The 144,179-nt window shown below is 46.9% G+C and overlaps 1 protein-coding gene across 1 annotated transcript; it reads right to left on the bottom strand.

Annotated features, from left to right (window-relative positions):
- Nucleotides 1–39,299: 39,299 nt before the first annotated feature.
- On the bottom strand, nucleotides 39,300–100,522 carry NUF2 (NUF2 component of NDC80 kinetochore complex). The gene is made up of 14 exons (XM_073571616.1): nucleotides 100,337–100,522; nucleotides 90,846–91,006; nucleotides 88,903–88,977; nucleotides 83,881–83,957; nucleotides 81,098–81,159; nucleotides 80,917–81,014; nucleotides 80,743–80,816; nucleotides 72,947–73,043; nucleotides 69,359–69,421; nucleotides 63,165–63,302; nucleotides 62,890–63,030; nucleotides 62,603–62,778; nucleotides 61,843–61,978; nucleotides 39,300–39,532 (listed from the first exon to the last, which is right to left on the bottom strand). The coding sequence occupies exons 2-14, from the start codon at nucleotides 90,966–90,968 to the stop codon at nucleotides 39,404–39,406; spliced, it is 1,389 nt and encodes a 462-aa protein (XP_073427717.1). The 5' UTR covers nucleotides 90,969–91,006; nucleotides 100,337–100,522; the 3' UTR covers nucleotides 39,300–39,403.
- Between the last annotated feature and the right edge of the window lie 43,657 nt (nucleotides 100,523–144,179).

Consider the following 144,179-nt stretch of genomic DNA (forward strand, 5'->3'; position numbering starts at 1 on the left):
ACTCAGTATCAGCAGATTCTTGACAATAATGTGCAAGAATCAGTGACGAAGTTGAAGTTACACAGGGGATGGATATTTCAGCAAGACAATGATCCAAAACACCGCTCCAAATCTACTCAGGCATTCATGCAGAGGAACAATTGCAATGTTCTGGAATGGCCATCCCAGTCCCCAGACCTGAATATCATTGACCATCTCTGGGATGATTTGAAGCGGGCTGTCCATGCTCGGCGACCATCAAACTTAACTGAACTGGAATTGTTTTGTAAACAGGAATGGCCACAAATACCTTCATCCAGGATCCAGGAACTCATTAATAGCTACAGGAAGCGACTAGAGGCTGTTATTTTTGCAAAAGGAGGATCTACAAAATATTAATGTCACTTTTATGTTCAGATACCCATACTTTTGCACCGGTCAAATTTTGTTAAAATGCAGATTGCACATTTTCTGTTAGTACAATGAACCTCATTTGAATCCAGAAATATAACTGAGTCCATCAGTTATTAGATATATGAAACTGAAATAGCTGTTGCAAAAACCAAAATTGGTATAAAGAAAAAAGGTTAACATTAATAGGGGTGCCCAAACTTTAACATATGACTGTAGGTTTTTAATGTTTAAACTATGCTATATATACCTGTTATCCGGTGATACTGTACCCTTTCTCAACTTTGTACAATCACGTCAAATCCATACTGGGCCTGAGACCCTCTGAGTCTGCCTCCTGATATATAGACATAGGTTTTTCATGTGTAAACTATGCTACATATATACCTGTTACTCGATGATACTGTACCCTTTCTCAACTTTCTACAATCTTGCAAAATCCATACTGGGCCTGAGAACTTCTGAGTCTGCCTCCTGATTAGAGATGAGCGGTGTTCGAGTCGACCTGTTCTCCAAGTTAAAATTCCAGCTGTTTTGGGCGGTGTTCGAGCCGTTCGTCGAACTCGAACACTTTGCTTAAAATTCGGTTGTTCGAGGTTCCATTCGAGAACGGTTCGTTCACCAAAAGCGTAACTTCATTTTCACATTAATAATGGTTTTCAATGGTAATAGACTGTTTCATGGCATAGTGTGTGGTAGCAAGCGGTGTAGTACACCTGTCAAGGAGCTACACCGTGTGTGTTTCTAATTATTTTTTACCGCATCTTGTCCAGAAAATCCTTTTTGGCCTTGTAGCACTGTCTGCTACTCAGCAGAGGAGCCCACCAGTGAACCAAGCTATGCCGCCTTTTTATGAAAGAACCAGTTTTTGAAAGCATTTAGCACAGTTAATACTTTGGGCCTAGTAACTGTGTCGGCTACTCATCAGAGGAGCCCACCCGTGAACCACGCTGTGCCGCCTGTTTATGTAAGAACCATTTTTTAACTCCATTTAGCCCAGTGAATACTTTGGGACTAGTACCGGTGTCTACTGCTCAGCAGAGGAGCCCACCTGTGAACCTAGCTATGCCACCTGTTTAGGTAAGCACTGTCTGCTACTCAGCAGAGTTGCCCACCCGTAAACCAAGCTATGCTGCCTGTTTATGTAAGAACTGCGTGCTACTCAGCATAGGAGCCCAGCTGTTAAGCAAGCTACAGCACCTGTGGTTTGGACACTTAATTGTTTCATTTTTTCTGGAATGCCGGTTAGGCCTAATTCCGGAATTCCGGTTGACCTGCACTTACTGGGAAATCCTCGTTCGCGGGGAAGAATTGGAATCCCAGATCCCCATCACTAACGGGGTTCAGCGGGTTATCTGCACCTGTAAGCGACACACGCTGGACCTTTCAGTGTAGCGCGCATGCAGCCCCGGACATGTAAGGCATAACAGACCTGTTATTGATCGATCTCGCGTGCCAGAGCCTCGCATGTCCCTCTAGTAAGCTTGACGTGTACCGCGGGGGCATGCCGGAGTCTCGTTCGTTAATGGAATTAAGCTGACAAATCGCTAGCACAACTAAAAACGGACATCCACCACCACCCACAGAATCGACAAAGCTTGCAATCTGTCAATCTTTTCTGTAGCTGGCATGGTTGAGGTTTCCCGGGTTGAGTCGAATGAAGCCGCAGGCTCCACTCCTGGTGGTGCCCTTCTGGACATTCCTTTAAGGTTCAGCTTTGCGACCATACTGCCCCCGGAAACCAAACACTTTGCCTTCATGGACGCTGTTCGGAGGTTTGTGGGAATAACGCCGCCCGATCAGCAGTTGGCCTAATTTATGGTGGGAAGTCCGATGGTATATGTTCGTCTTCGATTTCAGATTTTTACTGTTTTTTGGTATTTTACATTTTTATTCCAGCCTTTTTGTCTTCATAAGGGCATGACATGCCTATATCTGTGTCTCCTCCTCCTCCTTTTACTCCTCCACCTCTTTTCTATATGTAGTTGCCGTTTTCCATATGTTATTTTTGTATTCTGAGCATTTTGTCTGCTTTGGGACACCTTTTAAGGTGTTTTGTAATTGTTTTCTATGTGTTTGTATATGTTTGTGTTTGCCTGCCATTGTTTTCAATGGTGTTCGACGTTGTTCGTCGAACGTTCGACAAACATTGGACGAACTTGCCTCGTGTTCGACGAACCAAAACGAACTGGAACACTAGCGGGGTGGCTCAACACTACTCCTGAATATATAGACGTACATTTTTAATGTTTAAACTATGCTATATGTACCTGGTATCTGGTGATACTGTACCCTTTCTGCCAGGAAGTCCTCCTCCACCCACCACTCTAAGCGTATCATTGACACCTGGAACATTGTCCCACATGTGTGATTATTTCTTGCGGATCTTCTTGTTATATTGTGGTGTGATCCATCCTGAGCGTGTGACAGTCTGTGGGTTACTCCTGCAATTTAAATGTACATTTAAAAATTACCCCAACACTAGTGTATACAGCTCTACGCTTGTGATACATTACCCATTTACTGCATTCTATATTCTGGTCTAATCCAAACTGACCAAGTGAGAGTTACTTTCTGACTGTGGCAATAAATACTGAGATTGACAACAATGACCCCTCCACTGTGTACAGCTGTACTCTTCAGATCCATTACCATTTTACGGCTTTTTATATTGTGTTGTAATCCATACTGAGCCTGAAAGCGTCTGTGTCTGCCTCCTGAAATATCTACAAATATTTAGAATGTTTAAACTATACTATATATACCTGCTATATGATGATACTGTACACTTTTTCTACTTTTTATATTCTTGTCTAATCCATACTGAGCCTGTGAGTGTCTCTGTGTGACTGATGGTATATATAGGGAGATTGACAATCATCCTTTGACTGTATAGAGCTGTACGCTTTTGATTCAGTACCATATATCTGATGTTATTTTGGGTTCATTTTCTGCAACATTTTGAAGTTTGGTGGAAGAGGCCGTGGATGTGAGCGTGGGGGGGCCAGCTGGTGCTGATGGTGGTGGTGCATCTGCTGGTAGTGGAAAAAGCACAATAGCAGCTAAGGCAGGAGGTATTGAGCCTGTGTCATTGTCTGGCTCCGGAAGGCTACCTTTTCTGGGAGTAGGTTAACCGCTTTTAAAGCCGGAGCATCAGAAACTGGTTTTGGCTTACATTGCTGAAACAGACTCCAGCAAATATGCCCTCCTCTTCTGAAGTTTCAAAAAATGCAAGCACTGAGTCGTCAAGTGCTGGCTCCTGGTCAGGAAGAACCCCTTTCCTTGTGTCCTTCACCCCCACCAAAAGTGAATGATGCAGCAGGCCACACTTCACATTAGTCCATGTAACTCTTTCTATCATACCATGCCTGGGTTATCAAGTCAAATTGTGAATTCCCCAGTCCAAGATGAATCTGACATGGAGTGTGGGTTGCCAGCCAGGGCAGTGGGGTTAATCGGTACTGGGCCGGTGTCTCAGAGGGATATGTCACGTTGGTGGTGATGATGACCCGTTCCGTGGCCCTGGGCATCCATGTGTGGCACCCCTGAGGGTTCATTCGCCACAGAGGTACTGCACCTCCTCCTGAGGTGTGGTACCCCACCATCCAGGTAAGATGGGGACACCTGGCCACACTCCAACACCTGCATCCCACACAACATAGTAGTGTAGCAAAACACCCTTTGGTGGCTCCCTGCTTGGAACACGAAGAGTGCTGGGAGGTGGGTGGAGCTTAGTCTGCACCAAAAGATTGGGAAGAGTTTAGGATTTGGTCAGTCTGACAGGGTCAGAAGGAGAGAAAAGATCCCCGGAGTGGGATGGACGAGGGAAGTGCTGCAGCGGACCTCAGTGACCTGGGTCTGCTGGCACAGGGAAGAGACATTGATGGAAAGCCTGACTCTATAAGAAAGATAGATTTGAACGGAACGTAAGGAGAAGAGGAGGACTGAGGATTAGGGTTAGAGCAGAACCCTTCTCAAGTTCACAGCGCAAGGCCGGGGTCCGGTCCCCGAGGTTGTATGGATACTAATGGTCCTGCAGCAGACACCGGAGGAATAGAAGTTGTCACCACTTTATTCCAACACAAGACTTGGGGGCACAACAGCAACGTGAGTGAGCCGGGACTTAGTAGCAAGGAGTCCCCGAAGCAGTCTACAGCTGTCTGCCGTACAAGTAGAGTTCATAGGAACATCTGACAGGAGGAACTCCAGTGTAACTCAGTACTACTTCACTATAGGCGCAAAAAGTGAGACGTTCAGAAAAGGCACATGTTGGCGGAGTGTTGGAAGGGAGTACTTTATCTTGCCTTCAGGTTGGCTGAGCTCCTGACCCAGAGGACACTGCACGGATGCAGGCACCTGTACCATCACAGACTGTGAGTAAAGCTTTGGAACTACATGCCCTGGTGTCCTCCACTTATTCCTGTACCCACACACTCCGCACTGCTACATCTCTGTGCCTGGCACTGCACCATCTACGTCTCCTTTCTACGTCCTCACCTACACTGCCCTGGGACTACTGCCCTACCTGTGGAGGGCCACAACATCATTGCTGCACTACAACATCTGTCCCAGAGGATCTGTTGCAGCGTCGGCTTAACACCTCTCTTGCCGAACACCACAGGTGGCGTCACGAATCATTCCTACACCAAATTTCAACCATAGCCCACACGTGCAATGAACATTTCCGCTATCTACCATGGGAGCCCAGGGCCATGGACCGGGTCACAGCTGCCATGACAAATCCCCCTCTTGGAGATCCGCGGGCCCGGTACCGAGTAACCCCCACCAGCCCTGGGAGGGCGACCCACATGCAAAGGGGTGAATAAAGTTTATAGGTGAATGATACGTGACGCCACCTGTGGTTTCTGATCAGATTGACCCGCGCTGCAGTGTCGCTTCTCTGTGACAGATGTTGTGGTGCAGCTAAGATGTAGAAGCCCTGCACAGGTAGGGCCATAGTCGCAGGGCAGATGAAAGAGTTGGTAGATGGTGTGCAGTGCAGGATGTAGCAGAGCCGTTCGCCAGGCGCAGGAGAAAGATGACAGACACAGTCGTGCAGTTCCTTTACCTGTACTTGGTAAGTGCCATCCAGGACCCAGAGTACAGATGGAGAAGGAGTTGGTCAGCCTGGAAGCAAATTTGGAATTATGTCTCTGCAGATAGGTAGTGTGGCCTCCGTTCTAGCGTTTATCTGAGGTACTCGCACTACTGAGTTCACTGAAGTTCCCCCTGTTGACTCTCTTTTGGAACTTTCTCATATGGCAGGCAGCCATAGCCTTTTCCTTCTGGCTCACACACATCGCTGCTGGGGCCTCCGAGCCTTAGTTGGGAACAGAGCATTTACAGCTGCTACTTCCTCCAGTTTCTGGTGCAGGACCGTCAGTGTCCCTACAAACTCGGAGACCGGAATCTCGACCATGAGCTCCAGCTAGGAGTGAGCCTTAACTCTGCTCATCCTCCAGCTCCCCTTCACATGTCCACACACTTCCCCTTCCCTTCACAGACTGCCCTAACTTACCTCCTCCCGACCACAGAGAGCAGCTCCTCAGCAGTCAGGTTCAGAGCTCTCCCTGCTGGCCTGGAGTGGGAACTGTGTTGTGTGTTGGTTTAACTGCGAGAGAGATCCTTCGTTGCTCCCAAGCATGACATCACACTCCCTAGGAGGAAGGTAATGCCACTGTGGCCACCGTACTCCTGGGGGCGCCACAAGTGCACTGATGCCCAGCCACTGCTAGATGATTCTGCTGGTACATTGACCCAGACCACTACATTCCCCTCTCACTCTACACAGCCAGAATCTGACCCTGATGGAACTCAGGTTCCCCTTCCCGCATACTATACCACCTTACACGGTGACAAAGAGGAAGGTGCAGATGAAAGTGCAGGTGCCTTGAGCAGGTGGGGGGGCATACTCATGGGAGACGGCACTGGCACAGGGCCCCTCATAGTATGCAAAAGTGTCTTTGCCGGTGGGAGGGCCCAGGGCCCACCCACCATCACACACCGCCGTACTATGAGGGGCCCTGTGCCATTGCCAACGAGTGGGCCCTCCCTGCTATCTCAGGATCACAGCACTTGCAAAGTTGAAATACTTACCTCTCCCTGCTCCACCGCCATAACGTCTTCCGCGTGTCCTGACAGTGGCATTCTGGTCAGAGAGCGCGATGACATCACGTCTGTATGCCCTCTGCCTAAACAGTCCAAGTGCAGTGAGATGGAAGATGGGGACGACGAGGAGTCCAGACTAGTACAGGGATTCCCTAGCGAGGAGACTTATTTCATTGTTTTCAATGTTGGGACAGCCCTTTTTGGGGAGCACTATACTCTGGAGAAAGATATATGAGGCCCACCATACACTGGAGCATTCCAAAGGTGGACATCAGACACTGGAGCAGCATTTACAGGGCGCATTATGCACTGGAGCATTAGAAATGGGGCCCATTATAAATGGAGCATTATTTGGGCCCATAACACAGTGGAGCTTCATCCATGGGGACCAACATATACTGTAGCATTATGTGGAGCTCATCATTTACTGTTTCAGACATTATATGGGACCAATGATTCTGTATGGAGAAATATATGGGCCTCATTACTCTGTATAGCGCACTATGCGGTGGCCATAATACTGTATGGAGTAATTACTGTCCGTTTTTGGAGCTATTGGAGAATTTAAAACGGATATCAGTCATGAGATGTAAGAAGTGAAGTATTTTTTATTGTACTATACCGTTATTTCTCTGCCGTATCAGAAGATCATGAATTGTGGTATGTGTTAAAAGAGACCAGTGACACTCTTTGGCCCTCAGCCCACGAAAACCTGGAGCCAGCCCTACCCCCCCACAACTTTAGCCAAATAACCCCCAGTTTTCAATGCCTAACTATTATTACAAAGTAAATTAAGGTTGACAAGCTTAAGTAATAAGAATTGATGTTTTTGGCATTAAAATGGGCACTGTAGGTGTTTCCTGTCCTCCACTCCCTGCCGACCTTGGTTCCCCATTGACTTGCATTGGGTTTCGTGTTTCAGTCGGCCTTCGACTTTTCATGATAATCGGCCGATTTCGTTCGACCCGACTTTTGAGAAACCCTGACTTGAAACCCTGAAACCCGACTTGACCCGAAAAAAGGCAAAGTCGCTCATCTCTATTTATAAGCCAAAACCAAGCGTGGGTGATAAATACAGAAGTGATGACGTGTCTCTATTATACTTTTCCTCTGATTGTTCCATTCCTGGTTTTGACTTGCAAATACTGAGGTAAAAAACTCACCAAACACTGAACGTGTGAACGTGGCATAATACAGAGCTGTCCAGCTCTGACTTCCATCTTTCAGTATCCTCCACAATGGTGCTCCTCTCTGGCCAGACTAGGATTCTATCTGTAAACCTCCAGAACCGATGTGACACATTGTCAGTAGCCTATTCCTTAGTAGCTGCCTATGGGAAAACACCTCCATCATCCCTATTTAATGTCACAGCAGGTACTCACTGACTGTGAAGAATCAATGTCAATGTCGCTGTGACTTCCTTTCTTGTCTCTGTACTCAGGCCTTAAAGATGACAGTAGTTTTCTTTAGCACTGTTCTGAATGCTGTTCTTGACTCTGTCGCTGCACGCTCCCCACTTGTGCCCAACTATTCCATAATACTTATCTCCTTCAAAATCTCTCTATCATCTGACTAAGGCCAGGGTTACACTTGAGAGGAACTCGCACGAGTCTCACATTTCAATACTCGGCACTGCTGCCGGCACTTGGGACCGGAGTGTGTGGCTGCATGTATTTCTATGCAGCTGAGTACTCCGGTCCCGAGTGCCGGCGGCAGTGTCGGGTATTGAGTTGCGAGACTTGTGCGAGTTTCTCGCAAGTGTAACCCCGGCCTAAAAGGAACTATCTTCTTATACAAAAAAATGCCCCAGTAACTTCTCCGCACTTGGGCTAAAACTGTTAATATTCTCCAGTACCTAGGCCAACAAGCTGCTTGCAGATTAATGACTGTAAAATCACATAACTATGTCACATAAAACAGAAAATCCACGCAAAAACATTAAAGAAGTCTTAAAAGCGGGTGTTTGGATGACTTCTAGACATTTACACACCCCTCTCTTTAATGATTGCTGTCCTCAGCAACCCAGGATCTGAAAGACATAAAAGCAGCATGGCACTATGAAACATTACAACTAGTGATTAACGAGTATACTCGTTGCTCGGGTTTTCCAGAGCATGCTCGGGTGACCTCCGAGTATTTTGGCGTGCTCGGAGATTTAGCTTCTGTCGCCGTAGCTGCATGATTTGCGGCTGCTGGGCACGCTGAATACATGTGAGGAATGCCTGTTTGTTAGGAAATCTCCACATGTATTCAGGCTGTCTAGACAGCCGCAAATCATGCAGCTGAGGCGACGAAAACTAAATCTCCGAGCACGCAAAAATACTCGGAGGACACCTGAGCATGCTCGGGAAAACCCGAGCAACGAGTATACTAGCTAATCACTAATTGCAACAAATTTGTGAACTGGTGACATCTGAAACTTCATTAAAGGGAACCTGTCAGCAGGATTGTGCTCAGTAACCTACAGAAAGTGTCAGGTCAGCGCCGTTATACTGATTACAATGATATCTTGGTTGATGAAACCCGTCTTGTAGTTGTTGTTTAATCTTTATTTACAGTTTTGAGTTAATGATATATGCTCGAACTCTAGGGCGGCCTGTTGGGGGGGTCTTCATGTGGTGTTCTGATGAGGTATTCATCATTATGGCATCTGACAGGTCATTGATCCCTCATTGACGTGCCCCCTAGTTTACATAATGAGTATTATATATATATTGATTAAAAAAAAATCCCCTTCAGCAGGCAGCCGCCGGCATGATTGCATGTGTAATGTGCAGTTATTTTTTTCATGCTGTAAATTCATTGAAAAAAATAGATGCTACTGCGCAGGGGCTGGTGGAGCGTCGATAGCTGCTACTGTGCAGGCGCGGCTGGCGCCATTTTTTTAATGAATTTATTTATAGCATGAAATAAAATAATTAACTGCACATTTCACATGTGATCATGCAGTAGCCCAGGCACTGTCGTGATCGCCAAGTGGATTTTTTTTTTCATACATATATTAATAACGGAAAATAAAGGGCCGGTCACTGACGGATCAGTGTCCTGTCAGAAGCCATAAAGTTGAAAAGCTAAGCAGAGCACCACATTAAGACCCCCCCACAGGCTGCCCCAAGCACGAGCATATCATTAACTGAAAACAGGTATAATTTTAGTCAGTATAACGGCACCAACCTGATAGTGTCTGTAGGTTACTCAGCCTAATCCTGCTGAGAGGTTCCTTTTAAGCTGGCACAGCATCCAGTTCTTCTCAGTTAAGGAATCCAGAACAGGATTGTACAAAGTCAATAAACAAAATGGTCACCCAGTCAAACAGGAAAACTTTAGACTGAGTTCTCTCACACCACTCCCTTTACAAAGGCTTCTTCCTGGAGGCAAATGGACATCACCATCCTGTTGGCTCAGGTGGGTTCCTCCATCTCCAAGACTGATCTGTATATTTTTCTTTGTCTGGATCCTCTGTACCCTGTGATATGGCCCTGAGATTAATTGTGGCACCGATAATATTGGACATGAGAATAGTCTGACTGGTAGTGCCAAGTGAGGAGTAGGATTGGATACTTTCCGCCAACTAGCCCGCTTGAGTAGTGATGTCTCTGATCTTCTGATTCTCCTGTGGACCCGCATCCCAATCCTCTTGCTTCCTAGGCGGACTTTTATTACTTCTCTTCTCCTTAAGCTCCTCACTTCTCCTTTACCAATATTACAAATCTGGAGTCGTGGCTGGCGAGGTCACACCCACCGCAAACCATTCCTTTTTGCCCCAGGTCTTAATAAAATGCACAATTTCTCCTGAGTACAGATTGTGTCATATAGGGGGCAAATATCTTTTCTTCACCATGTTGTGACTAACATATACCTGGTCCCCGATGTGTAATTCCTCCTGGAACCCGAAAACTTTTTATAGATATCGAAGCTGGTCACTTGACTCTCCGAGCACTGCTCCTCAAAAACCATTCTCTTGGGCCCCGTCAGGCATTCTTGGGCAATCATCTCTACTGTCTCTTTCCTCCTCCACATTATTTCCCCAGATGGCCCAAGTATGGAACTTTACTGACCTTTCAGGCAGCAGTCTAGGCTACCATGTCAGACTCCAGATCTACGACTTCAACTTGCAGGGCTGTGGCAGCATAGCTAGGCTTCCCGTCACTGCCCACGGCCTCAGAAAGTGGTGCAGCCACAGTGGTGGCTGGTAGTGATGTGTCGTTCACGAACGATCTGACACAAAGAGCCGACTCCCTGCTGTGAACGATGGGAGCCAGCACCCCAGTGAGAGCCACTAAAATCCCCGAATGGCTTTCACTGGGCGTAAAATCACGGTGTTCGGCAGACGTAATGCTGCCCACCTGAACAAAACTCTGCCCACTATGCAATTTAATTGGTTCTTAGAAAGTGGGCAGGGTTTACGCGGTAGGTGGGTGGGGTTTCAGACGCATGAACACGGATGCAATAGGGATCCATTTAGGATCGAAAAAGAGCCGGCTCTTTTTGGTGAGCGGAGCCATGAGAGCTGGATCATCAAAAAGAGCTGGACTGCCCATCACTAGTGGCTGGCCGCAGAGTGTAGTAGGGCTGAAGTAACAACAGAGCTTGTGGCCATTTCATGTGGGTCTCCCTTCTCCGGCACCTGACTATAGCACCACACTTGCATCTCATGCAGGACCAAGACTACTTACAGCTGGGTCACCTCTGACCACTGAAACAGTACCTGATCAAGTAGTTCATTTTATCTTTCCGAACATTCCTTCTGCCCTCACTCTGGGCATCACAATCTTTAGGAGGTTCTCTGCATCAACCTCGACCGCTTCTTCATGATGCCATTTCCTCCGCACAAGACAGATAATGTTCACTCATCACTTCCACGCAGTGTAATGGCACCGACTCAAACTTCAAAGCCATCTCTTTCCTTTGACCCCTCCCTTCCAGTGGCCATACTTTTGATGCGTCTACAGTGTCACTTGTCACTCTGCATAACTCATCCGTTGGCTACTCCTCCTGACCTCTCCAGACATATTCCAGTGGTTAACATTAGAGAAGTCTTCAGAGAGGGTGTTTTGACAACTTCTCCACCATCACACAGGCATAAAAAAACTATCAGAAGCACATCACCTATGTAAACAGGAGACGTGCTGGCGATAGCATGATGTAGTATGATTGAGCTAACGAATGTTCTTTTACTAGAATTCCTCTTCTCAGCATTTTTCGGCTTGTGAAACAGTGAGACCACATGCGGCCACTGCCCTGCTAAAAGTCCACAAAGCTTTGGATTTGGTCGCACTATAAGGGTATGTGCACACAGTGCAGATTCTGGTGCAGTTCTGCAGCAGATTTGGCTCTGCAGAACTGCAGCAGAACTGCAAGTGACGTACAGTACCATTTAAGGCTATGTAAAACAAAAAACGCTGTGTACATGCTGCAGATTTTTCTGCCAGATTTGGTGCAGATTTAAAACTGCAGCATGTCACTTCTTTTGTGCAGTTCTGCAGCACTTTTTCATCTGCTCCATTATAGAAATCTGCAGGTGAAAACTGCAGGGGAAATCCGCACAAAAACTGCACTAAGGGTGGTTTCACATTAGCGTTTCAGGGCGCAGCAACGGCCTGCGCAGGCCGCCGCTAAGCCCCGCCCCCTGCCATGCCTCCTCTGGTAGTTCCGCCTACCGGCGCATGACGCTGCATGCGTCCCCTATCTTTATCACTGGGGACGCAGGCCGTGCGCAGTATGCGTTTGGCGGCGCATGCGTCCTTTTGACGGTGCGCCGAGCGCAACCAAATTGCAACAGGTTGCGTTTGGCGCTGGTTGGCGCACCGTCAAAAGGACGCATGCGCCGCCAAACGCATACTGCGCACGGCCTGCATCCCCAGTGATAAAGATAGGGGACGCATGCAGCGTCATGCGCCGGTAGGCGGAGCTACCGGAGGAGGCACGGCAGGGGCGGGGCTTAGCGCAGGCCGTCGCTGCGCCCTGAAACGCTAATGTGAAACCACCCTAAATCTGCCCTAAATCTGCACTAAAACTGCAGGTAAAACGCATGTCATTTTGCCTGCAGATTTTGCAAAATCTGCGCGGAAAATTCCACAGCAGAATCCGCACCGTGTGCACACAGCCTACACAAGCGCTGATTGACTGGTTTATAGCTGATTGTTGTTTGTTAATAGGACGATAAAGATTTCTTTGTCATTCAGGTTTAATGCTTTGTGCTACAGAAGTCCAATATCCTCTTTTGGCATAATACTGACAAAATAATACAATAAATAAAGTTATACTGCATGTAGCAGATTTCCATGAAATTTCCATAGAGAGTAAGAAAAAAAATAGCCCTTTCTGAGAACCGAATTGTCTTTTTATTCTCACAGTCTCTGTATAGAAATGAAAATTCATTGTAAAACAGTAAACACGTCAATATTGTGATTATTTTATTAATTACACTAACATTATAGTAGGAGCAAAGTATAGAGATCATTCTGTATATACGGTTTTACTAGTGTGATTATGCATGCGGGAGCAGAGTGAATTCTCAGGAGCTGGGTATTCACAATGTCCTTGGATGACAGCAGGAGTTCGTTAGAATCGGTCAGTTCAAAATGACCGAGCAATTCATTTTCTACTTAGCAATCTCAAATGTTGCAGCTTTTCTGAGAAAAGCATTTTATCCTCCAGATATATCTCCATGGCTAGTTGGAGAGTTAACACAAGCGACAAAAAAAAAAAAAACTGCAGGTAAAAGCAGTTTAGCAATTTTAGATAAAGTCTACCAAATTGGCACAGAAAATTGTAGTTACTTACTGATAACGGTATTTCTCTGATCCCATGACGGCACCACGGAGAGCGGGATCCGCCCTCAGGGACAGGAAACCTACAGATGAAAAAGGCGGTACCTCTCTCCCACATCAGTTGGTTTACAGAGCATTAAGGCCCTTTTACATTTAGCGATGCACCAGCGATCCGACCAGCGATCCGACCCGGTCAGGATCGCTGGTGCATCGCTAAATGATCGCTAGTGAGCTTTCATACAGAAAGATCTCACAGCGATGCAGCAGCGCAATACTCACCTTTCACACACAGCGATCCTGACGTCCTCCCGCCCGCCTCCACGCGTCGCTCGTCGTCACAGCAGGAAGTGTCAAGCAGGAAGCGCCCGACGAGAAATGGAGCCGAACATTCTCGCGCGATCAGCGATGGACAGCGGGGGAGCCGGTCGTTGGTAAGTATCACACATAGCGATATCGCTAGCAATATCGCTATAACGTCACAAAACCAGTGACGTTTTAGCGATATTGCTAGCGATATCGCTTAGTGTAAAACCCCCTTTACACAGAACTCTCAGCTTGCAACTCAAACTGTTATACAAAAAAATCCAACATTAATCAAATTAAGCTTAACAAAGGCACCGCGTGGCTAAGTACTAACGCTAACTAACTCACTCTTATGTGCACACCTGTGTGAAAGGGAGGGGATGTACGGGTGCCGTCATGGGATCAGAGAAATACCGTTATCGGTAAGTAACTACGATTTTCTCTTTTCCCCATGACGGCACCACGGAGAGAATTACAAAGATTGTACATCTAGGGAGGGACCACCGCCTCCAGAACCCTTTTCCCAAAGGTGAGATCTGAAGAGGAGGTCAAGTCTAGACGGTAATGTTTGAAAAATGTAGAGGGGGAAGACCAAGTGGCAGCTCTACATATCTGATCTATTCAAGCGCCAACTTTCTCTGCCCAGGATGATGCCACTGCCCTGGTTGAGTGGGCCCTTACGTCCTCCGGTATGGCCGCCCCGCAAGAGGAGTAGGATAGGGTGATGGCTTCTCTTATCCACCTCGCCAGTGTGGCCTTCAGCGCTTTTTGACCCTTCCGAGGACCCTGAAAGCAAACAAAAAGAGCCCTATCCTTCCTAAATTCCCTCGTGGTTGTTAAATATTGGACCAAGCATCTTTTCACATCTAAAGTGTGCAACACCTCTTCTGTTTTGTTTTTGGGATTGGGGCAGAAAGAGGGTAGGGAAATTTCCTGGGTCCTATGAAACCGTGACACCTTGGGGAGATATACTGGGTCGGTTTTAAGAATTACCCTATCATCCAGAATTTGCGTGAAGGGTGCGTGGGTAGACAGAGCTTGCATGTCACTAATACGGCGGGCAGAAGTTAAGGCTACGAGGAGGGAATTCTTAAGTGACAATATTTTTAAGGGAGCCTCCGCTGGGGGTTCGAAGGGAGATTTGGTTAGTGCGTTTAGCACCAGGTTTAGATCCCAGGGGGGGGGGGGTGTGTAGAGGGATCGGCCTGGACCTACTTGAGGCTCCAATGAATCTCATAATCCATCTATTTTTGGCTAGGTCATGGCTATGCAGAGCTCCCAAGGCCGCCACCTGTACTTTTAAGGTGCTGGTAGCTAACCCCTTTTCCAACCCCCTCTGAAGGAATTCCAGAATCTTGGCTACAGGGATTTCGCCCGTTGGGTAAGAGCCTGACACTGACATGAACTTCTTCCACACTTTGCCATATGCTTTGGTGGTTACTGGCTTTCTACTTTGTAGCAGTGTGGATACCAAGTTTGACGAGAAGCCCTTGTTACTTAGGAGCTCCCTCTCAAAAGCCAAGCTGTCATGTGTAGATTTTTTATGTGGGGGTGATACACTGGTCCCTGGGATAGCAGGTCTGGAGTTTCCGGTAGAACCCAGGGATCCGTTAAGGACATTCTCCTCAGCCAGGAGAACCAAATTCTCCGTGGCCAGAAGGGCGCTATTACCACTACCGTTGCCTTGTCTTCCCGTATTTTCCTCAGTACTAAGGGGATGAGAGATATTGGTGGGAAGGCGTAGGCCAGCTGATAACCCCAGGGTATTGTGAAAGCGTCTAGCGCTACTGGGCCCCCCGGGGATCGATTGAGCAGAAGGTTTTCAGCTTCCGGTTCTAACTGTTCGTAAATAAGTCTATTTGTGGCCGGCCCCAGAGTTTCACGATCTGGTTGAAGATTAGCTGGCTTAGTTCCCACTCCCCCTGTTTTAGACGTGTTCTGCTTAAAAAGTCTGCCATTCGATTTTCTGCACCTTTTATGTGAAGGGCTGTCAGGGACTCTAGATTGTGCTCTGCCAGGTGGAAGATGGATTTTGTTACCTCCATCAGTGGTCGAGATCTGGTGCCCCCCTGGTGGTTTAGGTATGCCACCACTACCTGGTTGTCCGAGAAGACCCTTGTGTGATGGGAACGAAGGGAGTCCAGAAAATGATTGAGAGCTAGTTTTACTACCAGCAGCTCCCTCATATTTGAGGAAGCGGACTTTCTTCCCTGGTCCCAGGCCCCCTGTGCCACTTGGTTGTCTAGATGTGCACCCCACCCCCAGGGGCTTGCGTCTGTAGTTAGGACCTTTGTCGCAGGCAATGTCCAAGGAACCCCCTTGACTAGGTTGGCTGGAATTGTCCACCACGTTAAGGAATGTTTTGTTTCTGGTGAGATGTTTAACTGCATGTCTAAATTCTCGTGTAGGGAAGTGTTTGCGTTTAATATTTCCCATTGTAAGTCTCGAGTATGGCTCTGAGCCCACTGAACTGCTGGCATGCAGGCTGTCATGGATCCTAACAGTGACATCGCTTTTCTCAGGGTAGTGTATGGGGAGGCTACCATTTGTGACGCCATTTGTGTCATTTTTTGAACCTTTGCCTGTGGCAGATAACATTTCTGTTCGATTGAATCCAGTGTTATCCCCAAATACTCCTGTACCTGACTTGGTACGAGTTTGGACTTGGGTAAGTTCAGCATCCACCCTAGACTCAGTAGGGACCTCATGACTATGTCCAATTGTTGTTTGCAGTGGTGAGAGGTGACCCCTATTATTAAGAGATCCTCCAGGTATGGAACTATCAGAATGTTTTGCTCTCTTATATGGGTCATTACCTCTGACACTACCTTTGTAAATACCCTTGGAGCAATGGCTAGCCAGAAGGGGAGGGCTCTGAACTGATAATGTTTTAACTCCCCCTGAATCGTCACCGCTACTCTGAGGTATTTCCTGTGGTCTCTGTGGATAGGCACATGATAATATGCGTCCCTCAAGTCTAATACGGCCATGAAGCAGGCTGCGGGAAGCATTTTTATACAAGATTTTATCGTCTCCATTTTGAAGTGCTGAATTTCTAGAAATTTGTTCAGCTTTTTCAGATTTATGATCACCCTGTACGAACCGTCTGGTTTCTTGCAAAGGAAAAGAGGGGAGTAGAAGCCTTTGCCCCTGTCTTGGTAGGGGACTTCTTGTAACACGTTTTTCTCCCTTAGGTTCGCTATCTCTTGTTGTAGAGCAAGCTGCTCTTGTGATGTCCTTTGAGGGGTTATTACGAAAGAGCTGTTTGGGAGGCAAATTAATTTTAGCCTCAGACCTTCCTTTATTATGTTCAGTATCCAAGAACTTGCGGATATTTTCTCCCAGGCCTGGAGAAAGTATGATAATCTTCCCCCGACCCGGGGAGTACCTTCATAGTGGCTTCTTGTTGTCGGGGGGTTTGTTAAACATAAAACCTTTACTCTTGTTCCTTCTGTCCTCCCAACCTTCTTTGTTCCCTTTTGGGGGCTTCCGCCGCATAAACCTCCTATTCCGAAAGGGTCGTTTGCATGACTGGCTGGGGAACCCGGGAAAGGATTTTTTCTTGTCCCCGGCCTTGTCTAAGATGGCGTCCAGTATCGGCCCAAACAAGAATTCCCCCTCGCACGGGATTGCGCACAATTTGGCTTTCGTCTGCAAATCTCCCAGCCAGCATTTCAGCCATAAGGCGCGTCTTTCGGCATTTGAAAAGGCCGCTGTCCTGGCTGCCAGTCTGGGTGAGTCTACAGACGCATCCGCCAGAAACGCTGCTGCTCCCTTTATTACGGAAACTGACCTCTGTATCGTTTTCCTCGGGACCTTCTCCTTTATTTGGGAATCTAAATGGTCCAGCCACACCATCAGGGTCCGTGCCGTACATGTGGCTGCTATGGCTGGTTTTAGCCCCCCCCCCCCCCCCTGCTGCTTCCCAAGTGCTTTTTAAGAAACTTTCAGCCTTCTTATCCATTGGGTCCTTCCATGTCTTCGAAGGGCAGGGCAAACTTTTTAGAGGTTTTTGCTACCGCCACATCTAATTTAGGAGCTTTGTTCCAAAAGGAGCAGGCCGGGTCGTCAAAGGGGTATTTTCTCTTTGGTGTTAGGAGGACTTTTTTGTCTGGCTTTTTCCACTCTCGCTTGATGAGGGAGTGGATTTTTTCATTAATCGGAAAAGCCCTCCATTTCTTTTGCTCTAGCCCTCCGAACATTATATCTTGGGCTGTTTTCTTGGGCCGTTCATTCGTCGACCAGCCCCATAGTTGTTCTCACGGCCTTTACCAGGGTGTCCGTCTCCTCAATGGGAAAGCAGCTGCGTCCCCCTTCTGAGGATGACGAAGAGGATTGGGAGGATGATGAATCACTTGAGTCGGGTAGTTCGCTTCCCGACTCACTGATGCTCGACTCTGGGGATCTATGCCTGGACCGGCGTTTCTTTTTTGAGGCCCTGGCGCCCTTAAGGGAGTCTTCGATCTGAGTTTTTATTAATGCTTTGAGGTCTAAGGCAAACCCCGGGGATTCCTCTTGTATTGTCTGCTCTATGCAAGCCGCACAGAGCTTTTTCTCCCATTTAGGGGGTAGTTCCTCCATGCATATAGCACATACCTCGTGTTTAGATTTGGTAGTGCATTTACGCCCCTGAAAAAGAAAAATGAATAGTCACAAATTAGCAGACGGCATTCACGGAGATCACTCACCCCCTGTGGAACGAACGATACCGTCTCGGGCGTAGGGATTATCTCCACTGCTGAATCCACTTCTGGCTGTGCTGCCATAGTGGAGCTTTGGCTGCGCCGCGATCTCGTGTGACCGCTGCTGCTGCGCTGCTGGGAAGAGTCGCGCTGGCGCTGTTGGCGCTGTTCCTGCGTTTGCTGTGGTCCCTGCTTCAGGGAGCGCCTCCGTGTCTCCTTCTTCTGCGGTTTCCCACTCATGGTGACCGCTTCCGTCTTTTCCAGCATGCTTTCTAAAGCTTCTTTTTTAAAAGTTTACGTCGCACCCCCTTCTTAGGGATCCCTGCGCCCCGCCGGAAGCTTGCGCATGCGCACCGCGCGATCACCCAGCGGTGCACCGTGCTCCCTTTCCCTTAAGGAAGCTGACATGGTGCGCGCGCCCCTATCCTCTGGTGTACCGCGTGTTTGGCGCCGGTTTCCTGCGGCCTTCCGGTGCTGCACACCTGGCTCCGGTGGCTGCCGCCCCCCGCTGTGTGCTGCAGAGGCCTGCCCGCTTCCTGACTCTCGGTGGCCCCCCTCCGTCCCGGGTATGGCAGGCTCTGCTGTATGGCCCTTGGTGACCGCCGCCACCTGCCCGGCCCCTTATCAGATCGGCTGGGCTCTCCTGTAGTGACCGCTGTCACTATACTGCAGGAGGCCCCTTTTTTTTTTTTTCCTGGGATCGGCAGACTTCCTGGATTCTTCACTGCCTCTCCCCACTCACCCTCAAGGCCCGCCGACCCCGATGGTGCTTCGGCGGGGGGGGGGGGGGGGAGCCTGTTCAAGGCCTCGACCCAGCCGAGGCAGGGAGCCCCGCTGCCTTATTGCCGGTCTGGATCGGTCCCCGGAATCCTGCGACGACATCCAGGTACATGCTGTAGGTTCCCCGTCAGGGACAGGAAACCAACTGATGTGGGAGAGAGGTACCGCCTTTTTCATCTGTAGGTTTCCTGTCCCTGAGGGCGGATCCCTCTCTCCGTGGTGCCGTCATGGGGGGAAGAGAAAAAAAAAGATAACTTTTTTTTCTTTTGTTACATCATGAACTTTATTTGGATACTAGCTGAAGAGCCCGGCCTTGCCTGGGCATAGTAACCAACTGTGGTTTGTTATAACAAATTATAATGATTATATTGCACATAAAAACATTTCACATCATATATTCAACACTACAGATTTGCAACACAAATTAACTAAATGATTACCCAAGTATCCTCTCCTGTGTGATACTTTCTGCTGAGCTGTGTATCTAATCCTATCCTGTGTGATACGGACTGCTGAGCCATGTGTCTAATCCTATCCTGTGTGATACTGACTGCTGAGCTGTGTATCTAATCCTCTCCTGTGTGATACTGACTGCTGAGCCGTGTACCTAATCCTATCCTGTGTGATATCGTCTGCTGAGCCGAGTATCTAACCCTATCCTGTGTGACACTGACTGCTGAGCCGTGTACCTAATCCTATCCTGTGTGATATCGTCTGCTGAGCCGTGTATCTAACCCTATCCTGTGTGATACTGACTGCTGAGCCGTGTACCTAATCCTATCCTGTGTGATACTGACTGCTGAGCCATGTACCTAACCCTATCATGTGTGTTACCGACTGATGAGCTGTGTGTCTAATCCTATTCTGTGTGATACTATCTGCTGAGCCGTGTATCTAATAGACAATAACACCATAGAAATGATAAGAATAATAGGCCTCAGTTACTATAACTGTCTACAAAGAAAACTGTTGCTGATAGTAACCAATCACAGCTCATTTTTCAACTTTTAAGCAGCTCTGGGACAGCGTGGCGAGTTTTGAGTGGCGATTTTTGTGTTTCGACTTTTATGTGGCGAGGTTGGTGTATGTGTGGTGAAATGTGTGCTGAGGGTGGTATATGTGTTGAAGCATGTGGTAGTGTGTGGCGCATTTTGTGTGTGTGTTCATATCCCCGTGTGTGGGGAGTATCCCATGTCAGGGCCCCACCTAAGCAACTGTACGGTATATACTCTTTGGCGCCATCGCTCTCATTCTTTAAGTCCCCCTTGTTCACATCTGGCAGCTGTCAATTTGCCTCTAACACTTTTCCTTTCACTTTTTCCCCCATTATGTAGATAGGGGCAAAATTGTTTGGTGAATTGGAACACGCAGGGTTAAAATTTCACCTCACAACATAGCCTTTGACGCTCTCGGGGGTCCAGACGTGTGACTGTGCCAAGTTTTGTGGCTGTAGCTACGACGGTGCGGATGCCTATCCCGGACACACACCCACATTGAGCTTATATATACACATACACACTAGCTGAAGAGCCCGGCCTTGCCTGGGCATAGTAGCCATCTGTGGTTATAACAAAGTATAATGATTATATTGCACATAAAAACATTTCACATCATATATTCAACACTACAGATTTGCAACACAAATTAACTAAACGATTACCCAAGTATCATCTCCTGTGTGATACTTTCTGCTGAGCTCTGTATCTAATCCTATCGTGCTACTGACTGCTCAGCCGTGTATCTAATCCTCTCCTGTGTGATACTGACTACTGAGCCGTGTTACTGACTGCTCAGCCGTGTATCTAATCCTATCCTGTGTGATACTGACTGCTGAGCAGTGTATCTAATCCTCTCCTGTGTGATACCGTCTGCTGAGCCGTGTATCTAACCCTATCCTGTGTGATACCGACTACTGAGCCGTGTTACTGACTGCTCAGCCGTGTATCTAATCCTATCCTGTGTGATACTGACTGCTGAGCCGTGTATCTAATCCTATCCTGTGTAATACTGAATGCTCAGCCATGTATCTAATCCTATCCTGTGTGATACTGACTGCTGAGCCGTGTATCTAATCCTATCCTGTGTGATACTGACTGCTGAGCTGTGTATCTAATCCTATCCTGTGTGATACGGACTGCTGAGCCATGTGTCTAATCCTCTCCTGTGTGATACTGACTGCTGAGCCGTGTATTTATTCCTATCCTGTGTGATACTGACTGCTGAGCCATGTAACTAATCCTATCCTGTGTGATACTGTCTGCTGAGCTGTGTATCTAATCCTATCCTGTGATACTTACTGCTGAGCTGTGTTTCTAATCTTATCCTGTGAGATACTGGGCTCCCCCTGCAGTCTGTGTCAGAGGGTGGTCTGTGTTGGCACAGTAATAAATTGTGTTATTTCCAGCTTTACAGAAGGACGATAACACCATAGAAATTATAAGAATAGGCCTCATATACCACAACTGTCTACAAAGAAAACTGTTGCTGATAGCAACCAATCACAGCTCATTTTTCATCTTTTAAACAGCTCTGGGACAGCGTGGCGAGTTTTGAGTGGCGACTTTTGTGTTTCGGCTTTTATGTGGCTAGGTTGGTGTATGAGTGGTGAAATGTGTGCTGAGGGTGGTATATGTGTTGAAGCACGTAGTAGTGGGGCGCATTTTGTGTGTGTGTTCATATCCCCGTGTGTGGTGAGTATCCCATGTCAGGGCCCCACCTTAGCAACTGTACGGTATATACTCTTTGAGAGCGATGGCGCCATTCTTTAAGTCCCCCTTGTTCACATTTGGCAGCTGTCAATTTGCCTCCAACACTTTCCTTTCACTTTTTCCCCATTATGTAGATAGGGGCAAAATTTTTGGTGAATTGGAACACACAGGGTTAAAATTTCACATCAAAACATAGCCTATGACGCTCTCGGAGTCCAGACGTGTGACTGTGCACATTTTTGTGGCTGTAGCTGCGACGGTGCGGATGCCAATCCCGGACAAAACACACAAACATATATACACACCCACATTGAGCTTTATATATTAGACAGATTCCTCCAATGCAAATCAAGAGATCAACCAAGAGCATGCGGCTGGCTGTGTAATACGGTGTGTGCCAGATAGTGTCCATCAATTAACCATAAATGAGTGAAATCTAAAGACTTACAATAATGGAAGAAAAAGACGATCTATGCAAACAAAACAAACAGTATATCCCGATTAAAAAAAATTAAAATTTTTTATTGATGATCCATAAAAAAAAAATGTAAATAACACAAAAGACATAAAAACAATTGAAACAAGTACAGACTCAAGTGTCACAATGAACAGGCCTAACTCAAAAATAGAGGACAAGGCAATGTCATAATTTTTGTAAGAATCCAAAATACCCGGTAAATACAAAACTACGTGACCTCTCTAAACAAAGAAAGGCTTAGTTATGCAGGATGTGTAAGGTGCTAGTTGCCAGAAATCAAAGGAATAGATACAGGCCCATCATTCATCATTGCCTTTGCCCCTAGTTTTGGTCTGGTTTGCGCCTCTCTCCCCCTTTTTTTTTTCTAAAGTACGCCAAATTTTTGGTGCAACATTTACAACTTTTGCCACCCAGTTGCAAAAAGTCTTTATGCCAAATTCATGAACCGTGTGCGCCAATTTGAGGAATTTGGCGCTAAAAACGTCAACAAATACCTCAAGACATCAAGGAAAACTGGAAAAAAAATGCAAATGATGAATCGGAGCCATAGTGTTGGTTCAAAAAGTAATCAAAGAAATTATAAATGACTAAAAGAATAATACAGCATCAAATATACATATCAAGAGTCAATAAATGTAAAGCGGAACCAAGAAGTGAATATAGTAAATACCAAGATGAGGGCGTAGGAGAATAGGTAACCTGTGAAGTTCGAGATGGTCTAGAGACGGATAACAATGCAGATTGTGACAGTCAAACGTGTAGTGGAAAATGAAGCAAGCCCATGTAAGTCCAATGGTGGGCGTCCAGGCGTTGTATGCAGCACATCAATGTTAAGCACTCTATTTAAAGGGATTACTCACTACTTGGACAAACCCTTCTCAATGCTTACATTTCCCCCTAGATAAAATAACAACTACACTGACCTCCAGTGTCCATGCTGATCCAGAGATGTAGACACTGGCTCTACCGGGGATCGCATATTGTTAGGCGACCAATCACTGCTGGCTTCACTCTCCCCTTCTGTGAATAAAATTAACATCCGGAGGCAGAGAGAGAACAGCCAGCCACAGCTTTTACTTGCTCTGGATGTCTAATTTGCCAGAAGGAGGGGAGAGTGAAGCCAGCGCTAAATGGCCACAGATATTGGATGACATTGTGTCACGGGAGCCCTGCGAGAGCCAGTGCTAACCCTGCTGGAAAGGTTGTCGCGAAGTAGTGGACATTCCCTCTAAAGTACTGATATCAATGCAGAAGGAATGACAAAGGCACTGGTCCCGGAGGATACATAAAACCGATGGGTGGTTGGTCTTACATCAGGGGTTAGAGTCTCATAAGACATTGATTCTGGTAGGCTAGCTGAGTAATGGGATTGTAACCATTTATCCCATATTTTGTAGAATTTGTCCAGGTGATTTCTGTGCTGTAAAAGCCACATTTTATGCGGGAGTGGTCCATTTCTGACAAATTTGGAGCTCCACTGTCTAACCAGCTCCAGGTGATAACATTTTTTTTCCCATAACGAGTTTGCCATTACATCAAGAAATTTAGCTATTTGTTCGACAAATCCAAGAAAGCTAGAGGAGATGGAAGAATGTACCAGAACATGAGTGTCACTTGGGGCATTCATCAAGGTAATCGAGGTGAAATGTAGCAAATTTTCAAATGGTATATAATAGATCCCAGGCAGACCGTAAAGTTTTGTAAGACGCTCATTATGGTTTAAGGAAACTGCTCCATCCCACTTCTCACCCATTAAGTGTCTCATGTCCCCCTTCCTCCTCTCCCGCAGAAGGATAAGGGAGGTCTTTCTAGATTTGTGAGTAATTAACTTGAAGGCAGGAGGATACAAGAAAAAGAAGGCAAGCTTAGTGGTATGTTACCCATCTGAGTGTTTCAAATTTAGAAGATCTGGGCATATAGGTCAAATTCTGCCTGAATAACCGGGCACTCTTTGACCCAAGTGTCCACATTGACATGTGACATATACCACAACACATTTTTGTTTTCTGCTCCAGTTTAAAGTTTGTCAGAAGGGTACAGTAATTCTGGAATAGTCCCACTGTGGCAATGAATAGTGTGGGCATGGACCTCATTTATACCAAATATGGACGCCACCCTAAAAGAGCCTACCTAAGAATTCGAAGACTCTAGGGTCTAGACTAGAAGGTGCAATGGCTGCAAATATACTTTGTTAAAGAAAGAAAACTACTTCTCACGAGACTGTGCAGAAAATGGACATCCTGCTCTACAGCTTGAAGGAAAATAAATATCAGTGATGTTCTACGGCAATGGCATTTTCATCAATTTAGGCTAGATATACGGTAATTGTGGCCACTGTCGGGTGATAGGTACGTGCCCAAAACTGATGGATATATGGTCATCCGTACATCCACCATAGAGACCCAATGTAAAACAAAACGTATACTGCGTGGTATGAGTCTCACTGCAGTGTCCCTCTCTGTAAGAAGTGCAGACCCATAACTGCCAGCCAGTGGTCACTCACAATATAGGGATTTTTGTGTACTCACCTTAAAATCCTTTTCTCCAAGCCAATCATTGGGAGACACAGAGAGTGGGTGTTATGCTGCTGGCGACTAGGAGGACACTAAGTAAACCAGAAAAAAAAGTTAACTCCTCCCCTGCAGTATACACCCTCTCGCTGGCTGAGATTTCTCCAGGTCGGTGAAAAAAGTAGTAGGAGCATAAACAGTCAATAATAACCATAACTAAGTCAAAGGCTAATAATGCTACAGTGAGCTAATAGGCTAAACAGGGTGGGTGCTGTGTCCCCAATGATTGGCTCGGAGAAAAGGATTTTATGGTGAGTACACAAAAATCCCCATTTCTGCTACGCCTCATTGGGGGACACAGACAGTGGGACATCCTAAAGCAGTCCCTGGGTGGGGAGCATATATCTGCTAATATCCCATGTACCACTGAGTCAACAATGAGGTACAGCCGATTGCAGGCTGCATCCGCAGAGGCCTGAGAATGAATTAGGCAATGTTTGTAAAGGTATGCAGGCTGGATCAAGTCGCAGCCTAGCGGACAGGCCTGAGAATGAAATTGGTAATGTTTTGTAAAAAGTATGCAGACTGGACCAAGTCGCAGCCTTGCAGACCTGTTCTGCCAAGGCCTGGTGCTGAATGGCCGAAGAGGCGCCCTTTTGTGAGTTCATTCTCTGGTTCACAAGTTGTGAGTTCTCCTTCCAGACTCCCTCTGGTGGTAACAGGAGGTAGTGAGGCTGATTTGATCGGTGGAGATCTGCCCCCTGAGAATGAGGATGACGATTGGACCTCAGGAGTCTCAGATTGGATTTAAGACAGCCGACGCCCTATTCAGTTGCTGATTCCTTCTGGCTTGTCAGCTCTTGGTTTTCAGCTCTGTTCCAGTCATCTAAAACTAAAGTTTTTCTGCTAATGTTCACACTTGATTTTGTTGGTCTATTCAGTTTTTTGTGTGGTCAGCCAGCCCCGGCTGGGGGCTGTGCTGAATTTCCACTCTTGTTTATCAGTATTTTGCCAATTTGCTTTTTGTCCCTTACTAGTTTGGTCTCTTTTTGCTCAGAATATTTCAGAGTGCTGATATAGTGGGAGAAGTCTAGTGACTTCAGGGTTAATTTTGCTATCAGAAGTGTTGGACATTATTTTTGTCTTTCCTTTCTAGTTTGGGCCCCATCGTTTGCTCAGCCTATTTTCCTGCCTGTGTTTGTGTCTTCATCTTGTTTCACCGTCAATACATGTGTGGGGGCTATCTATTCCTTTGGGGTCTGCTCTGGGGCAGTTAGTTTTCCCCTTTTCATGCGTCAGGCTTATTTAGTCCTCCGGCTGTGACGAAGCGTCTAGGAACATCGTAGGTACGCTCGACGGCTGCTGCTAGTTGTGTGGTAGGATCAGGGATCTGCAATCTGCATAGTTACCAACCTCTCTGGTTTTCTGTGGCTTAGCTTGTTTTGCTTTTTTCTCATCGGTGACCCATTCATAACAGCGCCCATTGACCAGGTAGAGTGCGCCTTAATCCCCACTGGGACAAGCACATTCCTGATACAGTAGGACTACTGAATCGCCAGGGGAATCCACCTGGCTAGCGTTGCTTTGACACGGCTAGACCCTTCCTATGCCCCTCTGGATGCATGAACAGGGCATCTGACTTGTGGAAGAGAGCCGTCCGCAAGATGTACAGTCTCAGCTCCCTAACCACATCCAGGGTGTGGAAGGCCTTCTCAATGCGATGGATTGGCACTGGACAAAAGGAAAGGCAAAACAATTTCCTCGTTGAGATGGAAAGAGGAGACGACCTTGGGCAGGAAGGACGGGGACGTCCTGAGAACTACCTTTTCCTGATGAAAAATTCAAGAACGGCAGGACAGAGCTGCCAATTCCAAAAACTCGTCTGATTAACGTAATTGCCACAAGAAAGACCACCTTCCAAGAGAGGACGGACAGTGACACGTCCTGCGGTGGTTCGAAAGGAGCCTCCTGTAAGGCCCCGAGAACCAGGTTAAGGTCCCATGATTCATGGCCTTCTATAAGGAGGCGCCACATGGGAAACTCTGTGAATGAACGTCTTGACCTGAAGTTTGGTGGCAATTTTGCGTTGGAAAAGCACTGACAAGGCCGAAATTTGGCCCTTGAGCGAGCTAAGCGCGAGGCCCGATTTTAAACCAGATTGAAGGAATTCCAATATGGCCGGAATGGAAAAACACCAGAGGTAATCGACCATGATCCCTGCATCGCGAAAAGGTTTTCCAGGTGCGGTAATAGGCTTCCTAGCACTAATCATAGTGGAAATCACGTCGTGAGAGAACCCAGCCTGTGCTAAAATCGAGGATTCAACGGCCACGCCGTCAAAGACAGGGCCCCGGAGTTCTAGTGGTAAATCGGGCCCTGCGAGTGTAAATCCATGCAATCTGGAAGTCGCCAGGGGACGTCGGCAACTAGTTGTATTAGTTCTGCATACCATGCTCAGCGCGGCCAATCTGGCGCGACAAGGATCACTGGTACTCCCTCCGCTGTGATCTTCTTGATGACCCTCGGAAGCAAGGGAAGAGGAGGGAAGATGTACGGGAGCCGGAACCGGTGCCATGGCAGAACTAGGGCGTCGGCTCCGATGGCGCATGGATCACGCGATCGGGCAATGAACCGAGGAACCTTGTTTAGTATTGAGGCCATGAGATCCACATCCGGAGTCCCCCAATGATGACAAATCTATTGAAAGACTTCCGGATGAAGAGACCACTTCCCCGAGGCAATGCCTTGGCGACTGAGAAAATCTGCCGCCCAATTTTCTACGCTCGGCCAAATGGAGGATGTGCCCGGCCATCCTGCTCCGGGTACCTCCCTAGCGGTTGATATACGCTACAGCCGTGGCGTTGTTGGATTGGATCCTGATGTGACATGCGAGGAAACGGTGGAAACTCCGTAGAGCTAATCTGATCGCATCTCCAAAATGTTGATGGGGAGACTGACTCTCTGGTTGACCAATGACCCTGTGCCATGTGGCGACGAAAGACCGCTCCCCAGCCGAGGAGACTTGCGTTGGTGGTTAGTACCAACCATCTTACTGGGAGAAAAGACCTCCCTTGATTCAGAGAGGACCTCAGTGTCCACCACCTGAGGGATTGCCTGACCCGCAGGGACAGAGGGATCCAACGGTCCAGGGAGAACGGGTTCTTGTCCTAAGCTAACAGCAACGTGTGTTGTAAGGGACAGAGGTAGAACTGTGCAAATGGAACTGCTTCCATCGCTGACACCAACTTTCCTAGAACTCTCATGCCGAAATGAATGGAGTGAGAAAACAGTCGCGCTGCCTGTTGTAAGGCTTGGGTCTCTCCTGGAGGGAGAATGACCAACCCACCGGAAGTGTGCAAGATCATCCCTAAAAGGGAAATCTGCTGAGCCGGTTTTTGGAAAGACTTTTCAAAGTTTATCTTCCACCCCAGGCGAGAAAGTGTATTTATTGTTATCCATGGATTCCTCGTAGGCTGGAAGGGACCCTTGATGAGCAGGTCGTCCGGATACGGTAACACCACCACTCCCCGAGAGTGGAGAATGGCCATGACAGCCGCCATGACCTTGGTAAAGACCCTGGGGGCGGTGGCAAGTCCGAAGGGCAAGGCAATGAACTGGAAGTGTTCCTCATGAATTGCAAAATGCAGGAACTGCTGGTGGGACGGGCAGATCGGAATGTGAAGGTAAGCGTCCTTGATGTCGATGCTAGGAGCTGCCCTTTTTCCATGGAAGCGTCAACTGATCGGAGAGATTCCATTCGGAATCGCCTTACCTTGACAAACTGATTTAACAGTTTGAGATCCAGAATGGGTCGCATCGTCCCGTCCTTTTTTGGAACCACAAAAAAAAAAGGTTTGAATCTAATCCCCTGAACCTTTCGTGATGAGGGATCGGAATGATGACTCCGACCCTTAGCAGAGCCTGAACAGCCCGAAGGGAGGCTCTTGTCTTTTTCTTGGGGGGAGAGGAAAATTCTATCTTGTATCCGGAGGACACCAGCTCCCTGACCCAATTGTCATCATTGGGTACATCTATGAGATTTGGCTCCCCTAGATCCAGAAGCCGTAGGCCTGGGTTTCCAAGAACGGTTAGGTCTGTATGAGACCTGGGAGCCTCTGTCTCCGCGCGGGGACTGACCTGATCCGGAAGAGTAGGTAGAGGAGGACCAACCGGAATTGTTGCGAGAAGTTCGAAAACTCGTCGGCTGTTGGTTGTGAAATGGCCGAACAGCCGCTCTTGTTAAGGAATTTACTTTTTCCCCCAGTAGTATCAGAAATGAGCTGGTCCAGTTTCTTTCCAAAACAACGACCCGTTTTAAAGGGGAGAGAAGTCCACGATCTTTTAGGTGTGGCATCCGCCCGCCAGCCGCAGAGCCATAGGGCTCTTCTAATGGAGATCGCATTAGCGGCAGTTTGAGCCGCGCATTTGGCGGCATCAAAAGCAGCGTCTATTACAAAGTCAGCTGCATGAATTATCTGCCTGGCGACAGTGGTTGCCTTCGGAGGAAGATTGGTGCCTTGGAAGGAAGTAATCAAGACTTCTACCCAAGCGGCCATTGCCTTAGTGACCCAAATTGCCACAAAAGTTGGAAAAAAACGCTGCTCCTGAAGCTTCAAAAAACTGAATGGGGAAGGTAGTCAATTTGACAATCGGAGGGGTTTCTGACTGAGGAACCCTCAGAAACATAGGAGCGTTTTAGAAGCAAGTTGCGATACAGGAGGGTCCTCCGGAGGGGACTGTAACCAATCCTACATTAGGTCTGGATGAAAAGGGTATTTAGCCTGAGTAGACTTTTGCCCTGTGAACTGCTCATGTGGCCGATCCCTATGTTTCTGGACAGCTGGTAAATAACGTGCACACACGCTAGGTTTTCTTAAATGAGCTAGGGCGTGCTGGAGCGGGAATATTTTCCTCTTCCAACTTCAGAATCCTGTTGACTGATTCTATAAGAGAATCAAGCAACTCTTAATCAGTTGGGGGATTCTGAGGGGCTGACGTGTCAGATTCGAATTCAGAGCAGTGCTCGCTGTGAACCTCAGGAGAGGGTGAGCGAGAGACAGGAGTCGCCGATGCTGAGGCGCTGACCGTCCCTTAGACGAGTATGGCCCCTTCTGGTGGATGGTTCCTGGCCGACACCAGAGCCCTCCTCGAGAGGTAAGGATGCTTTCTGCCTGGGTCAGAGACTCCACCGACCGTCACAGGGATGCAACCCACTCAGGGTTACTAAACGTAGGAGGCCCGTCAGCAGCGGTGGCGAGGGACATTGGAGCGCAGGTCAGGGCGCAGTCCGGGTTGCAGTCCGTGCATGGTTCCCAGCCGTGCACTGGGTAAGGCAGACTTGCAAGTGGTACACACGGTAAAAAATGCAGTGTGCTTTAAAACAGCCCGTTTAGCCTCCTTAGATTGAGGCATAGCGCTCCTGAAAGAGTTAATGGCAGAGTGTTTGCAGCTGCCGGGAATGTGCCGTGAAGGGGTTAAGCTTCAATCTGAGGGCAGATGCAGCTTACCCGGTCCTGTGCTGGTTCCCCCGGGAGGAAAAACGGTGGCCCTGTGGTGTCACCCGGTATACGGCTGTCCAGAGTAGGCATAGCGCTCATGAAAGGGTTAACGGCAGCTGAAGACATGGACCCCGAGAATAGAATTGCGCGTCTCGTAAGTAATGAGAGGCGCCAAGAGGAGGGGGCGGCGACGTTAGCGGGGGTGGCGCTAATCAAATTGCGGCCTAGTAGGCCAGAAAAGCCGAGGACTAAATTTTTGGCCTACCCGCGGTAGGAGCCGGGGGCGGGGAGAGGGAGGCGCCAAATTGCGGCCTAGCAGGCCGGAAATCCGGAAACTAAATTTTTGGCCAACCGAGCACCGACGCTGACGTTAAGTCAGCGCTTCTCTCGGGAGGCAGGACCCGACCCCATACCTCCACTCCTGTGCTCAGGCAGGTCGTCCTGTCCAGGGTCTTCCGGTCTCATCCTCCTGGCGATGTAGCAGAGCTGGAGGTCGTCTTAAAGGGGTATGCTCAATCGATCCACCCTGTGGTAGGGAGATGGAGAGCTCTGGGGCTGATTCAGGGCATCCGAAAAAGCGCTGCTCAAGTCCTTCTCCATGCAGTCATGTGCTACGTCCTGTTGCGCTTGCCCTCGTAACCGTGGAGTACCGACTGTAAGGGAACCATCGTCAGAGGAATCAGCCCCATTCGTCGCAGGAAAGTGTACGGGGAGGTATATTCCGCGTGCTTGCCTGCTGTCGGTTCGGGGGAGAACTGGCCGTAGAAAGGAACCGTCTCCCCCTTCACTCAATTAAAAGATTTTTGTGTACTCACCGTAAAATCTCTTTCTCTTAGCCTTTAATTGGGGGACACAGAACCGTGGGTGTTATGCTGCTGTCCACTAGGAGGCGACACTATGCATAATCTGAAAAAGATTAACTTTGGCTCCTCCTCTGCAGTATACACCCCTGGACGGCATCAGCCTTCTCCAGTTTTGTGCAAAGCAATAGGAGGAACGTAACACAAATAACATAACCATGCCTGTAAGAAGGCCACTATGTACGAGCTCAAAGAACAATATGAGAACTCAACTAGCAACGACCCGTAAGGGCAACAGGGTGGGAGCTGTGTCCCCCAATTAAAGGCTAAGAGAAAGAGATTTTACGGTGAGTACACAAAAATCTCCTTTACTCTGACGCCTAATTGGGGGACACAGAACCGTGGGACGTCCCAAAGCAGTCCCTGGGTGGGAAGCAGTGGACGAATATTGTGCTGACAGTCCCCTAGATTTGGGGTACTGCTGCCTGCAGGACCCGTCTACCCAGGCTCGCATCCGCTGAGGACTGAGTATGCACTCTGTAGTGTTTTGTAAATGTGTGCAGGCTAGTCAAAGTGGCTGCCTTACACACTTGATGTGCCGAGTCTTGATGCCGAATGGCCCAAGAGGCTCCTACCACCCGCGTAGAGTGTGCCGTGATACCGGCCGGAAGAGAATTGTCAAGTCGGTAAGCCTCTTGTATGGTGGACTTGATCCACCTAGCAAGGGTGGCTTTGGAAGCCGGTAGACCCTTGCAAACGCCTTCTGGAAGAAGGAAAAGTGAATCAGACTTCCGGAAGGGAGCAGTCCTAGACATGTAAATACGCAATGCCCTGACCAGGTCAAGCATATGCAGAGCCTTCTCCACTCTATGAACAGGAACCGGGCAAAGAGATGGTAGAGAGATTTCCTCGAGGTGGAAGCTGGACACAACCTTCGGCAGGAAGGATGGGACTGTACGGAGAACCACCTTGTCCTGATGGAAAACCAGAAAGGGTTGTCTGCAGGAAAGTGCTGAAAGTTCGGACACCCTGCGTAGCGAGGTGATTGCCACCAGAAAGACCACCTTCTGTGACAGAAGGTGGAGTGAGAGCTCCTTAAGGGGTTCGAAAGGAGGTGTCTGCAATGCTGTCAAGACCAGGTTGAGGTCCCACATCTCCAATGGATGTTTGTAGGGGGGAACCAAACGGGAAACCCCTTGGAGAAAAGTCCTCACTTGCGGCTTATTAGCAATACGCCTCTGAAAGAGCACTGAAAGCGCTGACACTTGGCTCTTAAGCGAGCCCAGGGATAGCCTGGCGTCCAGGCCCAACTGAAGGAAACTGAGGATCTTTGGAAGAGAGTAGGGAAGTGGGACCTGTCCTCGAGATTCGCACCATGTGAAGAAAGCCTTCCAGGTACGATAGTAAATCTTGGCTGAAGCTGGCTTTCGAGCCCTGATCATGGTTTTAACGACGTCCGTCGAAAAACCTGCTTGGGTCAAAACCCAGGTCTCAATGGCCACGCCGTCAAATTGAGAGCCCCTGAGTTGTGGTGGAAGAACGGGCCTTGTGACAGAAGGTCGGGACATGTGGGGAGACGCCAGGGAGCGTCTGCTGTGAGTTGCACAACGTCGGCGTACCATGTACGCCTGGGCCAGTCTGGAGCGATCAGGATGGTGGGAACTCCCTCTTGCTTGATCTTCCTCAGGACTCTGGAGATCAGGGGGAGGGGTGGAAAAATGTACAGAAGCTGGAATTGGGTCCAGTCCTGAACCAGGGCATCTGCTCCTAGCAACCGCGGGTTACGCTTCCTGCCCATGAAATTGGGAACCTTGGCATTGAGATGGGATGCCATCACATCCACGTCCGGGGTCCCCCAGCGATGGCAGATCTGACGTAAAACTTCGGGATGGAGAGACCACTCCCCCGAGTCCATTCCTTGTCTGCTGAGATAGTCGGCTTCCCAGTTGTCCACACCCGGAATGTGGACCGCATCCTCCGCCCAGTGTAGGATACGTGTTACTTCGTTCATCGCCTGGATGCTGCGGGTCCCGCCTTGATGGTTCACGTATGCCACCGCTGTGGTATTGTCCGACTGTACTCTGATATGAGAGTCTGCCAGAAAGTGATGAAAGGCTTTCAATGCTAGGAAGATGGCCCGAATTTCCAGGATGTTGATGGGCATGGTCACTTCCATTGGTGACCACTTGCCTTGCGCTGTGATGTAGATGCACCGCGCCCCAACCCGTAAGGCTTGCGTCGGTGGTCAAAGCCTTCCATTGACCGGAGAGAAAGGATTTTCCCCGTGTAAGCGAGGTTGGCTTGAGCCACCAGTGCAGGGACCTCCTGGTTTTCGATACTAACTGGAACTCCCGGTCGAGGGAGAAAGGATACCTGTCCCAGGACGGCCAGTTGAAGGGGTCTGAGGTGAAGCTGGGCAAATGGTACCGCCTCCATTGCCGCTGCCATCCTGCAAAGTACTCTCATGGCATACCGGAGATAGGGGGGACTTGCGGAGGAGAGCGCGAACTCCCAAACGGAGGGCTAGTGCCTTGTCCCTGGGGAGGATCACCAGACCTCTGGAGGTGTCGAATAGCATCCCCAGGAAGGCCAGAGACTGACTTGGGGTAGTCGAGGACTTTTGTAAATTGACTAACCATCCCAGGCGACTCAGAGTGTCGATGGTGATTGAGACGTTGACCTCGCAGTCCTTGAAGGTGGGGGCCTTGACGAGAAGGTCGTCCAGATACGGAACGACTACTATGCCTCTGGAGTGTAGAACATCCATGGTGGCTGCCATGACCTTTGTAAATGTTCTGGGAGCCGTGGCGAGACCGAACGGGAGGGCCACAAACTGGTAATGGTCTTGGTTGATTGCGAATCTGAGATATCTGTGGTGGGCGGGAGCAATTGGTATATGCAGGTATGCGTCCTGTATGTCTATGGAGGCGAGAAATTCTCCTTTTTCCATGGACGCAACGATTGACCTGAGGGATTCCATGCGAAAGTGACGAACTCGAACGTACTTGTTGAGTTGCTTGAGGTCTAGTATGGGTCGGACGCTGCCTCCCTTCTTGGGCACCACGAACAGATTGGAGTAGAACCCTCTGAAGCGCTCGTCTGCTGGAACCGGTACTATGACTCCTGCTTGCAGGAGGGAAGAAACCGCTTGATGGAAGGCTCGAGCTTTGAGTGGAGGCTTTGGAAGAACGGAGAGAAAGAACCTGTGCGGTGGGCTGGTAGTAAACTCGATCTTGTATCCTGAAGACACTATTTCCTTTACCCACTTGTCTTCTGTAATAGGAAGCCAGACCTGCTGAAAGAGTAGCAGTCGTGCGCCCACAAGTGGGGTGTCTTCCGGAGGGCATGAGTCAAGATGAGGGGAAAGTCTGACCTTTTCCTCCTTTGGATTTTGCCTGGCTTGCTTTTGACTGCCAGTTCCTGTCTGGCCTCTGTGCCGCCCGTGTGTTGTCTCTGCGGGGGGAGCGGTTACGATTTTGTGCTGGGCGCAAGACGGACCAGCCTGAAGAATTCCGAAAGGATCGGAAACGAGATTGATTACGTCTTTTAAACGTGCGTTTTGGTTTTAGTTGATGGAGAGAAGTACTTTTACCCCCAGTAGCATTAGATATCATTGTATCCAGCTTTTCACCGAAAAGACGTCCACTGAAGTACGGGAGATTTGTCAGGGACTTTTTTGAGGCCGCATCCGCCTTCCATTCTCTCAGCCAGAGAATACGCCGGATTGTGATGGCGTCTGATGCTATTCCCGCTACCCCTCTTGCAGAATCCAACGCTGCATGGACCATGTAATCTGCCACTACTGCAATTTGCACCGCCTGGTCCGCCAGCTGAGGATTTGAAGCTTGGAGGCCCTGTTGCAATCGATTAGCCCAGGCCATAATGGCCTTGGCTGCCAAAACTGGAGCTAATGCTGGAGCCAGAGAGGCACCTGCCGCTTCAAAGATTGAACGCGCCATGCGTTCTACCTGTCTGTCTGCTGCGTCTTTGAGGGTTGAGCTGTGAAAAATGAGGATGAATGAACTCATGGAGATCAACATCCAACACTGCGGAGACACCATCACGTGTTTCTCAACGCAGTGATTGTAGAGCACTGCCCCCATCCCTTATGGGAAATATGCAAAACATGCAAAACCGAAGCCACGGAGACACCATCACATGTTTCTCAACGCAAGCAATGACCAGCCAGGTCTTTCCCCGGGAAGGAACAACCACGGGAAGGGCAGCCTCCAATGAAGAAAACCACCTATGCCAAAACATGGCATCCATCCACAGACAGCTGTTTCGGGGTATTGCCCCTCATCAGTGTGGAGTAGGAAACTGGCCAGTTTCCTACTCCACACTGATGAGGGGCAATACCCTGAAACAGCTGTCTGTGGATGGATACCATGTTTTGGCATAGGTGGTTTCCTTCATTGGAGACTGCCCTTCCCGTGGTTGTTCCTTCCCGGGGAAAGACCTGGCTGGTCATTGCTTGCGTTGAGAAACATGTGATGGTGTCTCCGCGGCTTCTGTTTTGCATATTTCCCATAAGGGATGGGGGCAGTGCTCTAGAATCACTGCGTTGAGAAACACGTGATGGTGTCTCCGCAGTGTTGGATGTTGATCTCCATGAGTTCATTCATCCTCATTTTTCAGTCTTTTACTAGGCATTGCTCCTACCAGCCAGTTTCCTACTCCACACTGATGAGGGGCAATACCCTGAAACAGCTGTCTGTGGATGGATACCATGTTTTGGCATAGGTGGTTTCCTTTATTGGAGACTGCCCTTCCCGTGGTTGTTCCTTCCCGGGGAAAGACCTGGCTGGTCATTGCTTGCGTTGAGAAACATGTGATGGTGTCTCCGCGGCTTCTGTTTTGCATGTTTTGCATATTTCCCATAAGGGATGGGGGCAGTGCTCTACAATCACTGCGTTGAGAAACACGTGATGGTGTCTCCGCAGTGTTGGATGTTGATCTCCATGAGTTCATTCATCCTCATTTTTCACAGTCTTTTACTAGGCATTGCTCCTACCAGCCAGTTTCCTACTCCACACTGATGAGGGGCAATACCCTGAAACAGCTGTCGATGGATACCATGTTTTGGCATAGGTGGTTTCCTTCATTGGAGACTGCCCTTCCCGGGGAAAGACCTGGCTGGTCATTGCTTGCGTTGAGAAACATGTGATGGTGTCTCCGCGGCTTGTTTTGCATGTTTTGAGGGTTGAGCTGTCCGGCAGTGAGAGAAGTGTTTGTGCTGCCAGCCTAGAGACTGGGGGGTCCACTTCAGGAGGATCTGTCCAATCCTTAGTGTCCTTCTGTGGGAAGGGGTACTTTGCTTCCAAGTATTTGCAATTGGCGAATTTTTTCTCAGGCTGCGAAAAATGCTTAGAAAGTATTTTTTGAAATTCCGGGTGATTAGGGAAGACCTTAGATGGTTTCTGAACACTCTCGAATGAAATCTTGTGTTCTGGTGCTTCCGGGGTTGGATCAGAAATGTCCAGTACCCGAAGGATGGAAGAGATTATATCCTCAACTAGCGCTGTATTTCTAGGGGGACAAGGAACCAGAGTGTTCTCTGTTTCATTATCTGAGTTAGAGTCACATATGCCCTCTGAGTCTTGCGCATCGCTAAGGAACTCCCTAGCGGGCGAACCAAGGCGGAGGTGTTCAGTGGTCTGGGATCGTTGTGGAGATCCGCATTGTGTTTATCAGGGGACGGTCTCGGTGACCAGGAGCCACTGTCTCTCTCCCTGGAGGGGGGCGACCTAGTGTGATGTGAGGACGCAGATGAATGCGACCTGTGGGTCCGCTTACGACTCAAACTGTCGGAAGCGGTCTGTCCCTGAGATCTTTGCTGGGTAACGTTCATAGCTGAGGCATGACCCTGCAGAGCCTGTAGTGTGGAGGTCAGGTTATCTATAGACTGTGTCATAGACTGCGACATCTGAGTTGCCCATTCCGGCGCAGTAGCGGTCGCAGAAGCGTTGGTAGGGACTTCTTGGGGTTCTGACCCAGTGTTTTGGGTACAGTCCTGGCAGTGCGGGTACGTGCTGCCGCTGGGGAGAGTGGCTTTGCAGGCTGTACAGACTGCATAAAAGCAGTCTTGTCTGGTCCTTTTCCTTGAGCCCGACAGTGTCTAGAGGCTAATTAGCAGAGGTCCTACAGGGGTATCTACGCAGAGGAAAAGGAATAGGGGAGCGTTATAGGTTATATGAACTCACAGCTGAGTACAGAGAACCCAGCTGTGATCTTACCCAACCGGTGCGCCCCCTAGGTCCAGCGCCGATAAATCCAACTCCTGTGCCCCCCAGAGACCGCTGTGCTGCCTTCAGCTTCAGGTGCAGCAAGATGGCCACCGGGTTCTGAGGTGGAGGAGGAAGAGGGCGGAATGCCGAAAAGGGCGCGCTGAGCTATGTAAAAGCGCGCCCTTCCGGACTCGATCCGCCCCTTCTATGACACTGCGGAGTGTCATTTTCGTCATCCGGGGGGCGGGCCGGGAATAAGGCGGCGACTTCGGCTAGGCCGAAGCTGCGGCCTAAATTTGAGACCTCATGCCCAAAAGGGCTCTAGGACGGCGCGGTTGTCCGGGGTGGGGGGGGGGGGTCGGATTCAGCGCAACCTGGGCTCTGTGGGGGGTCCCTTTGAGGCACTATGCAGCTTGTGCTGCCGGAGATACAGGGGCGCAGGGAGCCCTGTCTCTGGCCAGGGCCATGCCTGCCTGCACCTTCCCCGGTCCCAACAGAAACCCGCAGTTGGGCTGGGGTCCCTGGACTTGTAAGTGGCTGAATGGTGCCTGATACAGGCCCTACCTGCGGTGTCTCAACCTAATGCCCCCATAGGGGGATTAGGGAGGGTGCTGCTGTCACCGTCAGGGGGCTTCATCCTATCCTCGACCTCAACCCAGAGCCCAAGGGAACTGGGGAAGGAGGGGGGGTTCTCGACTTCGCACCAGTACCCGAAGGACTGGGGAAGGCGCGACATGGGGAAGAGCCATCTCGACCTCAACCAGGTACCCCTTAATAGGGGACCGAGGAGGGAGCCATGCCGGGAGTCTCGCTGGAGACCCACTTTTCTTCATTGTAATCCGTTGAAAAAAATTAAGGAAGAAAAAAACGGGTTAAAAAAAAATCTTAGGTGTGCCTCCTTGCGACACTAAGCAAAAACTGGAGAAGGCTGACGCCGTCCAGGGGTGTATACTGCAGAGGAGGAGCCAAAGTTAATCTTTTTCAGATTATGCATAGTGTCGCCTCCTAGTGGACAGCAGCATAACACCCACGGTTCTGTGTCCCCCAATTAGGCGACAGAGTAATTAAAAAATAAAAATTTACAGAAAATTCAAAAATAAAATAAAAACAGTGGGGTCAGAAACCAGACCCAAGTGCCTCCTACAGACACTAGGCAAAGAACTGGAGAAATCTCAGCCAGAGACAGGGTGTAGTGTATACTGCAGGGGAGGAGCTAACTTTTTTTCTGGTTTACTTAGTGTCCTCCTAGTGGCCAGCAGCATAACACCCACTGTCTCTGTGTCCCCCAATGAGGCGAAGGAGAAATTAACCTCAACCACTATTTACCTCTGGAATGGCTGGTGTCCCCTTCATTTTTTCCAGCTGGCAATATAGAAGTTCCTCTCGGAACTCAGGAGTAATTGAGTTATTTTACAACACTAGGAGGAAGCAAAGATTCCTTGGCGAAACGTGCCAAGACATATAGTAATCTGGGCTAGAGATGGGACAATGGATTCACAGGGCTGCAGTTCATTAACCGTGTTTCTTTTCTTCTTTGTCCCCCCACATACTCTTCAGCCTCTTTCACTTCAGGCTTTGGCTTCCGTCTCAACAAAGTCTCATTGTGCGCTGCGGCGTCACTCAGGCAACTTGCGTAAAAATTTCATGACGTGAAGTGTCAGAAGTCCTGGCCTGTAGTCAAAAAGGACAAAGAGTGCATGCGACGATGGAAATAGGAAAGAAGAGGGGCAGAGAACTGGACAGTGAGCCAAAAGCTGTGGGACAGGGCTTTTTACTTTTTTTCAATTTGCATGGCAATCTAAGATTCAGCAAAAAAGGCGACTGCAGCTAGCTGATGTTTCCACCCAGGGAAATTTCTATTTTGCCATCTATGATTTATTAGAATAGTAAAAGCTCTTTATCAATGGCGTTTTAATCTAATACATTCTACTTTACTTCCCTCACGTTACTTTCCATGTTCCGCATCTCAAACTTAATGGTTGTCAACATCTTCCCATGTTCAACGTTAAAGATACACGATAAATCACAGCCCGGCAGCTTGGTACAGTAACAGGAGTAATATGGTTATTTAATGATTAATAAATCACATAAGTTATTAAAATGGTCGTATATTAAAAAACAAATACATAACACAGACTGGAAACTTCTATCGTCGGCTTAGCCTCCGATTCAGCTCTGCTACTTTTTCTTTTCTTCGCGCAGCACTGCGATCTGACACCTTCAGCAAACTGTCGTGGTATTTCTCCAGCGCGTTTCTAAAGCTGGTCGTGACTTCCTGCAACGAGAAAATTGGTGGAGATGCTATCAAAAAGGAGGAAAAATTATATTAAAAAGAATTAGAACAATTTTTCCTTTTGCGCTCTAATCGTTTTCCACTTCTTCCAAGAGCCATCATTTTTTCTCCCAGCTGACGGACGCATTAGGGCTTTTTTTGGAGGAAGAAGAGGTTGTTTCTTTTCCAAAGATTTTATTCTTTCAAACAATGGGGAGAGGGGAAGACAGGGGAGGGGGATGGGAATGGGAAGAGAAGGAAAGATAAGGGGAAGTAGGGAAATTACAAGTTGACATCATGTACAGAAAATGCAAAACATGCATTAATGATGTCATTTTACAAAGGTATCTTGCCAACGCCTAAATATGTAAAATACAAGATTGTACAATAGAATAATAGCAATAAAGAACATAAAAACACACAAATGAGTATAATGAGTGTCATTACAGATGTAACCCTATGTCAAATAGTAGATACAAGATCAGTTATGTCAGAGGCAAAACTAAAACAGCTTTTCTTATATCGAGATTACTAAGTGATAAAGGATTCATTCAAGTAATAGGAGTAGGGAAAGTTTGGTCCCATTTAGACCATTTCCTGTAGAAGTTACTGAATTGGTCATTAGCCAATGCGAAATGCAACTCATGGGATCTATGTTGTGCGATCAACTGTAAGATATCATCAACTTTGGGAAGGAAACGGTTCTTCCAATGGAATGCAATGGAATTTTTTACCACAAGACAAACATGTATGACTATATCTTTTAAGGCAGGGTCCAATTCCTCTAGATTAAGGGAAAGTAGGGCTGAGTGAGGTGTGAGGGTTGTGGTTTTGCCTGTAAGTTTGCTAATGATGCGGGAGGAGATCTGCGACCACAAGATACTAACCGTTGGGCAACTCCAGAAAACATGTAGGATGTCTCCCTTCTGACCGCAGTCCCTCCAGCATAGAGGCGAGTTCGTAGTCCCAATATGGGCAAGTCTATTGGGGGTATAGTACCAACGTGATACAACCTTAAAATGGGTCTCCTGCAATGACATGGAGAGTACGGAGTGATATGATAAAGAGAGAGAGTCCTCCCAGTCTTCTACAGTGAAGGAAGAGTTTAAGTCTTTCTCCCAACTCAGCATTGAAGGGCTTTTTGTCAATGCCGTATCTTGGTTGTAGTTATCATAAACAAAGCCATGACTCCAGAAAATACGATGACCACAATTATTTAGTATTTTTATGGATGACTCAGTGAAGTTTAGTTTCTTGTCGAGAAATATTTTTATATTATCCTTAAGAGTAAGGTATTCGAGAAACAGGGACGAGGAGATATTATATGTAGTTTTTAGTGTTTGAAAGGATAAAAATTCCGTCCCGTTAAAAATGTGTTCTAAGTTTGATATTTTTAAATCTGCCCAGATGGGGGATAATGAATGGTTAGTCAGAGTAAATGAGTGTTAGGGGGAGTTTCTTAAGGATGGTCGTTTTATGGGATCCTCTCTTTGGTTTAGAGATCTTAAACCAGGCGAGTGCAACAGCTTGAAAGATTGGATGAGCAACAGAGTTTGGAAGGTTGTTAGCTATGGCATTATAGATTATGGATCTAGGGTGCTTATTGTTATTAAGTGTAGACTCTAAGTCAAGCCAAGCCGGGGGATCTGAATCTATTAACCAATGGGCACTTTGTTTAAGTAACAAAGAATAATAGTGGGCTGTGATGTTAGGGATGCTTATACCTCCATTCAATCTTTTCTTAAATAAGGTTTGAGTGGCCGTTCTGGGCTTCTTATAGCCCCAAATGAAAGAATTAATCTGTGGCTGTAAGTTAGAAAGATGGATAGAAGGGATAGGGAGAGGTATACACCTTAAAAAGGAGATTTTTGTGTACTCACCGTAAAATCTCTTTCTCTTAGCCTTTAATTGGGGGACACAGAACCTTGGGTGTTATGCTGCTGTCCACTAGGAGGCGACACTATGCATAATCTGAAAAAGATTAACTTTGGCTCCTCCTCTGCAGTATACACCCCTGGACGGCGTCAGCCTTCTCCAGTTTTGTGCCAAAGCATAAGGAGGAACGTAACCAAATAACATAACCATGCCTGTAAGAAGGTTACTATGTACGAGCTCAAAGAACAATATGAGAACTCAACAGGAAACAACGGCCCGTAAGGGCAACAGGGTGGGAGCTGTGTCCCCCAATTAAAGGCTAAGAGAAAGAGATTTTACGGTGAGTACACAAAAATCTCCTTTACTCTGTCGCCTAATTGGGGGACACAGAACCTTGGGACGTCCCAAAGCAGTCCCTGGGTGGGAAGCAGTGGAAGAATATTGTGCTGACAGTCCCCTAGACTTGGGGTACTGCCGCCTGCAGAACCAGTCTACCCAGGCTCGCAGCCGCTGAGGACTGGGTATGAACACTGTAGTGTTTCGTAAACGTGTAGGCTAGTCCAAGTGGCCGCCTTGCACACTTGTTGTGCCGAAGCCTGATGCCGAATGGCCCAGGAGGCCCCTACTGCCCGTGTAGAGTGTGCCGTGATACCGGCCGGAAGAGGGGAACTGTTAAGTCGGTAGGCCTCATGTATGGTGGACCTGATCCACCTGGCAAGGGTAGCCTTGGAAGCCGGCAGCCCCTTGCGACTACCTTCCGGAAGAATGAAGAGGGAATCAGATTTCCGGAAAGGTGCAGTCCTGGACACGTAAATTCGCAATGCTCTTACGAGGTCAAGCGTATGCAGAGCCTTCTCCACTCTATGAACCGGAACCGGGCAAAGGGAAGGCAGTGAAATCTCTTCATTAAGGTGGAGTTGGACACAACCTTCGGAAGGAAGGATGGTACCGTGCGGAGAACCACCTTGTCCTGGTGAAAGGCTAGGAAAGGCCGTCTGCAGGAAAGTGCTGACAATTCCGACACTCTGCGTAACGAGGTGATTGCCACTAGAAAAACCACTTTCTGAGACAGAATGGAGAGTGGAACTCCTCTAAGAGGTTTGAAGGGTGAAGCTTGCAATGCTGTCAGGACCAGATTGAGGTCCCACGTATCCAGCGGACGTTTGTAGGGAGGAACCAATCGGGAAACTCCCTGGATGAAAGTCCTTACTTGCGGTTTAATAGCAATGAGGTTTTGAAAAAGGACTGAAAGCGCCGACATCTGACTCTTAAGCAAACTTAAGGATAGCTTGGCATCTAGGCCCGATTGAAGAAAACCTAGTACCTTCGGGAGGGAATAAGGGAGTGGGACTTGTCCATGAGATTCGCACCAAGAAAAGAAAGCTCTCCAGGTACGATAATAGAGCTTGGCGGAGGCAGGCTTCCTTGCCCTGATCATAGTTGTAATGACTGCCGGTGAAAAACCTGCCTGGGTTAGAATCCAGGTTTCAAGGGCCATGCCGTCAAATTGAGAGCCCCTGAATTCTGGTGGAAGAACGGACCTTGAGACAGAAGGTCGTGGCGGTCGGGTAGACGCCAGGGGGCGTCTGCCGTAAGTTGGACGATGTCGGCGTACCAAGTACGTCTGGGCCAGTCTGGCGCGATGAGGATGGTCGGAACTCCCTCTTGCTCGATCTTCCTCACGACCCTGGCGATTAGGGGGAGGGGTGGAAAAATGTACAGGAGTCGGAACTGGGACCAGTCCTGGACCAGGGCATCCGCTCCGAGCGACCGCGGGTCGTGTGTCCTGGCCATGAAATTGGGAACCTTGGTATTGAGATGGGATGCCATTAGGTCCACATCCGGGGTTCCCCAGCGTTGACAGATCTGGTAAAAAATCTCGGGATGGAGAGACCACTCCCCCGAGTCCATTCCTTGCCTGCTGAGGAAGTCGGCTTCCCAGTTTTCTACACCCGGAATGTGTACCGCAGAAAGAACCGACCTTGTGTCTTCCGCCCAGCGGAGGATATGAGCCACTTCTCTCATCGCCTGGGCGCTGCGGGTCCCGCCTTGGTGGTTCACGTATGCCACAGCCGTGGCATTGTCCGACTGTATCCGTATGTGCGAGGCTGCAAGCAAGTGATGAAAGGCTCTCAGTGCCAAGAGAATGGCCCTGATTTCCAGAACATTGATGGGCAATGTCACTTCCCTCGGTGACCACTTGCCCTGTGCCCTGTGATGTAGGTGCACCGCCCCCCAGCCTGTCAGGCTTGCATCGGTAGTCAGGATCTTCCATTGTCCTGAGAGGAATGGCTTCCCTCGTGTAAGCGAGGTTGGTTTGAGCCACCAATGCAGGGATCTCCTGGTTGATGACGTCAACCTTAACTCCCTGTCGAGGGAGAAGGGGTTCCTGTCCCAAGATATGAGTATGGCTAGTTGAAGGTCCCTGAGGTGAAACTGGGCAAATGGCACTGCCTCTATTGCTGCTGCCATCCGGCCGAGGACTCTCATGGCAAACCGGAGAGATCGAGGAGGACTGCGAAGGAGTGTGCGAACTCCCAGACGGATGGCCAATGTCTTGTCCTTGGGAAGGAGTACCAGGCCCCTGGCGTTTTTGTATGGGGTGCCCCTGAAGCGCTATGGAGCCGCTGCTGTTGCAGAGACAGGGACACAGAAAAACTCTGTCTCTGCTGTGCCGTCCAGTCCGCACCCTCCCCCGGCCCCAACAGGATCCCTCAGCCGGCCTGGGGTCCCTGGAAGCTGCGGAATGCTGCCTGATCTCCGACCCTACCTGAGGCATCTCAACCTAATACCCCCTGCGGGGGATTAGGGAGGGTGCGTCTGTCACCGTCAGGGGGTCTTCATCCTCGCCTCAACCTCAACCCAGACCCCTTAAAGGGGTTGGGGAAGGAGGGGGGTCTCGACCTCGAACCAGGACCCGAGGGACTGGGGAGGGAGTGACATGGGGAAAGACCACCTCAACCTCAACCGGGTACCCCTAATAGGGGACCGAGGAGGGAGCCATGCCGGGAGTCTCGCTGGAGACCCACTTTTCTTCATCTGTATTTCCGTGAAAAAAAGGAAAAAAACGGAAGAAAAAAAGGTGTGCCTCCTTTTGACACTAAGCAAAAACTAGAGAAGGCTGACGCCGTCCAGGGGTGTATACTGCAGAGGAGGAGCCAAAGTTAATCTTTTTCAGATTATGCATAGCGTCGCCTCCTAGTGGACAGCAGCATAACACCCAAGGTTCTGTGTCCCCCAATTAGGCGACAGAGTAATGTATAATATTTTTGGCAAAGTAAAAAGCTTTATTGTAAGGATCCTTCCCCACCATGATAGAGATCTATCCCTGAAAATCATGCAATACTTATTTATTATTTCAGATAGTTTTTTAAGGTTGGATTTAACTAACCCAGTGAGGTTACTGTTCACCGTGATTCCCAAATAAGCAAATTCCTTGTCACACCAGTTAAGAGAGGTTGCAGTTTTAATACATCTGGTTTGGTCCTTACTGATGTTTAACGGGAGAATGTTAGACTTGCGTTCATTGATTTTAAAATTGGACAATGATGAGAATTTGTTAATTTCTGAGAGAGCCTCAGGGATGGAGATCTCGGGTTTGGTTAAAGTTAGGATAACATCATCATCAGCAAAAAAACTGATCTTATGATGACGATTTAAGGTGTTTAATCCTACTATTTTGGGTTTTTTTCTGATCTGTTCGGCCAGAGGTTCCATAGCTAAATTAAATAGAATGGGGGAGAGGGGGCAGCCTTGTCTAGTGCCATTTGATATGGTAAGTGGCTCTGAGACATGGTTGTTACAAATTACACTGGCTCTTGGGTCTGAATATAGGGCCATGATGGAGGATGTCAGATTATCATCGAACCCAAATTTTTTGAGTGTCTGCTTGAGAAAACACCAACTAAGTCTGTCGAATGCTTTCTCGGCATCGAGTGACAACAGAGCCATGGGTGTTTTCGAAGAGTTAGCCCATTTTATGGTATTGATGATTCGCCTTGTTGCATCGGCTGGTTGTCTCCCTTTTGTAAAGCCCATCTGATCATTGCTTATCAGTTTAGGAATTATCAGACTTAGCCTATTCGCTATGATCTTAGAATACAACTTAATGTCTGTGTTAATTAGTGAAATAGGGCGGAAGTTCTCTATGGCTTCAGGATCCCCTTTCATTTTGGGGATGACCGAGATCGAAGCCATCAGCATTTCGAATGGAAAAGCTCCCTTTCCTGAGGCATAATTGAACATCTCGGTAAGGTGAGGGGAGAGAGAATTGTTGAAGACTTTGTAATAGGCGTTGGTTAGTCCATCGGGACCTGGGGATTTGTGAAGATTAAGTTTCTTGATGGTGTCTTCAATTTCAATAGAAGTAAACGGGGCTGACAAGAACACTATATCATCGGAAGATAAAGAAGGCATATTTATTGTTGATAGATAGTTATCAATTTTTTCTAGGTTTTGGGAAAGCGGCTTAGGGTCAGGGTTTAAATTATACACCTTGGCGTAGAAGTTCGCAAATTCATTTGCTATTTCCTGGGGATGCGAAAGTTTAGAGCTACCATTAATCGAGTTAATTCTATTAATTTTATTATGAATTCTTTTGTTTTTGATTCGGTTGGCCATGTACCTCGTGGGTTTATTGAGAGACGTGTAATAGTTATACTTAGAAGATTTTACTATTGCTTCATAGGGGGAATTCAGTTGAGTCCTGAGTTCTTGTCTTAGTTTAGCAAGTTCTAATTTTAGGGTGGGAGATAGTGAGGCAAGGTTCACAATGGTACTTTCAAGTTTACGGATTGATAGTAGAGTAGCGTTAATTTTTTCTCTATTCTCTTTCTTTAATTTAGACGTAATGCTAATAATGACGCCTCTCACAACCACCTTGTGAGCACACCAATTAGTGAATGGGTTTGTCACTTCAGTTCTATTCTCTCTAAAGAAGTTATCTAAAGCTTCCTGGATGACAGTCTTGTGGATTGGATTATGTAAAATGTTTGCACTACACTTCCAGAGTTTGGCATTCTTCAAGGGAGGACCCAATAAAAGTTTGCCAAAAACCGGAGCGTGGTCAGAAATGGTTCTGTTTCCAATGGAGATTTCCTTAAATCTAGTGAGAGAAAATACATTTGTAACAATCAAATCAATCCTGGATGCGGATCGATGCACCTCAGAGAAATGTGAATATTCCCTCGATGTGGAATTTAAACACCTGAAAGCATCCAGTAACTCATTTTTATCTAACCATGCATTGAGGTTATCATGATTAGGTCTTGAGCTTGAAGAAGAAACCATAATATTGTTGGGAGTGATGTTGAAGTCACCTAAAAGGAATAAATCACCTCTTTTCACAATAGACACCTTTTTCATGACTTTGTTGAGGAATGACACTTGATCTCGGTTAGGAGCATAGATATTGACCAGTGCACATACCTGATCATTCAGTCTGCACACCAAGATATGGAATCTACCCCCCTCGTCCTTGTGTTCCTCCAAGGCTTCGAAGGGGATAGAACTCCCAATCATTGTCAATACTCCAGCTTTCTTTTTCGAGTTACAGGACTCGAAAATATGCAGATATTTATGATGATTAAAGTAAGGGTGATTCTCTTGTAGGAATTTTGATTCCTGGATACAGGCAATGTCTACACGAGAATCTAGGAGTTCCTTCCAGAGGATATGCCTCTTTCTTGGACTATTCAAGCTCCTGACATTGTACGATGCCACTTTGAAGCTCATGGTTACAATGCGGTGTGACTGACTAAGGTTAGTCTGCAGCGGAGTTACGCTGGATGCTCAAGGAGAAGGTTGAACTAGCAACACCAAAACTTATAGAACTTTGCTAACTACCAAACCTTTAGTTAACTTGTCGTCAACTTTGAATTTAGCTGCAACGAAAGGGTTAACGCAATAAATTGTTCAAGTAGTTCAATTACGAAACTACTTCCTTACAACGGGGTCCAGAATGTGGACGGGAAAAAAAAAAAAAAAAAAAAAAAGAGAAAACCTCCAATACGAGGTTAATCAGGCCAAAGCTGCCTGTTAAAACAAGGTAATCTTCCATGGTGAAGGCCCAAGTCATTTGCCGTGGTTAGGTTGAGCTTCTTTAATAGACCTGAGGAAGTCTGCTCCTTCTTCCGGTGAGAACAGAGGTATTGTCCTCCCTCTGTAGAAAACCAGCAGCTTCACGGGGAATCCCCATTTGTAAAGGATGCCTTTCTCCTTCAGTGCTGATGTTATGCTTTTGAATGATCGGCGTAGATCCAGAGTCTCCTTGGAAAGGTCAGGAAACACTTTAAGATCCTTGTGTGGATCCAGGAAAGTTTTGTTGGATTTCAGATAGTTCAGAATCTTCTCTTTAGTTTGATAAAAGTGCACCCTGTGAATGGTATCTCTAGGGACCTCTATAGGGAGCTTAGGAGGACGGGGTAGCCTATGGGCTCTGTCGATGATAAGGTCAGATGGTGTTAGATCAGGGATGGCCTGCTTAAAGATATCCTGAATATGGCCCGAAAGTTCATCTTGGGAAATGCTCTCCGGGATTCCTCTAATCTTTGGATTATTTCTGCGGCCTCTATCTTCGAGATCCGCCATCTTGGTCCTAAGCTTATGTATTTCCGAAGATAGGTATTCCAGGTCCACTGAGTATTCTGACGATCTCTGCTCGAGCTTATGTATCCTCTCCTCCTGGTTTACTAATTTTTTCTCCGTCTCGCGGAATTCTTGAAACTGCAGGTCAAGTCTTTGACTTTGAATGTCGAGTTTTTTGTCAAGTAGCGCACTTAACTTATTGAATAGGACCTCCATGTTATCCGAGGTTTGTGATTTCGGAGGAGGAATGTCGAGATCCAAATTAGACCCAAGTGTTTCCATCTTGGACCTGCTTTTGGCTGGAGTTGTGTTTGGGGAGTAGTCACTAGATTCCTCCTCAGACTCAGATATCCCTGCCGTATTTGAGTATTTTTCACCATAGGTTCTCGGCATTCTCCGCTTGGCGTTTATGGAAAAGTCCATGCTTTCTTGTAATTGGACTTCTGGTACAAATGTAACTTTTCTACCACGATCCGCTTGGTGATAGAGGTCTCTCGGAGGAGATCTAGATCTAATGGGGCTCCGAGCATTTACTTGGTCTCTTGAATGATGTCAGTTGTTAAATGATTTGTCAGATTTCAGAGAGTTTTGAGCTTTATTTAAGGGCGAGGTTAAATTTTTCCCCCTGGTTTTAATGCCGCTCATGATGCTGTAAGAGGATCCACTTAGATGCTGAACCGCAAAAACTTCACCAGCGATCTCAGAGGGATAATAAAGTTGGTTGAGATCTCTGTTGTGACTCCAAACGAGGATGCGCAGAGGGGTCGCAGTGGGCGATATTATTTATCTCAGGATGGGTTCTGCCGGGATCACAGCTGCGATCCCAATGGAAGACGCTCAGGAGAGGTCGCAGGTGTGGTGGAATTGGAGACTGAGATGCGTTCTGAGACTTTGCAGCGTCACCGTTTAAAACGCAGCTGCGATCTCGCGTCTCTGCTGATAAAGAGCGCCGACTCTAGGCAGAGTTATGGCTCTCCAGAAAGTCTATATAAGCTAAGGGGAGGAGGTCGGGGCGATCTGTCGTGTAATACTCACAGCCCCTACGATCTCCCGTGGTGAGCTTCTTTTTGCAGGCTGCAGCGTCTGGACCGGGGTCTCAAGGGAGAAGCAGCTGCGTCCCTGATTATGGAACCAGAGGGGAAGGCTGGGTAAGCCTTACAATAAAATACTGATTCCCACTTGCAGGTTGAGGGTCCTGACTAGCGTCGCTAGTGTGGGTGAGCTGGGAGCAGGTCCTAAAGGGTTGTGGAGTGTTGATTGAGGCTCTGGAAGCAGGGAGGCTGCAGCCCTGGAAGTCCGGGTGGCTGCACAGTGGTAATTTAGTCCGAGGCTTTGCGGCCCAGTGGTGTGGAAGGCCTCAGATGGTTTCTATGCTCCAGGAGGTCCAAAAACATCGGTTTTGGTGTCAAAATGTTCCTTATAGGGTCAGGGGTCCTTCCTAAAAGGTATCCAGGCAGAGTGGCATGAAACAGTCGAGTTGAGAGTCGGGTTGGGAGGTTTTTCTCAGGAGCTCCCTATTCCTAAGTCTCACATGCTAGTGAGCTAGGCCACGCCCCTGAAGAAGAGGTTGTTTCAAACACCAGTAATATTACTATATAATGTTCTGGTTTTGTTTTTTTACGGTGTTCATTGTGGAGGAAAAATTATATGTAACATGATTCCCCTCATCAGCACGATTACAGGGTTAAAAGTGCTTCGTTTTAGGGGTTGATTCATGAACATCTTGCCAATATTTATCTTTCTGCATGAGGCCAATTTTTCAGCTCTGACATCGCTTTAAAGTGGTAATCAGTTAGGAATGCTTCCACAAATCTCAGTGCTTCTGAGAATATTTTTTTTTGTGACACATTAGTGGTAAATTTTAGTGATGCGCGAACGTGCTCGAATAAGGTGTTACCAGAGAGTGCTCGGCTGCTATCCGAGTGCTCGAAAAATCTGTTCAAGTCCCCACAGCTGCATGTCTCGTGGCTGTTAGACAGTCGCAACACGTGAAGGGATTGGCTGTTTGCTAGGGAATCTCTGCATGTGTAGCAGCTGTCGAAAAGCCGCAAGGACATAGTTTTTGAGCACGCCGAAGATACTCGGCACACGAGCATGGTCAGATATCGCTTTATCCAAGCACGTTCACTCATCACTAGTAAATTTAGAGTGAAAAAAAATTGCATTTTTGAAAATATTGGAAATTTGACACATTTAAAAAGTTTAAAGTTTGGTATGACTTTGTTTTAAGGGCATAAAAATTCAATCAAAAAGGGTAATAACGAACATCTATTACGTGTTTACATTACATCAGTATTTTTTAAAGGGAACATGACAGGTCCCCCCAAAATCACTAGCATTTGTATAACTTCCCTTGCCAATCCTGCCATTACGCTCACAGGGGTGTGATAACATGCCGAGAGGGGAACTAGTCTGGGGAAACAAACATCCCATTGACTTGTCAAAAGTTTAGTTTGCATATTAAAACTGGACTTCAGAAATACTTTTTCTAAAGACCTGCTAATGTGTCAAACACTATAAAGGGCTGGTTGGGCAGAGTATCTATAAAAAAAAAAAAAATTATATATAATCGTATTTTCCGCTTTGTAAGACGCACTTTTTTTTCCCCAAAATTTGGGGGGAAAACAGGGGTGCGTCTTACAAAGCGGACATGCCTTACCTAGGCTGTGATCGGGGGCGTCCGGCGGTTGCTGGCCGCTGCTGCGGGTGTGTCCGGTGCCGCGTTGTGTGCCCGTCGATGCCCGGGGCTCTGCCAACATTGTGCGACAGGCCAGAGCCCCGGCATTTCCTCGGTTCCCTGTGTGCCGGTAAAAAGATGGCCGCCGGCGCGTGCGCAGATGAGATCTCGGGACCCAGTTCTCGAGAGATGAGATTTGAAATCTCATCTCTCGAGAGCTGGGTCCCGAGATCCCATCTGCGCACGCGCCGGCGGCCATTTTCCCTGGGTTCCCTGTGTGCGCGCGGTGGTGCCTGCAAAAAAATGGCCGCCGCGCGTGCGCAGATGGGATCTCGGGACCCAGCTCTCGAGAGATGAGATTTCAGATCTCATCTCTCGAGAACTGGGTCCCGAGATCCCATCTGCGCACGCGCCGGCGGCCATTTTTTTTTTTACCGGCACTTCAGCGCACGTATACAGGGAACTGAGGAAATGCTGGGGCTCTGGTCTGTCGAACAATGTCGGCAGAGCCCCGGGCATCGATGGGCACACAACGCCGCACCGGAGGCACCCGCAGCACCGGCCTCCAACCGCCGGACAAGTGGAGAAACCTGACACCAGCACAAGACTCTGCAGCAGCAACGGCACACATCGGAGCCCCCCCTCATCCCTGAATGCGGCCTGCAGCATCACTCCACGCCTGCCTCCTCCAGCAGCGAACCTGGGACCCCGCTACACCGCAGCCACCAACCCTGGTAAGCAATAAGATGCAAGGATTATAAGAGGCACCACCATTTTATTAAAAAATATTTTTTTCTTATTTTTCTCCTCAAAAATTGTGGTGCGTCTTATAATCCGGAGCGTCTTATAAAGCGAAAAATACGGTATATATATATATATATATATATATATATATATATATATATATATATATATATATATATCACACACATACATATACACACACACACAAATGCTACAGATTTGAGTATCATAGGGGCCCTGACAGGTTCCCTTTAAATGTTTTATTTTTTTACTTTTAAATTTACGAAAGATATATTATATGCACAAAACAGACTCCACAATTTGTTGTGCAATTACTCCCGAGTACGTTATTCCCACAGATGTGGTTGGAAATTACTGTTTGAGTGCACAACAGGGCACGGAAGAAAGGGAGCGCTATTTGAGTTTTGGAGCGCAATTTTGGATGCATTTAGAGAGCAGCTGGCATGTCAAGACCGCAGAAACTCCCACAAGTGACTCCAATTTAAACCTGAACCTCTCAAGGAATTCACTTAGTGGTGTAATGTAGAAATGAGCGAAACGGGTCGGTCAAATTCAAAAGTCGTCGACTTTCGCTCATTTGGGTTTCGCTGATCGAAAACCGACCATAGCGTGAGGTCGGCCATGCAGTCGCCGACTCGAGCGTCAAAGTCGCGTTACCCATAATGCTTCTAGCGCCTTTTCTCAGCCAATCATCAAGGACGCACACTGTGGGCTACGTGATGACATAGGCAATGGCCACCACCATCTTTGAGAAGGGCATTGCAGTGATTGGCTGGCTTTGTGTGGCGTCACAGTGGCTATAAAAGCCCTGAACGCCGATCGCCATCTTACTTCTGCCGATCTTAGCATAGGGAGAGGTTGCTGCTGGTCGTTCTCAATACGGGAGAGTGTTTAGGCAGGGAAAAAAAAATCTGTGCTTCTGCTGATAGCGATTTTCACTATACAACACAAGAGTTAGTGTGCAGTGAGAGGGGAGGATATTTTTGTGTACAGCAGCTCTGTTGGTTATTAGGCTGCCTTATAAGGCTACTTGATAGCTGCATGCTGTGTGCACACTGCTGTTCAGACTGCTTTTTTCAAACCAAAAATACGTTTATTCCTTTTGTCTGCACAGTTACTAAGCGTTCATTTTTTCACACTTTTGTGTGCAGCTGCGCCGGTGTTTATAAGGCTGCCTTATAAGGGTACCTGATAGCTTCACTGCTGTGGGAACACTGATGTGCAGACTGCTTTTTTAAAAGCAAAAATACTTTTATTCCTTTTTTCTACAGTTAGCGAGCGTTCATTTTTGCACACACCGTATAGAGGTGTACGCTCCTCACACACTACCGTGTACCGGCTGGTATCACGGACAAATATATGCTGTGCTTCACTCCGTAAAAAGATAGACAGAGATTTTCATTTTTCCATACATACACCGTATAGAGCTGTCCGCTTATCAAACAGTATTGTATATCTGCTGTTTGTATTGCGGTCAAATCTATACAGAGACAGCGTGAGACTCCGTAAATACATATACGGAAATTAAAATTTTTCCATACACCGTCTAGAGCTGTCCGCTTGTCAAACAGTATCCTACATCTGCTGTTTGATTATGGTCAAATCTATACAGAGACAGCGTCTGTGTGTGACTACTGAATAGACGGACATTTAAAATTTTCCATAAATACACCGTATAGAGGTGTATGCTCCTCACACACTACCGTGTACCGGCTGGTATCACGTACAAATATATGGTATCTGTGTGTCCCTCCGTAAAAAGATAGACGGAGATTTTCATTTTTCCATACATACACCGTATAGAGCTGGCCGCTTCTGATACAGTACCGTATATCTACTGGTTGGATTACGGTCAAATACATACTGGGAGAGCGTCTCTGACTAAGGAAATATATACGGAGATTTAAATTTTTACCTACACCTTATACAGCTGTACGCTCCTCATACAGTACCATATATCTGCTGGTATTTTTGTTACATTTTCACAAACATGAGGAAGTATGCTGGAAGAGGCCGTGAACGTGGGCGGGGGGGCCAGCCGGTACTGATGGTGGTGCATCTGCTGGTTATGCCAAAAGCATGATAGCAGCTAAGGCAGGTGTTGAGCCTGCGCCATCGTCTGGCACAAGAAGGCCTGTAAGGTTCCCTTTTCTTGGAGTAGGAAAATCGCTTTTAAAGCTGGAGCATCAGGAACAGGTTTTGGCGCACATTGCCGAAACAGCCACCAGCTCTACTGCCTCCTCTTCTGAACGTTCCAAACCTGCAAGCAAGGAGTTGTCAGTGCAGGGTTCTGGTCAGCAAAAACACCTTTCCTTGTGTCCTTCACCCCCACCAAAAGTGAAGGATGTGGCAGCCCACACTTCAGATTACTCTATGGAGCTCTTTTCACATACCATGCCTGGGTTATCCAGTCAAACCCTGAATTCCCCAGTCCAATATGAATCTGACATGGAGTGCACTGATGCACAGCCACTGCTAGAAAATTCTGCTGGTATATTGACCCACAGCACTACATTGCCCTCGCAGTCTACGGAGCCAGAATCTGACCCTGATGAAACTCAGGTGCCCCTTCCCGCATACTATACCACCTTACACGGTGACAGAGGAAGGTGCAGATGAAATTGAAGAGGAGGTGATGGATGACTCAGTTCTTGACCCGGATTGGCATCCATTGGGGGGGGAAGAGGGTGCCGCTGGCAATAGTTCAGATAAGGAGAGGAATCCAAAGCAGGCTTTGACAGCGCAGCAGCGGTTATCTGGCAGGCCCGTAGCTGTCCAAAAACATGGACCAAAAACCAAAAAAGAGTTGCAGGACAGCTTGGCCAGACGGTCAAATTAGCACAGCGTGCAAGCCCAGAAAATGTATACCATCGTAGGAAGAGTGCAGTGTGGCACTTCTTTGTCCAAAATCCTACTGATGAGGCAAAGGTTACCTGTAAGAAGTGCGGAAGGATCTTTAGCCGAGGGAAAAATCTCAGAAAATTTGAATACCAGTTGCATACTTAGACATTTAACCACCATGCACTTGCAAGCGTGGACAGACTACAAAACCTCAGGTAGCACATGTGCACCTGCTCTGACTGAAGGTAGCCAGCAACGCTCCATCGCTTCCCCCACTGTAAGACCACCGCCACCGGTAAGCACACCACCAGCAATAAATGTTGAGGTGTCGACGCAAAGCCAAATCACTCAGGGAATCACAATGGTTTTGCAATGAAACAGAATCTAGGCCATCACCACCAATACCATCACCAACCCCCTCTCACTCCGTCCGGTCCACCGCTAGTTCCCCCATATGCAGCTCTCAAGTCCAGCTCACCCAAGCAGCCACTCTGAGTAGGACAAGAAAGTACTCCATCCTCTCATCCGCGTACACGGTGTTCGAACGCCTACATTGCCAAACTGATCTCAGAGATGATGTCCTATCGTTTGGTTGAAAGCCAAGCTTTTCGCAAGCTCATGGCCTACGCTGTCCCACGCTATGACCTACTCAGTCGGCACTTATTTTCTCAAAAAGCCATCCCTGCCCTCCACCTTCATGTGAAAGACCGCATTGTCCATGCACTCAAACAATCAGTGAGTGGAAAGGTGCACCTCACAACAGATGCATGGTCCAGTAGCAATGACCAGGGCCGTTACGTGTCCATCACTGCGCACTGGGTTAATGTGGTGAATGCATGCTCCACAGGGAACAGCGGCGGTGGAACAGTGCTGCCTAGCCCACGGTATAGGAAACAGTTGGCTGTAGGCGTTCGACCCTCCTCCTCCATAAGCGAAAGCTCGTCCACAGAGCGCAGTCGCACGAGCACTCCATCTGCAGCTGCCAGTGTTGCACACAAGGTGTCCCACTATAGAACAGCTAGTGGTAAGCGGCAGCAGGCTGTGTTAAAGATGATGTCTTTGGGCGACAACAGACACACCGCCGAGGTACTGGCCGACTACTTTCAGCGACAAACTGAGTCATGGCTGGGCAGTCTACATCTTGAGCCAGGCAAGGTAGTCAGAGATAACAGCCGGAATTTTGTGGCAGCCATAGCCCTTGCAAAACTCTCACACATACCTTACCTGGCTCACACTTTGAACCTGGTGGTGCAGTGCTTCCTAAATTATCCAGAGTTAACAGCCCTGCTCCATAAGGTGCGAAGACTGTGCTCGCACATCCGTCGCTCGCCCGCAGACTCCAGTCATATGCAGAAGCTGTAGCGATTGCTCCACCTCCCCAAGCACCGCCTAACCATAGAGGTTGCAACAAGGTGGAACTCCACCCTGCACATGGTTGAGAGGCTGTGCGAACAGAGGCAGGCTGTTATGCATTTGTGGGAGGATACACGGGCAAGCAGTTTGAGGGAAGACATGGAATTTTCGGGTGTGCAGTGGTCAAAGCTGAAAGACCTCTGTAAAGTCCTTCAGTGTTTTGAGGAATGCACACGGCTGGTAAGCGCAGACAACACCGTTATAAGCATGAGCATCCCACTTATGCGTCTGCTCATGCAAAGTTTGACGCACATTAAGGATCAGGCGCCTGCAGCGGAGGAGGAACAGGAGGAGGAGGGAAGCCTTGATGACAGTCAGCCATTGTCTGCTCAGGGAACTGGTCTGGACGAGGTGGAGGAAGAAGAGGAAGAGGAGGATGATTATTTTGGGGAGGAGGATGCTTCTCAGGGGCAAGAGAAAATGTTGGCCTGCCAAGGTCAGGTACAGGGTTTGTGCGTGACTGGAGGGATGTGGATTTGCCAGAAAGTGCTCATCCACCCAGCAGTGGCAGTGCATTATTGACACCTGGAACATTGGCCCACATGTGTGATTATGCCTTGCGGATCCTAAAAAAAGGACCCCCGCATTGCCAAAATGATGAAGGATGACGACTACTGGTTGGCCAGCATCCTCGATCCACGCTACAAAGCCAAATTACACAACATCATGCCACAGGAGAACCTAGAGATAATATTGGCTAACAAACAAGCAACTCTGGTAAACCGTTTGTTTGAGGCTTTCCAAGCACACAACAGCGGTGCTGGTTCTCCCACGAGCCGTAGTGGGCACAATGGAAGAGGAGTTTGTGGTGCACACAGCCAAAGTGGCGTTGGAAACAGGGGTTTCATGTCCATTTTGTGGACTGATTTCTCAAGTACCGCTCACATGACTGATAATACTGCATCGATTGCAAGTGACAGGAGACAGCAGTTGTCAACTATGGTTACAAACTACTTCTCCCATATCGATGTTCTCCCTCACAAGTTATTCCTCTTTCACTATTGGGCCTGTAAACTGGATACCTGGCCTGAATTGGCACAATATGCCTTACAGGAGCTCGCTTGCCCTGCTGCTAGTGTCTTATTTGAAAGAGTCTTCCTGACAGAAAAAAGGACCCGTCTGTCGACCCAAAATGTTGATGATCTAACCTTCATTAAAATGAACCATGCATGGGTTTCAAAGGATTTTGTCTCACCTTCCCCTGATGACACATAGGTTGCCAGAAAATTGGCTCGCTTTTGTCCTCCTCTTCCTCGGACTTGCCCAATTCCGCAATTTACAGCTGCTGAATGTCCAGCCTACACATCAACATATGCCATTTTTTAAACCTCCCTAACTGAGCTGCCCACCCCCCTCAAGGGCTGGGGTCACCACCTCGCGCACCCGGGCAAGTGCCGTTGCTCTGAACAGGTGGATGGGCCCACTCTTGGCCGACGGCACTGGCACAGGGCCCCTCATAGTACAATACAGTGTCTCTGACGGTGGGGGGGGGGGGGCACTCGCCGTCAGACACACCAGCATACTATGAGGGGCCCTGTGCCAGTACCGCCGCCCACGAGTGTGCCCCCCCCTGCTTGCTCAAGGCCCCAGCACTTGCAATACTTAGCTCTCCCTGCTCCACCGCAGTGTAGTCTGGGCAGTTAAATCCTTCACATGGACGGCCACTACAAATTTGGTGTACTGATCGATGATGGTTAAGATGTAGCCATGTCCTGTCCTGCTGGCCTCTACCTTCAGATGATCAATGGCTACCATTTGTAATGGACGTCAACTCACAATCAGATGCAGTGGTGCTTTATGAAAACCTTTCACAGTTTTCATAGTCACAGACGTGTGACATTCCTGCCACCATTTTTCAATGTCTCCTCTCATGTCAATCCAATAGAACTGCCTACGGCCTCTGGCTTCTGTCTTTTGCACTCCAAAGTGACCAGACAGATCATGATAGGCAGTGAGGACCATGTCTACATCTCTCCCTGTGATCACAATTTGATGGAGACGAGTAACGGTGATGGGATCCACGCTACTGCGATACAGTAATCCTTTCTTCACAAAGAACCGTTTTCGCTATCTCCACAAAGTTACTGAGGGTCAGCATCGCCTCTGCAAAATCTACCGGGAGGTTTTCCCGTGATTAGTAATTCCCAAATTTCTGTAAACACTCGACTTTCCGTCTGTACTTGTATCCATGTAGTTTCCAGTAGCGGAGAGTCTGGACTGGCTGAGACTGAAACATATACGAAGATTTAAAAGTACCCCAACACTGTATACTGGTGTACGCTTCAATACATTTCCCTTTTTCTAGTTTTTAAATTCTGGTGTAATACATACTGAGCCTGTGAGTGTATGTGTCTGACTCCAGAAGTATAGAGGGAAATTTACAATTACCCCTAGACTGGATACACCTGTTATCTGCTGATACAGTACCTTTGTTCTAAATTTTTTATTACGGTATCATCCATACTGAGTGAGCGTGTGTGGTTTACTCCTTCTATATCTACGGAGATAACAATTTTTACCCTATACTATATACAGCTTGTATCTTGTTATACAGTACCTTTGTTTGACATTTAGTATTACGGTCAAATCCATACTGAGTTAGTGTCTGAGAGTGACTCCGGGACTATCTATACGGAGATTTAAATTGTACCCTTTAATATATATACTTGCTATCTTGTTATCCAGTACCTTTTTTTCAACATTTTGTATTATGGTCAAACCCAGACTGAGTGAGCGTCTGAGGGTGACTCCGGAAATATATACCAAGATTTTAAATTTGCCTAACACTGTATACAGCTGTATGCTTCTGATACATTACTTTTTTTGCCATTTTGATTCTGGTGTAATCCATAATGAGCCTGTGAACGTCTGTCTGTTACTCCGGAAATATATTTGGAGATTTGAGATTACACCAACACTGTATACAGCTGTACGCTTGTGTTACATTACCCATTTACAGCTTTTCATATTCTTGTGTAATCCATACTGGGCCTGAGAGCGTTTGTGTCTGCCTCCCGAAATATATACAGATTCAGAATGTTTACACTATACTATACAGTTATGGCCAAAAGTATTGACACCCCTGCAATTCTGTCAGATAATACTCAGTTTCTTCCTGAAAATGATTGCAAACACAAATTCTTTGGTATTATTATCTTCATTTAATTTGTCTTAAATGAAAAAACACAAAAGAGAATGAAGCAAAAAGCACAACATTGATCATTTCACACAAAACTCCAAAAATGGGCCAGACAAAAGTATTGGCACCCTCAGCCTAATACTTGGTTGCACAATTTTATAACAGCGGGAGGTGATTTTATTGTATTCTTACACTAAAATGTTTTTTTTTTTTTACTTTTCAGGCACAGTGCAAGGGGAAGGAGCGCCATCTTGAAGCACAGATTTTGCTGGAATGGTTTGCAGGTGCCATGACACATTACCAGAGCCCCCTACAGATCAAAAACAGACCCCATATTACAAACTACACGCCTCAATTAATTAATCTATGGGCAGTAAAGAGCATATTAACACAACAACTTATTCACAAAGTTTTAGACCATTGGGCAGTGGGAAAAATAAAAATCAAATTTTTTTCCCCCACTATAATGTAGTTTTAGCCCCAGATTTTCTTTTAATTTTCACATGTGGCAATATATGAAAATTAATAGTTTGCTTTGTATTTTCTTCTGTACTCGGCAACATCCGATATGTGGCCGTACATTTCTGTTTGGCCACATGATGAGACTCGGGAGGGATGGAGCACTATTTCATATCTAAACCACAGATTATTCTAGAATAGTTTGCAAATTTCATTTGCAGAACCCCCAAGTGCTAGCACAGTAGAATCCCCCCAAAAGTGACCAGTTTGGAAACTACACCCCTGTGGGAATTCATCTACAGGTGTAGTGACAATTTTGGTTCCAAGTGTTTTCCAAAATAAGGGCAGTGGATGCTGCAGATTGAAAATTGAAAATCTGCCACTGTCGCGGCACATACATTACAGCGCCCCATACATTACAGCGCCCAGTTTGTGCTTCTGTAGACATGCACCTTGTTAAACGTCTTCTTCACGCTACAGTATTGGAAACAGACGCCAGCTGTGGTCTAGGCACACTGTACAGCTCAGAAAGGAGTGGAACATCTAGAAGCGCAGATTGTGCTGGATTTTTTTTTTTTTGGCCTGAAATATGTCACTATTTCGGAGCCTTTGTGCTACAAGTAATGTGCTAACCCCCCTATATTTCCACTGACAGACCTGAGTGGGGGTTTGCTTTTCATGGGTTGAGTTGAAGCTGTTCTTTTTAGTGTTTTTGATTACTTTTAAAGGGAATGTCACCAAGTTTTAGCTGTGTAATCTGAGAGTAGCATGACGTAGAAAATCCCGATTCTAGCAGTGTCACTTACTAGGCTGCTTGGCGCATTTTTTATCGAATCCGTGTTTTCTCGGCAAGAGATGTAGCAAAGGTCAGAAAGCGGAGCTGTGTATAACCCCGTCCACACCTGAGTGGCGAACTGCCAATCAGTGGTAGAGGCACGGTTATACAGATTAGCTGGACTGACATGTGCAAAACATCTAGTCCTGCAATGATAATCTCATGCTGATAAGTCACTGATTGTATTGACACTACAGCAAGCGACCCATCATTGGAATCAGGGTCTCTGCCCCCAACATTATGCTGCTCTCTGATTATATAGAATAAAATTTGCTGATTGATTCCCATTAAGGCTTGGCTCACATTTATCCTGAGCACTTTTATCATAGTTTACTTCTAAATCTCCAAAATAAGCGACTCCGGTGAAACCACTGTAACGACGCACATGGAGACACTTTGGGCTCCATCTGGCCACTTTTCTGGTGGTGTCCCATATTTGTAGTCAAGCACAAAATCACTGACGACCACTCTCCTGTGCATCTCTAAAAAGAGGAGACACTGCTGGGACATAGGCTTGACAGAGCCAAAGTGTCTCCATCCACATCATTATAGTGAATGGTTCTGATGCGGGTTTCATCTGAATCCTATTTTTCAGAGAGGTAGAAACCCCGATGTAAATGCTCAGCGTAGAGCGCAACATAAATGAGAACCGAACCTTTTCGCAGTTTTTAGGAGGCAGAATGAACAAATAAACAGCCATGTGAGCGCTGAATCTAATGTCATGTGAGGACTAGGAAACCAAGTGTCGACATTTATCAATTGATGCTGGGAACTGAGGTTTTTTATATTTTATAGGGGTTAAAGGGAATCTGTCACCTAATTTTCCACGTATAAGATGCGGCCACCGCCATGAGGGGCTTATCTACAGCATTCTGAAATGCTGTAGATAAGCCCCCGATGTAAACTGAAAGAGAAGAAAAACGAGTTATATTATACTCACCCAGGAAAGGTCAAGGTCCAATGGTTGTCGCGGTCCGGTGCCTCCCAGTGCACAGGCGCCGGGAAAGGTCAGAGAGGTCAGGTGCCTGCGCACTGCAGTTTTCTGCTGTGTCCTCGACAGGGCAGAACAGTGCGCTTGCGTCGGAGCCGCAACAGGAAGCAAAGAGGACGTCATCGCTAGAAGATGGGAGGCGCCGGACCGCAACACCCATCGAACCCGGACCGCCCGAGTGAGTGTAATATAATTCGTTTTTCTTCTCTTTCAGGTTACATCAGGGGCTTATCTACAGCATTACAGAATGCTGTAGATAAGACCCTGATGGCGGTGGCCGCAGCTCATATGCGAAAAAATAGGTGACAGATTCCCTTTAACGTGAACTAGAAACTCAAGGGGGTCCATCAATGTACTGCTAGGTGAATGTATTGAAATGACCACAGCTCATGAGAACATCTTACAAGGATCATCAATGGACACAGAAGCCGCTGAGCTCACCCAAGTAGGAGGATTCATGTTCTGAGTGTTTGGGGCGTTTCAGACTAGAGCAGAACAGAAGTTTTTTTGGAGTGGTAAAGTTAAAAGTCAGCAGTGGATCAAGAAGTCTCTGTGTAGCCCCCAACCTTAGGTACGCAGCAATTTCTTCTGAGAACTCGACAACCTGGAATAAACCAGGTTCCACTACACAATGACATGAGCGGCTTCTCTCCTTACCGGCTGTCTTTTTCCTGAATAGATTCTGTAGCAGTCTATCACGTGCCGTTATAAAAGTGATCCCCAACCCTCTCACCTGACACTTTCTCTCGTCCCCTTCTGCTGCCTCCAGGAGCTGCTCTTTCTTATTGCTTATCTGTTGGATTTCTTGAAAAACGTTTGATGCACGTCCATGCACGGCCTGTCTCTTTTCTTGAATGTGGCTGCAGATCCTGTGTAATTAAGGGAGATTGGTCAAACATTCAATTCCTCCCCAATATATCACTAGGATGGCACTCCTCCTCCAGCATAGGCTTTCTGCAGAATCAGAGGTTATATCAAGCTCTCCAAAAGAGGAGCCTCAGTAGCTAAGAACATGGTGATGCCCAGACGTCACTATTGGTCTAAATATCACCTCTATTTACCTAAAAATGTGTGTAATGGGCATTAAAAAAATATATATGGTACGAAACCACAGATATATAGACCTAAAAGCTTGTCCTGCAAATGATCAATTCTTTCAAAACTATCTGCCTACAGATCAATTAATTGCCGCTGCTCCACTAATACTGAAATGTGTTTTGTTTGTCTTCTGTTACAAACTTGCTGTTCCCCCAGTAACAATAGAAGAAAAAAGAAAAAGTTCCAAAATCAGCAGAGAAGCATCAAATTAGAGGGGGTGCACAGTTTAAAATGAGCAGCCAGCGCAAGCCATGATAACGTGCTGCCGGCGCCAGCCACGCTACCGAGCAGCCGGCGCCAGCCACGGGGTTGTCCACATTTTCTCCGCCAACAGACGAGCGCTCACATGGAATTTGGTACAGAAAGACAAAATAGTGAACGGAAATAAAACTCACTCCAAGATCTCGTTTTTCCGCTGCAGAAAATCCTCTACTTTCTTCTGATTCTTTATATCCATTTTTGCCAGTTTCTCTTTCTTTATCTGGATACTCCTTTTAAACTGGGTTTCTTCAGCAGCACTGGAATTCAGCTCCAAGTTCTTATTAACAATTTGTTCCTCTTTTTGTCGCGTCTAAGAGAAAAAACAACAAGTAATATACCTGAAAGTGAGAGACACCAAATCTGAGTGTATGCACAATAAGGCATCGCAGGGTGCTGAAGCCAACCCTTATGGCACGAGTACCTCTTCCAGGATCTTCCTGTACATCTCCAGGTGGGTCTCGATACTGTGCAGCTTCTTATTGTAGGCCTGCACGTCTGACTGCCACAGGCAGGCCACGGTCACCCGCTCCCGATAATGATCACATTTCTCACTGGTCTCTTGCTGTGAATACAATGTCATATATAGAACCTTTCAGGAGCTTATAAGGGACAGATGACGAAGGAGAAATAACTGGGGGTGACGATTTATTGATTACTCAGTGGCCGACAGACAACGGGGGCATTATTTGATCTTACCCTTGCTTGCTTCAGTCTTTGGACATTTTCTTTCATCCGCTCAGTTTTATTTTTGCGCTGTTCTGGAGATTCCACAACCTGGGATTTCATGCGCTCTTGTTCTTCCTTCATGGTGGCAATGGCTAGCTTGTGCTGATTCTGTGGCAAAGAGATATGTTCATCAGAGAGAAAAACGTCCACCTGGACTTCAGAGATGATCTACAGCTAGGATGGTGGCCTAGGGATTTAATATTGATATCAATTAGTGATGAGCGAGCATGCTCGTGGGCTAATAAGAGTATCTTCAGCTTGCTCGTAGACCATGTTCGAGTTTCCGCGGCCACACGTCTCGTGGCTGTTCGACTGCCGCAACACATGCAGGAAGTGCCGAACAATCAGTAAATCCGTGCATGTGTTGCGCCTGTTGAACAGCCACGAGATATGCAGTGGCGACTCGCATATAGTATTCAAGCACGCCGAAGATACTCTACTAGCACATGAACATGGCGGATAACAACTTATCCGAGTACGCTCACTCATCACTAATAGCAATACTTGGGAAGCAACCATCTCGGTTGACTGTCCCATACATAGGAGTACTCACTCTGCAGAGCGCTCGTGTTCTCTACGAGAGAGACGCTGGTGGCGACTTATTTCCGGGAGACAATACGATAGGTAATCTGAAACTGGATGCGCCGGATCAATATTTTCCTCAACAATAAATTGTTCGGTTCCCCCATACACATTAGACTGTGAGCAGAATCTGTCAATATCGATGGGTGCTGCCATTATTCTAATGTGTACAGCGGGATTTAACTCCTCACATCCAGCTGAACGATGGTCACCAGGTACACCTCTGCAGATTTAGTGTTGGCTGTGCCTGGTGAACAGCAAAGAGGGGCCAGTGTTTGCTGCAGCCCACAGGTCGGGGTTGGATCTCCACCTATTAGAGTCTGATGACCTTTCCTATATCATTACTATGGAAGTCCTGGAAAATTCCATAGGTTTTGTGCACACGTTAAGTATTTCCTGCGCTTTTTCTGTGCAGGTTCATCACAAAAACTGAAAGCGTTCCTAGAACCAGCTAAGTGAATGGGAGTCGTGAAATCTCCTGCATACGTTGCTCATTTTTTCCTTGCAGATTTGAAGCACTTTTATATCTGCCGCATGTCAATTCTTTCTATGGAAATGGGAAAAATGCATGAAAAACTAAAGCAAAAAAAAACGCAAAGAAGCATCAATAATAGGGATTTTTGTGTGTACTCACCGTAAAATCCTTTTCTCCGAGCCAATCATTGGGGGACACAGACCATGGGTGTTATGCTGCTTGACAATAGGACACTAAGTGAACACAGAAAAAAGTTAGCTCTTCCCCTGCAGTATACATCCTCTCGCTGGCTGGGAATTCCCCAGTTCGGTGAAAAAGCAGTAGGAGTATTAAACAAGGAACAATAACCATGTCAAAACCTAAGAACGAGACAACAAGCCAAAAGGCTAACAGGGTGGGTGCGTGTCCCCCAATGATTGGCTCGGGGAAAAGGATTTTACGGTGAGTACACACAAAAATCCCTATTTGTCCTACGCCTCACTGGGGGACACAAACCATGGGACGTCCTAAAGCAGTGCCTGGGTGGGGAGCATACAATTGCTGATACCCCATATACCACTGGCTTAACGCTGTGGCACTGCCCGATTGCAGAATGCGCCTCTCAAGAGCTGCATCCGCAGAGGCCTGAGAGTGAATTTGGTAATGTTTTGTAAAGGTATGCAGACTGGACCAAGTCTCAGCCTTGCAGACCTGTTCTGCCGACCCAAGAGGCACCCACTGATTGGGTAGAATGCACCTTAATCCCTACTGGGATAGGCGTGCCCCTGACACGGTAGGATTCCTGAATAGCCAAGCGAATCCACTTAGCTAGCGTGGCTTTTTGAAGCGGCTAGACCCTTCCTATGCCCGTCTGGAAGTACGAACAGGGAATCTGACTTGCGGAAGGGAGCCATCCACGAGATGTACCGTCTAAAGAGCCCTAACCACATCCAGGGTGTGGAGGGCCTTCTCAATGCGATGGACTGGTGCCGGACAGAAGGAAGGCAAAACAATTACTTCATTGAGATGAAAGGAAGACACGACTTTGGGCAGGAAAGACGGGGACGTCCTCAGAACTGCCTTGTCCTGATGAAAATTTAGAAACGGAGCACGGCAGGACAGGGCCGCCAATTCCGAAACTCGTCTGATTGACGTAATTGCCACTAGAAAGACCACCTTCCAAGAGAGAACAGTTAGTGGTACGTCCTGCAGTGGTTCGAAAGGCGCCTCCTATAAGGCTCAGATAACCAAGTTAAGGTCCCATGATTCCAATGGCCCGATATATAGGGAGGCGCCACATGAGAAACTCCCTGAATGAACGTCTTCGCCTGCAATTTGGTAGCGATTTTGCGTTGGAATAGAACTGACAAAGCTGAAATTTGGCCCTTGAGCGAGCTAAGCGTGAGGCCTGACTCTAATCAGGATTGTAGAAATTCCAATATGGAAGGAATGGAGAACACCAGAAGGAATCGTCCATGGTCCTTGCGCCACAAGGTTTTCCAGGTGCGGTGATAAATGCGCATGGACACGGGCTTCCTAGCACTAATCAAGGTGGAGATCACCTCATGAGAGAAACCAGCCCGTGCTAAAAACCAGGATTCAACGGCCACGCCGTCAAAGACAGGGTCCCGGAGTTCTGGTGGTAAATCGGGCCCTGTGAGAGTAGATCCATGCGATCTGGAAGTCACCAGGGAACGTCGGCGACCAGTTGTACTAGTTCTGCGTACCATGCCCGGCCAATCCGGCGCGACTAGGATCGCTGGTACCCCTTCTGCTCTGATTTTCTTGATGACCCTTGGAAGCAACGGAAGAGGGGGGAAAATGTACGGGAGCTGAAACCGGTGCCACAGCAGAACTAGGGCGTCTGCTCCGATGGCGCATGGATCGCACGATTGGGGAATGAACCAGGGAACCTTGCTGTTTAGTCTGGAGGCCATGAGATCCACATCCGGAGTCCCCCAGCGACAGCAAATCTGCTGAAAGACTTCCGGATGAAGAGACCACTCTCCTGAGGAAAAGCATTGGCGACTGAGAAAATCCGCCACCCAATTGTCTATCCCCGGGATGTGGATTGCCGAGATGGGCGAACGGTTGGTCTCAGCCCAATGGAGGAGGTGACTCACTTCGTGCATGGCCATCCTGCTCCGAGTATCCCGACGGTTGACCTGCGCCACAGCAGTGGAGTTGTCGGATTGGATCCTGACGGGGTGACCTGCGAGGAGATGGTGGAAACTAAGTAGGGGTAACTTGATCGCTCGTATCTCCAAGATGTTGATGAGGAGACGTGACTCTCGAGTTGACCCTGTGCCGTGTGGAGACGAAAAACCGCACCCCAGCCCAGAAGACTTGCGCCTGTGGTCACCACCGACCATCGTACTGGGAGAAGGGACTTCCCTTGATTCAGGCAGGATTTCAGTGTCCACCACTTGAGGGTTTGTCTGACCCGCAGGGACAGAAGGAACCAACGGTCCCGGGAGAATGGGTTATTGTCCCAAGTCAACAGCCACGCATGTTGTAAAGAGCGGAGATGGAACTGTGCGAATGGGACCGCTTCTATCGCTGCTACCATCTTTCCGAGAACTCTCATGCTGAAACGTATGGAGTGAGAACTGGTTGGGAAAGAATCCGCGCTCCCTGTTGTAAGGCTCGTGCCTTTTCTGGAGGGAGAATAACCAACCCGCGGGGAGTGTCCAAGATCATTCCCAAAAAGGAAATGTGCTGAGCAGGTGTTGGGGGAAGACTTTTCGAAGTTTATCTTCCAACCCAGGTGAGAAACTGTATTTACTGTGATATCTACGGATTCCTCGCAGGCTGGAAGGGACAGACCCTTGATCAGTAGGTCGTCCAAATACGGCAGTACCACCACTTCCCGAGTGTGAAGAATGGCCATGACGGCCGCCATGACCTTGGTAGACTCTGGGGGCGGTGAGGAGTCCGAAGGGCAAGGCAACAAACTGGAAGTGTTCCTCGCGAATTGCAAAGCGGAGGAACTGCTGGTGGGATGGACAAATTGGGATGTGAGGGTAAGCATCCTTGATATCTATGGATGCTAGGAACTCTCCTCCTTCCATGGAGGCGACAACTGACCGGAGATTCCATTCTGAATTGCCGTACCTTCACAAACTGATTTAACAGCTTGATGTCCAATATGGGACGCATCGTTCCATCCTTCTTTGGAACCACAAAAAGGAGAACCTTTCGTCTTGAGGGACCGGAATGATGACTCCATCCCTTTGCAGCGCCTGTGTCCGTCATTGGACATTAAGGGGTTAAAGAGGAGTCCCGGAGGTCAGAAACTCCACAGTCCGTGAAAGGGGCGCAGCCCACTCAGGGGGACTAAATACAGGGGGCCCGGTGGCAGCGGCGGCGGATGGCGTTTGAGCACAAGCTGGGTCACAATCCGTACATAACGGATTAGTTTGGGCACTGGGCAAGAGTGGCACAAGAGGTAAATAACGCAGTGTGCTTTTTAGTAGCCCTTTTGCTTCCTTAGCTTGAGACATAGTGCCCCTGAAAGGGTTACAGGCAGAGCCTGGGCTGCAGATGAGGTGAGAGTGCAGAGAAAAGGCTTAAGCTTCCTTGCTAGGGCCGAAGTAGCTTACCCACGGTCCTGATGCTGTGTCCCCAGGAGGAATAGTGGTGGCCCTGCAGCATCGCTGCTGTCAGTCAGTGCGCGCCCCCGCAGCCGTTCCAGAGCAGGCTGAGGTAAAAAAACATGGCCCCCGAGACTTAACAGGGCGCTTCTCGTTCAGAGAAGCGCCAAGGACGTGGGCGGCGGCGCTAACGGTGGGCGGCACTATGTAAATTGCGACCTAGTCCGGCCGAAAAGCTGGGGACTAAATGTCTGGGCCTTCCAGTGCTAAGCGCCGGATGAAAGGAAAGACCGGGGGGCCACGACAGGGCGCCGATGTACCGCCGCTGGCACTAGGTCAGCGCCTCTCCCAGAGACCAGGACCCGACCCCATACCTCCAATCCGGTGCTCACACAGGCCGCGCTGTCTTGGACTTTCCAGCTGCATATTTCATCGTCCTGGGCGATGTAGCAGAGCCAGAGGAGTTCTTAAAGAGGTATACCTCAATAAATCCTCCCTATGGAGAGGCCATGGGGCTAATTTAGTCAGAAGCGTGGATCTCAGTGCATTCCATGCGCTTTTTGTTCGTGCATGGAGATTGGGACCGTAAAGGAACCATCGCCCTGAATAGTCAGGTATGCCCCAGGGAGTCGCGAGAGGGTACGGGGAGATATACTCCGCGTTCTTGCCTGTTGTTGGTTCAGGGGAGAGCGGACCCTTGAAAGGAACAGTCTCCCCCTTCACTCCGTTAATTAAAAAATAAAAGTTTACAGAAAACTCAAAAATTGAAAATAAACATGGTGGGGTCTGAAGCCAGACCCAAATGCCTCCTACTGACACTAAGCAAGAACTGGGTAAATCTCAAGCCAGCGAGAGGGTGTATACTGCAGGGGAGGAGCTAACTTTTTTCTGTGTACACTTAGTGTCCTCCTAGTGGTAAGCAACATAACACCCATGTTCCTGTGTCCCCCAATGAGGCGTAGGAGAAACTAGAGTATTTTATGCTACGTTTTTACTAGTAACACACCAGATTTTTGAGTACACACCCTTATAGAGGAATACTACATGTGAAGTTAGAGGAGCTTATGTTGAATATATGCCATCTAGGAGGTCCCTACTGGTACTTCACACTTGTATTGTTCTGTTTGGAGGTGCAGGTCAGTCTTTTTGATATTTGTAGTGATCGCTGCTGACAATCAATGAAATCAGAGAAGTACCATACATGTAAATGGCATTGCTGAGATTAGCGATTGCTTGCAGTGGTCACGCGACCGATTGTATATTGTAATAATTGTAATATTGAGATAAACTTTTCTTAAAGATCAAATATTTATTTTCCACCATAATTTGCAAAATAAATCTTGTCAAATCAGACAAGGTGATTTTCTGGATTTGTTTTCTCCTTTTGACTCTCATAGTTGTGGTCTACCTATGATGTCAATTACATGCCTCATCTTTTAGGTGGGAGAACTTGCACAATTGGAGGCTGACTAAATACTTTTTTTTCATGTGTGTGAGTGTATTTTTTTTTTTTTTTGCTTTAGAACTGTACTTACCAGTTTCTTCATTTTTTCAGCAAGGTCGGCTTTTTGTTGTGCAATCTTTTCCTGAAGGACGAGCTATACAGCCCAAGATATAAGGATATTGGTTATCACAAGGGCTCACTAAGAATATACACATCACTTTTGTAGGGTTGTGCTGTATAAAGCAGGGCATGTGTTAGATGCTCCACTGAAACAGTAAGGTTATTAAAAAATTTTTTGCCTCCTAAAGAACCGCAGAGCAGCATTTTTTAGCCATAGGTTGGGTCGTAGAAAAAAAAAAAATTAAAAAAAATTATTATGCATTGCTTTTATAGCACCACTAATTCCACAGCTCTTTACAGACATTATCATCACAGGAAATTTTAGATTCGGAGTCCCAATCAGTACGTCTTTTGAGTGTGGGAGGAAACAAGAGAACCTGGATGACCCCACGCTAACACGGGGAGAACATACAAACTCCTTGAAGATCTCGTCCAAAAATTAAAATACCGTATATACTCGTGTATAAGACGAGATTTTCAGCCAATGTTTTTGGGATGAACGTCCCCCTCTCGTCTTACACACGAGTCACATACCTGGGGGTCGGCGGGGAAGGGGGAGCGGGGTGTCAGAGATCATACTGACCCCCTGGCGCGGTCACTGCAGCCCCCCTGCTTCTCCAGGTCTCCCTTCCTGCCTTCAGCGGTCATGTGGTACCGCTCATTAAACTTCTTGAATATGCGCATACTCATGAGTGTAATGAGCGGTATCACGTGACCGCTGAAGGCAGTGAGACCGTGGAAAAGCCAGGCTGCAGAGACAGCGCCAGGAGTGGTGAGTATAGGGATATTCACCTGTCCCCGTTCCCACGCTGCTCACCGCTATCTGCTGCATCCTGTGTCAGTGACGTTTAGCCAGCAGGGGGTGCGGTGACGTGGTTAGTGCGCGCCACGCCCTCTGCTGGCTGAACAGTCACTGACAGATGACGTGGCAGACAGCGGTGACCGGTGAGCAGTGATGGAGCCCAGACAGGTGAATATCTCAGGTGTCGGATCCTGAGCAGGAGAGGGGAGTATGGCATTTTTTTTTTTTGCAGCAGCATATGGGGGCATATTCAGTGGAGCAGCATATGGGGGCATATTCAGTGGAGCAGCATATGGGGGGGCATATTCAGTGGAGCAGCATATGGGGGGGCATATTCTGTGGAGCAGCATATGGGGGGGCATATTCTGTGGAGCAGCATATGGGGGGGCATATTCTGTGGAGCAGCATATGGGGGGGCATATTCTGTGGAGCAGCATATGGGGGGGCATATTCTGTGGAGCAGCATATGGGGGGGCATATTCTGTGGAGCAGCATATGGGGGGGCATATTCTGTGGAGCAGCATATGGGGGGGCATATTCTGTGGAGCAGCATATGGGGGGGCATATTCTGTGGAGCAGCATATGGGGGGGCATATTCTGTGGAGCAGCATATGGGGGGGCATATTCTGTGGAGCAGCATATGGGGGGGCATATTCTGTGGAGCAGCATATGGGGGGGCATATTCTGTGGAGCAGCATATGGGGGGGCATATTCTGTGGAGCAGCATATGGGGGGGCATATTCTGTGGAGCAGCATATGGGGGGGCATATTCTGTGGAGCAGCATATGGGGGGGCATATTCTGTGGAGCAGCATATGGGGGGGCATATTCTGTGGAGCAGCATATGGGGGGGCATATTCTGTGGAGCAGCATATGGGGGCATATTCTGTGGAGCAGCATATGGGGGCATATTCTGTGGAGCAGCATATGGGGGCATATTCTGTGGAGCAGCATATGGGGGCATATTCTGTGGAGCAGCATATGGGGGCATATTCTGTGGAGCAGCATATGGGGGCATATTCTGTGGAGCAGCATATTCTGTGGAGCAGCATATGGGGGCATATTCTGTGGAGCAGCATATGGGGGCATATTCTGTGGAGCAGCATATGGGGGCATATTCTGTGGAGCAGCATATGGGGGCATATTCTGTGGAGCAGCATATGGGGGCATATTCTGTGGAGCAGCATATGGGGGCATATTCTGTGGAGCAGCATATGGGGGCATATTCTGTGGAGCAGCATATGGGGGCATATTCTGTGGAGCAGCATATGAGGGCATATTCTATGAAGCAGCATATGAGGGCATATTCTATGAAGCAGCATATGAGGGCATATTCTATGAAGCAGCATATGAGGGCATATTCTATGAAGCAGCATATGAGGGCATATTCTATGAAGCAGCATATGAGGGCATATTCTATGGGGGCATAGTCTATGGAGCAGCATATGAGGGCATAATCTATGGAGCATCTTATTGGGGCATAATCTATTTAGCAGCATATGGGGGCATAATCTATGGAGCATCTTATGGGGTCATAACCTTTATGGAGCATTATATGGGGCCATTATTAACCTTTGTGCAGCATTATATGGGGCGTATTTTGTATGGAGCATCTTATGGGACCATCATGAACTGTATGGAGCTCCTGATTCAATATGGATATTCAAAAACATTTAACCTACTGATGTCTCAATTAATTTTACTTTTATTGGTATCTATTTTTATTTTTGAAATTTACCAGTAGCTGCAGCATTTTCCACCCTAGGCTTAAATGCGAGTCAATAAGTTTTCCCAGTTTCTTGTGGCAAAATTGGGGGGGGGGGGGGTCGGCTTATACACGAGTATATACGGTAAGTACTCTAACGCCTTAATGAAGCAGCTTTTTTTTTTTGCAATTATTAATTTTTCCTTCCCTTTTTCCAAGACGCATAAGTTGTTTTCTCTCCATAGAAAGACTCTTAAGGCTTGTTCTTTGCGGGACGAGTTGTAATTTTGAATGACACCAGTCACTTTACCATGTACTGTACTGGAAAAAAAAAATTTTGAGTTTGTAGCCATCCCCACCCCGCACACTCCTCCCAAGGCCGACAACTTTTTATTTTTCCATTGATGGAGCCGTGTGAGGGTTTGTTTTTTGCAGAGTGAGCTGACATTTTTAATTGCAACATTTAAAAAGTATTTTGAACACTTTTTAGTAAGAATTGTGGGGAACAAAGGGGGACAAAAAAGAAAAAAAAAAAAAACACAGCAATTCGAAGGTCCTGATTATTTTTTTCCTTTATGGCATACAGCATATGGGTTAAATAATTTTACATTTATAGAAAAAAATATATTTTTTAAAAAAATATATTTTTTTGCCATCATGCGCTCTTCAAAGATGAGAACTTAGCGCAAACTAACTCATCCAAGAAGGATTACGCCTTTAGCATTCTCACACACAATTATGTGATCCCTCCTGGTGAACCGGCATGAAGTCACCTAGGATGTTTCCGTATCACCCATGGACGATAACACTTTAGGAAGCAGTAATTACTGAACTATTATAAGTGGTCACATTATCGAACCTACAAATGTTTTCTTTCAGGACACAAAGGTCCAGATGTGCAGGATTTCTCCTTTTCCCCTAAGAAAGTAGTCTAAGAGCAGGGTAACCCTCATAACATGCACAGGTGGGGGGAAGTTGGGAGTGATGCTATAATGACATATTGCCCCAGGGCTCATTACTGTGACATTTATAAGACCCCGAGGGGCGACTCACGTCTTTTCCACGATACTCCTGGCTTATGGATTGCTGCAGATCATGAATTTCACTGGAAAGAGTCTTGAATTCAGCTTGTTGTTCAGGTGGGACCGTCCTAGGTGCAAAGAATTTTATTTAAAAAACATGGATTTTTGTGAGTACTCACCGTAAAATCCTTTCCTCCGAGACGCTCATTGGGGGACACAGAGACTGTGGGTGTGTGCTTCTGCCGTCTGGAGGCTGACACTAAGTATACAAAAAAAGAGTTAGCTCCTCCTCCGCCGCATACACCCTCGCCCCCAGACCGGGCGTAACTCAGTTTAGTGCATAAGCAGTAGGAGAACGCGCCTTAAATTCAGGCAAGAAATTATACATCTGGAAAAGGGACCACCCTGATCCTTACATAAGGATTTGTATAACTTAAAATAAGCAAAAACCAACTGGCTAGTAGGGTGGGTGCTGTGTCCCCCAATGAGCGTCTCGGAGAAAAGGATTTTACGGTGAGTACTCACAAAAATCCATGTTTCTCCTTCGTCTCATTGGGGGACACAGAGACTGTGGGACGTTCTAAAGCAGTCCCTGGGCGGGATCTTAGCTCACCCAATCCATGCTATTTTTCGCCCCTGATTAGAGGTGCGCAACTGCTGCCTGGAGAATCTTTCTTCCCAGGCTTGCATCCGAGGATGCCTGGGTATGTACGTTATAATGTTTGACAAACGTATGCAAACTGGACCAGGTAGCTGCTTTGCACACCTGTTCCGCTGAAGCCTGGTGTCGCAGTGCCCATGAGGCACCCACTGCTCGAGCCGAGTGTGCCTTGATCCCTGCCGGAACCGGCGTGCCACTGATTTCATAAGATTCTTGGATCGTCAGGCGAACCCATCTGGCCAAAGTCGCTTTGGACGCAGCAAGCCCCTTCCGCCGCCCTTCTGGGATCACGAATAGAGAGTCTGTCCGGCGGAAAGGTGCTGTCCTTGTTACATACCTCCTAAGAGCTCTTACCAGATCCAGGGTGTGCAAAGCCTTTTCTACCCTGTGCACCGGTGCCGGGCAAAACGAGGGTAAGACAATGTCTTCGTTGATATGGAATGCAGAGACAACCTTCGGCAAGAAGGGAGGAGCTGGCCTTAAAACTACCTTATCCTTATAAAAAGTCAGGAACGGCGGTTTACAAGATAAAGCCGCCAATTCCGAAACCCGCCTAATAGACGTAATAGCTACGAGAAAAACGACCTTCCTGGACAGGTAAGGTAAGGAGACTTCTTGTAACGGTTCGAAGGGAGGCTCCTGAAGGGCCCTGAGCACCAAGTTCAGGTCCCATGATTCCGTCGGCGCCTTATAGGGGGGTACTAAATGTGCGACCCCCTGCATAAACGTCTTAACCTGCCAGACCGAAGCGACCTTTCGTTGAAAACGGACCGACAGGGCCGAGATTTGCGTTCTGAGCGAACTCGGAGCCAATCCTGCGTCCAGCCCTGCCTGCAAAAAAGCCAGTACGTTGGGGATTGAAAAAACCAGAGGAGCCACTCCGCGATCCCTACACCAACGGAAAAAAACTTCCCAAGTCCGATGATATACTTTCGCCGAGGAAGGCTTTCGGGCACTCACCATCGTGGCCACCACCTCGCGCCTGAATCCTGCCTGTGTTAACAGCCAAGATTCAATGGCCACGCCGTCAAACACAGGGCCCCTAAGTTCGGATGGTAGATCGGCCCCTGGGACAGCAAGTCCGGCCGATCTGGTAGACGCCAGGGTACGTCCACCACTAGGTGAACCAGATCTGCATACCAGGCCCTCCGAGGCCAGTCTGGGGCTAGCAGAATTGCTGGAACCCTCTCCCTCCTTAACTTTCTGATGACTCTTGGAAGCAGAGGTAGCGGGGGGAACAAGTACGGGAGACGAAACTGGCTCCATGGAAGCACCAGAGCGTCTGCTGCGATCGCCTGCGGGTCGAGGGATCGAGCGACGAACCTTTGTACTTTGGCGTTCTCTCTGGATGCCATAAGGTCCACGTCTGGTGTCCCCCACCGTTGGCAGATCTGTTGAAAAACCTCGGGGTGCAGGGACCATTCCCCTGCCGCAACCCCCTGTCGGCTGAGAAAATCTGCCGCCCAGTTTTCGACTCCCGGAATGTGCACCGCTGAAATTACCACGTGGTTCTTTTCGGCCCAACGCAGTACCAGCCCAACCTCGCGCATGGCTGCTTGTGCCCCCTTGATGGTTGACATATGCTACTGCTGTAGCATTGTCCGACTGAATGCGCACCGGCCGGTGTCTCAGGAAACACTGAAAATGTTGCAGGGCCAATCGTATTGCCCGTATCTCCAGAATGTTGATCGGGAGAATTATCTCCTGAATGGACCACCGCCCCTGGGCTGTGTGACTCTGGAAAACTGCTCCCCAACCCTGCAGGCTTGCATCGGTCGTCACCACCAACCACTGTTCCAGGGGAAAGGGTTTCCCCTGGACCAGAGACGAGTCGCGAGTCCACCATCGGAGTGATCGTCGGACCAGCGGAGACAAAGTGCACCGATGACTGAGGGATAGCAGCCTTCGGTCCCATGCTGACAAAAGCGCATGCTGAAGCGGACGGAGATGGAACTGGGCAAACGGGATTGCCTCCATCGCCGCCACCATTCTGCCCAACACACTCATGCCGTACCGGATGGATCTGGAGCCTGGCTGTAGAAGGTTCCGTACCCCCTGTTTGATCTTTCGCGCCTTGTCCTGAGGGAGGATCACCAGTCCCCGGGAGGTGTTGAAAACCATGCCTAGGAATATGACTCTCTGGGCTGGAACCAAGGACGACTTGTTCCGATTGATCAACCAGCCTAGACGGGCCAGGGTATCCAGCGTGATACTGACATTCTCCTGGCACGCCTGAAACGACGGCCCCTTTACCAAAAGGTCGTCCAGGTAAGGTAGTACCGTTATGCCCCGAGCATGCAGGATGGCCATAACCACCGCCATTATCTTCGTAAAGACTCTGGGAGCAGTGGCCAGACCGAAGGGCAGAGCAACAAATTGAAAATGTCGCCCTCCGATCGCAAAACGCAGGAACCTCTGGTGTGGAGGAAAAATCGGAACGTGCAGATATGCATCCTGCACATCGATCGAGGCCAGGAACTCCCCTGGATCCATGGCTGCAATGACCGAACGGAGGGATTCCATCCGGAACCGACTGACTCTGATGAATTTGTTCAGGATTTTTAGATCTAATACTGGCCTTACTGTCCCATCTTTTTTGGGGACCGAAAACAGGTTGGAGTAAAAACCTTGTGTCTCTTCGCTTTTCGGCACTGGGACAATGACCCCGTTGTGCTGTAGCGTCATTATGGCCTGTAACAAACCCTCCGCCTGCGATTCTGTTCCGGAAAGCCGGGAATGGAAGAATCGCCGTGGCGGGAGTCCGAGAAACTCTATCTTGTACCCGGACGATATCAATTCTGCCACCCAAGCGTCGCGTGCCACTGCGACCCAAACGTGGCTGAACCTTAGTAGGCGTCCGCCCACTCTGTCGTCCGTAGGTACGAAGCGCCTCGAGTCATTTTGCTGGAGGCTTTTGGGATCTGGCCCCCCTTGTTCTGGGCAAACGGCCTCGGCCTCTACCCAGCGGATTGGCTCTGTAAGAGGTTTGCCTTTCCCTAATCTGACCATCATTTGCGGAGGTGGATGCTCTGGCCGAAGTCCCCCTCCAGGGGTTACGAAAGGGCCGAAAACGCCTCTGTGTCTGCCTGAACGCTGGCCAAGTCCTCTGCTGCGGGAGGAAACTACTCCTCCCCCTGTGGCTTCTGAGATAAGCTTATCAAGCTTCTCACCGAACAACCGATTGCCCTGAAAAGGCAATGAGGTCAAGGATTTTTTGGAGATAGAATCCGCTTTCCACAATCTCAACCATAATGCTCGCCTAACGGCGATCGCATTTGCTGCTGCCACAGCAGAACACTCGGCCGCGTCCAGAGAGGCGCTGACGAGAAAATCACTTGCCCCTAAGATCTGATTTGTCACCTCCAAGACCTCCGCAGGCAGATCTCTGTCTTGGAGGGCATTCTGCAGAGCGTCCGCCCATGAAACCATGGCCTTAGCCACCCAAGTAGCCGCAAAGGAGGGGGCTAGGGCCGACCCCGCTGCCTCATACACCGAGCGGGCAAGCCCCTCTATAAGGCGATCAGTTGGGTCCTTGATAGAAGAACCGCTGGGTATCGACAATAGCGATCTTGACGCTAAACGTGATACCGGTGGATCCACTACTGGCGACTCCACCCATCCCTTATGGAGTTCAGGAGGAAACGGATACTTAGCTTGCAGCGCTTTTTGCATTGCAAAACGCTTATCCGGGTGTTCCCTATGTTTCTGGACTAGCTCCTCGAACTCCGGATGCGTGGCAAACCTTCTATGCGGTCGCCTGGTCTTTTTGAAGGAGACCTTGTGACCTGAGGCCGTGGAGACATCGTCCTCGATCTCTAATGTCTGGTTGACTGCCTCAATGAGGCTGTCCACCGAGTCTTGGTATCCCAGGCTTTCTGGATTCCAGGCCTCCTCCTCCTCCTCCTCCTCGCCCTCATCCTGCTCGCTTCCTGAGCTCGGCGACGGGGAACGAGATACCCTAATACCCGCCGCCGAAGCCCCAGAGGGTCCGGCCGACGGGGAACGAGCTCTCTTGCTATGAGCTTGTCTGGTGCTGGAGCGGCCTCTAACGGTCGGAGGGTCCTGCGTGGACGAGCTGTCTTCCGCTGGCAGACCACCATCCTTGTCCCTGCCTGGGCCTTGGAGAGACTCAATTGCCCTTGTAAGGAACATCATAGAGTGTGATAAAGACACCGCCCATTCTGGAGGGTCCTGACCTCTGGGCTCTGCAACAATGGGGGGCTCCTGGGCTCGCTCCAACTCGCAGGCTTCACAAAATTTACCCGGCTGCGCTTTAGGCAGCCTGACCCCACAGGAAACGCAAACAGCGTATAGGAAAGAGTGAGCTTTCCCTTTGCCAGACATATTGCAAGGTAGGGTAGGAGGAGGAGGATAACCCCTTCCTTGACTACTAGTGCGGCACTCGAAAACGGGGTTGCACTCACCCACCGGTAATGTCCCACCTTGCGTCTCTTCCACGGGGCGTGCGGCGTTACTCGCCGGGGCACTCGCACTCCGGGAGATAGGCGGCGGCTTCCGGCCCCACTTCGGCGAGGAAATGCAAGGAGGGGGGCGGGAGGTCCCCGGTAACTGTGCGCGCCCGCCGCTCTCCGCCCCCGGAAGTTAGTGGGCGGGGCTTCCGCTACTCCGGAAGTCGGCGGGCGCGCGGACTCCGGACCTCCCCATACAGCGGGGGCCGCGGCCGCCCGCGCTCTGGCCGCACTCCACGTGCGGCGTTTGAGGGAGGGGGGCGGGAGCTCCCCGGTAACTGTGTGCGCCCGCCTCTCTCCGCCCCCGGAAGTTAGAGGGCGGGGCTTCCGGCTACCCCCGGAAGTCAGCGGGCGGGGCCTCGCACGGCACTCACGGATCTCCCCATACAGCGGGGGCCGCGTCCGCCCGCGGGGCTCTGGCCGCACTCCGCGTGCGGCATTACCCGCCGGGGGCAGCGCCGGGTAAGAGGCGGACTACCCGGTCCCGGTCTTCCTATTAACAAAGGTGAGCCGGGCCGCCGAGGGGGCTCTCTTGAGGTGCTTCTCAACCCCATCCCTGGGCAGGGAGGGGGAGGCTACTGCACCGCTCTCCGCCCCCGCTTCAATCCCTTGGCTCACCTGCGCCTCCAACTCCACCCCTGGTCTCACTACCTAGGGGTGGTAGGGGCATAAAGCATTCCCACGTTGCAGGAGAGAACAACGTGGAGGATCACTCACACGTGCTCGCCCGTTGGGGTCGATGGGGAAACCGAATCCTCTTATCAGGATGCGTTGCCGCCTCTTTACAAAATAAAAAAGAAAAATGGTTGTCTGGGGAAAAGTCCCAGATGTGTCCCTCGGTGCGGGAGAGAAAAACGTGGAGGGTTACTCACACGTGGTCGCCCGTTGATGATTTGGGGAGATCGGACCCTCTCTATAGGATCCGTCCCCCCTGTCTTATCTTCATAGAAAAGAAAAAAAAAAAAAAATCTAGTCTGGAGCTCCAGACTGCGTGTGCCTCCATCAGACACTAAGCAAAAAACTGAGTTACGCCCGGTCTGGGGGCGAGGGTGTATGCGGCGGAGGAGGAGCTAACTCTTTTTTTGTATACTTAGTGTCAGCCTCCAGACGGCAGAAGCACACACCCACAGTCTCTGTGTCCCCCAATGAGACGAAGGAGAAAAAAAATATATATATATATATATATATATATATATATATATATATATATATATATATATATATATATATATATTACATCTTCCATCCATGAAATCACTCTAAAGTGCGGGTTATGAGGGCTCTCACTATTTCCCAATTTGCTATTCACTGGTCATTATTACCGTAAATCCGTGTCCAGCAGAAGAGATGCCTAGATTGACTACAGAAAGAGGGGTTGGGTTTTAGTCAACACAAGCATATTCCCTTATACTGAGCCTATGCCTCCAGCAGCACGTCCTGTAACTCACTTTACTGCTCGTCCTGTCCTCTGCTTCCATCTACAGCAGCACATCCTATAACTCACTTTACTGCCCGTCCTCTCCTCTGCTTCCATCTACAGCAGCACATCCTATAACTCACTTTACTGCCCGTCCTCTCCTCTGCTTCCATCTACAGCAGCATATCCTGTAACTCACTTTACTGCCCGTCCTCTCCTCTGCTTCCATCTACTGCAGCACATCCTATAACTCACTTTACTGCCCGTCCTCTCCTCTGCTTCCATCTACAGCAGCATATCCTGTAACTCACTTTACTGCCCGTCCTCTCCTCTGCTTCCATCTACTGCAGCACATCCTATAACTCACTTTACTGCCCATTCTCTCCTCTGCTTCCATCTACAGCAGCACATCCTATAACTCACTTTACTGCCCGTCCTCTCCTCTGCTTCCATCTACAGCAGCATATCCTGTAACTCACTTTACTGCCCATCCTCTCCTCTGCTTCCATCTACAGCAGCACATCCTATAACTCACTTTACTGCCCGTCCTCTCCTCTGCTTCCATCTACAGCAGCATATCCTGTAACTCACTTTACTGCCCATTCTCTCCTCTGCTTCCATCTACAGCATCACATCCTATAACTCACTTTACTGCCCGTCCTCTCCTCTGCTTCCATCTACAGCAGCATATCCTGTAACTCACTTTACTGCCCATCCTCTCCTCTGCTTCCATCTACAGCAGCACATCCTATAACTCACTTTACTGCCCGTCCTCTCCTCTGCTTCCATCTACAGCAGCACATCCTGTAACTCACTTTACTGCCCGTCCTCTCCTCTGCCTCCAGGAACAGCAGCACATCCTATAACTCATTTTACTGAACTCCTTTGCTTAGGAGTCTGGTCACACCCACTACAATGCAGTAAACCATAAAATTAAAAATCCCTCCGTTCTTGAGAATGGAGAGGATTTTTAATGAAAAGTAAATTGCAAAGATACCTTTGCATATATTTTTACCCATTTAAGAAGAGGAGAAAACCCAGTTAAGGGTTAATGTCCCTTCTGTTAAACTACATACTAGGATGAGAGGTGGGCTTCCTAATTGGGGCAGAAGCTAATTTGGGCGCTGTGGACAAAGCACTATGGGAAAGAAGGGAAATGTTGAAAAAGAGGAGTGCTGGCAGAATTCTGCATCCTGGACTCATTATACAAACTGCAGAGGAATCCATGAAGACCACACAAATAAAAATGGTTAAACAGAAGGCCTTCTGAAAAGACTTACGAAAGTTTCTCAATTTTAGCCTCCAACTCCTGAACTGTCTTCTGCTGTTGGGTTATATTGTCCAAAATTGATTTCTACAATAAATGAAAATAAAACATGGTGACCTGATCAGTGACAAATGTAGACATTGGGCGACAGCAGCAGAAGTGTCAGCCTGTAGTGGTCCTTACTCACGTAGTTTAAGCAGAAGGTTGTGTAGACCACTTTACGAGTTTCCCTGAAATGGAAGAAGTTTACAATCCCACTCAGCAAGTAGATGGTCCTCTTCCCTTCTAAACCAAGGACCAAAGTCTACATGTCAGTACAAAGCTCTGCAGGATCCGATCTATGGAATACTAGTGCTGATGGTACTTACTTGGATTTAGGACATCAGATGGGTGAAAGTCATATATGAGGCACAGCGGCAAGAAGCGGGCCCTATATTACAGAGACAAAACATAATTAGTTACCAGCGGATAATAAGAGAGGATTAGAGACAGATATGGAAATGAAACTTATAATTGGATCTTTTAATGCAGAGTTCCAATACAATTATGCTTTTCTGGGAAAGCACAAGTTGTCCAAAGGAACAAATCACCAATGAATTTGAAGAGCAAGGGCCACAGCACGCAGCAGCACCAGGGATAGGGCGCGGCACAGTGCTCGCAGCAGGATCACCACCAGGAGGGAAGGAGAGAATAGCACACACAGCATCACCACCAGGGATAGAGAGATATAGTGCACACAGCAGCACTAGGGGGTAGAGCAGAACAGCACAATATGCTAAGAACCAGGGATGTGGAGTCAGAGTCTGAGCCCATTTTGGTGGAGTTGAAGTCAGAGTTGGTGTCATGGAAATTGAGGAGTCGGAGGTTTGGCTTACTGACTCCACAGCCCTGCTAAGAACGGAAGAGCGCACGCAGCAGCACCAGGGATAGAGGGCGGTAGAGCGCACGCAGCAGCACCAGGGATAGAGGGCGGTAGAGCGCACGCAGCAGCACCAGGGATAGAGGGCGGTAGAGCGCACGCAGCAGCACCAGGGATAGAGGGCGGTAGAGCGCACGCAGCAGCACCAGGGATAGAGGGCGGTAGAGCGCACGCAGCAGCACCAGGGATAGAGGGCGGTAGAGCGCACGCAGCAGCACCAGGGATAGAGGGCGGTAGAGCGCACGCAGCAGCACCAGGGATAGAGGGCGGTAGAGCGCACGCAGCAGCACCAGGGATAGAGGGCGGTAGAGCGCACGCAGAAGCACCAGGGATAGAGGGCGGTAGAGCGCATGCAGAAGCACCAGGGATAGAGGGCGGTAGAGCGCACGCAGAAGCACCAGGGATAGAGGGCGGTAGAGCGCACGCAGAAGCACCAGGGATAGAGGGCGGTAGAGCGCACGCAGCAGCACCAGGGATAGAGGGCGGTAGAGCGCACGCAGCAGCACCAGGGATAGAGGGCGGTAGAGCGCACGCAGCAGCACCAGGGATAGAGGGCGGTAGAGCGCACGCAGCAGCACCAGGGATAGAGGGCGGTAGAGCGCACGCAGCAGCACCAGGGATAGAGGGCGGTAGAGCGCACGCAGCAGCACCAGGGATAGAGGGCGGAAGAGCGCACGCAGCAGCACCAGGGATAGGGCGCGGCACAGTGCTCGCAGCAGGATCACCTCCAGGAGGGAAGGAGAGAATAGAGCACACAGCATCACCACCTAGTGAAGGCACCACCAGGGATAGAGAGATATAGTGCACACAGCAGCACTAGGGGGTAGAGCAGAACAGCACAATGTGCTAAGAACCAGGAATGTGGAGTCAGAGTCTGAGCCCATTTTGGTGGAGTTAAAGTCAGAGTTGGTGTCATGGAAATTGAGAAGTCGGAGGTTTGGCTTACTGACTCCACAGCCCTGCTAAGAACGGAAGAGCGCACGCAGCAGCACCAGGGATAGAGGGCGGTAGAGCGCACGCAGCAGCACCAGGGATAGAGGGCGGTAGAGCGCACGCAGCAGCACCAGGGATAGAGGGCGGTAGAGCGCACGCAGCAGCACCAGGGATAGAGGGCGGTAGAGCGCACGCAGCAGCACCAGGGATAGAGGGCGGTAGAGCGCACGCAGCAGCACCAGGGATAGAGGGCGGTAGAGCGCACGCAGCAGCACCAGGGATAGAGGGCGGTAGAGCGCACGCAGCAGCACCAGGGATAGAGGGCGGTAGAGCGCACGCAGCAGCACCAGGGATAGAGGGCGGTAGAGCGCACGCAGCAGCACCAGGGATAGAGGGCGGTAGAGCGCACGCAGCAGCACCAGGGAGAGAGGGCGGCAGAGCGCACGCAGCAGCACCAGGGAGAGAGGGCGGCAGAGCGCACGCAGCAGCACCAGGGATAGAGGGCGGCAGAGCGCACGCAGCAGCACCAGGGATAGAGGGCGGAAGAGCGCACGCAGCAGCACCAGGGATAGAGGGCGGAAGAGCGCACGCAGCAGCACCAGGGATAGAGGGCGGAAGAGCGCACGCAGCAGCACCAGGGATAGAGGGCGGAAGAGCGCACGCAGCAGCACCAGGGATAGAGGGCGGAAGAGCGCACGCAGCAGCACCAGGGATAGAGGGCGGAAGAGCGCACGCAGCAGCACCAGGGATAGAGGGCGGAAGAGCGCACGCAGCAGCACCAGGGATAGAGGGCGGTAGAGCGAACACAGCAGCACCAGGGATAGAGGGCGGTAGAGCGCACGCAGCAGCACCAGGGATAGAGGGCGGTAGAGCGCACGCAGCAGCACCAGGGATAGAGAGCAATACACTGGACAAAGAGCAGCACTAAGAGTAGACAGAGGCCCAGCACACTGAGAAAAATGCAACACCACACACGCAGCAGTGCTACAGGTACAAGCAGCATAGCAAAATTATACTAGACCGTTAATGAGCACACGAGATTCGGAATCACAACTTCCACTAATTGATTGGAAGATCCAGTAAAGCGTCATTGCCATTTCACTGGTAAAGTGTCTGTGAATTAGCCGTTACACTGAGGGCAAATAAAGCCATTCACACGTACTAGAGATCAGTGCCACCTGTGATATGGGTGGGTTATCATGGGCTTGGAAAAACATTTTATTGTTGAAAATATCATAGCATCCTACTACAAATAGGATTACTGTAGGAGTAAATCCCTATGTATAAAGGTATACATACATGAGCTTCACAATATAAGCCACAGGAGCGAAGCCTTCCATCAGATGAGGGTATTGAATGTCTAAACCCACCGGCACCTGTAATATATGAATTGAATTATGTAAATAAAAAAAAAAAAAAAACATTACTGTAATGTGAGCAATAAAGAACCATCAGAAGATCAGACCCGGCTGGGCTCACACCAGCAGTGCTGGGCCTGTGCACACGACGTCTCCTACATGCGGGCGAAACTACAAGGTTTTCTAACAGGAAGATGCTTCAGGACAAGTTGAGGTTTTTTTACATCTTTTTGGTCGTTTCCTGAGTGTCTTGGGGCGATTTCTTTTTTTTCCTCAACAATGGAGACATTGCTAGAGGTTTCTGATGTGAAAATACTAGGAAAATCTTCAAAAAGATGCTCAGTCGTCTTTGGAGCCTTCTCATGGACTTGTATTGTAAAGCACAGAGCATCTTCTTAGCAGAAAACACCTGAAGAATGGAGGGGTCTTTTCTTTTAACCACTTGGCATCTTTTGAAGCTTGAAGTGGTTACAAGTGGTTACCAGGGGAAGAGTCTTGAGGAGATCATTTGCATATTCCCAGTGCCTTCTGGGATAAGTGAAGAGTCTCCGCAAGCTCAACGATCACTGGGTTTTGGCCGTTGCAGCTGAAAAGAGGAAATCGGAAAACCAGGGGAAGAGTCTTGAGGAGATCATTTGCATAGTCCCAGTGCCTTCTGGGATAAGTGAAGAGTCTCCGCAAGCTCAACGATCACTGGGTTTTGGCCGTTGCAGAATTTTGGCTCATCTTTCATCGTTTTTAAGAAATCTCAAGATGGAAGAGGCCAGGAGCCATTTGGTGAGCTGCATTTCTTGCTACATGTTCACAGATTTACCAGTGGAAAAGCCAAACTTCACATGAGAGAAATGCAAGCTTGTGTCCCTGTTGGAGGAAAAGTTGCAAAGTCTCGAAGAGAGGTTAGCTACGTTGAAGATCATTAAGGAAGGTGAAGAGTTCTTGGACAGAGCAGAATTATCTCTTCATGTTACAGAAAGAGAAGAAATTCGAAGTGCACCTGAAGAAACAGAGGAATGGAGACATGTGACCCAGAGAAGCAGGAGGATCAGGAGGCAGTCAGCACCCATACTGCTCAGGAACCAGTACCAGGCTCTCACGCAGGAAAACGATGAAGAAATACATCAGGATAAGACTTTGCCAACAAACAGCAACCTTGTACGCCTTCAGAGTCCTCCTGGATGGAGAAAGAAAAATGTTGTGAAGAAGAAACGGAGAGTGGTGGTCATGGAGGATTCCCTGTTGAGAGGAACAGAGGCCGCTATCTGCAGACCGGATATTACTTCAAGAGAAATGTGCTGTCTTCCAGGTGCAAAAATTAAAGATGTGTCTGACAGGATATCAGGACTCTTCAGACCTACAGATGACTACCCATTCCTGCTACTACATGTGGGGACAAATGACACCGCAAGAAACGACCTGGAAACCATCTGCAGAGACTTGGAAGACTTAGGCAAGAAAGTGAAAGAACTGGGAGCGCAGGTGGTCTTCTCTTCCATCCTCCCAGTGGATCGCCATGGAACAAGGAGGTGGAATAAGATTCTGCAGGTGAACAACTGGCTGCGTCGATGGTGCCGTCAGCAACGATTTGGATTTCTGGATCACGGAGTGAACTACTTATACGATGGACTACTTGCTAGAGATGGGGTGCACCTTACGAAGACTGGTAAGCATGTATTTGGAAGTCGCCTTGCTACACTTGTAAGGAGAGCTTTAAACTAGAACAACATGGGAAGGGAAGCAAAAGACCAGAAAAAGCCATACACCTGACAAATGCTATTGAGAACTCTGCTATTAGAAGTGGAAAGGAAGAACAAAGACAAAAGAATCTAATTAATAAAAATATTGGAGAAAGAGAAACCAATCACAAACTAAAATGTTTGTATACTAATGCACAAAGCATGGGCAACAAACAAGGAGAATTGGAACTACTAACACAGGAAAAGAAATATGATGTCATTGGAATCACTGAAACTTGGTGGGACAATACACATGATTGGTATACAAGACTAGAAGGATACAACTTATTTGCAAGAAACAGACTTGATAAACGAGGAGGGGGTGTTGCATTGTATGTTAGAAACGCGTATATCTGCACAGAGATTGAAGCTTCAGAGACTGGGAGTTCTGTGGAAACTGTTTGGGTAAGAATACAAGGACAGAACAATGGAAAGGACACCATTGTAGGCATTTACTACAGGCCGCCTGTGCAAGCTGAAGATATGGATGAACTCTTTATGCATCAAATGGCCAAGTTCTCCAAAAAATATGACATAGTTGTCATGGGAGATTTCAACTATCCAGACATTTGTTGGGAATCTCTCTCAGGCAAAACTAACAGGTCAAGGAAATTCTTATCCTCTCTTGCTGACAACTTTGTCTTCCAAAAGGTAAGGGAGAAAACAAGGGGAACTGCTACCTTGGATCTAATACTTATAAACAGGGAGGAAATGGTTGAGGAGGTAAAAGTGGCTGGGACCCTAGGAGGTAGCGACCATGCTATTTTAGAATTTTGGATAACTAGAGGCGGAAGACCTGTGAAGACTCAGACGTCAAGGTTAGATTTCAGAAAGGCAGATTTTAAAGGATTCAGAAAGAGAATTGGAGGGATCCAATGGCTGGATATCCTTAAAGACAAAAATGTCCAGGAAGGATGGGAAATCTTGAAAAATGAAATTCTCAAAGCACAGTTGTTAACAATTCCGAAAAGAGGGAAGAATAGGAAGCATTTAAGGAAACCAGGATGGATGAACACAGAACTTAACCACATGCTAAAAAGGAAGAAAGAAATGTTTATAAAATGGAAAGAGGGAGGCATATCTAAAGAAGAATATAATGCTGTCTGCAGAACCTGCAGGGCACAAATCAGATTAGCTAAAGCTTAAAATGAATTGAGGCTTGCAAGAGATGTCAAAAGCAATAATAAAGGATTTTGGGGATATGTCAAAAATAAAAGAAAAGTCAAAGATGCTATAGGATTTTTACAGGATGAAAATGATGAAATGGTAAGACAGGATGTTGAGAAGGCTGAACTTTTAAATTCCTATTTTGCATCTGTTTTCTCTCAGAAAGGAAATGTAACATCAACTGTTATTCACTGTCCTATTAAGGGAATAGAAGAATCCAGGATATCTATAAACAGAAAGATAGTGAGGAAACACTTAGCTAACCTAAATGAATTCATGTCTCCAGGTCCAGATGAATTACACCCCAGAGTACTGAAGGAGATAGCAGAAGAAATTTTTGAACCCCTCTCCATAATCTTTGAAAATTCTTGGAGAACAGGAGAAGTGCCAGAAGACTGGAGAAGAGCAAATGTTGTTCCTATCTTCAAAAAGGGGAAGAAGGTGGACCCAGGCAACTATAGGCCGGTGAGTCTGACTTCTATACCAGGAAAGATCTTTGAACAAATTATTAAACAACATGTATGTCAATACCTGGATAAGAATGAAGTGATTAAACAGAGTCAGCATGGGTTTGTAACTAATAAGTCATGTCAGACTAACTTAATTTCCTTCTATGACGGTATCACTGATTGGGTGGATCAAGGAAATGCTGTAGATATAGTATATCTTGACTTCAGCAAAGCATTTGACAAAGTCTCTCATACAATCCTTATTGAAAAAATGACTAAGTATGGAATGGACAAAGCAACTGTTAGGTGGATTCATAACTGGCTTAGTGATCGGACCCAAAGAGTGGTCGTAAATGGCTGCACATCCAGTTGGAAGAATGTCTCAAGTGGGGTACCACAGGGCTCTGTCCTGGGCCCTGTATTGTTCAACATCTTTATCAACGATTTAGATGAAGGAATTGAGGGTAAACTGATTAAATTTGCTGATGACACAAAGCTAGGAGGGATAGCTAATACTAGAGAAGAGAGAGAGGATTCAAAAAGATTTAAATAAACTGGAGAAGTGGGCAGCAACTAACAGAATGGTTTTTAACAGGGAGAAATGCAAAGTACTACATCTGGGCAATAAAAATGAAAAAAGCATATATAGAATGGGAGGAATAGGGCTAAGTGACAGCACATGTGAAAAAGACTTGGGTATACTAATAGATCACAGACTGAATATGAGTCAACAGTGTGATGCAGCAGCAAAAAAGGCAAATGCAATTCTAGGATGCATTAACAGAAGCATACAGTCTAGATCACGTGAAGTCATTATTTCCCTCTACTCCTCTTTGGTCAGACCTCATCTGGAATATTGTGTCCAGTTTTGGGCACCACATTTTAAAAAAGACATCAACAAACTGGAGCAAGTTCAGAAAAGAGCGACCAGAATGGTGACCGGTCTGCAAACCCTGTCTTATGAGGAAAGGTTGCAGGATTTGGGAATGTTTAGTTTGCAAAAGAGAAGACTGAGAGGAGACTTAATAGCTGTCTACAAATATCTAAAGGGCTGTCACATTGTAGAAGGATCATCTTTATTCTCATTTGCACAAGGAAAGACTAGAAGCAATGGGATGAAACTGAATGGGAGGAGACACAGATTAGATATTAGAAAAAACTTTTTGACAGTTAGAGTGATCAATGAGTGGAACAGGCTGCCACGAGAAGTGGTGAGTTCTCCTTCAATGGAAGTCTTCAAACAGAGGCTGGACAGACATCTGACTGGGATGATTTAGCGAATCCTGCTTTGAGCAGGGGGTTGGACCAGATGGCCCAGGAGGTCCCTTCTAACTCTACGATTCTATGATTCAAGACGTTCAAAAGCCTGCACATATGAATAGAGTTTTCCGTAGAATTGTACTTTTGAGCGTTTCCTGGTCGCTTTTTCAGGTGGTCTAGGAACAGAATCACCGTGTTGATGAAGCTGCATGCACATGCTCTAACATACATTATGGGGTCCATTATGAGGATTTTGACATAACTTTTTCTACCTATATTTTTTTTTTCTGAGAGACAAGTGTTCCTTTAACTCTTCAATAAGCAAACAGCCAAAGAAATTCCATAGAGACATACCATATAAAACTGCTCTATTCCAATATTGTAGACTTTCTGCAGCACCCTCATGAAGAGCTTCTGGATCCATTCTGGCTGTAAATGGAGACAACATTAGAGAGATCGGAGATCAAAAACCACATGCGTGTACTGCCCAGAACCGTCACGAATAGCGATGAGCGAGCATGCTTTGAGAAGGCGTTATCGGAGCAAGCTCGAGTGCTCATCGAGTATCTTCGGCGTGCTCGGATACTACAGTCATATGTAAAAGTTTGGGCACCCCTATTAATGTTAACTTTTTTCTTTATAACAATTTTGGTTTTTGCAACAGCTATTTCAGTATTATATATCTAATAACTGATGGACTCAGTTATATTTCTGGATTCAAATGAGGTTTATTGTACTAACAGAAAATGTGCAATCTGCATTTAAACAAAATTTGACCGGTGCAAAAGTATGGGCACCCTTATCATTTTCTTCATTTGAACACTCCTAACTACTTTTTACTGACTTCCTGAAGCACTAAATTGGTTTTGTAACCTCATTGAGCTTTGAACTTCATAGCCAGGTGTATCAAATCATGAGAAAAGGTATTTAAAGTGGCCACTTGCAAGTAGTTCTCCTATTTGATTCTCCTATGAAGAGTGGCATCATGGGCTCCTCAAAACAACTCTCAAATGATCTGAAAACAAAGATTATTCAACATAGCTTTTCAGGGGAAGGATACAAAAAGTTGTCTCAGAGATTTAACCTGTCAGTTTCCACTGTGAGGAACATAGTTAGGAAATGGAAGAACACAGGTACAGTTCTTGTTAAGCCCAGAAGTGGCAGGCCAAGAAAACTATCAGAAAGACAGAGAAGAAGAATGGTGAGAACAGTCAAGGACAATCCACAGACCACCTCCAAAGACCTGCAGCATCATCTTGCTGCAGATGGTGTCACTGTGCATCGGTCAACAATACAGCGCATGCATAATGCCTTTTTGTATGACCATACAACTCAATCTTTGTTTCATCAGTCCACAGGACCTTCTTCCAAAATGTAACTGGCTTGTCCAAATGTGCTTTTGCAGACCTCAGGCGACTGTTTGTGGCGTGCTTGCAGAAACGGCTTCTTTCGCATCACTCTCCGATACAGCTTCTCCTTGTGCAAAGTGCGCTGTATTGTTGACCGATGCACAGTGACACCATCTGCAGCAAGATGATGCTGCAGGTCTTTGGAGGTGGTCTGTGGATTGTCCTTGACTGTTCTCACCATTCTTCTTCTCTGCCTTTCTGATATTTTTCTTGGCCTGCCACTTCTGGGCTTAACAAGAACTGTACCTGTGTTCTTCCATTTCCTTACTATGTTCCTCACAGTGGAAACTGACAGGTTAAATCTCTGAGACAACTTTTTGTATCCTTCCCCTGAAAAGCTATGTTGAATAATCTTTGTTTTCAGATCATTTGAGAGTTGTTTTGAGGAGCCCATGATGCCACTCTTCATAGGAGAATCAAATAGGAGAACTACTTGCAAGTGGCCACTTTAAATACCTTTTCTCATGATTTGATACACCTGGCTATGAAGTTCAAAGCTCAATGAGGTTACAAAACCAATTTAGTGCTTCAGGAAGTCAGTAAAAAGTAGTTAGGAGTGTTCAAATGAAGAAAATGATAAGGGTGCCCATACTTTTGCACCGGTGAAATTTTGTTTAAATGCAGATTGCACATTTTCTGTTAGTACAATAAACCTCATTTGAATCCAGAAATATAACTGAGTCCATCAGTTATTAGATATATGAAACTGAAATACCTGTTGCAAAAACCAAAATTGTTATAAAGAAAAAAGGTTAACATCAATAGGGGTGCCCAAACTTTTACATTTGACTGTATGTTTGAGTCACCAGCGCTGCATGTCTCATTTCCCCCACAAAACCAGAGCACTAATAAGTACATGTCCAAGTAGAAAGGTTACCACTACTTTACCTTGGGGTTTGGGTAAATGTCAGGTTTGGTAAAATTTTTAGCTTCGGCTCCTGTCAGAATCGTCTGGCGGAAAAAATTTACCAAATCCATTACAGGAAATTGAGGAAACGTGAGTTTATCCATAACTGAAGCCAAGTGTGAGCAGATGTCGTCACAGATGTCTGAAGAGGAAAAGAAATACATATTAAAAACACATACATTATGCTTTTTCAGAATATTGGCCATATAGAGATAGCGCTTGCTGGCCCCTTTATTGCCCCTGCAGCTCTGACGTCCTGGGTCTGGATGCAACCAGACAACAGCGGCGTTGATGGAAGTGTGGTAAGGAAACTACATTAGAGGGATTGACCAGGACAAGTCACTGATATCAGATCGGCGGGGGTCCGACACCTGACTCCACCACTGATTAGGTTTTTACAGCTCTTTCTGCGGTCAGATGTGTGCGGCACAATGTGGCTTGACATTGATCATGTTGAAAAACTGCTCGTGGGACACTTTGGAGAAATGGCTACGCTACTGGTTCCACGGCCAAACAAAGGAATGTGACACTGAGCAGATAGTGTACTTGGAATGTAGGTGTACATTATGCCACCTCACACCATAATCCTGGAGTATTCATGTGACGTTTCCTCATGAAGACGAAACATTGACTTCAAGCCAAAGCACAAAACAAGACAGCAATGGAGGCTGGACTGGTCTATCCCCTTCAGTGAGGAGTCCTACCTCTGTCTTGCATGCAATGATAGCCAGAGTTTGGTCTGGAAACCACTTGGGCAACGCCATGAAGAGGTCTTCATGAGGGAACAGATCCTACTCCTGAGATACAGGGGGGCATAATATATACAGTAGCCAGAACCCTCGGGTCTTCACTCCAGGTACACTAACAGCTCAGCCTGAGGGCTTACGCAGATGATCGCATTTTCGGTCCGAGTAGTTTGACAAAACATTGGATCACGTGGACAAATGTTATTCTATGGGGCTGTGCACATATCCGATTTTTTTTCCCCTCAGACTAAAGGCCCCGTCACATACAACGAGATCGCTGATTTTGTGACATCACAGCAATCTCGCCAGCGACATCACACAACACATCGGCGACCACACACCCCCCGCCGGGTATCGCTGATCGTGCAGGATCGTCCTGGGCCATTTTTTGATCGTTGGTCTCCCGCTGGCCAGCACGCATCGCTGCGTGTGTCAGCGGGAGAACAACGATCAGCGATGCTGCACACTGGTATCTAAGGTAAACAGCGGGTTTCTAAGAGCCGCGCGGCTCTTGGATACCCGCTGTTTACCCTGGAAACCTGCGCGCACGCTGGTTTCCAGGGTAAGCAGCGGGTATCCAAGAGCTGCGCAGCTCTTAGAATCCCGCTGTTTACCTTAGATACCAGCTTGCTCGCTGGTCCTGATCGATGGTGAGTCTGTCTATGTGACAGCTCACCAGCGATCAGCCTAATGATGTCCCAGCGATCCCATCCACGTCGGATCGTGGGTGGGATCGCTGGGACATCGTTATGTGTAACAGGGCCTTAAGGCTGAGAAAATCGGATCACAATGTAATCAAAGTGAGATTAGCATAAATCAGACTGAGTCATCCCAGCCTTAGGCTGGTTTCACACTTGCGTTTTTTTTCGCGGTATTTTAGCGCTAAATAGCGCATGCGTTTTTTTTTCCTATACTTTGCATGGGATGCGCTTATGTGCGCATACACATGCGTTTGTACGCGTTTTTCAGCGCATGCGTTTTTTTGCGGTATGCGCTCGGGCGCACAAAATGCAACCTGTTGCATTTTTTGGGCGTCCGACTTGCCTAAAAAAAACGCATGCGCGCGCAATGCGTTTTTTTTACAGCAAGACACCCATTATAAGTCTATGGTGAGCATATGTGCGCATTGGCATGCTTATGTATGCGTTTTTTTGCACATGCGTTTTTTTTTTTACCATTAGTTTAGACAATGGAATTTAGGGGTTTGGGTTAGAGTTAGTTAAGGGGGTTTAGGGTTAGGGTTAGGGTCAGGGTTAGGATCAGGGTATGGTTTGGTTAAGGGTCAGGGTTAGGGTCAGGGTTAGTAAAGTCATGGTTTGGGTTAGTGTGAGAGGCCACCTAATGTTGGAAAAAACCGCAAACGCGGTAAAAACGCACTAAAAACGCATACAAACGCTGCGTTTTTTTCATGCATGCTCATAAAAATGCTTGAAAAAAACGCAGCATCTGTATGCGTTTGTATGCGTTTTTTCAATGCGTTTTTTTACGGGAAAAACGCGCTGCAAAAAAAAGCAAGTGTGAAACTAGCCTTACATTGATTCGGTCGAGGAACATACTTTTCACCAATGTGTCCCAAGAGCCGTTCTTCAACACCAGGCAGCATGTTGCTCGCACTATGGTCAACAGCCTTTGTGGCCTAAATATACCATCGCCTGCAGCGTCTCCGGATATGTCTTCCATTGACAACATCTAGGATGACATTATTGGCAAATGCAAAAGGAGCTGCCAGCAGCAGATCTTGATGATTTGCCCAAATGCATTCAGCGCGGCAGAACTTTCCTCTGACATTAATTACCTCATTGACTGATATCAAAGCTGTAAGAGTGGGGATTTCTGCACATGCCACGCATACTTAGGCTGAGTTCACACGTGGCGTTTTTTCGCATTTCCGCTGCGGTTTTAACCGCGCGATTTTGCCGCGAAAAATAAGCATCCCATGCATTCCTATGGGATTCCGCAGTGCTGTGCTAATGCTGCGGTTTTTACCGCAGCGGAATCGCTTTGCGGTAAAAAACGCAGCATGCTCATTAATTTTGCAGAATCGCGGCGATCCCGCACCCATAGGAATGCATTGTTCCGCTTACTTCCCGCATGTGGCTGTGCACACCATGCGAAAAGTAAGCAGAACAACTGCGGATGGTACCCACGGTCCGGAGGAGAGGAGACTGTCCTCCGGGCTTTGGGTACCATATCCCTGTAAAATATAGAATTTAAAATAAAAAATGGTGTTATTCTTACCTTCCGATGTCCCGTGCAGCCTTCCCGCCTCTCTCCACGCTCTCGTTCCCAGTAATCCTTTGCGAAAATGCCCGCGATGAAGTCTGTTCTCGCGGTCATTCGCGCGACGTCATGATCCAGCGAGAACGTACGTCATCGCGGGCATTTTCGCAAAGGATTACTGGGAACGAGAGCGTGGAGAGAGGTGGGAAGGCTGCGCGGGACGTCGGAAGGTAAGAATAACACCATTTTTTATTTTTTTTTTACATTTTATCTTTTACTACTGATGCTGCATAGGCAGCCTCAGTAATAAAAAGTTGGTCACACTTGTCAAACACTATGTTTGACGAGTGTGACCAACCTGTCAATCAGTTCTCCAAGCGATGCTACAGATCGCTTGGAAAACGCTAGCATTCTGCAAGCTAATTACGCTTGCAAAATGCTAGTTTTTCCGCTGGAAAATCGCGGGAATTTAAAATGCGATTTTCCCGTGGAATGGAATTCCGGAACTCTCGCGGTAATTTCCGCGAGAGTTCCGCTAGGTGTGAACTTAGCCTTAAAGTGAACCTGTCAGCAGGATTTTGCTCAGTAAACTACAGGCATTGTCAGTTTGGCGCCGTTATACTGATTAAAATGATACCTGGGGTGAAGAAAACAGTCTTGTGTTATCAGCGTTAGAAGTTTTTAGCTAATGAGATGCTCGTGCTCTGGGGCCGGACTGTAGGCAGAGTCTGATCTTCCTGCTCTAAGCCAGAGAAAGCAAGGAAATACCCTGCCCAAAGGCCTCTTCTTGGTTTCTCAGGCTTAGAACAGGAAGATCAGACTCTGCATACAGTCCGGCCCTGGAGTACGGGCATCTCAATAACTGTAAACTTCTAAAACTGAAGAACCACAAGATTTCTTCACCCCAAGTATCATTTTAATCAGTGTAAAGACGCCAACCTCACAATATGTGTAGGTTACTGAGCACAATCCTTCTGACAGGATCCCTTTTATACAGCAAGATGTTTTGAAAATGCTGTTTCCATCCTTTCATCATGTGTCCATCAGTAACATGTCTCCAGCCTGTGATTTCCAGCATTCCACAAATTTTTCTTCTTGGCAATCTCAATGTTAGGGATGATATAATGCATGCCGGAATACTGTAAAAACTGTAGCAGAAATCTTAGAACCACACCAGACCCCACTTTTTGACATATGTACCACAAATAAAAGACTGAAGCCGATCATTGGGGGGTACAGGGTTCGGCCCCCTGGAATCAGGCGATCATTAGGGGGGTTACAGGGTCCAGCCCCCTGGAATCAGGCGATCATTAGGGGGGGTACAGGGTCCGGCTCCCTGGAATCAGGCGATCATTAGGGAGGGGGGTACAGGGCCCGGCCCCCTGGAATCAGGCGATCATTGGGGGGGGGGGGGTACAGGGTCCGGCCCCGGCCCCCTGGAATCAGGCGATCATTAGGAGGGGGGGGTACAGGGTCCGGCCCCCTGGAATCAGGCGATCATTGTGGGGGGTACAGGGTCCGGCCCCCTAGAATCAGGCGATCATTGTGGGGGGGGGGTACAGGGTCCAGCCCCCTGGAATCAGGCGATCATTAGGGGGGGTACAGGGTCCAGCCCCCTGGAATCAGGCGATCATTGGGGGGGGGTACAGGGTCCAGCACCATGGAATCAGGCGATCATTAGGGGTGGTACAGGGTCCAGCCCCCTGGAGTCAGGCGATCATTAGGAGGGTACAGCCCCCTACAATCAGGCGATCATTAGGAGGGTACAGGGTCCAGCCCCCTACAATCAGGCGATCATTAGGGGGGTATGTGGCGCCCCTGAGGCTCAGTCGCCACAGAGGTACTGCACCTTCTCCTAAGGTGTAGTGCCCCACCACCTAAGTAAGTTGGGAACTCCTTTCCACACTCCAACACCTGCACCCACACACAGGATAGTTCAGCAATGGACCAGATTGCGGCTCCATGCTTAGAGAGTAGCCGAGCACATTTCGTGGGTCCTTGCTTCGTAACACGAGATGTGCTGGGAGGTGGGTGGAGTTAGTATAAAAGAAGGGGAAAGTAGATGACACGTCAGTCTCACAGGAGAGTGAGAGGTAAGGAAGTCACTCGGATAGGAGTGAGGATCCCTGGAAGAAGGGATGGAGGAAGGAGTGCTGCAGCTGCCTCAGTGACCTGAGCCAGCTGGCACGGGAAGGAGGATAGGAAGAGGAGAGAGACGTAGAACTGCAACCTGTTTCCATAAGAGAGAGAAGGAACAGCGCGGAACGAAGGAGTAGGAGAACAGAGAGGAGTTGTGGGTTGGAAGAGGAACCCTGCCTATAGGTTCTCAGTGCAAGGCCGGGGCCCGGTCCCCGAGGTTGTATGACACTTATGGTTCTGTAGCAGACACCGGCGGAGTAGTTGGCTGTAAATGCACTACTCCCATCTAAGACTTGGGACACAACAGCAACACGGATAGAGAGCCGGGATCCAGGAGGTCCCTGATCAGGCTACAGCTGTCTGTCATACAATTGAGGTTCTAGGAACATCTGACAGGAGGAACTCCAGAGAACCACGGTACTAGAGATCTTCACACTAAAAGGCGCAATAGGAGTCGTTCAGGAAAGGCACATGTTGGCGGAGTGTTGGAGGGGAGAGCCCTGACTTGCTCGGGAGGTTGATTGAGTCTCTGCCCCGGAGGACACGGCATGGAAGCGGGCACCAGTGTGCACTACAAACTGTGAGTAAAGCTTTGGAACTGCAAACCCTGGTGTCCTCCAGTCGTTCGCCGCTAACACCTTCAGCACCGCTACATCTGGGTACCAACATCTAGCCCACTCTGCACCTCTCCGCATCCATTGCACCTACACTGCCCTGGGACTCCAGCTCCACCTGTGGGGAGCTACACCATCTTTGCTGCACCACACCATCAGTCCCAGTGGATCTGCATGCAGCGTTGGCTTAACATCTTGCTTGCCAAACACCACGGGTGGCGTCACGAACTATTACACCAATACATTCCCATTATTTGGGCGCCCAGGGCCATGGACCGGGTCACTGCTGCTGTGACACATCCCACCAACACCGGCCCGCTACCCCACGGCCCTGGGAGGGCGACCCAGGTACAGGGTCCAGCCCCCTGGAATCAGGCGATCATTAGGGGGGTACAGGGTCCAGCCCCCTGGAATCACGAGATCATTAGGGGGGCGCAGGGACCAGCCCCGGGAATCAGGCGATCATGAGGGGGCGCGGGGTCCAGCACCCTGGAATCAGGCGATCATTAAGGGGGTACAGGGTCCAGCCCCTGGGAATCAGGCCTCATTTTTTGCCTCATTTTTCAAGCAGAAGATTGATAACATCAGAGACAGTTTTGGTCAACAACCCCCAGAGCCCTTCCTCCCGACTTCCCAGCCCTCCACCTCCAAAACCAACTTCTCCACCATTACAGAAGATCGACTCTCCACTCTACTCTCAAGATCACATCTCACCACCTGTGCATTTGACCCGATCCCATCCCACTTCATCCCAAACCTCACCACAGTCTTCATCCCAACCCTAACCCATCTCTTCAACCTATCACTAACAACTGGTGTTTTCCCCTCAAGCTTTAAACATGCCTCTATCACACCTATCCTCAAAAAGCCCTCTCTTGACCCATCCTCTGTATCTAGCTATCGCCCTATATCACTTCTCCCCTATGCCTCCAAGCTACTGGAACAACACGTCTACCTTGAAATGTCCTCCCATCTCTCTTCTTGCTCCCTCTTCGATCGCTTACAATCTGGCTTCCGGTCACACCACTCCACTGAAACTGCCCTTACTAAGGTCACCAATGACCTCTTAACTGCCAAGAGCAAGCGACACTACTCTGTCCTCCTCCTCCTGCACCTGTCGGCTGCCTTTGACACAGTGGACCATTCCCTATTATTACAGACCCTCTCATCCCTTGGCATCACAGACTTGGCCCTATCCTGGATCTCATTATACCTAACAGACCAGACATTCAGCATCTCCCACTCACACACCACCTCCTCACCTCCCCCCTATCTGTCGGAGTGCCACAAGGTTTAGTCCTAGGGCTGCTGCTCTTCTCCATTTACACCTTTTGCCTGGGACAGCTCATAGAATCTCATGGCTTTCAGTATCATCTCTATGCTGATGACACACAGATCTACATCTCTGGACCAGATATCACCTCCCTACTAACCAGAATCCCTCAATGTCTGTCCACTATTTCATCCTTCTTCTCTGCTAGATTTCTGAAACTTAACATGGACAAAACAGAATTCATCATCTTTCCCCCATCTCACGTGACCCCCCCCAACAAACCTATCCATTACAGTAAATGGCTGCCCACTCTCCCCAATCCCACAAGCTCGCTGCCTCGGGGTAATCCTTGACACTGATCTCTCCTTCAAACCACATATCCAAGCCCTTTCCACTTCCTGCCGACTTCAACTCAAAAATATTTCACGAATCCGTTCATTCCTCAACCAAAAATCTGCAAAAACCCTAGTCCATGCCCTCATCATCTCTCGCCTTGACTACTGCAACCTCCTGCTCTGTGGCCTCCCCTCAAACACTCTCGCACCCCTCCAATCTATTCTAAAAACTCTGCTGCCCGACTAATCCACCTGTCCCCACGCTATTCCCCAGCTTCTCCCCTCTGTCATTCCCTTCACTGGCTCCCCATTGCCCAGAGACTCCAGTACAAAACCCTAACCATGACATACAAAGCCATCCACAACCCGAGTCCTCCATACATCTGTGACCTCGTCTCCCGGTACTTTCCTGCACGAAACCTCCGATCCTCACCAGATCTCCTTCTCTACTCCCCTCTTATCTCCTCTTCCCACAATCACATTCAAGACGTCTCCTGGGCATCCCCCCTACTCTGGAACTCTCTACCACAACATATCAGACTCTCACCTACCATCAAAACCTTCAAAAAGAGCCTGAAGACCCACCTCTTCCGACAAGCCTACAACCTGCAGTAACCACCGATCGACCAAACCGCTGCATGACCAGCTCTACCCTCGCCTACTGTATCCTCACCCATCCCTTGTAGATTGTGAGCCCTCGCGGGCAGGGTCCTCTCTCCTCCTGTACCAGTTATGACTTGTATTGTTTAATATTATTGTACTTGTTTTTATTATGTATACCCCTCCTTACATGTAAAACACCATGGAATAAATGGCGCTATAACAATAATCAGGCGATCATTAGGGGGGGTACAGGGTCCAGCCCCCTGCAATCAGGCGATCATTAGGGGGGTACAGGGTCCAGCCCCCTGGAATCAGGCGATCATTAGGGGGGTACAGGGTCCAGCCCCCTGGAATCAGGCGATCATTAGGGGGGTACAGGGTCCGGCCCCCTGGAATCAGGCGATCATTAAGGGGGGGTACAGGGTCCAGCCCCCGGGAATCAGGCGATCATTAGGGGGGTACAGCCCCCGGGAATCAGGCGATCATTAGGGGGGTACAGTGTCCAGCCCCCGGGAATCAGGCGATCATTGGGGGGGTACAGGGTCCAGCCCCCTGGAATCAGGCGATCATTAGAGGGGGGTACAGGGTCCAGCCCCCGGGAATCAGGAGATCATTAGGGGGGGTACAGGGTCCAGCCTCCGGGAATCAGGAGATCATTGGGGGGGTACAGGGTCCAGCCCCCTGGAATCAGGAGATCATTGGGGGGGGGGGGTACAGGGTCCAGCCCCCTGGAATCAGGAGATCATTGGGGGGGGGGGTACAGGGTCCAGCCCCCTGGAATCAGGAGATCATTGGGGGGGGGGTACAGGGTCCAGCCCCCTGGAATCAGGAGATCATTGGGGGGGGGGGTACAGGGTCCAGCCCCCTGGAATCAGGAGATCATTGGGGGGGGGGGTACAGGGTCCAGCCCCCTGGAATCAGGAGATCATTGGGGGGGGGGGTACAGGGTCCAGCCCCCTGGAATCAGGAGTTCATTGGGGGGGGGGTACAGGGTCCAGCCTCCAGGAATCAGGAGATCATTAGGGGGGTACAGGGTCCAGCCCCCGGGAATCAGGAGATCATTGGGGGGTACAGGGTCCAGCCCCCTGGAATCAGGAGATCATTGGGGGGGGGGTACAGGGTCCAGCCCCCTGGAATCAGGCGATCATTAGGGGGGGGGGGTACAGGGTCCAGCCCCCTGGAATCAGGCGATCATTAGGGGGGGTACAGGGTCCAGCCCCCTGGAATCAGGCGATCATTAGGGGGGGTACAGGGTCCGGCCCCCTGGAATCAGGCGATCATTAGGGGGTACAGGGTCCGGCACCGGGAATCAGCAGATGAGCAGCACTGTGTATTAGGGCACAGCCTCCATGACAGTCCTACAATGCTTGCACTGGTTCCCGCTGCAGTCAGATGTACATACAGGTGACTGCGGAGCTCGGTAGTAGCCATTACACCGGCACCGCAGCCGGACTACCAGCAGTCACACTCACTACTTGGAGCCCGGGCACCGGTGCTCGCAGTCCCGCCCTCCCGTGATTTCTCCCAGGTCGCAGCACTCACATCACACGGCGGCCGCCGTCCTCCGCCTCTTCTCGTACAGTCGTTTATTTACCGGGTACTTTTTCAAATTAAGCCCAGCCCGTCGGCCATGACGTCATCAATCGGCGCCTGGAACGCACGGTCCACGCCTACATTCAGTGAGATAATCAGCTTTGAGGTATTCCCGTAACAAAGATGGCCGCTTCCAGTTCAGTGGCGTAACTTCCTGAAAAAACATTTGTCTGGAAATGATCGGAAAATTGTATTTATTCACAATGGCCACACGATGTCGCTGTAGAAAGGAGCGCGGTGCACCTCGTGTGACTGTCACTAGTGTTTCTGTGTGGGGTCCACTACAGCAGTGTGACAATGTGCTGCTCATGCACCATTATCAGCTATGAGGGGGAGCGCTGTATCGGCTGTAGACAGGGTCACTTGTGTTCCTGGGTGTTTATGTCACGTGGCGTGGAGGTAGAGCTCAGCGCGTGCTCGGCTGGCTGTGGATGGGAGGGAAGAGGCAGCCGCATGCTGGTTCCCTCAGCGGACACATTGCGCCCTGTGTTTCCCGCTCTCCGGGGAGAAGCGGAGTGACGTGGCCGGCTGCAGGACAGCTGACGTGACAGGGCGAGACACGCAGAGCTGCGGTTTATTACCTGAGGAGGTGTGAATATGTGATAAGAGTGGTGTCTCCTCAGCCAGTCCGCAGCATAGAAGGCGTAGTGTGAGGGCGCTGCTGGCTGTGTGGCCCTTGGAGTCAGCAGCAGCACTTCCATAGACATGTAACTGGGAGGTGCAGCACGATACTGCCTGGTGGGCTGAGCCTACCACTGTGCCTATACTGAGAGTTATCACTGGTGACAAATCCAGCATGCAAATACCACTGCAAGAAAAAACAAGGAACCCATGTTATTCTTCTACATCTTTGCTGCCAAGAGGTCAGGTTTGCCTGATAAACTGGCGATGTTCCAGCTCCTTCCATAAAATTCAAATTTATTAAAACATTTTTCAACGCTCCTGAACCGCACACACGGCAGGGAAAGTATGGCTAGTGTCACATTTACGTATAGAGGAGCTGTGGAGGGCTGCGGACTTCCTCCGTGAAGCTCCGCCCCCTGCCGCGCCTCCTCCGGGTCAGCTCGCCTACGTCCGCATACTTCTGCATGCGGCCTGCGTACCTATCATTAACATTGGGTACGCAGGCCGTGGGGATGTATGCGGAAGCCTCCGCATGCGACGTTTTGACGATGCGACGACCGCAATCAAATTCCAACATGTTGCGTTCGACGCGGGTCGCAGCTTCGTCAAAACGTTGCATGCAGAGGCTTCCGCATACATCCCCACGGCCTGCGTACCCAGTGTTAAAGATAGGTACGCAGGCCACATGCAGAAGTATGCGGACGTAGGCGGAGCTGACCAGAGGCGGTGCGGCAGGGGCGGAGCTTCACGGAGGAAGTCCGCAGCTCCTCCATTCGCAAATGTGAAACTAGCCATACTTTTCCCTGCAGCGGGAAAAGTGCTGACACAGACCGGGAGAGAGACAGCGCTGCCGTTCTCAGGGTAAAGACCGAGGCACTGCACACAGAGACTGCAGACCGTGAGTATGTGAAGCCGGGTACTGCAGTGACAGCAAAGGTGCATCCTGACTCCTGTGGAAAAACAGACCCGCGCGGAGGCCTGCATTGAGACTGTGCCCTGCATTGAGACTGTGCCCTGCATTGAGACTGTGCCCTGCATTGAGACTGAGCCCTGCATTGAGACTGTGCCCTGCATTGAGACTGTGCCCTGCATTGAGACTGAGCCCTGCATTGAGACTGAGCCCTGCATTGAGACTGAGCCCTGCATTGAGACTGAGCCCTGCATTGAGACTGAGCCCTGCATTGAGACTGAGCCCTGCATTGAGACTGAACCCTGTGATGAGACTGCTTTCTGTATTGAGATTGAGCCCTACGAAGAGACTGTGACCTGTCTAGAGGTACTGACCCGTGTGCGAAGTCCCGGTTACCACGGTGACAGTGCAGTGCCTCTGTTCCCTGAGAATAGACTTCGCTGTAAAGCTGGAGAGAAGGACTCGGAGCAGAGGAACCTCGTTTTACCTCGTATACCTCTGGCTCCCGCAGTAACCCCACAGACCCCGGCTTGGGACTGTTAAGACACAAAGTACAGAAGGACTACGGACAAGCCCTGCTGGTGATTCGGCGCCAACGTGGGAGAAGCTCGACCCTTCAATCAAGACCCCCTCTTCAGGCTGATAAGTGCCTTCATAGGAAAACCCCTTATAAGATTGTTTAACCCTGTTTATGCCTTTTTGACTGTTTTCAGTACTTGTTCTCATTATACCAATACTGCACTGTTATTTTTGCCAGTATCAATCCCTGAAAATAAACCTCCCCGTTAACTGGTGGTCCGGCTGTTCCGTGGTGACATACTCAGCACCTGCACGTTATTACAACCCCGTCCTTATACCTCCTATCACAGCTGTGCGCTCACACTGTCTTTTGACAGCGTGGGATCCGCGGCTCTCTGACCGTCAGGGATGGTTTCACCGCCGATCAGAAGCGCTGTTTGCCACGCTGTCATGCACATGACAGCATGGCCAACACTGGATGTTCAGGCCCCCCATTCAAGTGAATGGGGTCCTGGTTCATGTACTGTTCTGGTACCCAAACCCAAACTTTTTGTAACTGTTCGGCCGAACCCACTGGACCCAAACATCCAGGTGTCCACCCTTCTCTACTTCTTATGGCTTGTTCTCAAAAACATTTGTCTTTTTGCCACTTTTCATTCCAGAGGTTTTCAATGGGGTTCAGGTCTGGAGAATGGGCTGCCATGACAAAGTTTTGATGTGGGGGGTCTCTTAATTTTGCCAGAGCTGTATATTACAGTCATCAATATATAACACACACTAGTATATAGCACACATACACACAGTGCAGAGAACTTACCAAGCTCCCTCATCTTCAAACCCTCAAATCTCTATCGCTGAGTGAAAGGCCTTTGGTCATATAATCATAATGACACCAAAAATCTTTCTGCCCATATAACCTCGGAAACTGCACTGATAATACCGGAAAGGCATTATTTGTACAATTTCTAGCTTTTTAAGGTTCTAGGTCCAGATGTGTAGCTAGGACTTCAGCACATGGGGGCGAAACACATGTTTAGGCCCCTAACCTAAGTAACCATATTTACAACTATGGTGGCGCCCCCTAATCACAGTAGGTATAAGGGAACCTCTGCAGATGACCGTTCTGTTACTGAAAAAAAATATCACCATACATAGACCAAGAGAGATATTATCACCATATTGAGATATAGTGGCTGATACCAGTGCTGCGGAACATATCAGAGATTACAGTACAGATGCAGCTCTGGCAAAAATTAAGAGACCACTGAACAGTTTTATAAAAATCAGCTTATCTATGTGTCTGACAGCCATTCAATTCCAGTGTCAGTTGAATTCCAACTAGAGTACACCTCATTCTACTTAATGTGCTTCTGATTAGGACCACCTAAACCAAATCTTAAGGGCCTGTCACACTAAGCGATATAGCAATATGTGACGTTATAGCGATATTGCTAGCGATATCACTGTGTGTGATACTTACCTACAACCCGCTCCCCTGCTGGTTATCGCTGATCGCGCGAGAACGTCCAGGACTGTTTCTCGTCGTCAGCTTCCTGTGGCGCTTCCTGTGGAGAGACGAGCGTGGAGCCGGGCGGGAGGACGCAGGATCGACTCGTGTGACAGGTAAGTAGCGACCCCCGTCCCCAGCGATGTCGCTGGTGAGATCTGCCTGTGTGGCAGCTCACTAGCGACCACTTAGTGATGTACCAGCGATCCTGACCGCGTCAAATTGCTGGATGGGATCGCTGGTGCATCGCTAAGTGTGACAGTACCTTTATTTAACGAAGTAAAGTGTAAAAAACCCTGCTGTGGTGTTCACAATCCTCTTGCAGTAGGACAATCTGGATGGCAAATCAAGTGCTAGTATTATCCCAAAAGTAATAGGAATGAAAAAATTACTTTTAACCATGCCAAAGGAGTTGAAAAGTCTTGAGTGAGGAAAAGAAGGGCTCCATTCTGGCTTTACTAGGAGAGGGATACAGTGAGCATCATGTTGCCTCCATCCCTAAAATTTCTAAGATGGCAGTCCATTACAACAAGGTCAAGCAGCAGACATTGGGAACAGCAAAGTTACAGAGCGGCAAAGGGAGAAAACAACTCTCCACTGACCGGGATGGCTGTCATCTTATTCGAATGTCACTCAGCAACAGCAGGATTACATCAAGTGACCTACAAAAGGAATGGCAAATGGCAGCTGGGGTGAAGTGCACGCAAGAACAGTTCATAACAGGCTCCTAGAGGCAGAGCTCAGGTCATGTAATGCTAGAAAAAAGCCTTTCATCAATGAGAAGCAAAGGAGAGCCAGGCCAAAGTTTGCCAAAGACTATAAGTAATGGACCATAGAGGACTGGAGTAAGGTAATCTTTTCTGATGAGTCTAGTTTTCAGCTTTGCCCAACACCTGGTCGTCTAATGGTTAGACGGAGATCTGGAGAGGTGTACAAGCCACAGTGTCTTGTACCCACTGTGAAATTTGGCGGAGGATCGGTGATGATCTGGGGATGCTTCAGCAAGGCTGGAATTGGGCAGGTTAATGTTTGTGACGGACGTATGAATCAAGCCCCATACAAGGTTATCCTGGAAAAACAGTTGTTTCCTTCTGCTCAGGCATTGTTCCCCAACTCTGAGGACTTGTTTTTCCAGCAGGACAATGCGCCATGCCACACAGCTAGGTCAATCAGTGTGTGGATGAAGGACCACCACATCAAATACCTGTCAGGGCCAGCCCAATCTCCAGTCCTGAACCCCATTGAAAACCTCTGGAATGTAATCAAGAGGAAGATGGATAGTCACAAGCCACCAAACAAAGAAGAACTGCTTAAATTTTTGTACCAGGAGCAGCATAAGGTCACCCAAAAGCAGTGTGAAAGACTGGTGGAAAGCATGCCAAGACACATGAAAGCTGGGATTAAAAATCATGATTATTCCACAAAATATTGACTTCTGAACTCTTCCTGAGGTAAAACATTAGTATTGTTTCTAAATGATTATGAACTTGTTTTCTTAGCATTATTAGATGTCTGCAAGCACTGCATTTTTTTGTTATTTTAACCATTTCTCATTTTCTGAAAATAAATACAAAATTTACTGCTTGGAAATTCTGAGACATGTTGTCAGTAGTTTATAGAATAAAAGAGCAATTTACATTTTACTGAAAAATATACCTAGAAAGAGAAAAATCAGACAAACTGAAAATTTTGCAGTGGTCTCTTAATTTTTGCCAGAGCTGTATATATAGTAACTTACAGATGATGTTCTTTCTAATCGAGCCATTCACTTTTCCCGCCTTTTCCATCTGGTTCAGATCAACATGACAACCACAACTCATCTGCAGAGTTTACTACATAGACACATTTGACTTCTCACATTTCCAGCACGTCCTCATGTTTGGATGGACCCTACAGCCTCCTGAGGCACCCACAGTATGATCGCCCCCACAGTTGCCACACACAGTGTGATCACACACACATGGCTCCCACGCACTGTATGCTGGCCATAAAACTTCCCCACACAGTATGATAATTTCCACAGCTCCACCACACAGTATGATAGTTTCCACAACTCCACCACACAGTATGATGGCCTCCACAGTTCCGCCCCACAGTAAAACAGTATGAAGGTATCCACAGCTCCCATACACACAGTGTGATGGTCCCCACAGTCTACCACACACAGTAGGATGTTCCACACATTCCCCTCACATGGTATGATGGTCTCCAAGTACTGATTAAAAAAGACGATAAAGTTATAAGGTGGGCCACACTGTGTGAGTGGGCCCTGGGTAACTGGTAGTGGGTATGGTAGCTACACTACTGCTAGGGGCCTTTTTGGGGCCAGTTTTCTCAATGTGTCCTTCCTGTTGGCCCTGCTAACAAGTAGCATGATAATATAAAATCAATTTTAAATATGCAATAATAAATAATTTACACAATTATGAATTGGGCTATTGACAAGAAAACTAAGTAAAGGTAGAGGATACAGCGTCCATAATAATATCGCACAAGTCCCATAAGTCAAACCACCATGGCCATTTAACCTTCGTCAGGCTGCATAATTTTCCAATGTTAACAGGCTGCAGAGGTACAATTGTACCTTCATATTTACCTCCACTGTGGGAAGACTTTCTCCTTTACTTGGTTTCAGAAACTAAAGTTCATTCAGCTACAAATGTTATGCTGATATCTATTGGCCAGTGTTGTTACTGCTCACTTATGTTGCTGTCAATTAAGTTGATTCAAACTGGGAGTGGCTTCTACTTCTCTTCCTGCCTCCCTCCTCTCAGTAGCCATTTTGCTGTTCATCTCATTGCTGTGAGCACACACATTTCAAGGCTTGTGAAGTCTTCAATTTCTTGGATACGAAGGTAGGAAAGTCTCACAGCATCTAACAGCCAGTTATACCTTCATTCGCCTTATGTGGGGACAGAACAGTCAGAAATAGTCTTTGAGCCTGGACTTGGCTTACATATATTTTGTATGAAACTTATCACTATAGGTATGATTTTTATACAAAAAATGGATAATAATTAGTATCTACATATTGTTTTACGATGTTTTACTTATATTCAGCACAAAATAAAGATTGTGGCTCTGTTACAATTTTCCTATTGGTCGAAAAAACAGTCGAAGATGGAATGAAAATTCTGAAACCGTATACGGTTTACATAATATATAAATGACATTTATAAATAATTATCACTAGAAATAATTTACTTTTTTATCTGCACTTTAGATTCGAGTTTCATTCTACTTGCCACGTGTTACTGAACTAAATTACGAAGCCAAAATTCATCTACCAAGTCATCATGAGTGATAGTGATGCTGGATCTAGTTTCCACCATAATCCAAGAAAACGTGTTTGCAGGTTAGTATCATTTTGTGGAAAGCCAATAATGTAGTATTGTGTAGTATTTCGGAAAATTATTTATCTTTCATTTTTTCATATTTACAGATTTACGTCTGATGAAATAATGCGAATGCTAGAAGAATCTGATTCTGAGCATGAGGAAGAAACATATGTTGCATCTAATGATGAAAACTATGTACCACAAGTGGATGTTACTGAAGAAGATTCAGACATTGAACAAGAAATGGTCATAGAGCAGGAAAAAGAATACAACTCAGACAAAAGTGTTGAGGATGAGTCTGTGCCTCAAAGTGCAGGCGACATTTGGACTGCTAAGGATAAAACTCAATGGTGTAGTGATCCACTGCCAAATGCACAAACAAAATCTCGTAATGTCCTACGACAAAGAGGTGGCCCTGCAGCAATCAGCAACCTGTATACATCTAAAGAGATATTCAAGTCAATCATGACTCCCGAGAGGTGTGACATCATATTACGAGAAACGAATCGAAAGGCCAAGAGAGTTTGTGATGCTTACAACAACGAACTGGTACAACGTTTTCCTGATTCTTCTGAACGGCCACCACAAAAAACATTCAAGCAATTTACTGAAACTGAACTCCATGCATTTTTGGGCATACTGATTGCTGCTGGTGTGTACAGAGACAACAAAGAGAATCTGGAGGAAATGTGGAATGTTGATGCTCTGCCTCTTATGCGTGCAGCCATGTCTCGTGACCGCTTCAAGATGATACTCAGATTTATCAGATTTGACAACGAAAATACACGTGCAGAACGTGTGCAAACAGATAAAGCTGCACCAATACGGGACATCTGGACAATGCTGAACAGAAATCTGAAGAGAGCCTACAAGCCATATAATTGTATCACCGTCGACGAGCAATTATTTCCATTTAGAGGCCATACTAAATTTACCCAGTATATACCTTCAAAACCAGCTAAATATGGCATAAAGATTTTCTGGGCTTGTGACTCGTCAAACGCCTACCCATTACAAGGTCAGCTCCACACTGGGAAACCAACTGATGGTCCTCGACAAGTAAACATTGGTGAACGAACAGTATTGGACCTAGTGAGGTCGTATAAAGGCTCTGGAAGAAATGTCACCACCGATAACTTCTTTACAACCATGGAACTAGCTAAGGTATTGAACTCCTGGAACATGACAGTGAGAAAAAACAAAAGGTTCCTACCTAGCAACATGCAGCCTGCCAAAGAAAGGCCTGTAAACTCGACAAATTTTGCCTACAATCATGATGCAACAGTCTGTTCATATGTACCAAAGAAGAACAAATCAGTCGTGCTTCTATCATCTATGCACATGACGGGAGAAGTTGAAGAGACACTAGAAGCCAAGCCAGAGATAATAAAATACTACAACAAAACAAAAGGCGGAGTTGATGTTATGGATAAAATGTTGAGAGAGTACACTGTGAAACGACGAACATTACGTTGGCCTCTGGCATTTTTCTACAATATGATTGACGTCACTGGGTTTGCATCCTACATCATCTACAGAGAACACAATCCAAGCTTCAGGACAAAGGATCAACGAAGAAAGTTCCTGAATGATCTTGCAAATCAGCTGTGTATGCCTGCAATTGAAGATCGTAGTACAAACCGAATGATGATGAGAAACCATTTTCTTCGAGGTGCAGTAGAAATGGTGCTTGGACGATGCATTCTGGTAGCATCGCAAGCAGCAGCTGGCCCTCAAATACCTCATGGTAGTCATGGACCCTCCCCTGTTGTTGGTAGTTGCTATGTCTGCCGAGACCGGAGGCGAAAACAACATAAGACTAGAAAGTCTTGTGTGGTTTGTGTGAAACCCATTTGCGATGAACACTCGGTAGCAAAGACAACATGCATTACTTGCGAAAAAAATCAATAAAAAGTTTCTTACATTTTCTTTTATCATGTAAATGAACAGTTTTTTTACTTGTTTATAATAATAAAATAGCATTATCATTAAAAAAAATATGATTCTTTTTTCCTTGCATTATCTTCATTCAAAATATATGAGGGTACATTTGTACCTATGTAGCTTGTTATGGATGCAAAAATATCTTGACCCCTTATCTCGGAAGATATTTTATTGAAATTTGGCCAATATATCCTGGACCAAAACTGCAGAGATGTCACGAAATTTCAGCCCTCTACGGCTTTTCGAAAAAAAGTTATTGCAATTTTAAAACGGAATAGGTACAATTGTACCTACTCAGCCGGACGAAGGTTAAAACTAGTTCCAAAGTGAAATATTGCATGAATCAGCACAAAAATAATACTCACCCTTTTTAAAGTCTATATGACAATGTATGCGCCTGTTTGTTTTTTTTATGTTTGTGATTTTGAGCAGGGTTTGGGATTTGTTTCACGCTATTCATCAATCGTGACTTTTATTTTTTTTTTTTTTAAAGTTCGAAATTTTTTGCTCAAATTCATTACATTCTCCCCTCCCCGAGAGTGATTTTATGTACACCCCAAATTTTCTAAAACTGGAGTGGAACATGCAACTTTTTCCCTTAAAAGTTGCAAAAGTATTTAACCCCTTCACTACCAAGGGTGGTTTGCACGTTAACTCCCGGGCCAATTTTTACAATTCTGACCACTGTCCCTTTATGAGGTAATAACTCTGAAACGCTTCATGGATCTCAGTGATTCTGACAATGTTTTCTCATGACATATTGTATTTCATGATAGTGGTAAAATTTCATTCAAATAACTTGTGTTTATTTGTGAAAAAAACAGAAATTTTTACGAAAATTTTGAAAATTTCGCAATTTTCCAACTTTGAATTTTTATGCTCTTAAATCACAGAGATACTGCACACAAAAAACTTAATAAGTAACATTTCCCACATATTTACTTTACATCAGCACAATTTTGGAACCAACATTTTTTTTTCTTAGGAAGTTATAAGGGTTAAAAGTTGACCAGCGATTTCTCATTTTTGCAACACCATTTTATTTTTACTGACCACATCACATTTGAAGCCACTTTGAGGGGTCTATATGATAGAAAATACCCAAAAGTGACACCATTCTAAAAACTGAACCCCTTAAGGTGCTCAAAACCACATTCAGGAAGTTTATTAACCCTTCAAGTGCATCACAGGAATTTTTTTGAATATTTAAAAAAAAATGAACATTTAACTTTTTTTCACAAAAAAAATACTTCAGGTTCAATTTTTTATATTTTACCAAGGGTAACAGGAGAAATTGGACTGCAAAAGTTATTGTGCAGTTTGTCCTGAGTACGCTGTTACCTGTTATGTGGGGGGGAACCACTGTTTCAGCGCATGGCAGTGGCAGAGCTCAGAAGGGAAGGAGCGCCATTTGACTTTTTCAATGCAAAATTGGCTGGAATTCAGATCGGATGCCATGTTACGTTTGGAGAGCCCCTGATGTACCTAAACAGTGGATACCCCCCACAAGTGACCCCATTTTGGAAACTAGACCTCCAAGGAACTTATCTAGATATGTGGTGAGAACTTTGAACCCACAAGGGCTTCACAGAAGTTTATAACGTACAGCGGTACAATTAAAAAATCATATTTTTTCCACAAAAATGATCTTTTCACCCCCAATTTTTATTTTCCCAAGGGTAACAGCACCCTAAAAGTTATTGTGCAATTTGTCCTGAGTATGCTGATACCCCATATGTGGGTGTAAACGACTATTTTGGCGCATGGCAGAGCTCAGAAGGGAAGCAGCGCCATTTGACTTTTTTGGCTGGAATTGAGATCGGACACCATGTCACGATTGGAAAACCCCTGATGTACCAAAACAGTGGAAACCCCCCACAAATGACACCATTTTGGAAACTAGACCCCCCAAGGAATTTATCTAGATGTGTGGTGAGCACTTTGAACCCCCAAGGTTTTCACAGAAGTTTATAATGCCCAGGCATGAAAATAAAAAAATCGTATTTTTTCCACAAACATGATCATTTAGTCCCCAATTTTTTTATTTTCCCAAGGGTACCAGGAGAAATTGGACTACTAAAGTTGTTGTCCAATTTGTCCTAAGTACGCTGATACCCCATATGTGGGAGAAAACTACTGCATGGGCACACGTCAGGGCTCGGAAGGGAAGTAGTGACGTTTTGGAATGCAGACTTTGATTGAATGGTCTGCGGGTGTCATGTTGCTTTTGGAGAGCCCCTGATGTGCGTAAACAGAGGAAACCCCCCACAAGTGGCCCCATTTTGGAAACTAGACCCCCTAAGGAACTTATCTAGATGTGTTGTGAGCACTTTGAACCCCCCAGTGCTTCACAGAAGTTTATAACGACCGGGCGTGAAAATAAAAAAATCGTATTTTTTCAACAAACATGATCTTTTAGTCCCCATTTTTTTATTTTCCCATGGGTACCAGGAGAAATTGGACCCCAAAAGTTGTTGTCCAATTTGTCCTGAGTACGCTGATACCCCAAATGTGGGAGAAAACTACTGTATGGGCACACTTCGGGGCTCGGAAGGGAAGTAGTGATGTTTTGGAATGCAGACTTTGATGGAATGCTCTGCGGGTGTCATGTTGCCTTTGGAGAGCCCCGAATGTACCTAAACAGTGGAAACCCCCCCATACGCGACACCATTTTGGAAACTAGACCCCCTAAGGAACTTATCTAGATGTGTGGTGAGCACTTTGAACCCCCAAGGGTTTCACAGAAGTTTATAATGCCCGGGCATGAAAATAAAATAAATTGTATTTTTTCCACAAACATGATCATTTAGTCCCCAATTTTTTTATTTTCCCAAGGGTAACAGGAGAAATTGGACCCCAAAAGTTGTTGTCCAATTTATCCTGAGTACGCTAATACCTCATATGTGGGAGAAAACTACTGTATGGGCACACGTCGGGGCTCAGAAGGGAAGCAGTGACGTTTTGGAATGCAGACTTTGATGGAATGCTCCACGGGTGTCATGTGCGTTTGGCGAGCCCCTGATGTACCTAAACTATTGAAACTCCCCACAAGTGACCCCATTTTGGAAACTAGACCCTCCATGGAGCTTATCTAGATGTGTGGTGAGCACTTTGAACCCCCAAGTGCTTCACAGAAGTCAATCTGACTGACCGATCGCAGCATGATCGCACAGGAGATACTGAAATATCAGCACCTCCCACCCGATCAGTGCAGTAGTTCAGCTCTGCCAGTGGCTGAGCATCCGCAGGAACAGCCTGGAGCGGTGTCCGTGCCACCCCTGGCTGTTAACTCCCTAACTGCTGTGATAAAGCGTGATCACAGTGTTCAGGAGGGAGGGAAGGGAGCTCCCTCTGTCTTCAGATCGGTGTTGCCACGACGTCTGATCGTTGCCATGGTGACCCAGGGTCATCATGACGACCCCCGGGTCATCAAGCTACGGAAAGCATCTGAGACCATGCACACAGGATATTGTCAGAAGCATTCAGTATGCTAGTGCATTGCAATGTAATATACCTGCAATCAAAGTAAAAAAAGTGAAAGTCCCATTAAGTGACTAGGTTAAAAAAAAAAAAAACATTTTTTAGAAAATAGGTAAAAAATATTACAAAATTAAAAAAATAATAACAATAATCCACTAATAAATACACATTTTTATGTAAGAAAAAAAATTAATTAAACAAAAAAAGTACACGTTTGGTATCGCCGAGTCTGGAACAATCCGATCTATAAAAGTGTCACACTAGTTAACCCCTTCAGTGAACGCCGTAAAAAACACACAAAAAAGTAGCAAATTATACTTTATCACCATACTGCTTGGAAAAAGTGGAATAAAACGCGATCATCACCATCTTGTCTTGCAAAAATCAAGCTGCCATACAGCTCCATCAGCGGAAAAATATAAAAGCTCTCACAATAAAGCAATGCAAAAATGATTATTTTTTCTGTAAAAGTTTTTATTGTGTAAAAACGCCAAAACATAAAAGAAATTATATAAATGTGGCATCGCTGTAATTGTACTGACCCAAAGAATAAAACTGCCTTATCAATATTACCACACACAGAATGGAGAAAAAAAAAAACAATTCCTGAATTGCTGGTTTTTGTTTATCCTGCCTCCACAAAAATCAAAATAGAAAGCGATCAAAAAATGTCATGTGCCCGAAAATGGTAGAAATAAAAACGTCAACTCGTCCCACAAAAAACAAGCCCACACACGACTCTGTGGGCCGAAGTGTGGAAAAATTATAGCTCTCAAAATATGGTGATACAAAGACTTCTTGCAAAAAAAAGCGTCTTTTAGTGTGTGACAGCAGCCAAACATAAAAAAAGGATATAAATCGGGTATGGCTGTAATCACACTGACCCGAAGAATAAAGTTGCCTAATCACTTATACCGTGTGAGGAGCAGTGTAAAAGAATAACACCATTCTTCACCTGCTGTGGATTTATTCATTCTGCCTCCCAAAGATCGCAGTAAAGCTTAGCGCACATTTATCCTGCGCTCTACACTGAGTGCTCGCATCGGGGTTTCCATGTAAATCTCTGAAATACGTGATTCAGACAGAACCACTGCTATAATGAGGCAGGTGGAGGCACAGTGAATGTCATAGGACCTGTGATCCGGCGGTGTCCGTCTTTTTCGGTGTGCATTAGAACGCAGTCCACCATAATTTTGTGCGCCTCTGAAAGGAAGGACGACGCTGAACAGAGGCCAGACACAGTCCAGAGTAACTCTGCTGCCTCATTATAGTGAATGGATCCCTCAAGGGTTTCATCTGTCACGCAGCTCTGAAAGTTAGATGGAAATCCCAAAGTATGTGCTCAGCGTATAGCTGTCACGTCGCAGCCAGACTCAGGGCCTGCTGTTCCGGCGTCGGCCACTAGGAGGCGCCGGACGTCACTGCCAGACTCAGGGCCTGCAGTTCCGGTCTCGGCCACTCGGGGGCGCCGGACCGTCACGTCGCCGTCGGACTCGGGGACGGCTATTCCTGCCTCAGCCACTGGGAGGCGCCGTGGTTCGCTCCAGGGTGAGGGTGGTGGCAGAGAGGGGGCTCCTGCGCAGGCATCTGGTGGGCGCAGGCTCCGCCCCTCTGTCAGTCATGTAGGGCTTACTGCATGTCCATCTGGCCTGGTCCGGGGGCGGTCCTGGTTACATCATCGGGCCGGGAACCTGTGAGGGAGGACCTGATCCCTCAAATACCTGGGGACTGGTCTTGCAAGCCGCCGGATATATTCTTGGTTCCCCTACGTGAATTGCTATAGTGTATACTCTGACCTCAGCCTGGATTCTTGACCATTCTATTGCCTGCCGTTTTTGTACCTCCGCCTCTCTTCCGACTTTTTGACGCTGACCTTTGCTTGGATTCCTGACTCTCCTTCTGCCTGCTGATTCTGTACCTCGCTGCCCTCCTGGTTTTACTGACCCTGGCCTGGACTTTTGACTCTCCTTCTGTCTGCTGATTACGTGCCTCTGCGGCGCCCTGGTCTCAGACTCCTGCATCCTGACCTTGATTACGGGTTTTAGTTTTGACCCCTTGGTGGCCGTCCTGCTCTGGTCCACTGCTAATCTAGACAGCTACCTCCTGGGCCTTGCTACAATTCCAGATCCCTGTATAGGGGTTAAGGGTCTCGGGGTTACTCGGGGTGCTGTCCCCACTGCAGCCCAGATTCGCAGACGGCCATCACATTATATCCGGCCAAAAAAGAACTGCTTTTTGTGTATATTTCCATCATATATAAAAGCAGTCTCCTGATTTTTTTTTTTCCCTGAGCTGATTACCTGGCCTACACCTGCTCCAGTGCACAGTCTGAAGGAATACTCCCATCTTCCTATACCATCATGCTGCAGCCTGGAGGCTTCAAGGGAAATGCTGAGCGTCAGAAATCCACATTCCTGGGACGTCTGCCTCTGGGCAGCTCTGGTCGTGCTGTCCCAGAGGCTCAGGTATTGCCCGCAAATGCTGCTAAACTTTTGTTACCCGTTTCTCTCTTATTTTCAAAGAAATCTTTGTGTGTGAAGGCCTATGTGGATTGTGGTTCCGCAGGCAACTTCATAGATTTTTTGCTTGCAAGGAAACTTGGTGTACCTCTTTTAAGGCTTAATGCCCCTATTCAAACCACGGCGATTAATGGTACATTCATTATCCAGGGTGGAGTGGAATTTGTTACTACAGAGATTGTTATGTCAGTGGGGGCATTACACACAGAACATATGTCATTTTTTGTTATTTCCAATTTATCACATGGAGTTGTTAGGTATGCCATGGTTGCGCCAGCATAATCCTATTATTGACTGGCACCAAGGGGATATCGTGCGCTGGAGTCCACAGTGTCAGAATCACTGTATGTCGTTGTCAGTGAACCAAATTAAAATTAAAACACCCTTTATACCATACGCATTCAGGGACTATGAGGACGTCTTTTCCATAGTGGAGTCTGAGAAATTACCGCCTCATAGAGAGTATGACTGTCCTATAGACTTGGTTCCAAGTGCTCGTCTCTCTAAGGGGAGAATATTTAACCTCTCTGGTCCTGAGCGTGTAGCCATGAAGGACTACATAGCGGACAGCTTGCAAAAAGGTTTTATTAGACCCTCCACTTCACCTGTAGGGGCTGGGTTTTTCTTTGTAGAAAAAAAAGATGGTGGACTCAGACCGTGTATTGATTATCGTGAGCTGAACGCGATTACTGTGAAAAATCAGTATCCGCTTCCACTCATCCCTGATCTGTTTAATCAGCTACTAGGAGCCCGTTGGTTCACTAAGCTTGATCTCCGGGGGGCTTACAATCTGGTTCGCATAAGAAATGGGGATGAGTGGAAAACAGCCTTTAACACACCTCTTGGTCATTTTGAGTACCTTGTGATGCCGTTTGGGTTGAGTAACGCGCCCGCCGTGTTCCAACACTTTGTGAATGATATATTCAGGGATATTTGTGGGGTATATGTAGTGGTTTATTTGGATGACATCCTGATTTACTCCGCTGATGTTCTTACACACGTGCAACATGTCCGTTCTGTACTCCAGAGACTTAGAGAACATTCTCTATACGCCAAGTTGGAGAAATGTGTTTTTATGGCTGAGGAGGTACAATTTTTGGGGTACATGATTTCTGCTAAGGGGTTTCGCATGGATCCTGCCAAGATCCGACCCATTAGAGAATGGGTACAACCTAAAACTCTAAAAGCGCTGCAGCGATTCTTGGGATTTACTAATTACTACCGTAAATTCATCAAAGGCTTCTCTGAGATCGCCAAACCGCTCACGGATCTGACCCAGAAGGGGGCTGACGTGGTTAATTGGAAGCCAGAGGCACTTCAGGCATTTTCTGTTTTAAAGGAGTGTTTTTCTGCCAACCCAATATTAATTCAGCCTGATCTAGATCGCCCCTTTGTGGTAGAGGTTGATGCCTCTGAGGTTGGGGTAGGTGCAGTGCTTTCCCAAGGCACTGCCTCTCTCACTCAACTCCGTCCATGTGCCTTCTTTTCCCGAAAATTCTCCCCTACTGAGAAAAATTATGATATAGGGAATCGGGAATTGTTGGCCATAAAGTGGGCCTTCGAAGAATGGCGCCACTTTCTCGAAGGTGCTAAACACAAGGTTACCGTGATCACAGATCACAAGAACCTGACCTACTTGGAGTCAGCTAAAAGACTGAATCCTAGGCAGGCCAGGTGGGCCTTATTTTTCTCAAGGTTTAACTTTGTGATCACGTTTCGTCCAGGGACGAAAAATGTAAGGGCTGATGCCCTCTCTCGAAGTTTCTGCCCCTCACAGGCTGAGGACTCGGAACCAGTCCCAATACTGGCCAATGGGATCGTCGTGTCGGCCGTGTCTCTGGACCTTCTGGAGGAGATCCGTAGATCCTCAGAACAAGTCCCGGACACGACGCCCCCCCCAGAAATTGTTCGTTCCGGCCCCGTTGCGTCTACAAGTTATGAAAGAGTCGCATGACTCTGTCCTGGCAGGCCATCCTGGTGTTAATAATACAGCCAGACTAGCGACCAGGAATTTTTGGTGGCCGACGGTGGTTAAGGACTGCAAGGATTACGTACTGGCTTGCGAAAATTGTGCTCGTGCTAAGTCCCCCCATAATCGGCCTGCCGGCTGGCTCCAGTCCTTGCCTGCCCCAGAGAGTCCATGGACCCACATCTCCATGGACTTCATTACTGACCTGCCACCCTCAGAAGGGAAGACATGTATCTGGGTGGTGGTAGACAGGTTCAGTAAGCAGTGCCATTTTGTTCCCCTGTCTGGACTACCTAATGCAGAAACGCTGAGTAAATTGTTCGTTATTCATGTAATACGACTGCATGGCGCGCCGGTGAATATTGTGTCCGACCGAGGAACCCAGTTCGTTTCTAAATTCTGGAGGGCGTTCTGCAAACGGATTGGCGTTGAATTATCCTTCTCCTCCGCTTACCACCCTGAGACCAATGGTCAAACTGAGCGCACTAACCAGGGCCTAGAGCAGTATCTCCGCTGTTATGTTTCGGAACATCAATCTGATTGGGTGGAACATCTCCCGTTAGCCGAATTCGCCCTAAATAACCAATACCAAGAATCTATCAAAACCACCCCGTTCTTCTGTAATCTTGGTTTACACCCACGTTTTGGTTCTTTTTCGGCTAAGATGTCGGACCTCCCGGGGGTAGAGAAATCCATACATCACTTAAGGACCATCTGGTCAGAGGTGAACTCAAACTTGAAAGGCTCCCAAGTCAGACAGGCTTCGGCAGCAAATAAACGGCGGTCCAAGGGGCCGCACCTGGGAGTTGGGGACAAAATTTGGCTGTCTACCAAGAACATTAAACTTAAGGTACCGTCTGCCAAACTGGGCCCCAGATTTATTGGTCCCTATGAGATTTTGGAGGTAATTAACCCGGTAGCCTTTCGCTTAAAGCTCCCTCAGTCCTTCAAAATACCCAACGTTTTCCACAAATCCCTCCTAAAAACGTACCGCTCCCCAATTCAACCTGTCCAGTCCCCTCCTCCTCCAGTTTTGGTCAAGGGTACTTTTGGAGTACGAAGTCCAAGGTATCCTTGATTCCCGTTTAGTGAGAGGGTCCGTGCAATACTTAGTGCATTGGAAGGGCTACGGCCCAGAGGAGAGGTCCTGGGTCCCCGCTGGTGACATCCATGCCAAGGGGTTAATTAGAAGATTTCACCTCCTTCACCCTGACAAACCGGGTTTTGAGGGTCCGGAGGCCCCTCTTAGAAGGGGGGGTACTGTCACGTCGCAGCCAGACTCAGGGCCTGCTGTTCCGGCGTTGGCCACTAGGAGGCGCCGGACGTCACTGCCAGACTCAGGGCCTGCAGTTCCGGTCTCGGCCACTCGGGGGCGCCGGACCGTCACGTCGCCGTCGGACTCGGGGACGGCTATTCCTGCCTCAGCCACTGGGAGGCGCCGTGGTTCGCTCCAGGGGGAGGGTGGTGGCAGAGAGGGGGCTCCTGCGCAGGCATCTGGTGGGCGCAGGCTCCGCCCCTCTGTCAGTCATGTAGGGCTTACTGCATGTCCATCTGGCCTGGTCCGGGGGCGGTCCTGGTTACATCATCGGGCCGGGAACCTGTGAGGGAGGACCTGATCCCTCAAATACCTGGGGACTGGTCTTGCAAGCCGCCGGATATATTCTTGGTTCCCCTACATGAATTGCTATAGTGTATACTCTGACCTCAGCCTGGATTCTTGACCATTCTATTGCCTGCCGTTTTTGTACCTCCGCCTCTCTTCCGACTTTTTGACGCTGACCTTTGCTTGGATTCCTGACTCTCCTTCTGCCTGCTGATTCTGTACCTCGCTGCCCTCCTGGTTTTACTGACCCTGGCCTGGACTTTTGACTCTCCTTCTGTCTGCTGATTACGTGCCTCTGCGGCGCCCTGGTCTCAGACTCCTGCATCCTGACCTTGATTACGGGTTTTAGTTTTGACCCCTTGGTGGCCGTCCTGCTCTGGTCCACTGCTAATCTAGACAGCTACCTCCTGGGCCTTGCTACAATTCCAGATCCCTGTATAGGGGTTAAGGGTCTCGGGGTTACTCGGGGTGCTGTCCCCACTGCAGCCCAGATTCGCAGACGGCCATCACATTAGCGCCGGATAAATGTGATCACAAACGTTATGAAAAATGTTTCCAATAAAAGCTTCAACTCAATCCACAAAAAAAGTCCCCACTCAGGTCTGTCATCTGTTAGCAGAAATATAGGGAGCTTCCACGTTACTGTTAGCACAAAGGCTCTGGAAAAGCCAAAAGAAATTCAGCAAATTCTGTGCTCCCAAATCCAAATGCCCCCCTCGCTTCTGAGCCCCAGAGTGCATAAACCACCTTTAGCATTCTCATTTGGCAGGGGTATAATTTCCAAAATTGGGTCACTTGGGGGGGTGAAGGAGGATTCTGCTCTCTAGCACTTAGGGGGCTCTGTATATGGAGTCTGCAAACTTTTCTAGGAAAATCTGCGCTCCAGTAGGCAAAAACCATTCCATCCCTACCAAGACTCTCTGTATGGCTAAGCAGTACTGTACGGCCACATATGGTGTATTTCTATATTAAGCAGAAATTGTGGGACACATTCTGGTGCCAATTTTACCCACTTCTTGGGTGAAAATGTTAAATTTGGGGCTAAAACAAATTTTTTGTGGTAAAAATGTAATTATTTTTTCTTCACTGCCCAATGGTATAAAATTCTGTGACACACCCTTGGTATCAGTATGATCATTACACCCCTAGATTAATTCAGTGAGAGGTGTATTTTATAAAATGGGGTCACTTATGGGGCGTTCTACTGCTCTGGCACCTCAGGGGCTCTCTCAGTGGGTCATGGCACCCGCAAACCATAATAGTAAAATCTGCACTATAATATGGCGCTCCTTCCCTTTTGAGCTTTGCACTGTGCCTCAAAAGAAGTTTTCACCCTCACAAGGGGTATTGGCACACTCAGGAGAAATGGCACAACAAATTCCAGTTACCTTTGAGAAAATTAAAAAAAATTGGGGCTAAAAGAAAAATTTTGCGGGAAATTTTTTTTCTTGTTTAAGTTTCTTAGCTCTGTTATAAACTTCTGTAAAACACCTGGTGGTTCAAGATGCTCACCACACATCTAGATAAGTTCCTTGAGGGGTCTAGTTTCCAAAATGTTATCACTTGTGGTGGGTTTCCACTGTTTAGGCACATCAGGGGCTCTCAAAAAGTGACATGGCATCCGCTCTCGATTCCAGCCAATTTTGTGTTCAAAAAGTGAAACTTTTCTCCTTCCCTTCAGGGTCCTGCTGTGCGCCAAAACAGTGGTCTTCATCCACACATGGGGTATCGGCAAACTCAGGAGAAATTGCACAACAATTTTTGGGGTCCATTTTCTCCTGCTACCTTTGTTAAAATAAAAAATTGGTGCTAAAAGATGATTTTTGAGGAAAAAATGTGATTTTTAATTTTCAAGGCTATACGTTATAAACTTCTGTGAATGACCTGGGGGTTCAAGGTGCTTATCATGCATCTAAATACATTCTTGAGGTGTCTAGTTTCCAAAATGGGGTCACTTGTGGGGGGTTTCCACCGTTTAGGCACATCAGGGACTCGCCAAATGCGACATGGCGTCTAATCTCTACTCCAGCCAATTTTGTGTTGAAAAACTCAAACGGCGCTCCTTCCATTCCGACCTCTGCCATGTGCCCAAACAATGGTTTACCCCCACATTTGGGGTATCGGCATATTCAGGACAAATTGCACAACAACATTTTGGGTCCAATTTCTCCTGTTACACTTTAGATAATAAAAAATTGGGCTTGAACTTTCACAGTTCTATGTTATTAACTTCTGTGAAGACCTTGGGGATGCAAAGTGCTCACCACACATCTAGATAAGTTTCTTGGGGGGGTCTAGTTTCCACAAAGGGGTCACTTGTGGGGGGTTTCCACTGTTTAGGTACATCAGGGACTCTCCAAACGCGACATGGCGTTCACTTTCGATTCCATGCAATTTTGCATTCAAAACTCAAATGGTGCTCCTTCCCTTCCAGGCTCTGCAGTGCGCCTAAAGACTGGTCTTCCTCCACACATGGGGTATCAGTGTACTCAGGAGAAATTGCACAACAAATATTGTTTCACTTTCTCCTGATACCCTTGACAAAATTTTTAAAAATTGTGTACGAAGTAAAATTTTTGTGAAAAAAAAGTGAAATGTTCATTTTTCCTTCCATATTGCTTCAATTCTTATGAAGCACCTAAAGGGTTAATAAACGTTTTGAATGTGGCTTTGAACACCTTGAGGGGTGCAGTTTTTAGAATGGTGTCACTTTTGGGTATTTTCTGTCATATAGGCCCCCAAAGTGACTTCAAATGTGAGATGGTCCCTAAAAAAATGGTTTTGTAAATTTTGTTGGAAAAATGAGAAATCGCTTGTCAGGTTTTAACCCTTAAAAAATTGTGCTGATGTAAAGTAGAAATGTGGGAAATGTTATTTATTAACTATTTTGTGTGACATAACGCTCTGAAATTTTCAATTTTTCTGCCAAATTTAATTTTTTTCACAAATAAACACAAGAAATTTTACCACTATCATAAAGTACAATATGTCATGAAAAACATTCTCAGAATCAGCGAGATCCGTTGAAGCGTTTCAAAGTTATAACCATATAAAGTGACAGTGGTCTGATTTCAAAATTAAGGTCTGGTCATTAAGGCCTGTTTCACACATACGTTGTCGGCGGTCAGCTGCAATCCGCCAAAGGTGAAAAAGAACTGATCCGTCTCCGTTCAGTGTAGTACGGATTACAGTGGACCACGTAGTAGGACGGATCCAAAGTGACGGGAATTAAAGTGACCGCGTCATCATGATGTCCATCAGCGCCACGATGACCAGGATCGCCGAGATCTCGCCATCAGCACCGCGATAACCAGGATCGGCGAGATCTCGCCATCAGCGCCGCGATGACCAGGATCGGCGAGATCTCGCCATCAGCGCCGCGATGTCTAGCGTGGCATGGAATCCGGTGAGGAGAGAGGGAGGGGAGAGAGAGATTTTATCGGCTCCCGGAGCGGCATTTATGGGTTAATGCTGAAATTAGCGGACCGTCAAAGCAAAAAAAGTTGCAGGGTCCATTTCATCCACCCGGGAGCAGCTAAAATCTTGGCGGATCCGTAAAAAAACGGGTGGGACGGACGACTGCCAGTCAAAATCCGCCAATAATGTAAGTATGGGGGAAAAAACGGATCCGCCCCTTTTTTGACGGATCCGTTTTTTTTAAATTTGGCGGATTTTGACTGAAGGGAAAAAACGGATGTGTGAAACAGGCCTAACCTGCAAAGTGGCTTTGTCCTTAAGGGGTTAATCATATTTTTGTTTTTCTATTCAGTGGCCAGTGTGAATGTGCGCTTATATGCTGCATGCACACCTGTTTATATCCCAGTTTATACCTTTTGGGGTTTTTATATTTAAATCCAGCCTAGCCACAGTGGAGTTTGCGATCATATGTTTTCAGCATTTTGTGTAATAAAGAACCTTTTTTTTTTTTCAAACAAGAAAATTAAGATGTGAGATTTTAAATAGACCTTAGAATAGAGTCATACAGGCAATGCTCCATGGGAAATAAGTAGAGTGGAGCGACTTTGGTCGGATCGGGTTTCGTGAAACCCAACTGAAACAAAATTTGAGTCGGATGAAACTGGTCCGACTAGGGCAAAAAAAAGTCGGAGTTTCGTTCGAAACCTGACCCCAATGCAAGTCAATGGGAAATAAAAGTCGGCATTGAGCGGATGACGTTATCCCACTCAATGCTGACTTTTATTTTCCATTGACTTGCATTGGGGGCGGGTTTCGAACGAAACTCCAACTTTTTTTGCCCTAGTCGGACCAGTTTCATCCGACTCAAATTTTGTTTCAGTTGGATTTCACGAAACCTGATCCGACCAAAGTCGCTCAACTCTAGAAATAAGTATGCAAAGGAGAAACAGTGTTTCCTCCACATTAACTTGAGGGGGAGGGGGAGTCATTCAGACTCTGCTGTATGCTGATGAGGGGCATACGCCCTGTAACATGCTGTCTGTAGATGAGTTTCTGGCATAGCATTTATCCTTGATCATGTTGCAAGGCTCGTTAATGGGTTGGACACCATATAGACTTATAGAGTAGCCACCTCTCCTAGGTTACTCATTCTCCAAGAGTTTATTTCCCTAGGAAAATGCTCTCATCTGAAAATCTGATGAACATTTATGTTTTACCACTAGAGGGAGCTAACAGAATAGAAATGATTATTCCGAGATTTCTGATGGGGGTTTTATACATCTAAACATGCCTTTAGTAAATCTTTACTGTGTTAGAGCTGAGCTATTAAAGGGGTGATTCGAAACTAACATTTATTTTAATCCAAAATGTCTGTTTATTTAACCCCTTAATGACCGCCAATACGTCTTTTTACTGACCTAAGATATAATAGCCTCCCCATACAGGTGACAATCCAGCAGCTGTCAGCTGTACACTATAGCTGACAACTTGCTGCATCATCTACAATCAGTGTTGGCACCATATAAGTCTGTTTAACCCCTTAGATGCTGCTGTCAATAGTGACTGCACCACATACAGTGGGGAAAAAAAGTATTTAGTCAGTCAGCAATAGTGCAAGTTCCACCACTTACAAAGATGAGAGGCGTTTGTAATTTACATCATAGGTAGACCTCAACTATGGGAGACAAACTGAGAAAAAAAAATCCAGAAAATCACATTGTCTGTTTTTTTTTCATTTTATTTGCATATTATGGTGGAAATTAAGTATTTGGTCAGAAACAAGCAATCAAGATTTCTGGCTCTCACAGACCTGTAACTTCTTCTTTATGAGTCTCCTCTTTCCTCCACTCATTACCTGTAGTAATGGCACCTGTTTAAACTTGTTATCAGTATAAAAAGACACCTGTGCACACCCTCAAACAGTCTGACTCCAAACTCCACTATGGTGAAGACCAAAGAGCTGTCAAAGGACACCAGAAACAAAATTGTAGCCCTGCACCAGGCTGGGAAGACTGAATCTGCAATAGCCAACCAGCCTGGAGTGAAGAAATCAACTGTGGGAGCAATAATTAGAAAATGGAAGACATACAAGACCACTGATATTCTCCCTCGATCTGGTGCTCCACGCAAAATCCCACCCCCTGGGGTCAGAATGATCACAAGAACGGTGAGCAAAAATCCCAGAACCACGCGGGGGGACCTAGTGAATGAACTGCAGAGAGCTGGGACCAATGTAACAAGGCCTACCATAAGTAACACTACGCCACCATGGACTCAGATCCTGCAGTGCCAGACGTGTCCCACTGCTTAAGCCTGTACATGTCCGGGCCCGTCTGAAGTTTGCTAGAGAGCATTTGGATGATCCAGAGGAGTTTTGGGAGAATGTCCTATGGTCTGATGAAACCAAACTGGAACTGTTTGGTAGAAACACAACTTGTCGTGTTTGGAGGAAAAAGAATACTGAGTTGCATCCATCAAACACCATACCTACTGTAAAGCATGGTGGTGGAAACATCATGCTTTGGGGCTGTTTCTCTGCAAAGGGGCCAGGACGACTGATCCGGGTACATGAAAGAATGAATGGGGCCATGTATCGTGAGATTTTGAGTGCAAACCTCCTTCCATCAGCAAGGGCATTGAAGATGAAACGTGGCTGGGTCTTTCAACATGACAATGATCCAAAGCACACCGCCAGGGCAATGAAGGAGTGGCTTCGTAAGAAGATTTCAAGGTACTGGAGTGGCCTAGCCAGTCTCCAGATCTCAACACTATAGAAAACCTTTGGAGGGAGTTGAAAGTCCGTGTTGCCAAGCGAAAAGCCAAAAACATCACTGCTCTAGAGGAGATCTGCATGGAGGAATGGGCCAACATACCAACAAGGTGTGGCAACCTTGTGAAGACTTACAGAAAACGTTTGACCTCTGTCATTGCCAACAAAGGATATATCACAAAGTATTGAGATGAAATTTTGTTTCTGACCAAATACTTATTTTCCACCATAATATGCAAATAAAATGAAAAAAAACCAGACAATGTGATTTTCTGGATTTTTTTTTCTCAGTTTGTCTCCCATAGTTGAGGTCTACCTATGATGTAAATTACAGACGCCTCTCATCTTTTTAAGTGGTGGAACTTGCACTATTGCTGACTGACTAAATACTTTTTTTCCCCACTGTAAATGGTTAACAGAGTGTGGGGGCTTCTTCTTGATCCACATCGACATCCAGAGATCATGATTGTGTTTTCCTGATGTTTGCCATGGCATTTCATGGCCAAATAGCATCCTTAACCCTTTCCTGACATGTGACGTACTATCCTGTCCACGGGACCCGGGACACTATGACCGGGGACAGGATAGTACGTCATCGCGATCAGCGGCGCTCACGAGGGGAGCGCCATTGATCGCGGCCGGGTGTCAGCTGATTATCACAGCTGACACCCGACACTATGTGTCAGGGGCGGGCACGGACCGCCCCCGGCACGTTAACCCCTGGCACACTGCGATCAAACGTGCTTCCCTGAGACCTAATTCCCTGCAGGTCCCCGGATCCAATATGGCGGCGGGGGCCTGCAGGGAGGCGTCTTTTTCAATTGTTTTCGTTGCATAAAAGCGCCAAAACATAAAAAAAGACAAAAATGAGGTATCGCTGTAATCGTACTGACCCGAAAAATAAAACCGCTTTATCAATTTTATCACTCGCGGAACGGTGTAAACGCACCCCCCAAAAGAAATTCATGAAACGCTGTTTTTTGTTCATTCTGCGTCCCAAAAATCAGAATAAAAAGTGATCAAAAATGTCACGTGCCCGTAAATGGTACCAATAAAAACGTCAACTCGTCCCGCAAAAAATATGACCTCACATGACTCGGTGGGTCAAAATATGGAAAAATTATAGCTGTCAAAATGTGGTGACGCAAAAACTATTTTTACAATAAAAAGCGTCTTTTAGCGTATGACAGCTGCCAAACATAAAAACTGCCGTAAATAGTTAATCAAACCCCTCCTTTATCACCCCCTTAGTTAGGGAAAAATAATAAAATAAAAAAAAGGTATTTATTTCCATTTTCCCTTTAGGGTTAGGGCTAGGGTTAGCGTTAGGGCTAGGGTTAGGGCTAGAGCTAGGGCTGAGATTAGGGTTAGGGGTGTGTTGGGGTTAGGGTTGGAGTTAGAATTGGGGGGTTTCCGCTGTCAGGTGCTCTCCAAGCGCAACATGGCGTTTGATCTCAATTCCAGCGAATTCTGCGTTGAAAAAGTCAAATGGTACTCCTTCCCTTCTAAGCTCTGCCATGCGCCCAAACAGTGTTTTACCCCCACATGTAGGGTATCAGCCTACTGAAGACAAATTGCAAAACAACTTTTGGGGTCCAATTTCTCCTGTTACCCTTAGGAAAATAAAAAATTGGGGACAAAAATATCATTTTTGTGGAAAAAAAATATGATTTTATTTTCACGCCCGTGCATTATAAACTTCTGTGAAGCACTTGGGGGTTCAAAGTGCTCACCACATAGCTAGATAAGTTCCTTGGGGGGTCTAGTTTCCAAAAAGGGGTCACTTGTGGGGAGTTTCAACAGTTTAGGCACATCAGAGACTCTACAAACGCGACATGACACCCGCAGACCATTCCATAAAAATCTGCATTCCAAAAAGTCACTACTTCTCTTCCAAGCCCTGACGTGTGTCCATACAGTAGTTTTCTCACACATATGAGGTATCAGTGTACTCAGGGCAAATTGGACAACAACTTTTGGGGTCCAATTTCTCCTGTTACCCTTGGGAAAATAAAAAATTTGGAGACTAAAAGATCATGTTTGTGGAAAAAATATGATTTTGTTCTTTTCACGCCCGGGTGTTATAAACTTCTGTGAAGCACTGGGGGGTTCAAGGTGCTCTCCACACATCTAGATAAGTTCCATAGGGGGGTCTATGTTAGCGTGGGTGGTCGGGAGCCGGAATCTCCAGGAGCGGACCCTCTGGACCGTGGCACCGAGGGGCAGGTGAAACCGACCCCTATACAGGGACCGTTAGGAGCAGGCCAAGGGATTCGAGTACCACGGTAGCCGGTACCGAGAGGGGCGGCTCAGGATGGACTGGAGTAGGACAGTGGGACTGAAGTGTAAATGACAGAACAGGGCTGGCTCACAGGAGACAGGAATGGAGTAAGACTATAGACTGGAACGTGGAGGAACTGAAGTTTAGATGACAGGACAGAGTTGGAACACAGGAGACAGGAATAAAGGAGGACGGAAGGGCTGGAGCAGGATGGAACTGGAACACTGGAGGCAGGATTGGAGTAGGACAGCAGGACTGGAACAGGATGGAACAGGAACACCGGAGGCAGGACTGGAGTAGGACGGCAGGACTGGAACAGGAACACTGGAGGCAGGACTGGAGTAGGACAGCAGGACTGGAACAGGATGGAACAGGAACACCGGACGCAGGACTGGAGTAGGACAGCAGGACTGGAACAGGATGGAACAGGAATACCGGAGGCAGGAATGGAGTAGGACGGCAGGACTGGAGCAGGATGGATCAGGAACACCGGAGGCAGGAGACGGAGGAAACAGGAACACTGGAGCAGGACTGAGAATAACTGTTAGCGAACACGGAAGACAGGCTGCGGGGCTGCTGCAGGAAACACTGAGGATGGCACCGAGAGACTGTAGAGAGCACAGGAGGAAGCAGGGCCCAGTGTGCAAGGTAACACAACGATCAGGCGCCTCCCTCAGGGGGAAGCGGCCTGATATAGCCCCGTCTGGTCTGCCATTGGTCCGAAGGTGCTTCCGGGTCAGGGCACAGCCGGAGCACAAGAAGCAGCAGGGAGGCGCGACCTCGGCCTATGGCGCATGCGCATTGCATGCAGGGATGGCGTCGGCCGCGAGCTCGTCAGAGGTGACCGCCGTGGCTGTCGGGTGGAGGAGGCTGCGGCGTGGGAGCGGAGGCCGGGTGAGTATGACAGAGTGGTGTAACAGTCTAGTTTCCAAAATGGGTTTACTTGTGGGGGGTTTTCACAGTTTAGGTACATCAGGGGCTCTCCAAAGGCAACATGACTACCGCAAACCATTCCATCAAAGTCTGCTTTCCAAAACGTCACTACTTCCCTTCCGAGCCCTGACGTGTGCCCATATAGTAGTTTTCTACCACATATGGGGTATCAGCGTACTCAGGACAAATTGCACAACAACTTTTGGGGTTCAATTTCTCCTGTTACCCTTGGGAAAATAAAAAAATTGGGGATTAAAAGATCATGTTTGTGGAAAAAATATGATTTTGTTCTTTTCACGCCCGGGTGTTGTAAACTTCTGTGAAACAATGGGGGGTTCAAAGTGCTCACCACACATCTAGATAAATTCCTTAGGGGGTCTAGTTTCCAAAATGGGGTCACTTGTGGGGGGTTTCCACAGTTTAGGTACATCAGGGGCTCTCCAAAGGCAACATGACACCCGCAGACCATTCCATCAAAGTCTATATTACAAAAAGTCACTACTTCCCTTCCGAGACCCGACGTGTGCCCATACAGTGGTTTCCTCCCACATATGGGGTATCAGCGTACTCAGGACAAATTGGACAACAACTTTTGGGTTCAATTTCTCCTGTTACCCTTGGGAAAATAAAAAAATTGGGGACTAAAAGATCATGTTTGTGGAAAAAATATGATTTTTTTTTATTTTCACACCTGGGCGTTATAAACTTCTGTGAAGCCCTTGGGGGTTCAAAGTGCTCACCACACATCTAGATAAGTTCCTTGGGGTGTCTAGTTTCCAACATGGTGTCATTTGTGGGGGGTTTCCACTATTTAGGCATATCAGGGGCTTTCCAAACGCGGCATGGCGTCAAATCCCAATTCCAGCCAAAAAAGTCAAATGGCGCTGCTTCCCTTCCGAGCTCTGCCATGCGCACAAATAGTGGTTTACCCCCACATGTAGGGTATTAGCGTACTCAGGACAAATTGCATAATAACTTTTGGGGCCCTGTTACCCTTGGGAAAATAAAAATTAGAGGTGAAAAGATCATTTTTGTGGAAAAAATTTGATTTTTTAATTTTATGGCTGGACGTTATAAACTTCTGTGAAGCCCTGGGAGGTTCAAAGTTCTCAGCACACATCTAGATAAGTTCCTTGGGGGGGTCTAGTTTCCAAAGCGGTGTCATTTTGGGGGGGTTCCACTGTTTTGGCACATCAGGGGCTTTCCAAACGCGACATGGCATCCGATCTAAATTCCAGCCATAAAAGTCAAATGGCGCTGCTTCCCTTACGAGCTCTGCCATGCGCCCAAATAGTGGTTTACCCCCACATATGGGGTATCAGCGTACTCAGGACAAATTGTACAATAGCTTTTAGGGTGCAGTTACCCTTGGAAAAATAAAAATTGAGGGTGAAAAGATCATTTTTGTGGAAAAAATATGATTTTTTAATTTCACGGCTGTACGTTATAAACTTCTGTGAAAACCTTGGGGGTTCAAAGTTCTCACCACACATCTAGATAAGTTCCTTGGGGGTCTAATTTCCAAAATGGTGTCATTTGTGGTGGGTTTCTACTGTTTTGGCACATCAGGGGCTTTCCAAACGCGACATGGCATCCAATCTCAATTCCAGCCAAAAAAGTCAAATGGCACTGCTTCCCTTCCGAGCTCTGCCATGCGCCCAAATAGTCGTTTATACCCACATATGGGGTATCGGCGTACTCAGGACAAATGGCCTAACAATAACTTTTAGAGTCCTGTTACCCTTGGGAAATTAAAAATTGGGGGTGAAAAGATCATTTTTGTGGAAAAAATATGATTTTTTTAATTTTACGGCTGTATATTATAAACTTCTGTGAAGCCCTTGTGGGTTCAAAGTTCTCACCACATATCTAGATAAGTTTCTTGGGGGTCTAGTTTCCAAAATGGGGTCACTTGTGGGGGTTTCCACTGTTTAGGCACATCAGGGGCTCTCCAAACGTGACATGGCGTCTGATCTGAATTCCAGCCAATTTTGCATTGAAAAAGTCACACGGCGCTTCTTCCCTTCTGAGCTCTGCCATGCGCCGAAACAGTGGTTCCCCCCCACATAACAGGTATCAGCGTACTCAGGACAAATTGCACAATAACGTTTGCAGTCCAATTTTTCCTGTTAACCTTGGTAGAATAAAAAAAATTGGACCTGAATTAATTTTTTGTGAAAAAAAGATAAATGTTCATTTTTTTCAAACATTCAAAAAATTCCTGTGAAGCACCTGAAGGGTTAATAAACTTCTTGAATGTGGTTTTGAGCACCTGAGGGGTGCAGTTTTTAGTGTGGTGTCACTTTTGGGTATTTTCTATCATATAGACTCCTCAAAGTGACTTCAAATGTGATGTGGTCCGTAAAAATAAAATGGTGTTGCAAAAATGAGAAATCACTGGTCAAATTTTAACCCTTATAACTGCCTAACAAAAAAAAATTTTGGTTCCAAAATTGTGGTAATGTAAAGTAAACATATGTGAAATGTTGCAAATAGAAACACCAGCAAAAAATCTCAAATGTCCATGCTAAAAGGTGACTCAATATCATACTTCAAACAAGGAGGAACAACGAGTATATGTAGCCAAAAATACAGAGAAAAATTGTATCTATCAAAAGTTATGTTTTAATAAATATATGATACAAACATTATGTAATAACAAACATGCATGGGCATATATCAATGTCATGTGACTAGCTCCATGGGTCAATATAATGACCAGGAAAAGCGGGACCCAAATGTATAATAACACATGAACCATTCAAAAAAGGTCACATAGGAGGTAAGAAGTTATTTAAAGACACGTGCTTTTTTGTGTCAATGGGAGGTATTCACAGTATTGGTATGTCTATTTACCCTCACTATATAATGTTCACCTGGTGGTTTAGTGATTGATATGCATTAGGGAACTTGGTATTATTTAATTTTATTCATTTACTCTCTCCTTATCGCTAAATAACACGTGTCTTTAAATAACTTCTAACCTCCTATGTGACCTTTTTTGAATGGTTCATGTGTTATTATACATTATTATATATTGACCCATGGAGCTAGTCACATGACATTGATATATGCCCATGCATGTTTGTTATTACATAATGTTTGTATCATATATATTTATTAAAACATAACTTTTGATAGATACAATTTTTCTCTGTATTTTTGGCTACATATGTGAAATGTTATTTATTAAGTTTTTTTGTGTGCCATAGCTCTGTGATTTAAGGGCATAAAAATTCAAAGTTCAAAAATTGTGAAATTTTCAAAATTTTTGCCAAATTTCCATTTTTTTCACAAATAAACGCAAGTTATATCAATTAAATTTTACCACTAACATGAAGTACAATATGTCACAAGAAAACATTGTCAGAATCACCGGGATCAATGGAAGCGTTTCAGAGTTATTACCTCATAAAGGGCCAGTGGTCAGAATTGTAAAAATTGGCCCAGTCATGAACGTGCAAACCACCCTTGGGGGTAAATGGGTTAAAGGGAAAGTGCGATCCCAAAAAAAAAATTTTCAGCAATTGAAAAAATTTAAAGAATTAATGTTTAAATTTTGTTAAAAAAATTATCATTTGATTAGAATTTAGTAAAATATGAAAAATAATTTTAAAAGGTTTGGTATTTCCACTTTTAAACACTAGGGAGAGCAGCTACTGAAATTTTCAAAAAACCTAGTGTACAACTGGCTCACATTACAACTCCAGTAAATATGGGCTGAATCTACTCACATGTGTGTGATGTCACTCCTCTCCTCCCTTTCTGGGTGTTTGCTAAGGGATAAGAGAGGATGAGATTTAGGATCAGAGTGCGGAGCCATTTTGTTGGTGACTGCAAAGTTATTCTGACAAGTAGACAGTCACCGAGGATGGCAGTCAGCAAGGATTCTGTTAGCTGCAGTGCTGCTTGTTGTATCATAAACTGGGAAATACACGCTCTCACGCTCACGACAGCCCGCTCACCCACTCGCGCTCTCTCACACTCACTCATGCTCATGCTCAATCACTCCTGCTCACACACTCACGCTCTCATGGTCACACTCGCACACGCTCATGCTCACACCCACAATCACGCTCACACTCTCACGGTCACGTTCTCACGTTTTCATGCTCTCATGCTCACTTTCACGCACACACTCACACACGCTCACACTTTCAAGCACATGCTCACACTCAGCCAAACACCCTCATTACTAAGCCAATAAGTTAACACAAACACACACACAAACCTATGCACACATTGTCACCAGCCAATGTAGAAGTGTTAACAGAACAAATGTACATAGGCTGTAACTAGACAGCAACTGTTAATTTTAAAGAAAAAAAATGGAAAAAAGATTGCGTGGGCTCCCACGTAATTTTAATAACCAGCAGAGGGAAAGCTGATGGATGGGGGCAGCTGTTTATAGCCGGTGAAGGGGGTAATACCTATGGAGCTTCCCAGGCTATTAATATCAGCTCACAGCTGTATACTTAGTCTTTAATGGCAATTAAAATGGGGGACCCCCAAAATGACATAGGGTACCCCTATAATTAAGAATCTGCAAAGGCTATGCAGACAGATGTTGGCTGATATTAATAGCCTTGGAAGGGGGCATGGATACTGGCCCCCCAGGCTAAAACATCAGCTCTCAGCTGCCTAAGAAAAGGCACATCTATAAGATGCGCCAAATCTGGTGCTTAGCCTCGCTCTTCCCACTTGCGCTGTGGCGGTGGCAAGTGGGGTTCGTATTTGTGGGGTTGATGTCACCTTTATGTCAGGTGACATCAAGCCCACAGTTTAGTTATGGAAAGGTGTCTATAAGACACCTATCCATTCCTAACCCCATAGTGATATTGTATAAAAACACAGACACCCAGAATAAAGTCCTTTATTTGAAACAATGACACAGACTCATTTAATAATCTTAATTAAACCATACTCACTGAATGCTCAATTCACCGAAGTCAACGTCTCCTGCAGCAGAAATAAAATAATAAACCGCAATATTCGTCACCTGTCCGCAGAGAAGGTAATCCATAATGTTCCATGACAATCTTGATCACTTTGATAGCAGTCACATCAGTGATGTGACTGTTCTCAAAGACAGCCGGTGATACACTGCTGGAGCTATTGCCTCCTGTCAGTGTATCACTGAGCTGCAGTGAGAGAGTTCACCAGAGTTCATCAGCTGACCAGCTTCAGTGAGCTCCCTTACGGCACCATTGTTGCGTGGGAAAATTTTCACGCAGTGGTGCCGTGAGAGCACCGGAGCTGATGAACTCCTGTGAACTCTCATGGCAGTGCAGTTATACACTGTGGGAGTGATTACCTCCTGTCAGTGTACTGCAGGCAGCCAGGTAGAACGGTCACATCTCCCGATGTGACTGTTCTACATGTGAGATCGACATGGGACACTCGGGATTACGTAGACTACGGCGGACAGGTGAATAAATGTTGGTTTATTATTTTACATTATTTCTAGGAGACGAGGGTGTCTTGGATTTGGTATTAGGTGAGTGTAATTTTTTTTTAAATTTTTACGCGAATATGTATGTAATTTTACTTCTTTTTTTTAACTGTATGCACAGGCAGATGATACTACTTTCCCATCAGTGGCACCTGCAGTCACTGTTATCAGTGACACCAGACGTAGCCGGATGGGAGCAGTAGTCTCATCAGCCCACACCTGCCTTTTTACCACAGTTCACTGCTGCGGGTCACAGTCAGCTGCAGGATCACGCTGATATCGGACAGCATGACCCCACAGTGCTCTGACCGGCGGTCTTACCTGCAGATCCTGTCATCCCACTCACTGTTGACTCATATTCAGTCTGTGATCTATTAGTATACCCAAGTCTTTTTCACATGTGCTGTTGCTTAGCCTTATTCCTCCCATTCTGTATATGCTTTTTTCATTTTTATTGCTCAGATGTAGTACTTTGCATTTTTCCTGTTAAAACCCATTCTGGTAGTTGCTGCCCACTGCTCCAGTTTATTTATATCTTTTTGAATCCTCTCTTTCTCTTATCTAGTATTAGCTATCCCTCCTAGCTTTATGTCAGCAGCAAATGTAATCAGTTTACCCTCAATGCTTTCATCTAAATCACTGATAAATATGTTGAACAATACAGGGCCCAGGACAGAGCCCTGTGGTACCCCACTTGAGACATTCTTCCAACTGGATGTGCAGCCGTTTGACTACTCTTTGGGTCCGATCACTAAGCCAGTTATGAATCCACCTAACAGTTGCCTTGTCCATTCCATACTTAGTCATTTTTTTAATAAGGATTGTGTGAGATACTTTGTCAAATGCTTTGCTGAAGTCAATATATACTATATCTACAGCATTACCCTGATCCACCCAGTCAGTGATTCCGTCATAGAAGGAAATTGAGTTAGTCTGACATGACTTATTAGTTACAAACCCATGCTGTTTAATCACTTAATTCTTATCCAGTGGCATGCACCTCTGCATCTCACCACAAATCTTACTCCAGTCAGAGACTGGTGTAAAATTTGTGTTGTAAGGAATGCCACAGCTCATCATGAATTGAACAAGCGGGCATCAACAATTCCCTGCCACGTCATTATCCCACACCAACTCTGACCATTTTGGAGGATCTCACTGAAACTGGGATGAAAATGCTAAAAGTCTTTCTTATGCAACTTCACATTTTGCAATTCTGGCGCAATTGCTTTGTTGAATCGAGGTCTATGTTTTCCTGCCATGTTTAAATAACTCAGTTGCAAGGTTTAGTACTGCACATCTGAACATTACTGTTCACATGTATTCCCACAGATGATCTGTGTTTCCAGAAAGACAATGCCATAGATCTCCAGATGATTTTGGCTATTAGTAGTTGGGCAACATAAATCTGATATTACCATGTCGTTATACCCAGAACACTTCCTTTGATCTGCGACAAGTCTGGCACTGCCACCATTAATCTACATGGGGTAGCATTCTAGAGCTGCACAAAATATTACAGGGATGGGACAAACTAATATAAGAAAAGAGATTAGATTTTTCCATTAAATAGACAGATATTTAGGAAATCACTGTTAGTTTCCAACCACCCCTTTAAGGGTATGTGCACACTTTGCAGATTTGTTGAGGATCCACAAGTGATTTACAGTACAATGATAACCTATGTGAAAAAAAAATTGGCTGTGCACATGCTGCGGAAAATTCCGCACGGAATCTGCAGCGGTTCAATTTCCGCAGCATGTGCGGATTCCGCAGCGTTTTTACACCCATTCCATTAGAAATCCACAGGTGTAAAAACGCAGGCCAAAACCGTACAAAATCTGCAATAAATCTGCAGGAAATCTGCATACAAAATGTGCGGATTTTGACCTGCGGATTCTGCCAAGAGATGCAGATTCCTCGCGGAAAAATCCGCACAGCGATCCGCAACGTGTGCACATACCCTTAGGCTATGGGCCCACGTAGCATTTTAAAATGCACACTAAAAACCGGACTCCTTCCCAGAAATCGCGTGGTTTTTTCCGCTTGATTTCACCGAGATTTTACCGCGATTCTGTTCGCGATTTTGCCGCGATTTTCTCAAGCACTTTCCAAGCGATTTGAAGCATCGCTTGGAAAGTGATTGACAGGTTGGTCACACTCGTCAAACATAGTGTTTGACAAGTGTGAGCAGCTTTTTACTATTGAGGCCGCCTATGCGGCCTCAATAGTAAAAGATAAAATGTTAAAAATGATAAAAAAATAAAAAATCGGGGTATATTTACCTTCCGACGTCCCGGGCCACAGCGTTCCCAGTAATGCCTTGCGAGACCTGTGATGACGTTGGTCTCGCGTTACTATAGCGATCTCGCGAGACAACGTCATCACAGGACCTTGCCGCAAGGCATTACTGAGAACGCTTAGGCCGGGAATGCAGCGCGGGACGCCGGAAGGTAAATATACCCCGATTTTTTTATTTTTCATTTTTTTTTTACAGGGGTATGGTACCCAGGGCCTGGAGGACAGTCTCCTCTCCTCCACACCGTGGGTACCAACCGCACATGAGACGCTTAACTTCCCGCATGGTGGGCATAGCCACATGCGGGAAGTAAGCGGTTCTCATGCATTCCTATGGGTGCGGAATCGCGGCAATTCTTTGCGATTCCGCACAAAAGAATGACCATGCTGCGATTTTTTCCGCGATGCGTTTCCGCCGCGGAAAAAAGCGCAGCATTAGCACAGCATGTGCGGAATGCCATAGGAATGCATGGGGGGCGTTTTGTACACGATTTTTAAACGCTTTCGCTGCGTTTTCGTGCCGAAAATCGCGGCAAAAACGCTTAAAAATCGCATTGTGGGCACATAGCCTTAATGTTTTATAACAATGTAAGGTGGAATACATAATGCAAATAGTCTGGTGCGTCAGAGTCCTTGTTGTTTGCAGAGAAGTCTGGGTATTTATTTAGGACTATAAGAGTAGAATCAAAAGAAGCAAATTAGATGGAAAAATCTTTGCAACTGAAAAACGGATTGCGGTTGTTTTGACGGCAAGATTTCTCCAAGCCTCATTTAAGTGAAAACAGCTAAGCAAGGCTATAATTGTTTCTGTATTTTTCAAAGACTTTTGCGGAGAGAATCAAGGGAATTGACAAACACAAAAGGCTTTCTGAGCAGGAAGTGATTCTTCTAATTCTACAAGTAAAATATTATGCAGTATGAAATACTAATATATAGAATAGTATATCAAATAAAGCAGTGGAGATTTCCAAACATTCATCAATTTACGAACATTTTGGGACCATCATATGTCAATGAAGACAATTAATTTGTGATATTCATCTTGCTCAACCTTGTAGTTTCCCATAAAAGGTGGCATCTGATGTCCCTGGAAGATACTTCCCTTTATAGTTTCATAATAATAACCTGTTGATTCAGCTATAGTGATGAGCGAGTATACTCATTGCTTGTTTTCCCGAGCATGCTCGGGTGTCCGAGTATTTTGGTGTACTCAGAGATTGTTTCTGTCACCGTAGCTGCATGATTTGCTGCTGCCTGACAGCTTTAAAACATATGGGGATATCCTAACAAACAGGCAATCCCCATATGTATTCAGGCTGTCTAGCAGCCGCAAATCATGCAGCTACGGCGACACAAACTAAATCTCCGAGCACGCCAAAATACTCGGAGGACACCCGACCATGCTCGGGAAAACGCGAGCAACGAGCATACTCGCCCATCACTATTCAGCTAAGCTGAAGAAGGACGGGGCTTATGGAGTGTCCACTTCTATAACACACAGCAGTACTTCCTTCTCGTTAGAACCTTGCATTGCATGGCCGCTCAGCGATTTCAGTGTGTATAATTAATGTGATAAAAGCCTTAAAGGAAATCTGTCAGCAAGACAGCAGGACATAGAGGCTGAAACAAAGAATTCAGGGACGTGTCGCTTGACAAAATGCATTCTATTGCTTACTTACAGTGAAGATTTTACCACTTAGAGACTACCCTTGCTGGACTACACTAGTCTGGCAAAACCCCCTCCTGTGATAAGCAACTCACTGTCAATAGACTTTGTATATGGAGAGTCTGGTGTGGGTGGGATAAGCTGTGGTGTGGGGGGGTTAGCTTTCTCAGCTCTGCTTCATTCTAAATCTAAAAGCTCCGATTGTGTGAGAATGGCTGTACCCAGTAATCTAAGTGATACATTGTTAGATTCAGCTTCTCTTAGGCTGCTCTCAGATGAGATAGCAAAAACCTGCTGATAGATTCCCTTTAAAGGGTTCTTCCTAATAAACCAAGTTATCCTCTACTTAAAAAAATAAGGGATAACATGCTTAATGCTGCAGATTCAACCATTGGGACTCATGGTGATCCCAAGATCACTGATCTGAAACCATGAGAATATCTCCATCAGTAATGGGGCAGAGGTGTCTATGCATGTCCTCCAATCCCTTCATTGTCCATGGGACTGCCAAGTAGGGCGCTCGGCTATTTCTGGCAGTCTCATAGACAATGAATGGAGTGGATATTGCACATGTGCACCTCCGATGTATTCCTGGCAAGCCTGCAGAGCCCCATTTGTTAGATCACTGAGGATCCCAGTGGCCAGACCCGCTGCGATCAGCAGCTAATCTATCCACTATTCTGGGGTTGGTGGATAATTAGATTTTTTGGGAAAACCTATTAAACAAAGCATATCTATAGTAGACCATGTACAATAACTGCTTTTAGGTAGGTGTTGTCCCACTATAACAATCTCCAGGCTACATATCCTCAAAATAGGTGATGAGCTTCTGATAGACATGGATTCCTTGACTTTTGTCACTGGGAAGGGGAAACAGGGTCAGCTGTGGTATCACCTATTGTAATTGGTGGATTCTTTGTAATTAGCTGTGTATAGAGGTGTTACAGGTCATTGTAATCCTGCCTTTGCTGATATGGAGCCTGCTGAAAAGTCGCTTGCACAGAACTGAAAGTATGAATCTATAATAGCTACAATGGTCAGTGTAAAAATTACAAGATTTCTTATTGTATTTATGCTAATTGTGAAAGAAATAAAAAACCTTTGCAAAAAAATAAGTCAACATTTAACACACAACCTAAATTTAAGCAATCTGTCACTTCTGAAGTTACATCCCCTCCGATAATGATTCTTAGTAATTACTTATTTACGCAAGTAAAAATTTAGTGGAAATGTGACGTGTATTTATTCAGTGCTGAAAATCACAGCTCATGTGTTACTTCAAGCTGCACTTTCCATGTTTATTCAGTCCTGGTGTGTTGCTGCCAGTTTACTTCTTTAGTGTTTAGTCACTTATATTTGCCCAAATGTTGATGAATTCTGTCCAGATACCTTCCGTGTTTTGCGGTTTCCTTTTTTTTTTCTAAGAAAAGGCAACCATTTTTGAGAACTATAGCTAAAAATGAAATTGTTAAAATTATTTCTGTTCTTAGATATAGAGAGAAAATTATGGGAAAATTTGGTAACCTTTCTTGATAGAAAAGACTTACTGCAAAGTCTAAGGGGGGGGGGGGGGCAAATCATCAAAGTATTTTTGCCAGTAAATTGTTGCGAAATACTTTGAAAAGTCACAAAAATTTTGCACAGCGTGGAGTGCTACAAAAGTTTTGCGACTTTTGGTGGTTTCAAGCCAGTTTCAAGCTCCTGCGCCAAAATGGGCTGAGCTGGGATGGAGCCAGGGTGGGACGAGGCGCGGTTACGCCCACCAGTCAAATTCATTGAAAATGGCAAAATATATTGTGTCAGCAATGTTACTCCAGCCTCTGACTTCATTATGTAGTGTGCACCTGTTAATGAATTTGGCGCATCTTATTCTTGCCCCACATTTAGACAAGCGAACAAATTGCCAGTCTTAATGAATCGGGCCATTATGTGCAGTTTTTTATGAGCAGAAAGAGGACCTTTCACCAATTTCTTTCATGTTGAACTGGACACACAATGTAATTAGAGCTGTAGAGTAAAATAAAACAGATTGCTTTTTCTTTTCTTTTCAGGTCTCTCCGTTGCAGACATATTAGCAGTCAAAGTGTTTGACACCTAATGAGTTAATGTTTTAAAAAATCCAAGTGGGTGTTATTGGATTGTAACTGGGGCCTAAAGGGGTCACGTTTCCAGTAGTGCAGAGTAACATGCCAGGTTAAGGAGACTTATACGCCGTGAAATGATCCTCTGGGAAATTAAATATGTAAATTGTTTCTTCAGCGAGGAAGAGGATGGGAACTCTAGCGCCACCTATTGTACCTAGCAATCCTAAAAGTCGATATTGACCCATTAATGAGCTTTGCCACATAACTTAGGATAAAAGACAAATCAGAATCTCAATTTGCAGGACCTACAGACCCTAGTCAGAGGCAACTGATACAACCAAATCAGACATCATGCTTTGTACTGAGGAGGGGCAACACCCCCAAAACATGTGTCTGCAAATTGATTCTGATTTGGCCTTTCTCCTAACTCATGTGACAAAGCTCGTTAAAGGGTTGCTATTGACGTTTGGGATTGCTACTTCCAATAGGTGGCGCTAGAATTCAAGTCCTCTTCCTCTCTGAAGAGACAATTTTTATAGATAGCAACTCATACAGGGAGAAGTACTTGCCCCCAGTGATAGCACCTATTTGGACTTAAAGAGAACCTGTCACCACAAAAAATACTATTAATGTGCAGATATGGGGTTAATCAAAAGGTTAATAATGTTTTTAACCTGCCTAGCACCTTCACTTAGCCAAAGGCTGCAAGGAGAAAATTATCTTTATCCCCCCCCCCCCCGCAGCGCTCTGGTTTCAGTCTTGGGGGTGGCACTGGCGCAGTTTCAGTCGCAGCAGATGACATGGCTCATCAAACCATTATTGATTGTGTAATCTTCACACTAGACCTCAAGCAGCTTGGATTGTGGCCTCACCACTCTTCCTCCAGACTCTGGGACCTTGATTTCCAAGGTCTAGTGTGAAGTATCCACAATCAGTGATGGTTTGGGGAGCCATGTTATCTGCTGGTGTAGGTCCACGGTGTTTTATCAAGACCAAAGTCAGCGCAGCCGTCTACCAGGAACTTTTAGAGCACTTCATGCTTCCCTCTGCCGACAAGCTTTTTGGAGATGGAAATGTCATTCTCCAGCAGGACTTGTCACCTGTCCACACTGCCAAAAGTACCAATACCTGGTTTAAAAACATCAGTATCACTGTGCTTGATTGACCAGCACACTCGCCTGACCTTAACCTCATAGAGAATCTATGTGGTATGGTCAAGAGGAAGATGAGCGACATCACACCTAGGGATGAGCGAGTATACTCGTTAAGATTTGGTACTCGGCGAGTAATGCGGTACTCACAGTACTCGAATCCTAGCGAGTAAATTTCACTACTCACCTCGCAATATTCGGATCTCCCGCCCGGCATGTGTCAGCCTAATCACAGTAAAGCCACTGCCCTTGTTGTGGCATTATTGTGATTGACCCCCGATCAGCCCGGCAGAGCCTGCACACACAGCCCCACAGACCCCCGCACACAATCTCTGCCCACACACCTAGTCTCCGCCCATTACTCGCATTTCCCATAGACATACATTGGACTCGCTACTCGTTACAAGTACCCAAGTATTAGGAGCTACTCGTAACAAGTACAGCGTGTCCGAGTATTTCACTACTCGCTCATCCCTAATCACACCCAACAATTCAGACGAGCTGAAGGCTGCTATCAAAGCAAATTGGGCTTCCATAACACCTCAGCAGTGCCACAGGCTGATCACCTCCATGCCATGCTGCATTGATGCAGTAATTGATGCAAAAGGAGCCCTGACCAAGGATTGAGTGCATTTACTGAACATACATTTCAGTAGGCCAACATTTTGGATATTAAAATCATTTTTCAAGCTGGTGTTATAAAGTATTCTAATTTACTGAGATAATGACCTTTGGGTTTTCATTGGCTGTAAGCCATAATCATCAACATTAACAGAAATAAACACATGAAATAGATCACTCTGTAATGACTCTATATCATATGAGTTTCACTTTTTGTATTTTTATTTGCAAATGTTTTAATGAGTGACAAGGGAAAGGCGGCAGAGATGATATGATAGATGATATGATGGATCATACTTCTCTAATGTTGTATAACATGCTCCACAATGTTCTGCTTCCTCTCTGCATCATGGAAGAGGCTGCTACAGATATTTAGATTTTTTTTCTGTGGTTTATGTGCTACTACGTTTAAGACGTTTACCTGTGCCTTATTTCAATGTGATAAATCACAAATTGCCAAAAGGCAAATAATTCCTAACTGAAGACCACATAATTTAACTTTTAATGATGCTACTAAAGGAAAATATTAAAAACTGCACTGGTCAGCATATCTTAATGGAAAGTAGCGTACTATTTATTAGAATCGTGTCTTTTAGGTGCTGACAGTCCTAATCACTATATTTGATTTCATTCAGGGGTATGGGATTAGGTGCTGCCGTTACCTATATCCAATGACAATTCCACAACATAGATTCACTAACTGGTGCTATTAAAATTTGCTCCTGAGCCTACCCAACATGTTTCACCAGCTAGACTGATGCCATCAAGGGGTTGAGGCTATTTTTTTAATTCATCCAGAAGAGGAATTGTGAAGCCAAACAGAAATGTTGGACAAGAGGGCCTGGTTCGTAATCTCAGTTCTAGTTCTTCCCAAGTTTTTAATGACAAACGTACCCAATTATGCCTTTATTGACCTTGCTTTGCTCACTGGGGTATAGTCATACAGGAACAGAAAAGGGCCTTCCTCAAGCTTTTGCCAAAAGGTTGATTATACATAATTGTCCAAAATGTCTTGAAAACTGAAGCATTAAGATTTCTCTTCACTAGAACTAAGGAACCTAGGCCAGTCCCTAAAAAAACAAGCCCATACATAGCATTATTAGCATTATTCAACCTCAACCAAACTTTACAGTTGACACTAGTATGAAAGGGTTTATGACTGAAGCATATAGTATTGTTTATTATTTTATTTGTTTTATTTATTTTTATACAAAAAAAACAATGACAAATATTACTTGATAATGTAGTTGAAAAGGATACTGGTTTGCAACAGAAATCCTGGCTGGGATGACCTACCGGGCGCTTACTATACAAATACAAGATTGAAATTATTCAAATCCCACTTTTGAGCAGGAGGCTTGAGCTGTAAGTTCAGAATGGCTTTTACTATATCTTGTGCGCTCTTTTGAAACATAAATCTCTTCCTGAATCCTAGTTTTATTATTGACTGTGGCAGAATATAGTCCAATATCTATTTATATCCAGCTCCATGCACTTTACATTCTAGCTTACAAGTTTCCAGCTTCTGAAACACAGAAGCATAATTTCTAAAAGTGCGATGTTCCAGAGAGAGCATATACCGGTAATATCTTTATACAGCGGGTGAAATAACTATTGAACACGTCACCAATTTTCTAAGTAGATATATTCTTAAGGTGCAATTTCTAAGAAATTCTAACAAGATATAGGTAACAAACCATCCAATCCACACAGGCAAAGAACTCAAACCATAGATGTCCATAAATTATGTGCAATAATGAGAAATGACACAGGGAAAAAGTATGGAACATGCATACTGAAATGTATTTAATACTTCATACAAAAGCCTTTGTTGGTGGTGACAGCTTCAAGACGCCTCCTGTTTGGAGAAACTAGTCACATGCATTGCTCAGGTGTGATTTTGGCCCATTCTTCCACACAATCACACTTCAAATCATGAAGGTTCCATGGGCTACATCTATGAACTCTAATCTGATTCAGGTCAGATGATTGGCTGGGCCATTCTAGCAGCCTTAATTTCTTTCTCTAAAACCTTTGTCTTTCTATAAAACCAACTGAGAGGTTTTTTTTTTTGCCTGTATGTTTGGGATCTTTGTCTTGCTTAAATATCCACCCTCCTGGTAGATGGGAGCAGATTTTTATCAAGAATGTCATGGTATATTTGTCCATTCAGCCTTCCTCCAACTACGTGATGTTTGCCAGTGCCATATGCTGAAAATACAGACCCACACCATGATGTTCCCACCTCCAAACGTCACTGTTGTTATGGTGTTTTGGAGGTGATGCACAGTGCCTTTTGGCCTACAAACATGGTATGTATTATGACATTCAAAGAGTTAAATTTTGGTCTCATCTGACCAGACTATTCTCCCAGTATTTCACAGGCTTGTATAAATGTTGTTGACCAACTGTAAATGTGCTTGAACATGCCTTTTGTTCAGCAAAGGAGTCTTGCGTAGAGAACGTACATACAGGCCATAAAAGTTGAGTGCATTATTTATAATTTTCTTTTGAACAATTGTAACTACTGATTCCAGATCTTTCTGTAGCTCTTGGACAAATCTTCTGATAATTATTTTCACTTCTCTGTTTGAAATCTTGCAGGGAGCACATGGTCATGGCCATTTTATGGTGAAATTGTTTATTCCATTTTTTTAGAAATTCTTATGTAACCAATGCCATCAGTATGTTTTGCAACAATAAGGT

Source organism: Dendrobates tinctorius, unplaced genomic scaffold (assembly GCF_039654945.1).
Source record: "Dendrobates tinctorius isolate UK_male_01 unplaced genomic scaffold, ASM3965494v1 ptg000029l, whole genome shotgun sequence".
In the NCBI taxonomy this organism is placed as follows: domain Eukaryota; kingdom Metazoa; phylum Chordata; class Amphibia; order Anura; family Dendrobatidae; genus Dendrobates; species Dendrobates tinctorius.

What these genes read in the sequence shown, in the direction of transcription:
- NUF2 (XM_073571616.1), bottom strand. Translation starts at nt 90,968, where the DNA reads ATGGATAAACTCACGTTTCCTCAATTTCCTGTAATGGATTTGGTAAAT. An exon ending in AGGAGTATCGTGGAAAAGAC is followed by an intron (nt 69,422 to 72,946) that starts GTGAGTCGCCCC and finishes TGGGCTGTATAG; the next exon opens with CTCGTCCTTCAGGAAAAGAT. An exon ending in CGGAAAAACGAGATCTTGGA is followed by an intron (nt 61,979 to 62,602) that starts GTGAGTTTTATT and finishes TTAATTACACAG; the next exon opens with GATCTGCAGCCACATTCAAG.